The sequence below is a fragment of the Salvelinus namaycush genome, chromosome 7 (genome assembly GCF_016432855.1).
Source record: "Salvelinus namaycush isolate Seneca chromosome 7, SaNama_1.0, whole genome shotgun sequence".
Classification (NCBI taxonomy): domain Eukaryota; kingdom Metazoa; phylum Chordata; class Actinopteri; order Salmoniformes; family Salmonidae; genus Salvelinus; species Salvelinus namaycush.
This window is the reverse complement of record NC_052313.1, coordinates 58566988-58677317: the sequence shown is the minus strand read 5'-3', so window position 1 is coordinate 58677317 and position 110330 is coordinate 58566988. Positions and strand designations below refer to the sequence as shown.

The window sequence follows — 110330 nt, the reverse complement described above, 5'->3', positions numbered from 1 at the left end:
AGGAAGGATAAAGAGAGGGACGGTTGGGGCTTGTGGGGACAACAACAAAACAAAAGGATTTAAGAGAGGGTCACATGACTTAACCCTGGCTTTCTACTTCCTGTGTAAACAATCGGTCACCCCAGGGGTACCGTGGGTAATATTTCACCCAGTGAGGAAGCTGCCGTCTTTCTCCTGGCTGTACTGAAGGGCTTTACTGAGCAACTCTTTCTAAGAGAAAGAGAGGGAGGATAGGGGGGAGTTACGGTTAAGTACGTACCATTGTCTGGTCCTATAGGACTGCTGTAGTACTGAAAAGGGGTTCCATCATTGGGCTTATACCACCACCTGGCTTTTTTCCATTCCTGTGTCGCGACTTTTTCCAAACCCTTCTCTCTTGTCCTTGAGTATTTCCTGTCCTGTAGCGTTAGCCCTGTTCAGCTGATATCTGCTCACTACCTGAGAAGTAGAAACAATAAAACTGTAATATTAACCAAGAAGCAACCCCTTGTCTGTACTTTCTCTGTTTCATCAAGTCTTAATTGGATGTGAACGTATCCGTTGCGCAGGTCAACCTGCAAAGCTACTGAGGAAAACTAGACCACGTATTCATTGTAATAGAGGTGAGAGTGTTTGTTCTCTTAGAACTATGATTAATCTTATCCTCTTCTTAATCAGTCACTGAAATAAGTATGAAATAAGTGGCACGAAAGCAAAAGAGTAAGACAGAGAGAGAGAGACTGGGACAGAGAGAGAGTGAGACAGAGAGAGACTGGGACAGATAGAGACTGGGACAGATAGAGACCAGGACAGAGAGAGACCGAGACAGAGAGAGACAGACAGAGAGAGACTGAGACAGAGAGGCTGAGACAGAGAGAGACAGACAGAGAGGCTGAGACAGAGAGAGACAGACTGAAAGAGACAGACAAAGAGAGAAAGACTGGGACAGAGAGAGACTGAGACAGAATGAGACAGATAGAGAATCTGAGAGAGAGACAGGGACAGAGAAAGACTGGGACAGAGAGAGAGACTGGGACAGAAAAACTGAAACAGCGAGAAAGAGACAAAGATAAGGGAGTGAGAGAAAAAGAGATAGCAGAGCCAGGGTCAGTAGTGCCAGTGGTGTAAAGTACTACTTAAGTCGTTTTTTTGGGTATCTGTACTCTACTTTACTATTTATATTTTTGACAACTTTTACTTTGCTACATTCCTAAATAAAAGGATGTACTTTTTGCTCCACACATTTTCCCCGACACCCAAAAGTACTTTTACATTTTGAAAGCTCAGCAGGACAGGAAAATGGCCCAATTCACACACTTATCAAAAGAACATCCCTGGTCATCCCTACTGCCTCTGATTTGGTGCTCACTAAGCACATGCTTAGTGCAAATTATATTTGAGCGTTGGGGCATGCCCCTTGCTATCCGTAAATAAATAAAACAAATATAGAAAATGACGCTGTCTGGTTTGCTTAATATAAGAAATATTTTACTTTTGATACTTAAGTATATTTAAAACAAAATAATTTTAGACATTTACTCAAGTATTATTTTACTGGGTGACTTTCACTTTGGTCATTTTCTATTACGGTATCTTTACTTTTACTCAAGTATGACAATTGGGTACTTTTTCCACCACTGAATAGTGCATTGTGTCACTCACTCACTCACTCTCTCTCTCACTCACACAATGAAGGATGTGTATGTGATATAAACAGAGGTCTACTTTCTTGGGGACCTGAATATTGACTGGTTTTCATCAAGCTGTCCGCTCAAGAGGACGCTTCTCACTGTAACCAGTGCCTGTAATCTGGTTCAGGTTATTAATCAACCTACCAGGGTGTTTACAAGAGGAAGCTTCTCACTGTAACCAGTGCCTGTAATCTGGTTCAGGTTATTAATCAATCTACCAGGGTGTTTACAAGAGGAAGCTTCTCACTGTAACCAGTGCCTGTAATCTGGTTCAGGTTATTAATCAACCTACCAGGGTGTTTACAAGAGGAAGCTTCTCACTGTAACCAGTGCCTGTAATCTGGTTCAGGTTATTAATCAACCTACCAGGGTGTTTACAAGAGGAAGCTTCTCACTGTAACCAGTGCCTGTAATCTGGTTCAGGTTATTAATCAACCTACCAGGGTGTTTACAAACACTACAGGAACAGGATCATCCATATGTATTGATCACATGTTTACTAATACTGTAGAACTCTGTTCTAAAGCGGCATCCGTACCCATTGGATGCAGTGATCACAATAAAGTGTCTATATCCAGGAAAGCCAAAGTTCCAACAGCTGGGCCTAAAATAGTGTATAAGAGATCATACACAAGATTTTGCTGTGACTCTTATGTGGATGATGTTAAAAATATTTGTTGGTCTGATGTGATTAATGAGTAGTATCCAGACGCTGCACTTGATGAATTTATGAAATTGCTTCTTTCAATTATAGATAAACATGCCCCTGTTAAGAAACTGACTGTTAGAACTGTTAAGGCTCCATGGATTGATGAGGAATTTAAAAGAGATTGGGCAAAAGGAGTGGCTAATAAGTCTGGCTGCACATCTGACTGGCTGGCTTACTGCAAATTGAGAAATGATGTGACTAAACTCAACAAAAAGAAGAATAAACTGTATTATGAAGCCAATATCAATGATATAAAGAAGCTACTGAGGATGGTAACTGACTCTATAACCACTCCTATCTGTCATATCTTTTATCTGAGCATAGAGGAAAGTATTTGTCCTCAGGCCTGGAGGGAAGCCAGTCATTCCGCTACCCAAGAATGGTAAAGCAGCCTTTACTGGTTCTAACAGAAGACCTATGGTTCTAACAGAAGACCTATCAGCTCGCTGCCAACTCTTAGCAAACTGTTGGGAAAAAATGTGTTTGACCAAATACAATGCTATTTCTCTGTAAACAAATTAACAACAGTCTATCAGCATGCTTATAGAAAAGGGCACTCAACATGTACATTTATAAGAAGACTGTGGGAGCTGTACTGTTAGATGGCAGTGCAGCCTTTGATATTATTGACCATAATCTGTTTTCAACCTCTGCCATATTGTGGATTCAGAGCTATCTATCTAATAGAAGTCAGAGGGTTTTCTTTAATGGAAGCTTCTCTAATGTCAAACATGTAAAGTGTGGTGTACCGCAGGGCAGCTCTCTAGGCCCTCTACTCTTTTCTATTTTTACCAATGGCCTGCCACTGGCATTAAACAAAGCATGTGTGTCCATGTATGCTGATGACTCAACCATATATGCATCAGCAACCACAGCTAATGAAGTCACTGAAACCCTTAAAGAGTTGCAGTCTGTTTTGGAATGGGTGGCCAGTAATTAACTGGTCCTGAACATCTCTAAAACTAAGAGCATTGTATTTGGTACAAATCAGTCCCTAAATTCTAGACCTCAGCTGAATCTGGTAATGAATGGTGTGGCTGTTGAACATGTTGAGGAGATTAAATTACTTGGCGTTACTTTAGATTGTAAACTGTCATGGTCAAAACATATAGATTCAATGGTTGTAAAGATGGGGAGGGGTCTGTCCGTAATAAAGAGTTTTGTCTAATCTTGATTATTGTCCAGTCGTGTGGTCCAGTGCTGCAAGGAAAGAACTAGTTAAACTGCATCTGGCACAGAACAGAGCGACATGTCTTACTTTGCATTGTAATCATAGAGCTGATATAAATACTATGCATGCCAGTCTCTCTTGGCTAAGATTTGAGGAGACTGACTGCATCACTTCTTCTTTTTAGAAGAAACATTAATGTGTTGAAAATCCCAAATTGTTTTCATCGTCAATTTACACACAGCTCTGACACACACACTTACCCCACCAGACATGCCACCAGGGGTCTTTTCACAGTCCCCAAATCCAGAACACATTCAAGAAAATGTACAATATTATATAGAACCATTATTGCATGGAACTTCCTTCCCTCTCATATTGCTCAAATAAACAGCAAACCTGGTTTCAACAAACAGATAAAGCAACACCTCACGGCACAACGCCTCTCCCCTATTTGACCTAGATAGTTTGTGTGTATGTATTGATATGTAGGCTACGTGTGCCTTTAAAAAAACAATTTTATATAGTTCTGTTTGTGTCTATTAATGTTCTGTATATTGTCATGTTTCATGTTTGATGTGGACCCCAGGAAGAGTAGCTGCTGCTTTTGCAACAGCTAATGGGGATCCTAATAAAATACCTAATACCAATACCAAAAGAAAGTGACAGGAAACAGACAGGAAACACCACATATTCGTTTAACCATTAAATAACCAAATAAATGACAATAGGAAAGGGGGATACCTAGTCAGTCATACAACTGAATGCCTTCAACTGAAATGTCTCTTTCGCATTTAACCCAACCCCTCAGAGAGGTGCAGGGGGGCTCCCTTAATCGACATCCACGTCATCACGCCCGGGGAACAGTGGGTTAATTGCCTTGTTCAGGGGCAGAATGACAAATTTTCACCTCGTCAGCTCGGGGATTCGATCCAGCAACCATGGCAGTATGACAGATTTTTACCTTGTCAGCTCAGGGATTCGATCCAGCAACCATGGCAGTATGACAGATTTTTACCTTGTCAGCTCAGGGATTCGATCCAGCAACCATGGCAGTATGACAGATTTTTACCTTGTCAGCTCAGGGATTCGATCCAGCAACCAAGGCAGTATGACAGATTTTTACCTCGTCAGCTCGGGGATTCGATCCAGCAACCATGGCAGTATGACAGATTTTTACCTTGTCAGCTCAGGGATTCGATCCAGCAACCTTTCGGTTACTGGCCCAACGCTCCTGCCCACCAGGGTACCTGCATTAGGTCATTAGGTCTAGGCGTTAGGCTAGGGGGAGCTCTCTGCCAGAGCAGGGCTCAATCATTACAATAATAACAAACTACAGGCAGTGAGGGAGGTATAGCAATACCAACCCCCTGACTGGAACCAAAGCAAAGCCAGACAGGTGGAGGCTGGGCTGGTGGTGGTGGGCCAGCTGAAAACAGACGAGTCATACAGAGCAACAGCAATAAACAGCAAAGACCCGTAATGGCTTTTTTCATTCCTTTGTTAAAAAATTATCCAACAACGTATGAAAAAGTAATCAACTACAAAACTCAATTTACAATGTTCGACAAATACGAAAAACATATTACAGAGAGGTTTGTTGAGTCTTGTCCACTCAATAAAATAGTCATCTTGTTTGTTCAAAAGGCACAAGGCGGGTCTGAATTCAAACTGCATGAGAAAACACTTATTTTAAGTCGTCTTCCTCATGTCAACTGCACTGAATCAAAGACAATTTATGGAAGACGACAGGGAGACAACAACTACCACTTAACCTAGTTTGTAATAGGATAATAGGAGAATACTGGGAGTCGTGCTTCCTGGAAAGGACTAGACTGCTGTCTCCACAGTAGGTCAATTATTGGTATTTTCAGTTCACACAACAACAGACATGACAGTTTGCCCATGATCAGCATTACATTATAAAAATATTTTTTAGAGTCATTTAGCAGACACTTTTATCCAAAGTGCATTCATATTAAGATAGCAGGTGAGACAACCACATACCACAGTCGAAGTAAGTACATTTTTCCACAATATAGAGGAGTTATCAGCTAAGCCAGTGCTAGTAGGAAAAGAGAAGTGCAATGTCTTATTTAAGATACTGTTTGAAGAGGTAGAGTTTCAGTTGTTTTCGGAAGATGGGCAGGGACTCTGCTGTCCTAGCTTTAGGGGAAGCTCATTCCACCATTGGACTCACAGTCCATCCTAAGTAGGTCCCACTGATGTCATCCTTCTTTATTAACGTCCACTGTTGCCAGAGCATCGTGGCATTGAGGACATCAGTCTGAGGCTCAGTTCCACTTCTCCAGTCTCTTTCTCTGAGTCCTAATGTTAGCCTTGAGACCGTTGCTGTCCAACAGCTGCTAGGCCCGTAGTCCTGAGTGTTTCCTACGGTCCGTACCCAGGATCCATTCTCCCTACTGGGCATGGAGGCAAACGTGGCTGGCGCTGGAGCTGGGGCCGCCTGGAGGTCTGGGAGTGGGTATAGAGGCGGTGGTTGGCCCAGGGCCTTGGCTGAGGCTGGGAGTCAGAGTGGGAATACAGTAACTGAGGCTGAGACTGGGGGTGTGGGTAGTTGTGGGGGTGGGGGTGGGGGTGCAGTAGCTGAGACTGGGGGTCTGGGTAGTTGTGGGGGTGGGGGTGCAGTAGCTGAGACTGGGGGTCTGGGTGGGGGTGGGGGTGCAGTAGTTGAGACTGGGGGTCTGGGTGGGGGTGTAGTAGCTTAGGCTGAGACTGGGGTTTCGGGTGGGGGAACTGGGGCTGAACAGGGAGGTGAGGAGCGTCAGAGAAGGGTGGGGTGTGGTTCTCAACCCGAGGAGAGCTGATATGGAGATGGGTCTCCAAGAGGTGGCCAGCCGACGCCACCATAGCTGAAGAAGAGAAGGAGGAAGAGGAGGAGGAAGGGGATAAGTCTAGCGGTTGCTCTGAGCATAGAGATAGGTAGGATTGTGGTTGTGGGTGTGTCTTTTGGTGTAGCTGTGGGTGTAGCTGTGAGTGTAGCTGTGGTTGTAGTTGTGGGTGTAGTTGTGGTTGTAGTTGTGGGTGTAGTTGTGGCTGTGGGTGTAGTTGTGGCTGTGAGTGTAGCTGTGGGTGTAGTTGTGGATGTGGGTGTAGTTGTGGTTGTGGGAGTAGTTGTGGTTGTAGTTGTGGCTGTGGGTGTAGTTGTGGTTGTAGTTGTTGCTGTGGGTGTAGTTGTGGCTGTGGGTGTAGTTGTGGGTGTAGTTGTAGGTGTGGGTGTAGTTGTGGGTGTAGTTGTAGGTGTGGGTGTAGTTGTGGGTGTGGTGAGTGGTTCTGTTGAAGGGAGGGTGTGAGGAAGTCATGTGACAGTGTGTGTGTGGAGAACAGACCAATGGGAGGACGAGGAGGAGCGGGAACGTTAGGAGGGACGGGAGGAGACAGGAAGAGGTGTGGTGGCGGGGAGGAAGACGTGGGGTGGCGGGGAGGAAGAGGTGTGGTCGGGTGGAATTGGCACAGTGGAATCTGGATCACTCTGGGGGAAGACACAGAGAAAAGTCAGTAGAACAACAGGTGTCTAATATTTTCAAATACTTGGGCTGCACTTCATTTAGTTTGCTCCAATACAACGGAACCAATGGAACCAGTGGAACCAATAGAACCGGTTGCAGGTGCAACGTCCAAGACAAATCAGGAAAATGCTTAAAAGCTTTTGACAAATGTATTTAACCCAAATCAAAATGGCTTGATAATAATTTGAGTCACAATGATAAGAAACAAAAGGGTCTGCCTCACTTCTGCTGCTGGAAGCCCTCCTCTGACAGTGGTGTGGTGGGGACACAGTGGGACAGGTCTCGCCCCCCCCAGGCAGGGGTGCAGGGTGCAGGGCCAGAGGCTGGGGGGGACCACCCGTGCCGGACCCCGGGGCTCTTCATCTTGTTCAGTCCCAGCAGGCCCTTGGCGCTGGCCTCCCTCCTCAACTGCTGGCGGAACACCCTCAGACCTGGAACAGAGGTCAAAGATCACGACATCATAAACCTTCATGAAAGCCACCAAGAATAGATCTATAACTAAATTGGTACTAACAGTTACAGAATTATGTTTATTTTAGAGAGCAGTTTATGTGTGCAGACTGACAGGTATCTTAATATCTTGTGGAGTTCCTCAAGGATCCATTCTAGGACCTTTGTCGTTTCTGATCTACATCAAAGATGATTAAAACTCAAGAGATGTCTCCAATGTGTAAGACAGGAGCAAATTACAGTATACATAAGAATGTTTTCTTCTTTCCATCTGTCATATTGGTCTGTGCTTTAGTTTTGAAGTGGTCGTCCATACCTTGAGTTAGAGCGCCGGTGTCCATGTCGGAGGCTCGGCGGCCCTCCTGGAAGCTGGGTACGGGGAGGCTGTCCTGGGGAGGGGGCTGCAGGGTGGACGACAGGGCCAGATGACCGGTAGTGACCAATAACTGATAGGGGCCGTCAACAGTGCTGGGCACGGTAGAGGACAGGGCCAGGGGGGACTCTGTGGGGCTATAAGTCCCAGGGCCAACCACAGTAGTGACAAGTAACATATAGGGGTCCTCAATAGGACTGGACAGGCTGGGACTGGCAGAGAAGGAAGAGGAGGAAGAGGAGAAACTATCTGAGGAAGCTTGGTCGGATGAGTTTACCACAACACCTGTAGATGAGGAGAGAGTAGGGAACTTTAGCCCTGTAACCTTGTGACAATGTGAAAGTGGGCTATGTATAGTGGTGTGTCTATAGTGGTGTGTATAGTGGTATGTGTATAGTGGTGTGTGTATAGTGGTGTGTAGTGGTGTGTGTATAGTGGTGTGTGTATAGTGATGTGTGTATAGTGGTGTGTGTATAGTGGTGTGTGTATAGTGGTGTGTAGTGGTGTGTGTATAGTGGTGTGTGTATAGTGATGTGTGTATAGTGGTGTGTCTATAGTGGTGTGTGTATAGTGATGTGTATAATGGTATGTGTATAGTGGTGTGTGTATAGTGATGTGTGTATAGTGGTGTGTGTATAGTGGTGTGTGTATAGTGATGTGTGTATAGTGGTGTATATAGTGGTGTGTGTATAGTGGTGTGTGTATAGTGGTGTGTGTATAGTGGTGTGTGTATAGTGGTGTATATAGTGGTGTGTGTATAGTGGTATGTGTATAGTGGTGTGTGTATAGTGGTGTGTGTATAGTGGTGTGTGTATAATGGTATGTGTATAGTGGTGTGTCTATAGTGGTGTGTATAGTGGTATGTGTATAGTGGTGTGTCTATAGTGGTGTGTATAGTGGTGTGTGTATAGTGGTGTGTGTATAGTGGTGTGTATAGTGGTGTGTGTATAGTGATGTGTGTATAGTGATGTGTGTATAGTGGTGTGTATAGTGGTGTGTGTATAGTGGTGTGTGTATAGTGGTGTGTGTATAGTGATGTGTGTATAGTGGTGTGTGTATAGTGGTGTGTGTATAGTGGTGTGTGTATAGTGATGTGTGTATAGTGGTGTGTATAGTGGTGTGTGTATAGTGGTGTGTGTACCTCATGCAAATGTTTGTATCTAAATTAACATAGTTCAGATCTGTGTGTGTGCGTGTGCATGTGTGTGTCTCAGTACTCACAAGATGGGCTGCACTGCTGGAGGCTGGCAGAGACCTCGGCCAGAGTGTGTCTGTGGGAGGGGTCTAAGGAGAAGGGTGCTGCCCCTCCCTCCTCTTGTAGCCCCTCTTCCTGTGGCTCCTCCCCCTGGTTTCCATGGTGATCCTGATCACTAATGCAGGTTGGTAGCAGAGTGTCGTGGTCAGGGTTGGGGGTCACCTTTTCGGTGCTGTGGGGCAGTCTGAGGGAGCGGAGCTCTTTCACCTTCTCCAGCATGAGACGGTAGATAGCAGAGAAGTGGTTGTAGCTGCTGCTCTGAAGAGACTGGAGAGAGGTAGAGAGAGAGAGAGAGAGAGAGAGAGAGAGAGAGAGAGAGAGAGGTAGAGAGAGAGAGAGAGAGAGAGAGAGAGAGAGAGAGAGAGAGAGAGAGAGAGAGAGAGAGAGAGAGAGAGAGAGAGAGGGAGAGCGAGGAAGAGAGGGAGAGAGAGAGGGAGAGCGAGGAAGAGAGGGAGAGAGAGAGGGAGAGCGAGAGAGAGCTATTGAAATTACATACAGTAGGAAATGTAGCTACACAGATATGGAGTTACACATAGGACTCACACTGGTTTCTTAGTATTTCTCCGACTCACCTCAATGGTCCTCTGCCGGTCGATGCCCAGGGTCTGCATGAGGCCAAGGACCGGCTCGCTGTAATTCTCCCCCAGACAGGGCTCTGCATCAGGGGCAGGGGTCGGCTGGGGCGTCTCTGGAGGGGCTGCCGTGGCCGGGGGGTCCGACTTCATCCAGCGGTGCTTCTTGATCCGGGCCACCGTGATCCGTTTGGCCGGTTCAATTACTAACATCCTCCGCACCAGGTTCTCACAGTCTGATGGTATGGAGGGAGATAAGGGACAAAATGAAGAGGGTTTCAGAACCGGCTGAGGTCACCGCTGTAGTTTGATTGGTTTTAGTGTTCTATGACCTAAGGAAAAGACAATAGTTTTGTTGGTGGTGACAACAGCAGCGTTTGGTTGATGTAATACAACATGGATTTATAACATCTATAATCATATCTAACGTTGTCTGTGAATGGCACCCTATTATCAAGGTCTGGGAATTGCCAGAGACCTCACAATGCAATATTATCACCATACGATATGTATTGAGAACTGATGTTCCAAACATATTGCTCACTATATGTCTGCTGCAGAGAGACAAGAGAGTTTTGATCAGTCATGGAAATAAAAGAGCTGAAAACATGTTGGCTCACTATTTAAAAAGAAGATGGAGAATAAGCTATAGAATGGAAAAATACCAGCGTTTTGGCGCAGGAACAGTCAACTAGCACAAGCTAACGCTACCTAGCAACAACAACCAAAATATATACAGTACTAGTCAAAAGGTTGGACACACCTACTCATTCAAGGGTTTTTCCTTATTTTTGACTATTTTCTACATTGTAGAATAGTGAAGACATCAAAACTATGAAATAACACATGGACTTGGTATTTTACCAAATAGGGCTATCTTCTGTATACCACCCCTACCTTGTCACAACACAACTGATTGGCTCAAACGCATTAAGGAAAGAAATTTCACAAATTAACTTTTAACAAGGCACACCTGTTAATTGAAATGCATTCCAGGTAACTACCTCATGAAGCTGGTTGAGAGAACGCCAGGAGTGTGCAAAGGTGTCATCAAGGCAAAGGGTGGCTACTTTTAAGAATTTAAAATCTAAAATATATTTTGATTTGGTTAACACTTTTTTGGTTACTACATGATTCCATATGTGTTATTTCATAGTTGTGATGTCTTCACTATTATTCTACAGTGTAGAACATAGTCAAAGAATAAAGAAAAAACCTTGAATGAGTGGATGTGTCGAAACTTTTGACTGGTACTGTATATATATATTTTTATCGATACTTGGAGTAGCACACAACATAGGGAATAGTGTGTGGTTTCAGCCTTGTGCTGTGAGTATCTGTCATGTGTCCTGCAGGACCGTACCTTGGGACATGTAGAAGGGGATTCTGAAGCGGCCCTCCCGGACCCTCTGTCTGAGCGCGGGGAGGGAGGGGCCGTCAAAGGGCAGGACGCCACACACCAACACGTACAGCACCACGCCCAGACTCTGAACACCAGAGGGGGTGAGTGAGATGAGCACCACAGTCCTGCCACTTCCTACTGCTATTAGTACTATTGTCACTACCAGATAAAGATATAGAATTCCTGATGAATCATCTCTACACCACAATAACTACCTATAAGGTTATTACAGTACAAGAGGGATTCTGAGATCTGAAAACATACAACCTTCATCTGCACTTTCATTCCCATGACATTATAGAGAAATAATCAACCCAAAGCAAGAGAATAGGAGAGAAACCATCCCTTCCTGGTCCCTTACCCAGATGTCTAGAGGAGGCCCCTCGTACTCAATCCCCTCAAACACCTCTGGAGCGGCGTAGGGAGGGGACCCACACCAGGTGGACAGAAATTGTCCTTCACTGAAGAAGTTCCCAAAACCAAAGTCTACAGGGAGGGAGAGGAAAAAGTCCATTAATATCAGAGGATACTATGCCTAAAGCCAGGGCTGTTCAATTCCGGTCCTGGAAAGCCAAAATACTTCTGTTTTTCATCCTCTCCTTCCAATCAGGGACTGATTCAGACCTGGGACACCAGGTGAGTGCAATTAACTACCAGGTAGAAACAAAAAAACAGAGATGTTTTGGCCCACTAGGACCGGAATTGAAAAGCCCTGCCTAAAGCCCTCGTGAATCCTCTGGAACATTCTCATTCATATCATAGGACACATATGCACATGACAAGGGACACCATAGCAACCATACTGTAGGTGAATAATTGCTAAAAAATTTTAAACCACCACCTTCAATAGAATCTAATAAAATATTATATAATATACAGTGCATTCGGAAAGTATTCAGACCCCTTGACTTTTTCCACATTTTGTTACGTTACAGCCTTATTCTAAAATTGATCAAATATATATTTTTCCCTCATCAATCTACACACAATACCCCATAATGACAAAGTGAAAACATGTTTTTAGAAATATTTGCAAATTTATTACAAATAAACAACAGATATACCTTATTTACATTTTGGATTGACGAGGGAAAAAAACAATTTTATTAATTTTAGAATAAGGCTATAATGTAACAAAATGTGGAAAAAGTCTAGGGGTCTGAATACTTTCTGAATGCACTGTAGCTTAATTACTAACTAAAGCAATTCTATTTGTCCTGTTTTTTAAACATCCATCTTTCTGTGATTCAAGGTTGATTGATTTCCGAGCCTCTCCTTTCTGCCTGTACCTGCTACTTTGATGTCCATGTTGGAGTCCAGTAGAAGGTTCTCAGCCTTCAGGTCTCTGTGGACGATGTGGTTGCTGTGGCAGTAGTCCACCGCTGACAGGATCTGACAGAACTTCCTGCGAGCCTCACTCTCACTCAGCCGCCCCAACGATAACAGGTAGTCTACAGAAAGAGAGTGGGATGTAGGGAGAGGGGGGGATAGAGGGTGGGAGGATGGGAGAGGAGTGGATAGAGGGTAGAAGGATGGGAGAGGAGGGGATAGAGGGTGAATAATGAGGAATGTAATTGATTGGTTGGTTCAGATTGTTTGATTCAATCATTGTAAATAATTAGTGATCAAGTACACATGTGCACACACACAAACACACTGTTCTAAGAGATTGCACCAAGCAAGATGGACACCCCTAGAGCGATACCCTCCCACTTACCAAACATCTCTCCGTTCCTGGCATACTCCATCACCATGTACAACATGTCCTTAGTTTCCATGACCTGCAAGACACAAGAGAGGCACACTCTCTGATAAATACAACTTAAATATACATTTCCCATGTCATTATCACATGTAAGCCTGTGGAAGAGCGTACTCAAAGTGTAATGCGAGAATATGACAGCAGGAACCATATTTGAATCCTTAAAAACCATTACAAAAAACAAATGAAAGATTCTGTTTTAAGAAAAATTTGCTTTGAGACCATATTGAAACTAGGGGAGGGTTGACGGGGTCGTCATTTTCCATTCTGAAATCCCCATGTGACTCATAGAGCTGGGGGTGGCTGGGTTGAGGGCTGGGAAACATACACTTAACCCCTATTACAAGATAAACAACCTGACCTTTCAAAATTCTCCATGTAGAGAATGAGAGAGAGGGGACAGAGAGAGAGTGGGAGCTAGTTCCACAACTCTTTCCTCTACCTGATAGAGCTTGATAATGTGCGGATGGTTGAGATGAGCTTGATAATGTGAGGATGGTTGAGGAGCTACCTGATAGAGCTTCATAATGTGAGGATAGTTGAGGAGCTACCTGATAAAGCTTGATAATGTGAGGATGGTTGAGGAGCTACCTGATAGAGCTTGATAATGTGAGGATGGTTGAGGAGCTACCTGATAGAGCTTCATAATGTGAGGATAGTTGAGAAGCTACCTGATAGAGCTTGATAATGTGAGGATGGTTGAGAAGCTACCTGATAGAGCTTGATAATGTGCGGATGGTTGAGATGAGCTTGATAATGTGAGGATGGTTGAGGAGCTACCTGATAGAGCTTCATAATGTGAGGATAGTTGAGGAGCTACCTGATAAAGCTTGATAATGTGAGGATGGTTGAGGAGCTACCTGATAGAGCTTGATAATGTGAGGATGGTTGAGGAGCTACCTGATAGAGCTTCATAATGTGAGGATAGTTGAGAAGCTACCTGATAGAGCTTGATAATGTGAGGATGGTTGAGAAGCTACCTGATAGAGCTTGATAATGTGAGGATGGTTGAGAAGCTACCCGCTAGAGCTTGATAATGTGAGGATGGTTGAGGAGCTACCTGATAAAGCTTGATAATGTGAGGATGGTTGAGAAGCTACCTGATAGAGCTTGATAATGTGAGGATGGTTGAGAAGCTACCTGATAGAGCTTGATAATGTGAGGATGGTTGAGAAGCTACCCGATAGAGCTTGATAATGTGAGGATGGTTGAGGAGCTACCTGATAAAGCTTGATAATGTGAGGATGGTTGAGAAGCTACCTGATAGAGCTTGATAATGTGAGGATGGTTGAGGAGCTACCTGATAGAGCTTGATAATGTGAGGATGGTTGAGGAGCTACCCGATAGAGCTTGATAATGTGAGGATGATTGAGGAGCTACCTGATAGAGCTTGATAATGTGAGGATGGTTGAGAAGCTACCTGATAGAGCTTGATAATGTGAGGATGGTTGAGAAGCTACCTGATAGAGCTTGATAATGTGAGGATGGTTGAGGAGCTACCCGATAGAGCTTGATAATGTGAGGATGATTGAGGAGCTACCTGATAGAGCTTGATAATGTGCGGATGGTTGAGGAGCTTCATCACCTCGACCTCTCTGTAGATCTTCTTCAGGTCAGAGGGCTCCAGTCTCTTCTTATCAATGATTTTAATGGCCACCTGTGTGTACAGAAAGCAAGTAGTGCACTGTGAATATACTGGGAATAGGGTGCCACTTCAGACTCTGCCAAGGTCCCATTTCAGCCTGGTCAGATATACTAGACGTAACATAGTAAACGTAAATCTGGGGACACTCAAATTGGTATGATACTTTGGGATTTTGTCAAAGAGGCCCTTTATCCACTTTCCCAGAGTCAGATGAACTTGTGGATTCCATTTGTATGTCTCTGTGTCCAGTATGAAGTAAGTAAGAGGTAATTTTGAGAGCCAATGCTAACTAGCATTAACACAATGACTGGAAGTCTATGGGTATTTGCTGTTAGAAGATACCCATAGACTTCCAGTCATTGTGCTAACGCTAGCACTAGTTAGCAGCTTCCTTCAAAATGCACGCAGAGACATAAAAATGGTATCCAGAGTTCATCTGACTCTAGGTAAGTAGATATCCAGAAGTATCCATTTAACACTTTAACCTAACTCCTAGCCTTAACCCCAACCCCTAGCCAAGCTAACGTTAGCCACCTAGCTAACGTTAGCTACAACAAATTGGGATTCATAGCATTTCATACATTTAGCAAATTCGTAATATATTGTATGTTTTGCAAATTTGTAACCTATCATACAAATTGTAATTCCCAACATATCATACGATATGGATGATGGACATCCACAAATTAATACATTCCTTACGAAAAGTAACATATCATACTGTCTGGGATTTATGTACAGAATAATACGAAATGCTTTGAAACCATGTTACCCATTCTGTCACTTGTTAGCTCAGCAGCAGCTGGCTGTAAGTCTGAACAGTATGAAATCACTCCATGTTAACAAACTGTATAAGGCCCAAAAATGAATTTAGAGGTGGAGTTGAATATTGGAGATTTTATGGTGTAGGGAAGAAATGTTTCATATGCATTATGCATGCGTAATTACGCACCTGGGTTTTTGTGACTTTGTGACAAGCCAGTTTAACTACAGCGAAGTTTCCCTTCCCCAGCGTCCTGATGATCTCGTAGAAACCGACCTGAACCGGTCCCCCGGGGCATGGCTGGCTCAAGGGAGAGCCATCGGATAAAACCACCATGGTGCAGAGGAACCCAGTGACTGGATAAACCTATTGTCCATTTCCCAGGATTAGAGTACCGTTATTAGGCCACTCCCGTAAACACAATTGAGAGAACATATTTTGTCAATATATAGGCTGCATTATAGGCTGCATAGAAAATAAAAAATATACAATTGTGATATTAAATCTAGTAGGCCAAGGCTATAAATCTCAACACCTTTCAAAAAGTGTAATTGCATTTAACTATTTATTTATAGGAAAGACTATAGCCTACTTAAAAGCGTAAGAGTTGAACAATCAGATATCCTTTAGCCAACAAGTGTCATTGAAATAAAAATAGACCATAGCCTATTATTCATTTGCAAAACAAAATCATGTAATTTACCTTCACAGAAAATCTACAGTTCAATACATCCACCTATGTTGTTTGAATCCTCGACCGTTGTATAACAGTGCGCGCACCCAGGCTACTTTCCTAAGAACTGCGCACAGACGGTTTGTTCCTCATATTTTGTTAACGGGGGATAAATCTGGTATGCAATAATCCACACAACCTCTGTAACTCAAACTCGGCTGTAAATCTTCCCCTGCCATAATGAACTAAAACACACTTAATTAACGTCAAGCTTGCGTCAGAGTTGCCGAGCAACTGTCCCGCGCGCTTCTCGTGGAGCGGGAAAGCTAGTTTGGAGCTGGACACGGTGACGTCAAAGTGGTCTTCACGAGGTTTGCACAATGAATAGGCTGTAGCAGCCGCTCAGCGTACAGTAACGCTAAACAATAACATTGAGCAGCAACGTCTCTTTATTGAATTAGACCATCAACGCTTCTAGTAGACTAGAGGCTCACTAGTCTCCTCCCTATAAGCAGTTTAACGGACAGGCATAAAGTTAAGTGGGTCATGATGACCAATGTGGTGATGACTCATGAGCCATGGCTAACATTGTTCAACTCAATTTGCGACACTCAGCAGCATGATATTTTGTTGGATTCTAGCCACCATTTAGTTGCTATGTCAATGTTGCATTGAGCTTGTATGATGCAACACACTTTATATTGTCCATTTGCATTGGAATTCTACTGTATATATGACACAAAGGAAATACACAAATTCAATACACTGTAATACAATATAATGGAATACAATACAAAGTAAACGCACATATTCACACACAGTACCCTGTGACATGTATAGCCTACTGTCTGGCCATGTAATGTAAATTGTGTCCTATGTCCCACTATTCAATAGGATGATAGGATGAAGCTTGCCCTGCTTCTGTTGTTACGGAACCCACGGGACCTTGTAACCTTGTAGTTGTTTTGTTGATACAGAACCCTGGGACCTTGTAACCTTGTAGTTGTTTTGTTGATACAGAACCCTGGGACCTTGTAACCTTGTAGTTGTTTTGTTGATACAGAACCCTGGGACCTTGTAACCTTGTAGTTGTTTTGTTGATACAGAACCCACGGGACCTTGTAACCTTGTAGTTGTTTTGTTGATGCTGAACCCTGGGACCGTAGAGCCTTGTAGTTGTTTTGTTGTTACTGAAGCCAATGACCTTGTAACCTTGTAGTTGTTTTGTTGATACAGAACCCACGGGACCTTGTAACCTTGTAGTTGTTTTGTTGATACAGAACCCTGGGACCTTGTAACCTTGTAGTTGTTTTGTTGATACAGAACCCTGGGACCTTGTAACCTTGTAGTTGTTTTGTTGTTACTGAAGCCAATGACCTTGTAACCTTGTAGTTGTTTTGTTGATACAGAACCCTGGGACCTTGCAACCTTGTAGTTGTTTTGTTGTTACTGAACCCCAAAATATTTAGCCTTGGAGTTGTTTTGTTGTTACTGAACCCCGGACCTTAGAGCCTTGTAGTTGTTTTGTTGATGCTGAGAAGTAGGAAGTTGTTTAAGATGGAGAATAACACTGGGGAGAGGACTGTCCTTTGGGGAGCACCATTACATATACACAATGAGAGGGATTTGGAGTTGTTGATTTTGACATGCAACTTTATTGTAGGTCTACTGTAATTTTAATGCGTGATCATTCTGAAAGTACTTCACAATACACTAAGGATAGTCGGCACAGAGTAAAAGTTCAATGTTTCTTGTCTCCTTTCCTTTCCTCAAAATACAGGAAATCAATCAGGAAGCAGGCTCCCAGCAGCACAGCCTTCATCTTCACATCCAGGTCCATTGGGAACACGATTCCAAAATGATCTGCGTCCGTGTAGGCTTCGCGCAGGAAGCCGGACCACTGCTTACTGATGTGTCCTATCAACATTGAGTCATCCAGAGTCTTCACCTCAAATGTGACGTCTCTGCAACAACTACAGAAAAACAGCGGCCCTTTGATCCTCAGCTGAGGCTGTCTCCTCTCGTTCAGCACAGTGAGTTTGGGCAGGAACGGGTGACACTCCTGCACCACATACCCTATTGGAATACCGGGGGGACTCTGCACCTCCAGGTCTTGCAGGCAGCAGGGGAAGCAGCAGTAGCTGCACGCAAGAGGGCGCATCAGGGTCAACACCTCCTGCCCCAGGTTGTCCTGGATGTGAAAGGTGAAAGGTCGGCTGGGGCCAAAGCACTGTAGGGTGCAGCAGTTGTTCTCCTCTTCCGCCAGAAACACTTGTTGCCCGATACTGTTCTTCACAATGTAGGAATTTCTAACCTCCCAACCCAGCAGTTCGGCCAGATGAAAAGTCTGATGGACGAGAAGCTGGTCGACATGAATCAGGTATTCCAGTCCTGGGGGGCAGCCGGTGGGTCGGAGATCAGGCGGCGGGGCAGGCATCCTCGCAGGGACCGGAGGGGGCACGTAGCCTGGGGGTACTGGCGGGATTCCGGGGTTCGTGGGCGCGGGGTAGACAGCATTAGGGTGTCCGGAAGGGGCAGGCATCATCGGAGGAGCGGAAGGGGTCATGTATCCAGGTGGTGGGAATCCAGGGTTTATGGGAGCTGGGTAGACAACATTGTGTGGTCCGAGAGAGGCAGGCATCATCGTATGAACCGGTGGGGCTGAAGGTGTCAGGTTGCTTGGGGGTGGTGGCACCACGGTGGGTGCTGGGTACACAGCATTGTGACCAGGCGGCACCTCTTTGGAGTAAGCTGGGGCCGGGGGTAACCGTCCTGAGTCGGTGTCGCCATGTCCTTTGGAGGCCATTGAAACGATGCACTTCCACGTTCTACAAGATCAAACAAGACACCAAAAATGTTCTTCCTTATTTTTTAACTACAAAACCAAGTTACACCTTTATAGCTTCACATGCTCTGACACATACATTTTCTACAAGTTAGCAAGGTATTGGAAACACATCTCTTCTGAGTGTAAGCAAGTTCCTGTTGGTTCTTGAGAGGATTTGCAAATGACTATTATTAGCAGAGATCCTCAGCAGACACAGTCCAGCCCAGTCTTTTAGCCCTCTCATCTTGAGTGTACAGTAACACTTCAGAGATCCAACCATGTTGGGAATGGAGGTCGGTCAGAATATGGAAATGTTTTGTAACTTTGAAATGGACTGTAACACAACAGACTGAGGCTTGACTGTATATGTACACAGAGACTTACTTGCTTCAAAACCCTACAGCCTGTTGTACACGTGCCGAGTCAGCTTACTCAGTGTCATCCCCCTCAGACACTGAAAGGCTTATCCACTTTAGGTGGCTCCTAATGATCAGGCCAATCTCTACGTCATAATCTGTTTATCTGGGAGTCGGAGGCTCAGGTGGTAGCGCATGGAGCTTGCAACGCCAGGGTTGTGGGTTCGATTCCCACGGGGGGGACCAGTATGAAAATGTATGAAAATGTATGCCTGTACTGTAAGTGGCTGTGGATAAGAGCGTCTGCTAAATGACTGACATGTAAACGTAGGTGGAGTGAGGGAGTCACGTGTGAGGTGGTCCAGGATATCGTGGTGGGAGAACAGGACAGTCAGACAAATTCATACACACAAACCGCTCCTAACCTGGTAAAAATAGGCTAAATATCATATATAAATGAATGTTCATTTGGAAAAGTTTTGAATAACATTTTATTGTCTGTAACAATGGTAGAACACAACACACAAAAATAACCTATCCTCCATTGTTACTTGACCTCAAGGTATTTGACCTAATGAAATAAGGCCATGAGGCTGATATGGTATTAGCTGGTATTAGGTCAACAGGCTAACAGGTAGAAACAGATCCAACTCACCTGACAACAGTAGATAAATATTTTAAACAAACAGACTGCTTCTCTTTAACATATGGCAAGTAAAAGTCATCCTTGCTTTGGACTATGTCAACAAGTTTTAATTTGAGCTATTTGTTGATTTTGTTGACATACACAATTTTGTAGTTCTAATGTATGTTCTATGTATGGGTTATGAATGTGTTATGGAGCCCTTATGTACAGTTATGGGGTTCTACTGGTCCGGAACTTCTGCTGTGGTGGGATAGGAACCAACCTGACTAAGTCCCTGGACCCGGGGGAAAAGCGAGAAAGGGACACGATGGAACCAACCTCTTCCACAGTGCACCATGGGAGCTCTCCTCAGTAGAGCTCTCTCTAATCAGAGAAACGTTTACTCTACAGTAGGAAAGCATTATCATCATCAAGTGAGTGGGATGTGTCGCTAGTGCTGTGTGTTTAACTTTGGGTTGGATGTATTTATACATGTACTTGGTCAGAGGAGGAGGTGCCGTGGGGGTCCAGGAAGGAGGCGCTGAGGGAGCCCAGGTCATCCAGTGTCTCCTGGGCCGTCTGCCTCAGGGCCGGGTGGCGGCTGGAGGTGGCCAGCATGCGTATGCGCTCCAGCGGGAGAAGGGGGTCGTCCAGCAGCAGCCCGGGCCCCACCAGGGACACCGCCTCCTCCAGCAGCACTGACTGGAGCAGCCGCAGGGCGTGGAGGCATACCTCAGAGTCCCCGTCTCAGGAGGGGAAGAGGGGTCGGGAGAGAGGAGGACAAGAGAGAGCAAAAAGAGAGAGATAGAATGAAAAAGAGAGGGCGAGGGAAGAGAGGAGGGGCAGAATCAGACAGAAGCAGAGTGAGAGGAAGGGAAAAGAGAGTAAGAGAGAGGGAGAGAAAGAGAGAGGGAGAGAATGAGAGAGGGAGAGAAAGAGAGAGATACAGTCTTAATCCTCCTAACTGACCACAACACATGAACCCTTCTTCACTGATCTGAGTTAAACACACTGATGCCAGCTCTCTGACCTCTGATTCAGGCTCTCTCTTTCGGACACACACTGGACTCTTGGACGATTAGCCCCATTGTGGGCTATAAGAGATCCAAATTAACAAACAAATGCTTTTGAATGCACACATTTTATAACGACACATACAAAGCACACAAGCCCACCCCTCACTCCCCTCTTACCTTCCAAAAGGGTCCAGATGAGAGTGAGAAGTCCTGGAAACTCCCTGATATACTTCAGTCCCTTTACACTGATACTGACATTATACAGAGCCATCAGCATCAACCTGTAACACAGAGAAACTACAATAACCACCATCATTCATCCACTTGCAGATAAACTACAATGGCCATCCACTTGCAGAGAAACTACAATAACCATCATCATTCATCCACTTGCAGATAAACTACAATGGCCATCCACATGCAGAGAAACTACAATAACCATCATCATTCATCCACTTGCAGATAAACTACAACAACCATCAGCATCCACCTGCAGATAAACTACAATGGGCATCCACATTCACCTGCAGAGAAACTACAATAACCATCATCATTCATCCACCTGCAGAAAAACTACAATAACCATCATCGTTCATCCACCTGCAGATAAACTACAATAACCATCATCATTCATCCACCTGCAAATAAACTACAATACCCATCATCATTCATCCACCTGCAGAGAAACTACAATAACCATCATCATTAATCCACCTGCAGATAAACTACAATAACCATCATCATTCATCCACCTGCAGAGAAACTACAATAACCATCATCATTAATCCACCTGCAGATAAACTACAATAATCATCATCATTCATCCACCTGCAGAGAAACTACAATGCCTAGTTAATTTATTATTGCAGGTATCATTTGATCTGGATTCAAATGGCTGTGTGTATTGATGTTGGGTCGGCCAACATAACTGCTGAGGAGACCGTGTGTGTGTATGATTATTAATGTGAGTGATTTAGAAGTCCTCCAGTCTTACACTTTGAGTTTGGGGAAGACCCCAGGCTTCAGGAGCTCCAGCAGCTGCATCAGAGTCTCCAGGAGGACGTGGGCGGAGCTGGACAGGTAGTCCCGCCCACACGTCACCGCCGCCACGTCTGAGTGGATAATCAAACAGCAGAGAGGTCACCGATTGGAGCGCTAAAGATGTTAACGCTGAGCAGAGTGTGCCATTTATTATAAACTGGGTGGTTCCAGCCCTGAATGCTGATTGGCTGACAGTCGTGGTATATCAGACCATATTCCACGGGTATGACAAAACGTTTATTTTTACTGCTCTAATTAAGTTGGTAACCAGTTTATAATAGCAATAAGGCACCTCGGGGGTTTGTGGTATATGCCAATATACCACGGCTAAGAGCTGTATCCAGGCACTCGTTAGAACAGCCCTTAGCTGTGGTATATTGGCCATATACCACACCCCCTCATGCCTTATTGCTTAATTATATGATGCAAAATATGTTATATAACACAGCATTGACTGGAATAACTCACAGTGAGATGGTGTAATTATAAACTGTGGTTATCAAAATACATTCAATAGACAGTTTGGATGGCATGCCATGGTGGCATAGCCGCACACTCACTGGTGACGACTCCGGCCAGCGCCAGAACAAACTGGTGCTCATGGGAGTTGGAGTCTTGCTGCTCGGCCTTGGCCTCCCCATCCAGAGACTTGACAAAGCTCTCCAGGGTCTGGCCCGCCACACTCAGGAAGGACTGCAGCTTACCCTACAATCAGAGTAATGAGGCAGGGTCAGAGATGGCCAGAGGGAGAAGGGAGGAATTAAGGAGGGGAACAAGGAGGGTGATGGAAGAGGACAAAGGCTAAGAGAACCAGGACATGGACTGTAGTTTAAAGACAACCAGGACATGGACTGTAGTTTAAAGACAACCAGGACATGGACTGTAGTTTAAAGACAACCAGGACATGGACTGTAGTTTAAAGACAACCAGGACATGGACTGTAGTTTAAAGACAACCAGGACATGGACTGTAGTTTAAAGACAACCAGGACATGGACTGTAGTTTAAAGACAACCAGGACATGGACTGTAGTTTAAAGCCAACCAGGACATGGACTGTAGTTCAAAGAGAACCAGGACATGGACTAGAGTTCAAAGAGAACCAGGACATGGACTAGAGTTCAAAGAGAACCAGGACATGGACTAGAGTTCAAAGAGAACCAGGACATGGACTAGAGTTCAAAGAGAACCAGGACATGGACTAGAGTTCAAAGAGAACCAGGACATGGACTAGAGTTCAAAGAGAACCAGGACATGGACTAGAGTTTAAAGAGAACCAGGACATGGACTAGAGTTCAAAGAGAACCAGGACATGGACTGGAGTTTAAAGAGAACCAGGACATGGACTAGAGTTCAAAGAGAACCAGGACATGGACTAGAGTTCAAAGAGAACCAGGACATGGACTAGAGTTAAAAGAGAACCAGGACATGGACTAGAGTTAAAAGAGAACCAGGACATGGACTAGAGTTCAAAGAGAACCAGGACATGGACTGGAGTTCAAAGAGAACCAGGACATGGACTAGAGTTCAAAGAGAACCAGGACATGGACTAGAGTTTAAAGAGAACCAGGACATGGACTAGAGTTCAAAGAGAACCAGGACATGGACTGGAGTTTAAAGAGAACCAGGACATGGACTAGAGTTCAAAGAGAACCAGGACATGGACTGGAGTTCAAAGAGAACCAGGACATGGACTGGAGTTAAAAGAGAACCAGGACATGGACTAGAGTTCAAAGAGAACCAGGACATGGACTAGAGTTCAAAGAGAACCAGGACATGGACTGGAGTTAAAAGAGAACCAGGACATGGACTAGAGTAAAAAGAGAACCAGGACATGGACTGGAGTTCAAAGAGAACCAGGACATGGACTAGAGTTCAAAGAGAACCAGGACATGGACTAGAGTTTAAAGAGAACCAGGACATGGACTAGAGTTCAAAGAGAACCAGGACATGGACTGGAGTTTAAAGAGAACCAGGACATGGACTAGAGTTCAAAGAGAACCAGGACATGGACTAGAGTTCAAAGAGAATCAGGACATGGACTAGAGTTCAAAGAGAATCAGGACATGGACTGGAGTGGAAAGCATCAGAGGCAGAGGAATAGGTTCAGATGAGTGCTGACCCCTAAATCTTTTTATTTTATTTCACCTTTATTTAACCAGGTAGGCCAAGATAAAGCAAAGCAGTGCGACAAAAACAACAACACAGAGTTACACATAAACAAACGTACAGTCAATAACACAAATTAAAGAAAAATAGAAAAATCTATGTAAATTGACCCCTGGGCCATTGGTACTTCTGTGTCAGCGCAATACAGTAAAAATCCACCAAGTCTATTAAAGGGTGTGATGAAGCTACTGTCATCATGTTATAGCTATCCAGTCCTCTCAGATCTCCACAGGTGTGTAAGCGGCTAGGGGGTTGGTTTGGAATTGGATGAAAGGTTTTGTACGGTCTGTGGATGAATGCCTCTCACATCGGCCAGGATGTCTTTGACTGCCTCCTCCTTACTGGAGGTGCTCCACAGCAGGGTGCAGGAGGCAGCACCCAGCCCAGTACAGAACTCAGCCTGCTGCTGCAGCTGCTCCCGACTCTCCCATAGCTGCTCCCTCAGAACCAACTTCTCCTGCAGGGGCATGCAGCAGATAGGTAAACACTCAGACACACACACTTACATGCATACACACACACTTACACTCATACACACACACACTTACACGCACACACACCTACACTCATACCCACACATACTTGTCCCAGGAACCATCTTCTTCTCTGGGTCTACAAGTAAGGCCTTAAGACATACTCTGACACACACAATGTTACCTAGGGAACAGGTTACCCTATCCATACTCAAGTTAGACTTTAGTTAATATGCCTCCATCTCTCACCTCTCTCTTTAATAACCCTCCATCTCTCACCTCTCTCTCTTTAATATCCCTCCATCTCTCACCTCTCTCTTTAATATCCCTCCATCTCTCACCTCTCTCTCTTTAATATCCCTCCATCTCTCACCTCTCTCTTTAATATCCCTCCATCTCTCACCTCTTTAATATCCCTCCATCTCTCACCTCTCTCTTTAATATCCCTCCATCTCTCACCCCTCTGTAATATCCCTCCATCTCTCACCTCTCTTTAATATCCCTCCATCTCTCACCTCTCTCTTTAATATCACTCCATCTCTCACCTCTCTCTCTTTCTGACACTCGCTCTGCGCTGCGTCCAGGCGAGAGCGAAGGTGCAGACACTCATGTCTCAGTTGCTCCTGCTCCTGACCAAGGCGCTCCTTCACTACACACACACACACACACGATTTTCCCTTTCACTGTTTAGGCTATTTCCCAATACCAACATTCATGTTATTCATTATCTGCCCACTTGTATGATAACATCCGCGTAGAGCCATTTCAAGGGCAGCTTACTTGTCTCTGCAGCACGGGCTTTCTGCAGCATCTCAATCAGGTCTCCATTCACTACTTTGGGTAAGAACTCTCGGAGCTGCATGACCTCTGTAGTCAATCTCTCCAAGTCTCTTTTTCTGATTTGGACCAGGACTTCTCGGCTGTCAACCTAGAACAGAAAATCAATAGCCAGTCATGTGAATAAATATTTTATTACAGTTTTACTTGATTTTTGCAAGGTGTGGCTTATTTTTGCCAATGTGCCAGGCAAATAGCTGTTAAAACCCCTAGCTGTTTGGGGTTTTAGGCTGGGTCTCTGTACAGCACTTCGAGATATTAGCTGATGTACGAAGGGCTATATAAAATAAACTTGATTGATTGATTGAAATACACTACCGTTCAAACATTTGGGGTCACTTTAGAAATGTTCACTTTAGAAATGTCCTTGTTTTTGAAAGAAAATATAATTTTTTGTCCATTAAAATAACATCAAATTGATCAGAAATACAGTGTAGACATTGTTAATGAAGGCCAGCATCCCTGAGTCGCCTCTTCACTGTTTTCGTTGAAACTGGTGTTTTGCGGGTACTATTTAATTAAGCTGCCAGTTGAGGGATATGTTTCTCAAACTAGACACTCTAATGTACTTGTCCTCTTGCTCAGTTGTACACCGGGGCCTCCCACTCCTCTTTCTATTCTGGCTAGAGCCAGTTTGCGCTGTTCTGTGAAGGGAGTAGTACACAGCCTTGTACGAGATCTTCAGTTTCTTGGCAATTTCTCACATGGAATAGCCTTCATTTCTCAGAACATGAATAGACTGATGAGTTTCAGAAGAAAGGTCTTTGTTTCTAGCTATTTTGAGCCTGTAATCAAACCCACAAATGCTGATGCTCCAGATACTCAACTAGTTTAAAGAAGCATTAGTCATATGTAGTCTCCCTAGGCAAAAAGGGGTGCCTACACAATGTGAACAATGCTCCTAGTGCTGTTGCCCTAGGTCTGGGATTTCCTGAGACTATCATATCTGTAACATTAGGTGGTATGCTGTAGTCATATCTGTAACATTAGGCGGTATGCTGTAGTCATATCTGTAATATTAGGTGGTGTGTAGTAGTCATATCTGTAATATTAGGTGGTATGCTGTAGTCATATCTGTAATATTAGGTGGTGTGTAGTAGTCATGTCTGTAATATTAGATGGTGTGTAGTAGTCATATCTGTAATATTAGATGGTATGCAGTAGTCATAGCTGTAATAGTAGGAGGTATGCAGTAGTCATATCTGTAATATTAGATGGTATGCAGTAGTCATATCTGTAGTAGTAGGAGGTATGCAGTAGTCATAGCTGTAATATTAGGTGGTATGCTGTAGTCATATCTGTAATATTAGGTTTTCATTTAAGAGTCCCTGTATACAGTTGTGACCAAAAGCTTTGAGAATGACACAAATATTAATTTTCACAAAGTCTGCTGCCTCAGTTTGTATGATGGCAATTTGCATATACTCCAGAATGTTATGAAGAGTGATCAGATGAATTGCAATTAATTGCAAAGTCCCTCTTTGTCATGCAAAGGGACTGAATCCCCCCAAAAAACATTTCCACTGCATTTCAGCCCTGCCACAAAAGGACCAGCTGACATCATGTCAGTGATTCTCTCGTTAACACAGGTGTGAGTGTTGACGAGGACAAGGCTGGAGATCACTCTGGCATGCTGATTGAGTTTGAATAACGGACTGGAAGCTTCAAAAGGAGGGTGGTGCTTGGAATCATTGTTCTTCCTCTGTCAATCATGGTTACCTGCAAGGAAACACGTGCCGTCATCCTTGCTTTGCACAAAAAGAGCTTCACAGGCAAGGATATTGCTGCCAGTAAGATTGCACCTAAATCAACCATTTATCGGATCATCAAGAACTTCAAGGAGAGTGGTTCAATTGTTGTGAAGAAGGCTTCAGGGTGCCCAAGAAAGTCCAGCAAGCGCCAGGACCGTCTCCTACATTTGATTCAGCTGCGGGATCGGGACACCACCAGTACAGAGCTTGCTCAGGAATGGCAGCAGGCAGGTGTGAGTGCATCTGCACGCACAGTGAGGCGAAGACTTTTGGAGGATGGCCTGGTGTCAAGAAGGGCAGCAAAGAAGCCACTTATCTCCAGGAAAAACATCAGGGACAGACTGATATTCTGCAAAAGGTACAGGGATTGGACTGCTGAGGACTGGGGTAAAGTCATTTTCTCTGATGAATCCCCTTTCCGATTGTTTGGGGCATCCGGAAAAAAGCTTGTCCGGAGAAGACAAGGTGAGCGCTACCATCAGTCCTGTGTCATGCCAACAGTAAAGCATCCTGAGACCATTCATGTGTGGGGTTGCTTCTCAGCCAAGGGAGTGGGCTCACTCACAATTTTGCCTAAGAACACAGCCATGAATAAAGAATGGTACCAGCACATCCTCCGAGAGCAACTTCTCCCAACCATCCAGGAACAGTTTGGTGAAGAACAATGCCTTTTCCAGCATGATGGACCACCTTGCCATAAGGCAAAAGTGACAACTAAGTGGCTCGGGGAGCAAAACATTGATATTTTGAGTCCATGGCCAGGAAACTCCCCAGATCTTAATCCCATTGAGAACTTGTGGTCAATCCTCAAGAGGCGGGTGGACAAACAAAACCCCACAAATTCTGACAAACTCCAAGCATCGATTATGCAAGAATGGGCTGCCATCAGTCAGGATGTGGCCCAGAAGTTAATTGACAGCATGCCAGGGCAGATTGCAGAGGTCTTGAAAAAGAAGGGTCAACACTGCAAATATTGACTCTTTGCATCAATCTCATGTAATTGTCAATAAAAGCCTTTGACACTTATGAAATGCTTGTAATTATAATTCAGTATTCCATAGTAACATCTAACAAAAATATCTAAAGACACTGAAGCAGCAAACTTTGTAGAAATTAATATTTGTGTCATTCTCAAAACTTTTGGCCATGACTGTACATACAATTCACTAGAAGCAGACCATCTTTGCTAGCTCTGTAATAGTTAATGCAGTTCTGGCATCTAGTGGACAAATCTGAAAATTACAATGTAAATTTCCTGGACAAGGACGGACTTCAGGTAAGTTATCTCTTCACACGACAAATAACGGGCTCGCTCTTGACCAGACCGAAATAGTAACCTAATCCAACATTACTCACCTACAAGTCTAGCTGACAGTGACTCTTCAACTTTGTTTGCTGAGATGGTTGTTACAAAGAGATAACTTACTTGTGAATAAGTAGTAACTTCATCTTCATGTAAGTACCTGTGTATTCGTGTCTGGTTAGCTCTTGTTAGCTAGCTAGTTACAGTAGCAAGCGTAGCTAGCAAATGTGCTAGCAAACATGGAAGCTAATTTGCGAGCTCAATATTTTTGTTTTACTATAGTGATAGTCAAAAATATGATATAAATACCTTTCTTTTCTTGCACAAAGCCAACATTTTTGTGTCTATTACTTGAGTCATTTTTAATTCCTCTGAGGTTTGTTTTGAGATGAGTTTAGTGCACTTGCCACTAGTGATGGGCATTCCGAGTCTTTTCGGTGAGCAGAGCCGGCTCATTTGGCTCCGTTCAGGTAAAAGAGCCGGCTCATTTGGCTCCGTTCAGGTAAAAGAGCCGGTTCATTTGGCTCCCAAATGGCTCCTCGTTCAAAATGCTTAAAAATATATCTAGAATCAAGGAAAACGTGCAAATATCCAATTTTAAACCACAAAAAGTAGGCTACCATTATGTCAGATCTTGAAATGCACGTTCAAATGCATTTTTACCTGGATCAATTATTCAGTTCTTTTTAACGCACTGCACATTTTAGGATGGACCAGAATGACCGCTCTCCCCACTATTGTTTCTGCAGTGAGAATTCACCCTCTTTAGATAATTATTTAATAACTTATTTGCAGGTAATAGTTGTTTTGAGAGAAAAAAACTGTTTGTAGCTGTATGTAAATCACCAAAAAGAGCCGTTCGTTTTGCTCTAAGGTTTATTGGTGGAATGTTTAATTACTCCCAGCATAATTTCCAATAATCATACGTAATCTCTATGCAACGGCACTGTTTCACTAGGACACCAGTATCTTTTGTAAAGATACACCCACCCCCAAACATCTTCCTGCACTATGACCCCTGGGCCCTGACCTACATCATGTCACGTTTTACCTTTCTAGCTTCCAGTGGGCTAGCTACAGTTTAGTGATTCGTTTCAAGAGTTCCTCCGTCATGTACTAAAAATCTACAGTACTCGCCGTATATTTGACCTCTCTCATTGTTCAAATGTCTCATTCTCTCTGGTCGTGCTGTTGTTAAAGTGTACGAACGCAGTGCGGCGGCTGGACCTCCTAATCAAGAACTTGTCGTATGTCCGAGACCAGCCCCTCACGCCTCATGGAGGGGGCAGTGTCTCCGCTGACCGGGCGTCCACTGGTTCTACAGAGGGGAGCCATGTTCTTGAGGATTGTGGTCGACTGAGTGGTAGCTGCAGATGGAGAAACTACCACGTCATGTTCATTAGAACAGGTACTGACTGTTGAATGACAGCCCTTCATCAGCCCAATACACACACACACCTTATCTTTTGAGCTAGTCCTTCAGTCGTAGTGATGTCCGGGTGGATTCTACAGTTAACTTAAGTGTCCTGCTCCCTGAGAGGAGCGAAAGGTGCAGAAGGCTGTGCAGTACGCTGGTGAGGACACCGGCATCAATGAAGAGATGCAGGTCTTCCAGACCCCAGAACCTGTAAAAGTGCTACATCTCTCCTCTAGCATGGTAAACACATTTAATGCAAAACCTCATTAAACTGACACACTACTGTTCAGGAGTATTACATTTTCTTATTTTCTGAGTGACATTGACGATTATGCGTTCATCTTTGCATTAATTTCAGATGCCTGGTTGTTAAATATAGTACAGAGAAAGTGTATGCTATTCCCCCTGACATAAAGCATAATGATTGCTCAATGTGAATGGTTTTGTAACCTGTAATGTCAGTTCCAAAACAGACCAATAGATGGCAGTAGATGGCATTTAGCATTGAATACATCTTAGGTTCCAAGAACTGGTACACTGATGACCAAAACAATTGCTTTATTCAATAAGTACAGCCAAATATTTACATTTACACACAAGGAATGAACACATGGCAGAAACATTTGTCAGATCATTCATTGTCTGTCCCTGAGGACAGGGTCTAGGCCACAGTCCCATATCTTTCATCGTTTTTTTCAAAACTGCCCCACTGGACCCAATATAGAAGAATATGTACCTTTAACCAAAAGCAGACATGGCCCACTGTTTGACATCTGTGGGGCATTGTGGGTATTTCTGCAGGGCCTCCATGATCTGGCTGTGGTTTAACATAAGTTTCATCAGCTGGAACTCCTTCTGGATCTTAGCTGTGGAGCTGTCCATAGACTTAATCAGCTCCAACTGCTGCAGGTGTTCAAACGCCTGGAACAGAGTGTTATTGGGTTGAATAAATCTTGAGTATCAAATAATACAATAGCCACATGTATGCCAAGACTGTATGTATTACAATACACTTTAGTCAGGGGTATTACAGAGAAGGGACAAACAGCAGCATTATATACTGAACAAAAATAAAACGCAACATCCAACAATTTTACTAAGTTACAGTTCATGTAAGGAAATCAGGCCATTTAAATAAATAAATTAGGCCCTAATCTATGGATTTCATATGGCTGGTTCAGGGGCGCATCCATGGGTGGATAGGCCCAGCCTATCCAAATGAGTTTTTCCCCACAAAGGGCTCTATTAGAGACAGAAATAATCCTCTGTTTCATCAGCTATCCGGGTGGCTGGTCTCAGACGATCCCGCAGGTTAAGAAGCCGGATGTGGAGGTCCTGGGCTGGTGTGGTTACACGTGGTCTGCGGTTGTGAGGCCGTACTGCGAAATTCTCAAAAATGCCGTTGAAGGTGGCTTATGGTAGAGAAATTAACATTCAATTCTCTGGCAACAGTTCTGGTGGACATTCCTGCAGTCAGCATGCCAATTGCACACTCCCTCAAAACTTGAGACATCTGTGGAATTGTGTTGTGTGACAAAACTGCACATTTTAGAGTGGCCTTTTATTGTCCCCAGCAAAAGGTGCACCTGTGTAATGATCAAGCTGTTTAATCAACTTCTTAATATGCCACACATGTCAGGTGGATGGATTATCTTGACAAAGGAGAAATGCTCACTAACAGGGATGTAAACAAATTTGTGCACAAAATAACAGAAATAAGCTTTATGTACGTTTGGAACATTTCTGGGATCTTTTATTTCAGCTCATGAAACATGACCTGACTACACTTTACATGTTGCGTTTATATTTTTGTTCAGTATTCATCAACATTCAGCACAAATCCACCCTTCTTCATTGTGAAATAAACTTACCTTGAGAACGAGCTACAAAAACATTATAGGATCTTTATGAAATATACTATTGGAAGGGTCTGATGTCATTCTACTGAGACCATGTCATGCAGACCCACCTTTATGACGACTGGCTTGTCAAAGTTATGGATAGAACGGGATTTCCTCTGCAGGAATTTCTTGAACTCTGACAAAAATAAAATATCTATTAACACAAACGTATGTCATTCCCAACAATTACACACCAGCTCTTACTAACTGTTGATCCTTACCATTGTGAACCATCTGGAAGTTAAACGGCTCTCCTTCATAGATGTCATTCAAGTGTTTCATGGCAATTATCAGGCACAGTTCAAGAATGGACAGGCCTGGAAAGATCAACAAAGCAAAATGCAGGCCAAATGATCAATGTTTTATCAAATGGTCATACGTCCATCAAAGAAATCCTCTAATAATGACCTCTACCCCTAATGGCTTTAGGCTTTAAATTACCATGAAGAATGTTTGCTTTAGAGTCCACCATACAGACTCTACTGGCCTCCAAAAGATCAGTGGGCTTGATGGCAGGTTTAGATGCACTCACACGGCTCAGAGCCAGCATCTGCAGAGAGGGGTCCACACACACAAAGCAACATTCAGAGTTTTTTTCCCCCACTCTTTGCTTTTATACTACAGATACAAACTCTTACCAGTAACAAGTGCAAGGAACGGAAGTCTTTGCTGGAGTTATAATGTCTTTGTAAGACATCCACCACTGGTTGGTCTTCACATAGCGTCTGAAATAAAGTCAGGAAGCATCGTGAGTAAGAAGAAAAATACCTTTCGGATAAAGCCAACTACAGCACATCACAAATCTAGTACTGTTAAAAAAAATAGTTTGCAGTCCTGGACTGGCCTCACCTTGATGCCGTCATTCCACTCGTCATAGAACTTGGTGTCGGGGAAGTCTTGTGGCAGGCTGAGCTGTGAGCGGACGTTGTCCAGGTACTGTATGAAGCTCAGGGAGCTGAGCAGGTGGATCTGTCTGTGGCTGAACCTGGACTTGACCCTCTTCTCTAGCAGCTCCAGGACATCCTGCAGCAAGCAGAGATGAGACCAGTTGTGATCACCAGAGAAGAGGATGAAAGAGAAGAAGGTAGAGTACAGTAAAGTCACAGGAGACTGAGGGGAGGATGGCTCATAATGCCTGGAATGGAGTAAACAGAATGGTATCAAACACATGCAAACCATGTGTTCAATGCCATTCAATTTATTCTGTTCCAGCCATTACTTAGAGCCTGTCCTCCCCAATTAAGGTACCACCTGTGAGTAGAGTAGAATATAATTAGATTGAAACCTATCCTTTTGAAACTAAAACGAGTTAATCACTGGAGAGGTCTAAAAGCTAGATAGTACACAACTGAGGTAGAAGAGACCCTACCAGTCTGCAGGTGAGGCCGATCACAGCGATGGGAGCCTGGGCAGACTGGGAGACATCCAGGAGGTTGTAGAGCAGAGTCTGGTTCTTATGGTGGGCAAACAGGTCAAACTCATCCAGAATGAAGAGGACAGGCCGACTGCTGCTACGATCACCTGGGACAAAGAGAGAACAGTACACTGTAGAGCCATACTGTCAGCATAAAGAGGGAGGATTCTTCAAAATTATAGTGAGGGAAATGTGCAGAAATTATTACCTTTCTTTAACGCCTCAAGAAGGAAGGCCAGGTTTTCTGCAAAACTACCCTGAAATTGACAATAAAATAAAGAGCAAGTTATAAATTGCAAAGGTACAAAACATACAGCATAACTTCTGTAAACACTTACAAACACTTTGTCTCCAACAACATTCTCCAGATTGAGCTGGCGTGTGATTTCTTTGAGCGCTATTCTATCATCAGTCTGTAAAAGACCTAGAAAGACAGAGAAGAAGAGTTGGGGAGAGAATCAACAGACAGTGCAGAAACAGACAGAGAATCAACAGACACAGAAACAAACATAGAAACAACCACAGACATCCTACTACCAACCATTCAGGTGGACAGGTAACACGTTCTTATTGACATCCTTCACTTCCAGCAACTCTCTCAAGACACAGTTCAGGAGCTGGAGATAACAGAAGAAAGTCAACATGCATGACGACGACAATAGGAGTTGGCTATACAGCACAAACAGATCTGGGACAAGGCTATCCTCGTAGCATTCCATACCATTGTTTTCCCAGATCCCCTGGGTCCAACGATGAGTACAGAATTACTCTCTCCATGGACAGCTGTCCTCCTCAGCAGCTCCAGCAGGTGTCTGGAACATTAACACAAGGACCGTTACCCACAATGCCCCACTCTCTGCAGCTCAGTATACAACCTGGCCAATTGCCATGTTCAAAACAACTGGGAACTCTCCGACTTCAGTGCGTTCAAAACAAATGGGAACTTGGGGGAAAAAACGAGCTCCGACTGGGAAAAATCTATTTCAATTGTTATCCAACTCGGGAACTGAGGCCTCTTTCTAGAGCTCCGACCTCGTATTTCTGAAGTTCCCGGTTGTTTTGAACGCGGCCGGTGGCTGCCAAGGTGTAACACTAGACAGCATAGACACACAGAAACGACAGGTATAGGTGGGGCTGGAGCCAAATAATAAACAACAGCTGGGTCCTTGTGAAATTGAAAATCTGAACAGTTAAGTTTATTATGCTAGGACTTTCAGCCCCCAACAAAATGCACATTGCCATGACACATGACCTGTGGAGTACCCCTCATTAAACACACTTGTCATGTGTTATGGTAAATAGACCCAACTTATACCATTACCCTTACATTAATCAATCTGCTACAGTACAGTAAGTGAGTGTCACGTTTGTCAATTAATGACACCTTAGTTAGCAGGTCAGCACCACCAAGGTACCTACTTGTGTTGTGATTCCATTCCCACTGGCTTTTCAGGAAGTCTCTGATGACAGAATCTCTCCCTCAATATCATCTGAACCTGAAAAATAAATCCATTCTAAAAAGGGTTATTATTAAGTATTTGCCAGTAATGTTGTCCATGGGACATCATACCTTAATGTGTTACCTGGCTGGGTAAGTTTTTTTTGTTACATTTGTTTAACTAGGCAAGTCAGTTAAGAACAAATTCTTATTTACAATGACGGCTTAGGAACAGTGGGTTAACTGCCTTGTTCAGGGGCAAAACGACAGATTTTTACCTTGGCAGCTCGGGGATTCGATCTAGCAAGGTCACCACAACCAACTAATAAATTGATCCATTACGTTGCCTGCTCAATGTAAACATTCAATAAAACAAACGAACACAAACCTGAGAAATACATTCGCCGACTGGCATGTGTGTTTCTTTCACTTTTCGTTTACTCATGGTGGCAACAGTCTAGAATGGACAAAACACAAGAGAGACTTGCGCTAAAGCTAACTACAGAAGCTAGCTAGCAAGCAAGCAACATGGCATGCAGTGCAAACAAAACGAACTATTTCTCTATTATGGTAACTAGCTGATGACTCGCCTTATAAAAATAAAAGTGTATGGTGAAACATATGACTGAGTGATATTTACAAGTTTGGTGACGTTAATAATAATAATTATTAACTTTTTTCCCGATGACAGTGGTCTAAGCGCGAAATTGAAATCTTTGCGAAGACATTTCTCATTTAACAATCACAACTCAAACCCACTTCCGGGTCACCTAATTATTGGATCTACAATAGGAGGCTATATTACTGCACAAAACAATCTACACACATTTAAATGAATAATTCCAGGATGTAAGATTCCCTGCATCTAATTAATATCAAATGTACTTAATCAGGGAGGGGATGTTCTCTTCCAACAGTGATTATCCTACCACAGCCACCGAGTTAGCGCTTATGATGGGAATGCATTATGAATGGTCCCGACCTTTTGGTACCCAGAAGTAGTAGTATGCTCATGGAAGCTTTACTTATTCAATGCCAGGTCAGACACATATGTGTTGAGCCTTTTATCAGTGGTGGAATAAGTACCCAATTGTCATAATAGAGTAAAAATTAAGATACCTTCATAGAAAATCACTCAAGTAAAAGTGAAAGTCACCCAGTAAAATACTACTTGAGAAAAAGTTTAAAAATATTTGGTTTTAAATATACTTAAGTATCAAAAGGGAAAGTATAAATAATTTGAAATAGCTTCTATTAGGTAATCCAAACGGCGCAAATGTATTTTATTTTATTTTTTATTTACGGATAGCCAAGGGCATACTACAACATTCAGACATAATTTACAAACGAAGCATTTGTGTTTAGTGAGTCAGCCGGATTGGGGGCAGTAGGGATGACAAGGGATGTTCTCTTGATAAGTGTGTGAATTTGACAATTTTCCTGTCGTGTTAAGCATTCAAAATGTAACAAGTACTTTAGGGTGTCAGGGAAAATGTATGGAGTACAAATTACATTATTTTCTTTAGGAATATAGTGGAGTAAAAGTTGTCAAAAATATCAATAGTATAGTACAGACACCCCCCCAAAAATTGTTTTACTTAAGTACTTTACACCACTGCCTTTTATTGAATCAGCAGAAGTGAAACGTGACAGATTTGTAATTTCATTTTAATGAATATCTGGACAGACACTTTTCTGTTGGGTTCCATAGTTGTGTAACACGATGTGTTTCTTGATTTTGCTCTTTGCTCTAGTCCTGTCAGAGAAACACACCTCCCCCCACTGTGCTCTCGGAAAATACGAAATGGAATCCTTGGGACATCCCAATTCTGACGTCACCCCTTTAAAGTTACAATTTAAAAGGACAAAGGCAAAGGTTGTAAGTTGATTTTTGTATTATGAATTAAAAAAATAAAAAAAAGTTTGATGTTGTCAAAAATAAACAAATTAACAAATAAATAATGTCTGGGGGAAAAAAGTAAAAAAATATTATTAAAAAAGGACAAAGGCAAAAATGGCAAAAAAGGCAAAGGCAAAAAAGGCCATGAAAAAAGGCAAGAAAAAAGGCAAAGGCAAAAAAAGGCAATGAAAAAAGGCAAAGGCAAAAAAGGCAAAGGTTTAGAGTTTAGGGTAAGGACGTCCCAAGGATTCCGAATTGCGCTAACGCTGTGCTCTCTAGCTCTCTCGTCATCTCTCTGAGGCGCAGGAGCAGTAAAGCACTCCATCTTTATCCCAAGCCTAGGGAGAACCAGCCGAGACATTTGATGGGTAGGCTTTTTATTTGTATTTTTAAAGGGCCAGAAGCAAATTGGAGGGAGTTGAAATATACTATTTCAGCCACCATGGACTTTCAAGGAATCATTTGATACTCGAAAAGATGGAAAAACGTTTTTTTAGGCTATAAGATTGGAATCTCAAAAGCTCCTGTCTTTGCAAAGCAACCTTCTTCTCAGCTATTCTTTCACTGGCCTGTCTCTGCCTCGTCCCTAGCTGGAGACGTTTCACATAGGAAAATACGCTCAACGCTCCCCAGTTACGATAAAAACTTCGACATTTCAATTCGGGATATACTTTTTTCGTACAGTGGAATATCGTTAAAGGCATGTGAATGTTTTGGAGTTTGTGTTAGATTACACGGGTATGTTTATTTACAATTCATTTTCGGTTAACGTTAGCTACTTACTAGCATTAGCATTCTGCTAGCTTAGCTAAGTTGGTTACCTAGCCTGCCATCAAAAAATCATGTTTGGCTAGCTGTCTACTAGCTAACGTTAGATAGCTAGTCATTATCGGTGGGCTAAATAAGGCCCGCTAGAGGTTGTTTTTCTTCGTTAAAACAACCGTCTTATATTGACTTTAACGTTAGACCGAAGAGTTAGCTAACTGTTAGTGAGCTAATATCAGGTGACTAGATATCACCCACCTACCAGTAAACATGTTGATTTTTTTGTAGCTAACGTTAGCTAGCTAGGTTAAGTAACGTTGGATATCAGCTGATATGCTAGTTTAGTAGCTAGTTATGCAGGTAGTTCAGTTGGCAAGGTAGCCAACTGTCACTATCTGGCTAACGTTAGCTAGATAAAAACTCTATGTCCCCCAAAGCTAGCTAACGTTATCTGGGTAGCTAGCTAACTTGTAATAATTTATAGTAGCTAGACCTTTTTGATTCTGCAGACGAAAAGGAGTGCTCTATGTACAGTAACGTTATGCTATGTGATGCATTGATCGAGCCATTTCAACAAGCCATTTGATTGGGCATTTCAGATTTCTTTGGTGCCATAATTTGCCATCACAGATCGTGCCAATTATTAACAATAGCCTAGTTTCGCAGCTGTACAGGTGTGTGTCTGTTTTTTCCTCATCTTCGTGTGGTTGTCAGTTTTATAAGAGTCAGTGAGCTACCTGCTGTCATTTCTCAAAATATATTGTGGAAATGCAGCACTTCACTCACAGAGAGCTGTGCAATGCCATTATGCCTGCTGTCATAAATGGGTCGTTGCTTTTCTGCAACCCAAAATGGGCCCAGTCTGATGTCAGCCCCATGACATTCCAGAGGTTCAGCCAGTAGATCTTTCACCAAATCAAATCCTCACACAGGAGATTTGTCATAGATGTATTAGCCCTGTCATATTCAGTGTTTTTGGCATGACGATTTCCATACAGACGATTAGGTATTCTTTGACAGTGAATAGAGGTTTTACATAATCAACTATCATAAGTAAGTAGCCTTGGCTTGTGCAAGTGGGGCGGCTCATCTCCTGGTTCTGTATTGTGAGGCAGCTTGATGTATACGTACACCTCCTGGACAGGACGCTAGTCTATAGCAGGGCCTTACCCTCAATCAATCTCCTTAATGCTGAGTGCCAAGCAGAGATGCATCAGGTCCCTATCATAGCTACATCATATAATACAGATCCTTCTCTCTTCCCATCTGCTTGTTGTGACCCTGGGCGCCTCTCCACCCGTCCGCCCATACCTTGACTCCAGATAGAACCTGATGCTTGTGTTGCCTCTTTAGCTCTCACCCTCCCTCCATCCCTACACAGGGACAGTTATGAGTCAGCACACAAGGGCTTGGATTAGTAGCCTGTGACAGTATAGCACTGAGCCTTTTGACAGTCAAGGCCAACGCATGGCCACACAACAATAGTATGATTCTTGGTCTTTAGAAAATACATTTACACCCCCGGAGTGCCACTCCTATATCTTTGACAGAACTTGTCTGCAAGGAATTATTCAGTGGATCAAACTGATGTTAAATCTGCACCGTTAGATAATGGTGGGTAGGTCAGGTAGGTCTGAATTGGACATAACATGAATGTAGGCTACAACCACTGCACATACACAAACCTTTCAGTTTGTTGTTGCAGGTAGTTTTGTGTAAATGTTGGTTGATGTCATGCAACAATGTTTTCTAATACTTTTCTTTATTTTTCCCAATCAGGAACCATGGGAATCCCTCAAATAACCTACCCCAGAAGGAACCCCTAGCATGTCTTCATGAGCCACTCCTGGTTCCATCTGTTGCCCCAGTCTCTCTGAATCGGATTCAGTGTCTATGGCTCTGAATGACCGAGACAAATATGGAAATCTCGTTGGTATTCAGTAGTAAAACTATGAAGGGTCTCAAAGGTTAGGATTCACAGTGAGCTTGCCTCACATCACACTGACCCCAGCCCATACTTCATCCAACTTTGAGAGTGAAATTGTAGTGCACTGCAAAGTCCTCTTTATTGGAAGACAAAGATGCCATGTACTCTGAAGTCTCTGGTTGATGTGTGATATGCTTTAAGGTGTTGTGTACTAAACCAACTAGAACAATGAATGGAGGAAAGGACTGTAAGGGAGGGGTCTCAGAGGGGGTGGGGCATACAGCCCCTGTCCAGGTCCCTATTGGCTGGCATCGCAAGGTGGATCCAACTAATGGAGTCCTCTACATCAGGTAAGACCCATTGCAGTGCTCTGTTTTTTGTAATGATGCCACAATAATGCACTTCTGTTTGGTTTGTAACCAACAGTCTTGGTTGCTAGTATCATCTATCCAACCTGTGTGTTTCTTTCAGAGAGGTTGGGATAAAGCAACAGATACATTTCCTTATGAGACACTCATGTATATTGGACGATAAATGTTTTTCTTCTAAACATTTGTTTTGGTTTGTAACCTCCAGTCCCAGTGGCTCGGTGCTGTCCTGTCTAGACCAGGTGAAGAGCTACCTGCTCACAGACGGGACCTGCAAGTGTGGCCTGGAGTGCCCACTCATCCTCCCAAAGGTACGTTAACTAACCATCTTGGTTGTCCTGTCTGTCTCAGTCTTTAGCTAACCTAAATTGACTCTGAATGCGTAGCTGCCAAAGAAACACCACACAAAGCTTGAAGGCATACTTTGGGATTTTGTCAACAAGGCCCTTTATCTACTTCCCCAGAGTCAGCATGCTAGCAGAGTTAGCAATTGTGCTAGTAGGCAACTTCATTCAAACCGCACGCAGAGAAATAAAACTGGTATCCACAAGTTTATCAGACTCTGGGGAAGTATCAGGCCTCATTTACAATATCCCGAAGTATCCCTTTTAAGGGTAGAGATGAAGGTTTACTCCTGAGTGATGCAATGAACAGTTTTGTTAAACCCAGGTATTCAATTAAACATAGGTTGTTTTCCCACATATAGCAGGTTATATTTAAAAAAACATCATATAGTAGGCTATATTTTCTGCTGCATACAGTGTTAATTTATACTTTTTTTGTGTGTTGCGTTATATTGAAACGGAGACGGGCAGGGAACTGCGTTCATATTCAAGGCAAGGCCAATATGTATTCATATGCAAATGTGATGTAGTCTTCTGGAGAAGCAGGAGGCTTGGAGGAGGATATGACCTGACAAGTAGCGGACGTTCCATTTTTTACTGATGTTTACTTTATGTACTTCCTTGTGGATAAACGCCGCTCCTTTCACCAAGACAGGCCAGGTAACAGAGAGCTGACTCTCCTTTCCTCAGGTGTTTAACTTTGATCCGGGAGCTGCCATTAAACAGAGGACGGCAGAGGACGTGAGGGCAGATGAAGACGTCACCAAGCTGTGTATCCATAAGAGAAAGCTGCTGGCTGTGGCCACTCTACACAAAACTATGGCGCTGCCACACCCTGCTCTGACTCTTACCAGTCCTGGTGGAGGTACAAGTAAGTATCCTGGTGACTGTGTATCACTACTGTTTTGGTTGTTTTCCAATGATACATTTCTCTCAGATTTCTGACTGTTTCATGGGTAATATAGATCAAGGTCAGAAAAAAAGGTGGCCATTTTGAAATTGGCTTCACAGTGGCATTATACACTTTCAATGTTTTAAAGCTGGAATCCGTAATGGTGAAACTGCTACGTCTCTTTGCGGTATCACAAAAACACAGATGATGCTTCAAACAACAAACACTGTTTATTTCACTCTGACATTGCATGAGAGAGAGAACAATCAAGTCTTTTTTTTCTCTCCATAGTGATGATCTCCTCTTCTGTTTCATCAACAAAAGCAATAACAGATGTCCTAAGGCAAACAGTGGTGCTGTTTCCTCTATTGCAGATTTCAGCTTTAACACTAATTTCACTTATCTTCCCCCTCAGGTTCAACATCAATGGTCCCGTCACATTCCACGAATCCCCGAGCAATACGGAATAAATCTCACCAGTCACTGCTACTCAACTCTGTGGTTCCGAACTGCAAGAACCCTTTCAAAATGATGATGGCGGCTGCAGCAGGTCACCGGCACTTTCCCCAAGAGCTAGGAGATCCACCCCAGCAGCTAGAGCTTTACCCTGGTTATCCCAACAGACAGCAGAGACTGAGCAGTGAGCCTGGGCCCAGGTCTTCGTACTGCTCTGGCTATGGTAGCATGCTGAGTCCAGGGGGCCACGGCTCCCAGCTCTATGGGCCCAGGGACGGGTCACCACTCTCCCCTAGCCTCAGGTCTGATCCTCTGGGGAGCCCAGATGGGTTTAGAAACAACCTATGTGGCTTCCCTGGAGCCACCAGCTCCAGCCCCATCCACGGGGCCAACAGAACGCCTCTCTCCCCACCAGGGATGCTCCTCCACGGTTCTCCGGCTGGGACCCAGACGTCCTGCGCTATGGCAGGAAGGAATAGCACACCCCTCTCCCCTACCGCCACTGCCAAAAGCCCAGTCATGATGAAGAAGCCTGTGTGTAACTTCCCCAGATCCCCCAGTATGGATATTTCCATACGAGCACCGTTTCACCTCAATACACAGCCCAGCGCCCCACACCCTGGCCCCCCGTCTGCCATACCTCCCTCCTGCACCCTCCAGAAAAAGCAGATGACCTCTGAAAAGGACCCGTTAGGCATCCTAGACCCCATCCCCAGCAAGCCTAGCATCAGTATCAGCCAGACAAACTCCAAAACAAACTCCAACTTCCAACCTAGTGTCCACTCCTCTCAGGTACCAATGATGAATGTAAACATGAACAACCACCCTCCTCCCGCCATCGTCCCCTTGCCAAGCAACCTCCCTCTTCCCACTGTCAAACCCAGCCCAGTGGGCCACAGCCACGGAGGTCACATGCAGAGGACTCAACATCAGACCTCCATAACCACCTCCATGTCCCCCTCCCCCGTCACCTCCCCAGTCCACATGTCAGGCCCTGTCCTGGGCAGCAGGATGGAGGCCTCTCCCCAGCGCTCCCGTTCCTCCTCCACCTCCTCGGACCACGGGAGCTTTGCCTTGCCCTCAGGCCCCAATCAGGGTCCGTGTGGCGGGATGAAAGTTCCTCCTCGCTCCCCCCGGCCCACCATGCCCATTAACATGCCCTCCAGCCCCTCTGCCAAGCCTGACTCACACCCACTCCACCAGTACAAAGACCTACCCAGTCAGCTACTGGTTGAGATGAGTAACCAGAACGCTATCAACACCCAGCACAACAACCCCGGCATGTACCCCCCTGCCACCTCCTCTGGCCCCTCCATCGCTGCTCCTCACCAGGCCCAGAACCAGAAGGGACAGAACCACCCAGGTCTGTTAGGGATGCCCCTGAACCAGATCGTGAACCAGCAGAATGCTGCCTCCTTCCCCGCCAGCAGCCTACTGTCAGCAGCAGCCAAAGCACAGCTAGCAAATCAAAACAAACATGGTGACAACAGCAGTGAGACTGGCAGTAGAGGTGGAGGCCCAGGTAGGGTTGATGGTAATGGTGGTAGTAGTGGAGTTGGGCATCCCAGCGGCCCTCTCAGCGGCATAGAGAGGCCCAGTAGCAGCACTTTAAACCCCATGCTTCCCCCTAACTCCACCATGCCCTCCATTGCGGAAGCAGCAGCAGCAGGGGGCCAGAGCGGTCGGGCTGCCCTCCGGGACAAGCTCATGGCCCAGCAGAGAGACAGAGGAGACCCCCTGCTCCGTAAGCGCAAGCAGCAGCCGCCAGGCCCACCACCGCCCAACAACCCCCTCAACCACCACGACAGCATGGTCTTCAACATGCTCAACAAGCCTCCTAACATGGGTGGAGGTCCAGGTCCCAGGCTACCACCACCAAGCTCAGCAGAACAGTTGAGGAAAGTGGCCCGGCTTGGGGGCCTACCGACCAACACCTCCATGGCCCAGCTGCTTCAGTCCATGAGCAACCACAACAACCACCATAACCAGCACCAAGGCCCTGTAGGCCCCCCAGGACCTGGTCAGATGCACTACAGCGATGTGGCTGGGGTCATGCCTCCTGGAGCCTCCCAGCAGCAGAACCTACTGGCCCAACAGAGGATGCTAGGCCAAGGGGAGGGTCAAGGTATGTACTGCCGGAGTATGGACTCTGGAGGCCCTCATTCTCACAGCCCTCGGTTCCCAGGGTTGATGAACCAGATCCAGGCCAATTCGTTGGTGAACTGTGGCCCTCTGGGGCCCGGTGGACAAGTGGGCCTTGGCCCAGGGAACATGCCCCTGAGCCACCATCCTAACACTAACCCACCACCACTGTCCCACCCAAGTCAACATCCACATCAGCAGCAGCACAGCCACCTTCACGCTGCGCTGGGACGGACTATTATGTCAGGAAGGACACTCGGCAACAATGATGGGAGTTGTGGTCCAACCATCTCTGAGCCAGGTGAGCCACTGAGAGAAACACACACTTTGTTCCACGATCGTGCTTTGCTCTGTGATGGTGTGTGAGTTTGGTAAATCCACCTAGATGGCCTTTGAGTTGAATGACAATCTTTAGTCTCTCCTAGAGAGTGTACGTTGAGAGGCTGGCCCTCATGTTTGTATAATCATTCAAGCTTCTCTCTTTATTAGCATGCTAGTTGCAGTGCTCAGCTCAGTGGCAGAATAACATGAAAACAGATATTTTTTTCTCCCTCCTTTTTAAGAAACGAGCTCTTGACCAGATATAGTGAAGAGCTGGTGTGAGCTGGCTGGTAGCTATAGTAACGCTGGCTTCTGAATGGAGGCCTGGGTGAAGCCTTTGGAGAAGGGTTGTGTTCCTTCATTAGCCCTAGTATGTGTCTGCTCTGATATAGGCCTAGCTGAATAGATCATTTGTTCCTTTGGCCCACTGTGTTGCACATGGCTGTATTTGGCCTACTGTTGTGTGAACACTATAGCAGGAAACAATGCTAGATACTATAAGATATGGCATATGTTCCTCAGGAAGCCTAGTGGCTATCTTTCATCTCTTTGTGGACTGCTAGCCTATCTCCCTAGATGGGTTCATTCCAATCAAGCACTTCTCTTCCCCTACCTCATGCCCAGACAGCTCCCCCTCCCCAGCCACCACCATCCAGCCCTGCCTCTGACCCCATCCCCCTGCCTAGGCCATTAAATCACATCCCTTCCTCAACCCCCAGTCTTCTCCCAGGCTGCAACCTCTGAAATAAGCCACGGCTCAGACAGCACCACCAATCACACCGTTCCCATAGCAACCTCCCCGGCAACCATCACCACTATATCATAGCAGTGCAGCCACACTGGCTGAGCACAGCGTAGGCTAGTGGGAGGGGAGGGGAGGTGAGGCTAGTGGGAGGGGAGGGGAGGCTAGTGGGAGGGGAGGCTAGTGGGAGGGGAGGGGAGGGGAGGCTAGTGAGAGGGGGAGAGGAGCTCGACCAGTGAGAGGGGGAGAGGAGCTCGACCAGTGAGAGGGGGAGAGGAGCTCGACCAGTGAGAGGGGGAGAGGAGCTCGACCAGTGAGAGGGGGAGAGGAGCTCGACCAGTGAGAGGGGGAGAGGAGCTCGACCAGTGAGAGGGGGAGAGGAGCTCGACCAGTGAGAGGGGGAGAGGAGCTCGACCAGTGAGAGGGGGAGAGGAGCTCGACCAGTGAGGGGAGGCTAGTGAGAGGGGGAGCTAGTGCGAGGGGAGGCTAGTGGGAGGGAGAGGCGAGGGAGAGGGGCTGCTAGTGGGGGGAGGAGAGGAGCTAGTGAGGGGAGGAGCTAGGGAGGCAGAGGCGAGTGAGAGGGGAGGCGAGTGAGAGGGGAGGCTAGTGGGGGGTGGAGAGGAGGAGGGGAGGTTAGTGAGAGGGGAGGAGAGGCAGAGGCAAGGCTGAGGCAGAGGCTAGTGAGAGGAGGAGAGGAGCTAGACTGGTGAGACTGGTGAGAGGAGCTAGACTGGTGAGAGGAGGAGAGGAGCTAGACTAGTGAGAGGTGCTAGACTGGTGAGAGGAGGAGAGGAGCAAGACTGGTGAGAGGAGGAGAGGAGCTAGACTGGTGAGAGGAGGAGAGGAGCAAGACTGGTGAGAGGAGGAGAGGAGCTAGACTGGTGAGAGGAGGAGAGGAGCAAGACTGGTGAGAGGAGCAAGACTGGTGAGAGGAGGAGAGGAGCAAGACTGGTGAGAGGAGGAGAGGAGCAAGACTGGTGAGAGGAGGAGAGGAGCTAGACTGGTGAGAGGAGGAGAGGAGCAAGACTGATGAGAGGAGGAGAGGCAAGTGAGGAGAGGCACTAGACTAGTGAGAGGAGGGGAGCTAGTGAGGAGGGGAGCTAGTGCGAGGAGGAGAGGAGCTAGATTCGTGGGAGGAGGGGAGCTAGTGAGAGGAGGGAACTAGACCTCCGCTCACTGTGGAACACAGTACTACAGCCTATGCCATCGGGCTCTCCAGTTTATTCATTCAATTACAAGAATTTCCATCTTCCCACTCTTCTTCCATCATTTTGTTCAGAATTGATTTACCCCTCTGACCTGTCTTCTCCAGGCAGTTAAAGTGTGGAATTCCCCTGATTTGAAAATAACAATAAACAGTATTATTCTTCCACCCCAACAGGAGACCCATCTAACCTAGTGAACTGCAGCATGGCCAGCCTCCAGCCCCACGTCATCAACAGCTCCAGCAGTGGTGGTGGTACCCAGGTGTTCCAGCAGCATCATGCCCAGCAGCAGCAGCTTCATCAGGGCATTCAGCGGGCCATGCAGGGCCTCCCTCCTGGCTACCAGGGCTCACAGCAACCTGGCTTCCCTGAAAACAACAACTCCTCCAACTCCCACCCTATGGCCTGCCTGTTCCAGAACTTCCAGGTTAGTCTGTCTATTTGAAGGGTGTGTTCAGTGATGTGAAATGCTCTGAATGTTGCAGATAGAAATAGAATGAATAGAGATGACAAGATTATCTGATTCACTCTTCACTACGGGTGGACGATCTACATGATACATTCCGTCCTCCTCAAAAGGCCCCAATAGTTGTGGATTCTCTGACATGCTAGGAGTGATAATGACACGTTTTCCTTTTCTCTCAATGAACTTTGTCTGTGTTGTTTCAGGGGTGTTTGCCAGACAACAGCATTTCAGTCCCTCACTCACAGATGATCTCTCAGTCCGGTATGACATCACTTCCTGAGTCTCAGGGGATGCTGTCACACACCCAGTTTGGTGTCAGCCAACGGGGGATGCAGCAGACACAGGGAGAGGGGCTTCCCCCAGGGATGCACGGCTCTGATAGGCTACCCAGCGGAGGGGTGGAGTCTGTAGACGCCATCTACAGGGCTGTGGTGGATGCTGCCAGTAAAGGAATGCATGTAGTCATCACCACCACGGTTAGTGGCACTACCCAGTCCAGCCCTGTACCTACTCTCAGCACCATGACTGCCTTCACTAACTCCGTAGGGGAGCCGGTCAGCATCAACCACAACCTCCCTCACAGCCATGCTGTAGTCAGCCATAGTGGCCAGCGGGTAGCGCACCAGGAGGGGGAGCAGACACCGACCCTGAGCCAACAGCCCAGACCCAGGCAGGTCAGAGCAGGACGGCCCCGGAAGAACTCTGGTCAGGGGAAGAGTACTGTTAGCATCCCCGAGGGTCAGGGAGCACTTCCAGAGGCCTCCCACCAGGACTACTTCAGATCCCCAGGCCATGGCACCCCCAGGGGGCAGTGGGAAGGCGAGACTGGGTACCCTGGAAGTCTGGACAGAGGTCACACGGCATGGGGTGGTGAGGAGTTCCTAGAGTGCTCCACTCATGTCCGCAGCAGCCCCTGTATGGAGAGACCTGGGAGTCTAGCTCCTGCACCCTCCTGTCCAGCCGACAGCGCCCCCCACGAAGGTCACCACCACTCTCTCCCCGTCCCCTCAGACAAGGCCTTCCTGGAGGATGGATTCAACCGCTTCAACAACTGCAACCGGACGGCCGTGAACATCGTTAACTACAAAGAGAGGTTGGATCAGACTGTGGAGAGATGCGCCCATATGAACGGAGGTGGCGTCGGACCCCCCCAGGTCCAGTTCTCTCTACGGGGGTACGGTGTGTCTGACCCCCTCGGCCCCCCCAGACAGGGGGACCTAACCGGGGACGACCAGTCTCCCAGCTCCTCCACCAGCCTGGAGGGTCCGTTGGTTAAAGAGTACGTGGGCCACTACAACGGTCACTTCAACGGAGGCTGTGCCCCCAGCCCGTCTGACACCAAGTCCCTGAGCAGCGAGGAGGACCTGAGGCAGCCGGACAGCCCCTCGTCAGAGATGCTCCACTATAGACCCAGGACGTTTAACATGGGGGATCTGGTCTGGGGACAGGGCTTTAAAGGGTTCCCATCCTGGCCTGGTAAACTGTCAGGGGAGGAGGCGGGGCACAACCATCACCACCATGGCCGCCTGCAGCTCATAGAGGACAGCAAGGTGAGATGTCTTCGGAGAGAGGTGAAAGAAAAATACACACCCACAAATCTAGTTTTCTTTCACTATTGACTTTACTTTTGTACCTTTTTAGATGAAAATAACTGTCGGCGATCACTACTTCTGAGCTCTTTAGACATGAGGGTCATGTTGATGGGACCTAGTCAGGCTTTTGGTCCTATTCTTAGACCCAACATAATGTCTGACATCTGTTATTACCCCAGGTGGAGCCAGAGAAGCTGAAAACACTGTCTGACATCTGTTATTACCCCAGGTGGAGCCAGAGAAGCTGAACACACTGTCTGACATCTGTTATTACCCCAGGTGGAGCCAGAGAAGCTGAAAACACTGTCTGACATCTGTTATTACCCCAGGTGGAGCCAGAGAAGCTGAAAACACTGTCTGACATCTGTTATTACCCCAGGTGGAGCCAGAGAAGCTGAACACACTGTCTGACATCTGTTATTACCCCAGGTGGAGCCAGAGAAGCTGAACACACTGTCTGACATCTGTTATTACCCCAGGTGGAGCCAGAGAAGCTGAACACACTGTCTGACATCTGTTATTACCCCAGGTGGAGCCAGAGAAGCTGAACACACTGTCTGACATCTGTTATTACCCCAGGTGGAGCCAGAGAAGCTGAACACACTGTCTGACATCTGTTATTACCCCAGGTGGAGCCAGAGAAGCTGAAAACACTGTCTGACATCTGTTATTACCCCAGGTGGAGCCAGAGAAGCTGAAAACACTGTCTGACATCTGTTATTACCCCAGGTGGAGCCAGAGAAGCTGAACACACTGTCTGACATCTGTTATTACCCCAGGTGGAGCCAGAGAAGCTGAACACACTGTCTGACATCTGTTATTACCCCAGGTGGAGCCAGAGAAGCTGAAAACACTGTCTGACATCTGTTATTACCCCAGGTGGAGCCAGAGAAGCTGAAAACACTGTCTGACATCTGTTATTACCCCAGGTGGAGCCAGAGAAGCTGAACACACTGTCTGACATCTGTTATTACCCCAGGTGGAGCCAGAGAAGCTGAACACACTGTCTGACATCTGTTATTACCCCAGGTGGAGCCAGAGAAGCTGAACACACTGTCTGACATCTGTTATTACCCCAGGTGGAGCCAGAGAAGCTGAACACACTGTCTGACATCTGTTATTACCCCAGGTGGAGCCAGAGAAGCTGAACACACTGTCTGACATCTGTTATTACCCCAGGTGGAGCCAGAGAAGCTGAAAACACTGTCTGACATCTGTTATTACCCCAGGTGGAGCCAGAGAAGCTGAAAACACTGTCTGACATCTGTTATTACCCCAGGTGGAGCCAGAGAAGCTGAACACACTGTCTGACATCTGTTATTACCCCAGGTGGAGCCAGAGAAGCTGAACACACTGTCTGACATCTGTTATTACCCCAGGTGGAGCCAGAGAAGCTGAACACACTGTCTGACATCTGTTATTACCCCAGGTGGAGCCAGAGAAGCTGAACACACTGTCTGACATCTGTTATTACCCCAGGTGGAGCCAGAGAAGCTGAACACACTGTCTGACATCTGTTATTACCCCAGGTGGAGCCAGAGAAGCTGAAAACACTGTCTGACATCTGTTATTACCCCAGGTGGAGCCAGAGAAGCTGAAAACACTGTCTGACATCTGTTATTACCCCAGGTGGAGCCAGAGAAGCTGAAAACACTGTCTGACATCTGTTATTACCCCAGGTGGAGCCAGAGAAGCTGAACACACTGTCTGACATCTGTTATTACCCCAGGTGGAGCCAGAGAAGCTGAACACACTGTCTGACATCTGTTATTACCCCAGGTGGAGCCAGAGAAGCTGAAAACACTGTCTGACATCTGTTATTACCCCAGGTGGAGCCAGAGAAGCTGAAAACAATGTCTGACATCTGTTATTACCCCAGGTGGAGCCAGAGAAGCTGAAAACACTGTCTGACATCTGTTATTACCCCAGGTGGAGCCAGAGAAGCTGAACACACTGTCTGACATCTGTTATTACCCCAGGTGGAGCCAGAGAAGCTGAACACACTGTCTGACATCTGTTATTACCCCAGGTGGAGCCAGAGAAGCTGAACACACTGTCTGACATCTGTTATTACCCCAGGTGGAGCCAGAGAAGCTGAACACACTGTCTGACATCTGTTATTACCCCAGGTGGAGCCAGATAAGCTGAACACACTGTCTGACATCTGTTATTACCCCAGGTGGAGCCAGATAAGCTGAACACACTGTCTGACATCTGTTATTACCCCAGGTGGAGCCAGAGAAGCTGAAAACACTGTCTGACATCTGTTATTACCCCAGGTGGAGCCAGAGAAGCTGAAAACACTGTCTGACATCTGTTATTACCCCAGGTGGAGCCAGAGAAGCTGAAAACACTGTCTGACATCTGTTATTACCCCAGGTGGAGCCAGAGAAGCTGAAAACACTGTCTGACATCTGTTATTACCCCAGGTGGAGCCAGAGAAGCTGAAAACACTGTCTGACATCTGTTATTACCCCAGGTGGAGCCAGAGAAGCTGAAAACACTGTCTGACATCTGTTATTACCCCAGGTGGAGCCAGAGAAGCTGAACACACTGTCTGACATCTGTTATTACCCCAGGTGGAGCCAGAGAAGCTGAACACACTGTCTGACATCTGTTATTACCCCAGGTGGAGCCAGAGAAGCTGAACACACTGTCTGACATCTGTTATTACCCCAGGTGGAGCCAGAGAAGCTGAAAACACTGTCTGACATCTGTTATTACCCCAGGTGGAGCCAGAGAAGCTGAAAACACTGTCTGACATCTGTTATTACCACAGGTGGAGCCAGAGAAGCTGAAAACACTGTGTGACATCTGTTATTACCCCAGGTGGAGCCAGAGAAGCTGAAAACACTGTCTGACATCTGTTATTACCCCAGGTGGAGCCAGAGAAGCTGAAAACACTCTGACATCTGTTATTACCCCAGGTGGAGCCAGAGAAGCTGAACACAGTCTGACATCTGTTATTACCCCAGGTGGAGCCAGAGAAGCTGAAAACACTGTCTGACATCTGTTATTACCCCAGGTGGAGCCAGAGAAGCTGAAAACACTGTGTGACATCTGTTATTACCCCAGGTGGAGCCAGAGAAGCTGAAAACACTGTCTGACATCTGTTATTACCCCAGGTGGAGCCAGAGAAGCTGAAAACACTGTCTGACATCTGTTATTACCCCAGGTGGAGCCAGAGAAGCTGAACACACTGTCTGACATCTGTTATTACCCCAGGTGGAGCCAGAGAAGCTGAACACACTGTCTGACATCTGTTATTACCCCAGGTGGAGCCAAAGAAGCTGAAAACACTGTCTGACATCTGTTATTACCCCAGGTGGAGCCAGAGAAGCTGAACACACTGTCTGACATCTGTTATTACCCCAGGTGGAGCCAGAGAAGCTGAACACACTGTCTGACATCTGTTATTACCCCAGGTGGAGCCAGAGAAGCTGAAAACACTAACACATGACCTAGAGGCCCTCGACAGAGCGACCAAGAGGAACAGAAAGTAAGTTATATTGCTGTAGGATGGATGGCACTGTACATGTTGTGATTATTTACATCATATTTACATCATCACGTATGTGGAACCAGTTTCTCCTGTGTTTAAAAAGGTGAACGGATGTGTTTTATTTGCTCTATTTTAAGAGTGGAATTCCATTCTAGAATGTTGATGGAACAGGTTAGTTCCATCCTGGCTGGCTGCTCTGTGCTGAGAGGTTAATACCACTGACTACTGAATCACCTGTCTGTACTCTCTGTCCCACTCTGAGCCCTGGTCAAAAGTAGTGCACTGAATAAGGTGTTTTGGGGACTGCTGCTTCCCTGCTGCTGCCCTGGCTGGCTAGCCATTACCCCCTGATGATGCCTTGGCTGGCTAGTCATTACCCCTGATGATGCCCTGGTGCTCCCCTGGCTGGCTAGTCATTACCCCTGATGATGCCCTGGCTGGCTAGTCATTACCCCTGATGATGCCCTGGTGCTCCCCTGGCTGGCTAGTCATTACCCCTGGTGCTGCCGTGTCTGGCTAGTCATTACCCCCTGGTGCTGCCCTGGCAGGATAGTCATTACCCCCTGATGATGCCTTGGCTGGCTAGTCATTACCCCTGATGCTGCCCTGTCAGGATAGTCATTACCCCCAGAAGCTGCCCTGGCTGGCTAGCCATTACTCCCTGGTGCTGCCCTGGCTGGCTAGTCATTACCCCTGATGATGCCCTGGTGCTGCCCTGCATGGCTAGTCATTACCCCCAGGTGCTGCCCTGGCTGGCTAGTCATTACCCCCTGGATGCCCTGGCTGGCTAGTCATTACCCCCTGATGATGCCCTGGTGCTGCCCTGGCTGGCTAGTCATTACCCCCAGGTGCTGCCCTGGCTGGCTAGTCATTACCCCCTGGTGCTGCCCTGGCTGGCTAGTCATTACCCCCTGATGATGCCCTGGCTGGCTAGTCATTACCCCCTGATGATGCCCTGGCTGGCTAGTCATTATCCCCTGATGATGAAAAACCTCCTCCACTGCACTTGTTCTCACACACACACACACACACACACACACACACACACACACACACACACACACACACACACACACACACACACACACACAGCACTTACCTCACCTTAGCTGTTCTCCCTCAATGTTGTGTAAAATGTACCTGGACCACAGTCAGTCTCATTGCTTACAGCTCATGTTATAATTGCATACTTTATCCTTCCGTAGCAGGAGGCAGAGTTGAACAAATCTATTCATATTTTTGTCCAAAGCGAAAAAGAAAATGCTGAGTGTTTAGGTGTGGACTTATTGATGTTTCTGAAACATGATTTTGTTTTCATTGTTCCCAACAGAGCTGGGAAGTTGAATAATCATTTAGAAGCTGCTATACATGAGGCCATGAGTGAGCTGGACAAGATGTCAGGGACTGTGAGTATACAAGTACCATCTAGAAAGATTAGAACACCATGCTCTCCCAGATGGCCTCTCCTCTGTCTCCCTCCCCTCCTTCTCTCTCCCTCTGCCCCTCTACCTCTCCCCACCTCCTCTCTCCCTCTGCCCCTCTACCTCTCCCCTCCTCCTCTCTCCCTCTCCCCTCCTTCTCTCTCCCTCTGCCCCTCTACCTCTCCCCTCCTTGTCTCTCCCTCTGCCCCTCTCCCTCTCCTCTCTCCCTCTGCCCCTCTCCCTCTCCTCTCTCCCTCTGCCCCTCTACCTCTCCTCTCTCCCTCTGCCCCTCTACCTCTCCCCACCTCCTCTCTCCCTCTGCCCCTCTACCTCTCCCCTCCTCCTCTCTCCCTCTGCCCCTCTACCTCTCCCCTCCTTGTCTCTCCCTCTGCCCCTCTACCTCTCCCCTCCTCCTCTCTCCCTCTGCCCCTCTACCTCTCCCCTCCTCCTCTCTCCCTCTGCCCCTCTACCTCTCCCCTCCTTCTCTCTCCCTCTGCCCCTCTACCTCTCCCCTCCTCCTCTCTCCCTCTGCCCCTCTACCTCTCCCCTCCTCCTCTCTCCCTCTGCCCCTCCTGTCTCCCTCACCTACCTACCTCCCTCCCTCCCTCCCTCTCTAGACTGTCCCCCAGGCTAAGCTGAGCAGAGTTAAGACTACAGCCACTGTTGATCAAAGGGCTGTCTCTGTGTCAGCCGGGAGACACCACACACACACACCCCCCAGTCAGAGGATTACATAAACAAGCTGCAACAACCCCTCAACCAGCACCACATTTCAATTTGAAAAGGATTCACTGTGCTGTTAATAATGCATCTTGCTGCCTTTCCTCTGAATTCAGACAGGCTAAATATGAAACCAGACACTTTGAGTGGAAAAGAGGACAGCTTAGTCAGATTAGGATGTCTGTGGAGTTCTGTCTGAACTCAGGTGCTATTAAACACTGTAGAATGTACGCTACTAGCCGCACAAGCCAACAGAGACTGTGGTGTTTGGTTGGTATTAATAGGTCTTCTATTGTCTTCTCTGTCCTTAGGTTAGGGTTAAATGTTAAGGTTAAAAGTTAGGGTTCGGGTTAAGGCTAAAAGTTAAATGTTATTTAAATGTTAGGGTTACATTTAAGCAACAAGGCCCCAGGGGGTGTGGTATGTGGCCAGGATACACCGGCTAAGGGCTGTTCTTAGGCACGACGCAACTCGGAGAGACTGGATACAGCCCTTAGCTGTGGTATATTGGCCATATATCACAAACCCCCGAGGTGCCTTATTGCTATTATAAACTGGTTACCAACATAATTAGAGCAGTAAAAAGTAATGTCATACCTGTGGTATTCCGTCTGATTATACCATGACTTTCGGCCAATCAGCATTCAGGGCTGTAACCAGCCAGTTAAATTAGAGCCCTGGTTATGCATTAATGTATTATGTCTTCCCTGTCCTCAGGTTCATCAGATCCCTTCCAGAGACAGACAGGTGAAGCCCAAGAGGAGAAAGATCTCCAGATAACATTGAATGTGTTTGGTCAGCTAATGACAGTCCAGTATCTAGCCAGTACCCAGCCTTGGAACAACAGTTCAGACCGCCCCGCCGCGACCTTTGAACTCCAACCAGGTGCTACAATATGGATAGTAGTGGTACATTATCGTCCCACGACCTCCCTAGCTGACTGACATTGAAAGTACTGGAAAAGCCAAACAAAAATATTACAGTTTTGAATTTCAACTGTAAAAAACAACGGTTGTAATTTGTCTACAGCTAGCTGAATGAGAAGTATTTTTTCTAGAATAACATATTTAAAAAACTGATAAATAGAAGAAAAATAGTACATTTTAAAGAAAATAGACAGTCCAAATATTTCTGATACATTTTCAATATGTATATAGGTAATACGGAAGATTTCATGAATATTAAGAAATGTATGTAAATATTGTACAATGGTAATGTACAACATACTTAATGCACATTTGAACTTGTATTGTACAAAGCAGCAGCAGAAGAAGTGCACCAATGTCTTGGTTTTTATTCAATACATACACAGTCATTATGACTGTATGCAAGGGACAAATAAAGACAAGATACAGCCTAAAGCTTTTATATGGTTATAATGTAGACATGCTGTTTATTGTATTGAAAAGCAGGGTCTGTATTCAGAAAGCATTCGAGGAGTAGGAGTGCTGATCTAGGATCAGTTGAACCTTTTTATATTATAATGAATACGATTACATATACAGAGAGGGGCCTGCTACTAGATCATCACTGGCTCATCACTACGATCAGCCCCCCCCCCCCCCCCCCTTGTCCACATCATCTTATTGATTAGGATCTAAAAAGGGCTAGACTGATCCTAGTTCAGCACTCCCAACTCTGAGACGCTTTATGAATACAGACCCAGGAGAAACAGGCATTACTTCAACACCACTAAGTGTTTGTTCATTTATGTGTTTTAAAAACAGAGTGACCTTTACCAGCTGAAAGGCATTCTGTTTCTACGGTACCATAGAAAAAGGATGATTGGAATGAAGCATCCTTCTAATTCCAGGATCTCAACCTACTAAAACCACAGACTAAGTTGTCAAATACTAGTCAGCTGTTTTTGCGCAATTTAATTTTCTTTTTGATGTGATTTATTTTTCTTTATCATTTTCAAATAGTGTCATCATTTTATCACAGAGCTATAGCTTTAGATCGCGTAACCAACCTTGAAAAGCATAGATGCAGTATATTATTCTGACGTAAGAGTGGATTGTGAAAATAACACTAACTGCCTGAGGTAAAATGGTGGAAAAGAGTTCATCCTACAATTTAGGGGCCTTATGTGTAGTTTATTTGTTATAAATTATTTATGTACAGTATTTCATATTTATTTTAAGCTTTACAATATTCTAGATGGCAATAATACAACCGAGAGTTAAAAACTCAAAGCCTTACGTGTTTCTTTTACACAGGAATAGCCTATATGCTGTATTCAGTTTAGCCATTAACCTGACTGTTTTCCAGTTTGATTTAAAATGTGTTATTTTTGGATCCCTTGCCGTTGTGTACTACTGTGTTTTTCCCTTCTGCTAGCTATTTCTACTGTAGTGTTTGTTACAGTAGATCATGTCGACATGTCCTGAAGAGGTCATTGACTGCCTCCTTCCAGAAAGTTAAGGTTGCGTATCTCCACAGTCTCTGGGGACCATGCTTAGGTCTGAAAAGGCTTCACTATATATTTAGACAGCCTTCTGTCTTTAAAAAAAAATCCTGAATCAACTTTTAAACAACCTAAATTATTCATTCAAATCAGCGCAGATAGTACAATAATAGTTTAAAGGATAGAAGAAATGTTTAAAATGGATAATATGCAGTATGTTATCTTGGTATGGAAAGAAGTGATCATTTGGCCCTTCAGGCCGAGCCCTGTCAGTGCTGTCGTGGAGTTGTTTACATTGGTGGAGAAATCACTACTGAATAGAATTTCAATAGAAGTGTGTTAATTGGAGACTGTCATCACACATACAACTGCTTCACTACGTTTTGTGCTGATGAGATTTGGATGCTTTTTATGGCCCCATTGAAAACAGACTTGTTATATTCACTACAGCGTGTTGTGTGCAATACAAATAAGTTACATCATAAATCACTAAATCAACTTCAGAATGTCAATCTTTTAAAATAAATATTTTAAAAACTGTGTAACCGTTCATGTTACAAACCATGTCTAGATGGATCAACTGTAATTCACTCCAGACAAAAGTATTTCACTCTACTTCTAGAAAAGTATTCATGCTTTTAATGAAGCTTATCACAAAAACTCTTGAGAGCAGTCAAGAGAACACGAACTATTTCGGGTAAAGTTCATTCTGCCCTTGTGCAATGACCTAGAGACCCAGTCAGTCTCATGTTCAAACCCCATGTTGTATAATGTCTTTTCACTTTTACCTTTCTGTTGCCGGTCAAATGGTCAGTGCAGCCCAATTTCTTCACACGTGTGTGTGTGTATTTTATTTTTGGAGCTATCTGTGTGTGTGTGCTGTTTTTCTTACCCTTGCTTGCTCTTAGAATCTTTATTTGTATGTTATTAACATGTTGCTGTTGTCAGTGTTGGTTTTTCCACATGTAACTAAGTTTTCTCACGTGTGTGTGTGTGTGTATACTTTACAAAAGTAGACTACTTTGTAAAGTATGTTGTGCACTTGATGTCATTTGTTGCATTGTGGGTGCTAGGACAAATAGTGTGAAGTCCCATATTTTCTCATTGTTTGGCGTTTTCTATTATTTCATGTAAGCAGCCTTTTTTTATTTTGTAAATATTGTAAACATTACAGGTCATACAGTGATGTAACATTTCAACAATGTTGCACAGATGTTTAAGATATTAAAAACTGGTCACTCCTACTTGAATTATTTGGCATTTAAGTGCACTCTTCTTATTGAACTTTTATGTACTGATACACATGATACTGTTTTTAAAGTTGAAGTTGATCCAATCATCACATGCTATCAAACGGAATTTAAATATATTGCAATTAATTGCAGGTAGTAGTTTTTTCCATTGATGGGCAATAGAATTTCAAATTTGAAACCAATACATTTCCTTTTAGGGTTAAATACTGACCTCTAGCTGTTATTTCGAGGATAGAGCAGCGAGATGCTGGGCCCCAGCCCGGGGGAGGAGGAGGAAGGGGGAAGGGGAGTGGTACTGATGCTGATGCAGTGTGGAAGAGAAGAGCGCAGAGCAACGTGCAGGACGATGCGGGGGTTTCTCAACTCCGCGCCACTCGTCTCTTCTGAAGGATAGGCTTTACCTATCCCCTTGTAAATTATATTTTTGTAGGATTTTGATATTTTTTTTCATCCAAGACTGTCTCCGGACCAATATTTTGCATTCTGATCGGAAAAGACGACTGCAGTTGATTTCACTTGTCTCAACTGAATACCCACGGCGTAGCGAAATAGAGGCACTTTGAGTGAAGTACGCGTTGGTTTACTTACAATCATTCAACAGATTAAAACCATCCGCGGATCAAAGTTGATCTGGAAATCTGCTTGCCTGGATAGAACGCAACCATGGCGGATGCTGCAGCCGAATACGGCGTGAAAGTAATGTGCCGATTCAGGCCACTAAATGAATCCGAAATAACAAGAGGAGACAAATACATCCCCAAATTTAAAGAAGACGACACCGTGGTTATAACTGTAAGTGCCGCATATAATAGTTAATTTATCTGCTGAATATAACGTTGCTTGTGTAGGTAGGTTTATTGTTGCCACGACTAGACTACTGAAACACCAGCAAAACGCGCAGAGGAAATGTGCAATGCAGTGAGCATTTCCAATAGAGCGCCCAATGTATTGACAATCTTTACACGCAGCACATTGGATTGTAGCCTATAGATTTTTGTTTAAAAAAAAATATGTGGCAACTTCCACAAACATCCCAAAAAATGCTTGTGACCCTTTGCAGAGCATTTGTTGGTAGCCTACATGTTTTGATTGTGTTGCGCTGTAGCTATCTCCAGCGGCAGTTGATGGCCTGAGATGGAGCATTGGGAATTGTTGTCAGACAGGGCCTGGGCCATTGCCAGAGAGAGACAGGGACCCGGGGCTGTTGCCAGAGAGGCAGATTGTGCTTTGACACTGCTGTTATGCGGTATTCACTCTGCTGAGATGGCAGATTCCAGGTGGCTAACATACTGTTCTTCTCTGTCACCTGTGGTGAATGGAAGCACTCATCATAGGAAAATAACCGCATAAGGCATTTCCTCTCATTCTACTAACATAAAGCACACGCAGCCTATACCTTTGAATGTATTGATTGGATTGGATCTAATAGGATTTATTTAATGTTACTCATTTAAAAGTGGCAAGCCTGTTAAATTGATGTCTAGGGATTACAGTACAGTAGTTGGATGACTGGCTTGGCTTGAATGATTCTTCAAGTTCAGGTTATCAGCTAGTGGCAAGGGAGACATGCACTTCTCCAGCCTTACGCTCTGTGTGCCCATCACCTGCCTAATCAATATACACTATATATACAAAAGTATGTGGACATCCCTTCAAATGAATGGATTCAGCTATTTCAGCCGCACCTGTTGCTGACAGGTGTGTAAAATCGAACACGTAGCCGTGCAATCTCCATAGACAAACATTGGCAGTAGTATGGCCTTACTGAAGAGCTTAGTGACACTGTCATAGGATGCCACCTTCCAAACAAGTCAGTTGGTCAAATTTCTTCCCTAATAGAGCTGCCCCGGTCAACTGTAAGTGCTTTTATTGTGAAGTGGAATCATCTGTGAGCAACAGCAGCTCAGCCGTGAAGTGGTAGGCCACACAAGCTATCAGAACAGAACCTCTGAAGCGAGTAGCGCTTAAAAAACCGTCTGTCCTCGGTTACAACACACACTACTGAGTTCCATACTGCCTCTGGAAGCAACGGCAGCACAAGAACTGTTTGTTGGGAGCTTCATGAAATGGGTTTCCATGGCCGAGCAGCCGCACACAAGCCTAAGATCAACATCTGCAATGCCATGCCTCGGCTGGAGTGATGTAAAGCTCGCCGCCATTGGACTCTGGAGCAGTGGAAATGCGTTCTCTGGGGTGATGAATCACGCTTCACCATCTGGCAGCACGACTGACGAATCTGGGTTTGGCGGATGCCAGGAGAACACTACCTGCCCGAATGCATAGTGCCAACTGTAAAGTTTGGTGGAAGAGGAATTATGGTCTGGGGCTGTTTTTCATGCATCGGACTAGGCCCCTTAGTTCCATTGAAGGAAAATCTTAACGCTACAGCATACAATGACATTCTAGATTATCCTTTGCTTGCAACTTTGTGGCAACAGTTTGGGAAAGGCCCTTTCCTGTTTCAGCAAGACAATGCCACCGTGCACAAAGCAAGGTCGATACAGAAATGGTTTGTGAGATGGTGTGGAAGAACTTGACTGGCTTGCACAGTGCCCTGACCTCAACCCCATCAAACACCTTTGGGATGAATTGAAACACTGACTGCGAGCCAGGCCTATTCACCCAACATCAGTACCCGACCTCCCTAATGCTCTTGTGGCTGAATAAAAGCAAATCCCCGCCGCAATGTTCCAACATCTAGTGGAGAGGCTGTTACAGCAGCAAAGGGAGGACCAATTCCATATTAATGCCCATGAATTTGGAATAAGACGTTCGACAAGCAAGTATCGACATAGATTCTCACAAAACATCTACATAAGAACTAAAGGTCTTATTTTGCATGCTCAAGTGCAGCATTTTATTAAAAAGTCTTCTGTACAGAAGGCCTACAGAGCTCTCATTACAATAGCTTGTCTGTCTGGTAACAGTATCTCGTCATTATGCTCCTCCCCTTGCTCAACACCCGTTCAGTGTTCATGTATTATGCATAAGGTTGCCTGCCTGCCATCATAATGAAACATTGTGTCAGTGTGTGTGTTAAGGAAGTACACTGTATACCACATATTTACCGAATATAATATGAAATTGAGGCCTAATACAGTTGTGTATTATGAAGGCCTATGAGATCTCACATGAATCACTTTAGTACCAGAGAAAGAACAAAAGCCTCTGTTTAAAGCAGTAGGCCTGTTAGCTGTTACAGACATCAATGCATTCTCCTGTAGCCTGCAGACAGCTCAGCTGGTACAGACATCTCCTCGTTCTCCTGTAGCCTGCAGACAGCTCAGCTGGTACAGACATCTCCTCGTTCTCCTGTAGCCTGCAGACAGCTCAGCTGGTACAGACATCTCCTCGTTCTCCTGTAGCCTGCAGACAGCTCAGCTGGTGCAGACAGCTCAGCTGGTACAGACGTCTCCTCGTTCTCCTGTAGCCTGCAGACAGCTCAGCTGGTACAGACATCTCCTCGTTCTCCTGTAGCCTGCAGACAGCTCAGCTGGTACAGACCTCTCCTCATTCTCCTGTAGCCTGCAGACAGCTCAGCTGGTACAGACATCTCCTCGTTCTCCTGTAGCCTGCAGACAGCTCAGCTGGTACAGACATCTCCTCGTTCTCCTGTAGCCTGCAGACAGCTCAGCTGGTACAGACGTCTCCTCGTTCTCCTGTAGCCTGCAGACAGCTCAGCTGGTACAGACGTCTCCTCGTTCTCCTGTAGCCTGCAGACAGCTCAGCTGGTACAGACGTCTCCTCGTTCTCCTGTAGCCTGCAGACAGCTCAGCTGGTACAGACGTCTCCTCGTTCTCCTGTAGCCTGCAGACAGCTCAGCTGGTACAGACGTCTCCTCGTTCTCCTGTAGCCTGCAGACAGCTCAGCTGGTACAGACGTCTCCTCGTTCTCCTGTAGCCTGCAGACAGCTCAGCTGCTGACAGGCTGGTTGTCAAATGAGGGAGTCCTGTGTTGTGTCCGTCCCCATAGACCAGGCTGGATAGTGTTGATCAAACCAGCTGCTTGTAGCTCTATTGTAATTGTCTCACAAGCTCTGCTATTGATTATTAATTATCATTCACAAGTTCTGCTATTTATTACCGATTACCATTCACAAGCTCTGCTATTGATTATTAATTATCATTCACAAGCTCTGCTATTGATTATTAATTATCATTCACAAGCTATGCTATTGATTACCGATTACCATTCACAAGCTCTGCTATTGATTATTGATTACCATTCATATAGTGTTGTTAGAGAGAATGCAGTATGAGGTGGTATTGAGCTCCCATTTACCCATGACCTCTTTCCCATAGAGCTCTGTAATCACTGTGCATTTTGTCTGTTCTGGACAGGGTAAACCATATGTCTTTGACCGCGTCCTGCCTCCCAACACAGCCCAGGAGCAGGTCTACGATGCCTGTGCCAAACAGATTGTTAAAGGTAAGCTAACCTCAAACAGGTTGTTGAAGGTAGGCTAACCCCAGACAGATTGTTGAAGATAGGCTAAGCCCAGAAAGGTTGTTGAAGGTAGGCTAACCCTAGACAGGTTGTTGAAGGTAGGCTAAGCCCAGACAGGTTGTTGAAGATAGGCTAACCCCAGACAGGTTGTTGAAGGTAGACTAACCCCAGACAGGTTGTTGAAGGTAGGCTAACCCCAGACAGGTTGTTGAAGGTAGACTAACCCCAGACAGGTTGTTGAAGGTAGACTAACCCCAGACAGAGTGTTGAAGGTAGGCTAACCCCAGACAGGTTGTTGAAGGTAGGCTAACCCCAGACAGGTTGTTGAAGGTAGGCTAACCCCAGACAGATTGTTGAAGGTAGGCTAACCCCAGACAGGTTGTTGAAGGTAGACTAACCCCAGACAGGTTGTTGAAGGTAGGCTAACCCCAGACAGGTTGTTGAAGGTAGACTAACCCCAGACAGATTGTTGAAGGTAGGCTAACCCCAGACAGGTTGTTGAAGGTAGACTAACCCCAGACAGGTTGTTGAAGGTAGGCTAACCCCAGACAGATTGTTGAAGGTAGGCTAACCCCAGACAGGTTGTTGAAGGTAGGCTAACCCCAGACAGTTTGATGAAGGTAGGCTAAGCCCAGACAGATTGTTGAAGGTAGGCTAACCCCAGAAAGGTTGTTGAAGGTAGGCTAACCCCAGACAGGTTGTTGAAGGTAGACTAACCCCAGACAGGTTGTTGAAGGTAGACTAACCCCAGACAGGTTGTTGAAGGTAGACTAACCCCAGACAGGTTGTTGAAGGTAGGCTAACCCCAGACAGATTGTTGAAGGTAGGCTAACCCCAGACAGGTTGTTGAAGGTAGGCTAACCCCAGACAGGTTGTTGAAGGTAGGCTAACCCCAGACAGGTTGTTGAAGGTAGACTAACCCCAGACAGGTTGTTGAAGGTAGACTAACCCCAGACAGGTTGTTGAAGGTAGGCTAACCCCAGACAGGTTGTTGAAGGTAGACTAACCCCAGACAGGTTGTTGAAGGTAGACTAACCCCAGACAGGTTGTTGAAGGTAGGCTAACCCCAGACAGATTGTTGAAGGTAGGCTAACCCCAGACAGGTTGTTGAAGGTAGACTAACCCCAGACAGGTTGTTGAAGGTAGGCTAACCCCAGACAGGTTGTTGAAGGTAGGCTAACCCCAGACAGGTTGTTGAAGGTAGACTAACCCCAGACAGGTTGTTGAAGGTAGGCTAACCCCAGACAGATTGTTGAAGGTAGGCTAACCCCAGACAGGTTGTTGAAGGTAGACTAACCCCAGACAGGTTGTTGAAGGTAGGCTAACCCCAGACAGGTTGTTGAAGGTAGGCTAACCCCAGACAGGTTGTTGAAGGTAGGCTAACCCCAGACAGGTTGTTGAAGGTAGGCTAACCCCAGACAGGTTGTTGAAGGTAGGCTAACCCCAGACAGGTTGTTGAAGATAGACTAACCCCAGACAGGTTGTTGAAGGTAGGCTAACCCCAGACAGGTTGTTGAAGGTAGGCTAACCCCAGACAGGTTGTTGAAGGTAGGCTAACCCCAGACAGGTTGTTGAAGGTAGGCTAACCCCAGACAGGTTGTTGAAGGTAGGCTAACCCCAGACAGGTTGTTGAAGGTAGACTAACCCCAGACAGGTTGTTGAAGGTAGGCTAAGCCCAGACAGGTTGTTGAAGGTAGGCTAAGCCCAGACAGGTTGTTGAAGGTAGGCTAACCCCAGACAGGTTGTTGAAGGTAGGCTAAGCCCAGACAGGTTGTTGAAAATAGACTAACCCCAGACAGGTTGTTGAAGGTAGGCTAACCCCAGACAGAGTGTTGAAGGTAGGCTAACCCCAGACAGGTTGTTGAAGGTAGGCTAACCCCAGACAGAGTGTTGAAGGTAGACTAACCCCAGACAGATTGTTGAAGGTAGGCTAACCCCAGACAGGTTGTTGAAGGTAGACTAACCCCAGACAGGTTGTTGAAGGTAGGCTAACCCCAGACAGATTGTTGAAGGTAGACTAACCCCAGACAGGTTGTTGAAGGTAGACTAACCCCAGACAGAGTGTTGAAGGTAGGCTAACCCCAGACAGATTGTTGAAGATAGGCTAACCCCAGACAGGTTGTTGAAGTTAGGCTAACCCCAGACAGAGTGTTGAAGGTAGGCTAACCCCAGACAGGTTGTTGAAGGTAGACTAACCCCAGACAGGTTGTTGAAGGTAGGCTAAGCCCAGACAGGTTGTTGAAGGTAGACTAACCCCAGACAGGTTGTTGAAGGTAGGCTAAGCCCAGACAGATTGTTGAAGGTAGGCTAACCCCAGACAGGTTGTTGAAGGTAGACTAACCCCAGACAGGTTGTTGAAGGTAGACTAACCCCAGACAGGTTGTTGAAGGTAGGCTAAGCCCAGACAGGTTGTTGAAGGTAGACTAACCCCAGACAGGTTGTTGAAGGTAGGCTAACCCCAGACAGGTTGTTGAAGGTAGGCTAACCCCAGACAGGTTGATGAAGGTAGGCTAACCCCAGACAGGTTGTTGAAGGTAGACTATCCCCAGACAGGTTGTTGAAGGTAGGCTAACCCCAGACAGGTTGTTGAAGCTAGACTAACCCCAGACAGGTTGTTGAAGGTAGACTAACCCCAGACAGGTTGTTGAAGGTAGGCTAACCCCAGACAGATTGTTGAAGGTAGGCTAACCCCAGACAGGTTGTTGAAGGTAGACTAACCCCAGACAGGTTGTTGAAGGTAGGCTAACCCCAGACAGGTTGTTGAAGGTAGGCTAACCCCAGACAGGTTGTTGAAGGTAGGCTAACCCCAGACAGGTTGTTGAAGGTAGGCTAACCCCAGACAGGTTGTTGAAGGTAGGCTAACCCCAGACAGGTTGTTGAAGATAGACTAACCCCAGACAGGTTGTTGAAGGTAGGCTAACCCCAGACAGGTTGTTGAAGGTAGGCTAACCCCAGACAGGTTGTTGAAGGTAGGCTAACCCCAGACAGGTTGTTGAAGGTAGGCTAACCCCAGACAGGTTGTTGAAGGTAGGCTAACCCCAGACAGGTTGTTGAAGGTAGACTAACCCCAGACAGGTTGTTGAAGGTAGGCTAAGCCCAGACAGGTTGTTGAAGGTAGGCTAAGCCCAGACAGGTTGTTGAAGGTAGGCTAACCCCAGACAGGTTGTTGAAGGTAGGCTAAGCCCAGACAGGTTGTTGAAAATAGACTAACCCCAGACAGGTTGTTGAAGGTAGGCTAACCCCAGACAGAGTGTTGAAGGTAGGCTAACCCCAGACAGGTTGTTGAAGGTAGGCTAACCCCAGACAGAGTGTTGAAGGTAGACTAACCCCAGACAGATTGTTGAAGGTAGGCTAACCCCAGACAGGTTGTTGAAGGTAGACTAACCCCAGACAGGTTGTTGAAGGTAGGCTAACCCCAGACAGATTGTTGAAGGTAGACTAACCCCAGACAGGTTGTTGAAGGTAGACTAACCCCAGACAGAGTGTTGAAGGTAGGCTAACCCCAGACAGATTGTTGAAGATAGGCTAACCCCAGACAGGTTGTTGAAGGTAGGCTAACCCCAGACAGAGTGTTGAAGGTAGGCTAACCCCAGACAGGTTGTTGAAGGTAGACTAACCCCAGACAGGTTGTTGAAGGTAGGCTAAGCCCAGACAGGTTGTTGAAGGTAGACTAACCCCAGACAGGTTGTTGAAGGTAGGCTAAGCCCAGACAGATTGTTGAAGGTAGGCTAACCCCAGACAGGTTGTTGAAGGTAGACTAACCCCAGACAGGTTGTTGAAGGTAGACTAACCCCAGACAGGTTGTTGAAGGTAGGCTAAGCCCAGACAGGTTGTTGAAGGTAGACTAACCCCAGACAGGTTGTTGAAGGTAGGCTAACCCCAGACAGGTTGTTGAAGGTAGGCTAACCCCAGACAGGTTGATGAAGGTAGGCTAACCCCAGACAGGTTGTTGAAGGTAGACTATCCCCAGACAGGTTGTTGAAGGTAGGCTAACCCCAGACAGGTTGTTGAAGCTAGACTAACCCCAGACAGGTTGTTGAAGGTAGACTAACCCCAGACAGGTTGTTGAAGGTAGGCTAACCCCAGACAGGTTGTTGAAGGTAGGCTAAGCCCAGACAGGTTGTTGAAGGTAGACTAACCCCAGACAGATTGTTGAAGGTAGGCTAACCCCAGACAGGTTGTTGAAGGTAGGCTAACCCCAGACAGGTTGTTGAAGGTAGACTAACCCCAGACAGGTTGTTGAAGGTAGGCTAACCCCAGACAGGTTGTTGAAGGTAGGCTAACCCCAGACAGGTTGTTGAAGGTAGACTAACCCCAGACAGATTGTTGAAGGTAGGCTAACCCCAGACAGATTGTTGAAGGTAGACTAACCCTAGACAGGTTGTTGAAGGTAGACTAACCCCAGACAGGTTGTTGAAGGTAGGCTAACCCCAGACAGGTTGTTGAAGGTAGGCTAACCCCAGACAGGTTGTTGAAGGTAGACTAACCCCAGACAGGTTGTTGAAGGTAGGCTAAGCCCAGACAGGTTGTTGAAGGTAGACTAACCCCAGACAGGTTGTTGAAGGTAGGCTAACCCCAGACAGGTTGTTGAAGGTAGACTAACCCCAGACAGGTTGTTGAAGGTAGGCTAACCCCAGACAGGTTGTTGAAGGTAGGCTAACCCCAGACAGGTTGTTGAAGGTAGACTAACCCCAGACAGGTTGTTGAAGGTAGACTAACCCCAGACAGGTTGTTGAAGGTAGGCTAACCCCAGACAGGTTGTTGAAGGTAGACTAACCCCAGACAGGTTGTTGAAGGTAGGGTAAGCCCAGACAGAGTGTTGAAGGTAGGCTAACCCCAGACAGGTTGTTGAAGGTAGACTAACCCCAGACAGGTTGTTGAAGGTAGGCTAACCCCAGACAGGTTGTTGAAGGTAGACTAACCCCAGACAGGTTGTTGAAGGTAGGCTAACCCCAGACAGAGTGTTGAAGGTAGACTAACCCCAGACAGGTTGTTGAAGGTAGGCTAACCCCAGACAGAGTGTTGAAGGTAGGCTAACCCCAGACAGAGTGTTGAAGGTAGGCTAACCCCAGACAGGTTGTTGAAGGTAGGCTAACCCCAGACAGAGTGTTGAAGGTAGGCTAACCCCAGACAGAGTGTTGAAGGTAGGCTAACCCCAGACAGAGTGTTGAAGGTAGACTAACCCCAGACAGAGTGTTGAAGGTAGGCTAACCCCAGACAGAGTGTTGAAGGTAGGCTAACCCCAGACAGAGTGTTGAAGGTAGGCTAACCCCAGACAGAGTGTTGAAGGTAGACTAACCCCAGACAGGTTGTTGAAGGTAGGCTAACCCCAGACAGAGTGTTGAAGGTAGGCTAACCCCAGACAGATTGTTGAAGGTAGGCTAACCCCAGACAGGTTGTTGAAGGTAGGCTAACCCCAGACAGAGTGTTGAAGGTAGACTAACCCCAGACAGGTTGTTGAAGGTAGGCTAACCCCAGACAGGTTGTTGAAGGTAGGCTAACCCCAGACAGAGTGTTGAAGGTAGACTAACCCCAGACAGATTGTTGAAGGTAGGCTAACCCCAGACAGAGTGTTGAAGATAGGCTAACCCCAGACAGGTTGTTGAAGGTAGGCTAACCCCAGACAGAGTGTTGAAGTTAGGCTAACCCCAGACAGGTTGTTGAAGGTAGGCTAACCCCAGACAGAGTGTTGAAGTTAGGCTAACCCCAGACAGATTGTTGAAGGTAGACTAACCCCAGACAGGTTGTTGAAGGTAGACTAACCCCAGACAGAGTGTTGAAGGTAGGCTAACCCCAGACAGAGTGTTGAAGGTAGGCTAACCCCAGACAGAGTGTTGAAGGTAGGCTAACCCCAGACAGGTTGTTGAAGGTAGGCTAACCCCAGACAGGTTGTTGAAGGTAGGCTAAGCCCAGACAGGTTGTTGAAGGTAGGCTAACCCCAGACAGGTTGTTGAAGGTAGACTAACCCCAGACAGGTTGTTGAAGGTAGACTAACCCCAGACAGGTTGTTGAAGGTAGGCTAACCCCAGACAGAGTGTTGAAGGTTGACTAACCCCAGACAGGTTGTTGAAGGTAGACTAACCCCAGACAGGTTGTTGAAGGTAGGCTAACCCCAGACAGATTGTTGAAGGTAGACTAACCCCAGACAGGTTGTTGAAGGTAGACTAACCCCAGACAGAGTGTTGAAAGTAGGCTAACCCCAGACAGATTGTTGAAGATAGGCTAACCCCAGACAGGTTGTTGAAGGTAGGCTAACCCCAGACAGAGTGTTGAAGGTAGGCTAACCCCAGACAGGTTGTTGAAGGTAGACTAACCACAGACAGGTTGTTGAAGGTAGGCTAAGCCCAGACAGGTTGTTGAAGGTAGACTAACCCCAGACAGGTTGTTGAAGGTAGGCTAAGCCCAGACAGATTGTTGAAGGTAGGCTAACCCCAGACAGGTTGTTGAAGGTAGACTAACCCCAGACAGGTTGTTGAAGGTAGACTAACCCCAGACAGGTTGTTGAAGTTAGGCTAAGCCCAGACAGGTTGTTGAAGGTAGACTAACCCCAGACAGGTTGTTGAAGGTAGGCTAACCCCAGACAGGTTGTTGAAGGTAGGCTAACCCCAGACAGGTTGATGAAGGTAGGCTAACCCCAGACAGGTTGTTGAAGGTAGACTAACCCCAGACAGGTTGTTGAAGGTAGGCTAACCCCAGACAGGTTGTTGAAGGTAGACTAACCCCAGACAGGTTGTTGAAGGTAGACTAACCCCAGACAGGTTGTTGAAGGTAGGCTAACCCCAGACAGGTTGTTGAAGGTAGGCTAAGCCCAGACAGGTTGTTGAAGGTAGACTAACCCCAGACAGGTTGTTGAAGGTAGGCTAACCCCAGACAGGTTGTTGAAGGTAGGCTAACCCCAGACAGGTTGTTGAAGGTAGACTAACCCCAGACAGGTTGTTGAAGGTAGGCTAACCCCAGACAGGTTGTTGAAGGTAGGCTAACCCCAGACAGGTTGTTGAAGGTAGACTAACCCAAGACAGATTGTTGAAGGTAGGCTAACCCCAGACAGATTGTTGAAGGTAGACTAACCCTAGACAGGTTGTTGAAGGTAGACTAACCCCAGACAGGTTGTTGAAGGTAGGCTAACCCCAGACAGGTTGTTGAAGGTAGGCTAACCCCAGACAGGTTGTTGAAGGTAGGCTAACCCCAGACAAGTTGTTGAAGGTAGGCTAACCCCAGACAGGTTGTTGAAGGTAGACTAACCCCAGACAGGTTGTTGAAGGTAGGCTAACCCCAGACAGGTTGTTGAAGGTAGGCTAACCCCAGACAGGTTGTTGAAGGTAGACTAACCCCAGACAGGTTGTTGAAGGTAGGCTAACCCCAGACAGGTTGTTGAAGGTAGACTAACCCCAGACAGGTTGTTGAAGGTAGGCTAACCCCAGACAGGTTGTTGAAGGTAGACTAACCCCAGACAGGTTGTTGAAGGTAGACTAACCCCAGACAGGTTGTTGAAGGTAGGCTAACCCCAGACAGGTTGTTGAAGGTAGACTAACCCCAGACAGGTTGTTGAAGGTAGACTAACCCCAGACAGGTTGTTGAAGGTAGGCTAACCCCAGACAGGTTGTTGAAGGTAGGCTAAGCCCAGACAGGTTGTTGAAGGTAGACTAACCCAGACAGGTTGTTGAAGGTAGACTAACCCCAGACAGATTGTTGAAGGTAGGCTAACCCCAGACAGGTTGTTGAAGGTAGGCTAACCCCAGACAGGTTGTTGAAGGTAGACTAACCCCAGACAGGTTGTTGAAGGTAGGCTAACCCCAGACAGAGTGTTGAAGGTAGACTAACCCCAGACAGGTTGTTGAAGGTAGACTAACCCCAGACAGGTTGTTGAAGGTAGGCTAACCCCAGACAGAGTGTTGAAGGTAGACTAACCCCAGACAGGTTGTTGAAGGTAGGCTAACCCCAGACAGAGTGTTGAAGGTAGACTAACCCCAGACAGAGTGTTGAAGGTAGACTAACCCCAGACAGGTTGTTGAAGGTAGGCTAACCCCAGACAGAGTGTTGAAGGTAGGCTAACCCCAGACAGATTGTTGAAGGTAGGCTAACCCCAGACAGGTTGTTGAAGGTAGGCTAACCCCAGACAGGTTGTTGAAGGTAGACTAACCCCAGACAGGTTGTTGAAGGTAGGCTAACCCCAGACAGATTGTTGAAGGTAGGCTAACCCCAGACAGAGTGTTGAAGGTAGGCTAAGCCCAGACAGGTTGTTGAAAATAGACTAACCCCAGACAGGTTGTTGAAGGTAGGCTAACCCCAGACAGAGTGTTGAAGGTAGGCTAACCCCAGACAGGTTGTTGAAGGTAGGCTAACCCCAGACAGAGTGTTGAAGGTAGACTAACCCCAGACAGATTGTTGAAGGTAGGCTAACCCCAGACAGAGTGTTGAAGATAGGCTAACCCCAGACAGGTTGTTGAAGGTAGGCTAACCCCAGACAGAGTGTTGAAGTTAGGCTAACCCCAGACAGGTTGTTGAAGGTAGGCTAACCCCAGACAGAGTGTTGAAGTTAGGCTAACCCCAGACAGATTGTTGAAGGTAGACTAACCCCAGACAGGTTGTTGAAGGTAGACTAACCCCAGACAGAGTGTTGAAGGTAGGCTAACCCCAGACAGAGTGTTGAAGGTAGGCTAACCCCAGACAGAGTGTTGAAGGTAGGCTAACCCCAGACAGGTTGTTGAAGGTAGGCTAACCCCAGACAGGTTGTTGAAGGTAGGCTAAGCCCAGACAGGTTGTTGAAGGTAGGCTAACCCCAGACAGGTTGTTGAAGGTAGACTAACCCCAGACAGGTTGTTGAAGGTAGACTAACCCCAGACAGGTTGTTGAAGGTAGGCTAACCCCAGACAGAGTGTTGAAGGTTGACTAACCCCAGACAGGTTGTTGAAGGTAGACTAACCCCAGACAGGTTGTTGAAGGTAGGCTAACCCCAGACAGATTGTTGAAGGTAGACTAACCCCAGACAGGTTGTTGAAGGTAGACTAACCCCAGACAGAGTGTTGAAAGTAGGCTAACCCCAGACAGATTGTTGAAGATAGGCTAACCCCAGACAGGTTGTTGAAGGTAGGCTAACCCCAGACAGAGTGTTGAAGGTAGGCTAACCCCAGACAGGTTGTTGAAGGTAGACTAACCACAGACAGGTTGTTGAAGGTAGGCTAAGCCCAGACAGGTTGTTGAAGGTAGACTAACCCCAGACAGGTTGTTGAAGGTAGGCTAAGCCCAGACAGATTGTTGAAGGTAGGCTAACCCCAGACAGGTTGTTGAAGGTAGACTAACCCCAGACAGGTTGTTGAAGGTAGACTAACCCCAGACAGGTTGTTGAAGTTAGGCTAAGCCCAGACAGGTTGTTGAAGGTAGACTAACCCCAGACAGGTTGTTGAAGGTAGGCTAACCCCAGACAGGTTGTTGAAGGTAGGCTAACCCCAGACAGGTTGATGAAGGTAGGCTAACCCCAGACAGGTTGTTGAAGGTAGACTAACCCCAGACAGGTTGTTGAAGGTAGGCTAACCCCAGACAGGTTGTTGAAGGTAGACTAACCCCAGACAGGTTGTTGAAGGTAGACTAACCCCAGACAGGTTGTTGAAGGTAGGCTAACCCCAGACAGGTTGTTGAAGGTAGGCTAAGCCCAGACAGGTTGTTGAAGGTAGACTAACCCCAGACAGGTTGTTGAAGGTAGGCTAACCCCAGACAGGTTGTTGAAGGTAGGCTAACCCCAGACAGGTTGTTGAAGGTAGACTAACCCCAGACAGGTTGTTGAAGGTAGGCTAACCCCAGACAGGTTGTTGAAGGTAGGCTAACCCCAGACAGGTTGTTGAAGGTAGACTAACCCAAGACAGATTGTTGAAGGTAGGCTAACCCCAGACAGATTGTTGAAGGTAGGACTAACCCTAGACAGGTTGTTGAAGGTAGACTAACCCCAGACAGGTTGTTGAAGGTAGGCTAACCCCAGACAGGTTGTTGAAGGTAGGCTAACCCCAGACAGGTTGTTGAAGGTAGGCTAACCCCAGACAAGTTGTTGAAGGTAGGCTAACCCCAGACAGGTTGTTGAAGGTAGACTAACCCCAGACAGGTTGTTGAAGGTAGGCTAACCCCAGACAGGTTGTTGAAGGTAGGCTAACCCCAGACAGGTTGTTGAAGGTAGACTAACCCCAGACAGGTTGTTGAAGGTAGGCTAACCCCAGACAGGTGTTGAAGGTAGACTAACCCCAGACAGGTTGTTGAAGGTAGGCTAACCCCAGACAGGTTGTTGAAGGTAGACTAACCCCAGACAGGTTGTTGAAGGTAGACTAACCCCAGACAGGTTGTTGAAGGTAGGCTAACCCCAGACAGGTTGTTGAAGGTAGACTAACCCCAGACAGGTTGTTGAAGGTAGACTAACCCCAGACAGGTTGTTGAAGGTAGGCTAACCCCAGACAGGTTGTTGAAGGTAGCTAAGCCCCAGACAGGTTGTTGAAGGTAGACTAACCCCAGACAGATTGTTGAAGGTAGGCTAACCCAGACAGGTTGTTGAAGGTAGGCTAACCCAGACAGGTTGTTGAAGGTAGACTAACCCCAGACAGGTTGTTGAAGGTAGGCTAACCCTCAGACAGGTTGTTGAAGGTAGGCTAACCCCAGACAGGTTGTTGAAGGTAGGACTAACCCCAGACAGGTTGTTGAAGGTAGGCTAACCCCAGACAGAGTGTTGAAGGTAGACTAACCCCAGACAGGTTGTTGAAGGTAGGCTAACCCCAGACAGGTTGTTGAAGGTAGACTAACCCCAGACAGGTTGTTGAAGGTAGGCTAACCCCAGACAGATTGTTGAAGGTAGGCTAACCCCAGACAGAGTGTTGAAGGTAGGCTAAGCCCAGACAGGTTGTTGAAAGTAGGACTAACCCCAGACAGGTTGTTGAAGGTAGGCTAACCCCAGACAGAGTGTTGAAGGTAGGCTAACCCCAGACAGGTTGTTGAAGGTAGGCTAACCCCAGACAGAGTGTTGAAGGTAGGCTAACCCCAGACAGAGTGTTGAAGGTAGACTAACCCCAGACAGGTTGTTGAAGGTAGACTAACCCCAGACAGGTTGTTGAAGGTAGGCTAACCCCAGACAGAGTGTTGAAGGTAGACTAACCCCAGACAGGTTGTTGAAGGTAGACTAACCCCAGACAGGTTGTTGAAGGTAGGCTAACCCCAGACAGATTGTTGAAGATAGGCTAACCCCAGACAGGTTGTTGAAGGTAGGCTAACCCCAGACAGAGTGTTGAAGGTAGGCTAACCCCAGACAGGTTGTTGAAGGTAGACTAACCCCAGACAGGTTGTTGAAGTTAGGCTAAGCCCAGACAGGTTGTTGAAGGTAGACTAACCCAGACAGGTTGTTGAAGGTAGGCTAAGCCCAGACAGATTGTTGAAGGTAGGCTAACCCCAGACAGGTTGTTGAAGGTAGACTAACCCCAGACAGGTTGTTGAAGGTAGACTAACCCCAGACAGGTTGTTGAAGGTAGGCTAAGCCCAGACAGGTTGTTGAAGGTAGACTAACCCCAGACAGGTTGTTGAAGGTAGGCTAACCCCAGACAGGTTGTTGAAGGTAGGCTAACCCCAGACAGGTTGATGAAGGTAGGCTAACCCCAGACAGGTTGTTGAAGGTAGACTAACCCCAGACAGGTTGTTGAAGGTAGGCTAACCCCAGACAGGTTGTTGAAGGTAGACTAACCCCAGACAGGTTGTTGAAGGTAGACTAACCCCAGACAGGTTTTTGAAGGTAGGCTAACCCCAGACAGGTTGTTGAAGGTAGGCTAAGTCCAGACAGGTTGTTGAAGGTAGACTAACCCCAGACAGATTGTTGAAGGTAGGCTAACCCCAGACAGGTTGTTGAAGGTAGGCTAACCCCAGACGGGTTGTTGAAGGTAGACTAACCCCAGACAGGTTGTTGAAGGTAGGCTAACCCCAGACAGGTTGTTGAAGGTAGGCTAACCCCAGACAGGTTGTTGAAGGTAGACTAACCCCAGACAGGTTGTTGAAGGTAGGCTAACCTCAGACAGGTTGTTGAAGGTAGGCTAACCCCAGACAGGTTGTTGAAGGTAGACTAACCCCAGACAGGTTGTTGAAGGTAGGCTAACCCCAGACAGAGTGTTGAAGGTAGACTAACCCCAGACAGGTTGTTGAAGGTAGGCTAACCCCAGACAGGTTGTTGAAGGTAGACTAACCCCAGACAGGTTGTTGAAGGTAGGCTAACCCCAGACAGATTGTTGAAGGTAGGCTAACCCCAGACAGAGTGTTGAAGGTAGGCTAAGCCCAGACAGGTTGTTGAAAATAGACTAACCCCAGACAGGTTGTTGAAGGTAGGCTAACCCCAGACAGAGTGTTGAAGGTAGGCTAACCCCAGACAGGTTGTTGAAGGTAGGCTAACCCCAGACAGAGTGTTGAAGGTAGACTAACCCCAGACAGATTGTTGAAGGTAGGCTAACCCCAGACAGAGTGTTGAAGGTAGGCTAACCCCAGACAGGTTGTTGAAGGTAGGCTAACCCCAGACAGAGTGTTGAAGTTAGGCTAACCCCAGACAGATTGTTGAAGGTAGACTAACCCCAGACAGGTTGTTGAAGGTAGACTAACCCCAGACAGATTGTTGAAGGTAGGCTAACCCCAGACAGAGTGTTGAAGGTAGGCTAACCCCAGACAGGTTGTTGAAGGTAGGCTAACCCCAGGCAGGTTGTTGAAGGTAGGCTAAGCCCAGACAGGTTGTTGAAGGTAGGCTAACCCCAGACAGGTTGTTGAAGGTAGACTAACCCCAGACAGGTTGTTGAAGGTAGACTAACCCCAGACAGGTTGTTGAAGGTAGGCTAACCCCAGACAGAGTGTTGAAGGTAGACTAACCCCAGACAGGTTGTTGAAGGTAGACTAACCCCAGACAGGTTGTTGAAGGTAGGCTAACCCCAGACAGATTGTTGAAGGTAGACTAACCCCAGACAGGTTGTTGAAGGTAGACTAACCCCAGACAGAGTGTTGAAGGTAGGCTAACCCCAGACAGATTGTTGAAGATAGGCTAACCCCAGACAGGTTGTTGAAGGTAGGCTAACCCCAGACAGAGTGTTGAAGGTAGGCTAACCCCAGACAGGTTGTTGAAGGTAGACTAACCCCAGACAGGTTGTTGAAGTTAGGCTAAGCCCAGACAGGTTGTTGAAGGTAGACTAACCCCAGACAGGTTGTTGAAGGTAGGCTAAGCCCAGACAGATTGTTGAAGGTAGGCTAACCCCAGACAGGTTGTTGAAGGTAGACTAACCCCAGACAGGTTGTTGAAGGTAGACTAACCCCAGACAGGTTGTTGAAGGTAGGCTAAGCCCAGACAGGTTGTTGAAGGTAGACTAACCCCAGACAGGTTGTTGAAGGTAGGCTAACCCCAGACAGGTTGTTGAAGGTAGGCTAACCCCAGACAGGTTGATGAAGGTAGGCTAACCCCAGACAGGTTGTTGAAGGTAGACTAACCCCAGACAGGTTGTTGAAGGTAGGCTAACCCCAGACAGGTTGTTGAAGGTAGACTAACCCCAGACAGGTTGTTGAAGGTAGACTAACCCCAGACAGGTTTTTGAAGGTAGGCTAACCCCAGACAGGTTGTTGAAGGTAGGCTAAGCCCAGACAGGTTGTTGAAGGTAGACTAACCCCAGACAGATTGTTGAAGGTAGGCTAACCCCAGACAGGTTGTTGAAGGTAGGCTAACCCCAGACGGGTTGTTGAAGGTAGACTAACCCCAGACAGGTTGTTGAAGGTAGGCTAACCCCAGACAGGTTGTTGAAGGTAGGATAACCCCAGACAGGTTGTTGAAGGTAGGCTAAGCCCAGACAGGTTGTTGAAGGTAGACTAACCCCAGACAGATTGTTGAAGGTAGGCTAACCCCAGACAGGTTGTTGAAGGTAGGCTAACCCCAGACAGGTTGTTGAAGGTAGACTAACCCCAGACAGGTTGTTGAAGGTAGGCTAACCCCAGACAGGTTGTTGAAGGTAGGCTAACCCCAGACAGGTTGTTGAAGGTAGACTAACCCCAGACAGATTGTTGAAGGTAGGCTAACCCCAGACAGATTGTTGAAGGTAGACTAACCCCAGACAGGTTGTTGAAGGTAGACTAACCCCAGACAGGTTGTTGAAGGTAGGCTAACCCCAGACAGGTTGTTGAAGGTAGGCTAACCCCAGACAGGTTGTTGAAGGTAGACTAACCCCAGACAGATTGTTGAAGGTAGGCTAACCCCAGACAGATTGTTGAAGGTAGACTAACCCCAGACAGGTTGTTGAAGGTAGACTATCCCCAGACAGGTTGTTGAAGGTAGACTAACCCCAGACAGAGTGTTGAAGGTAGGCTAACCCCAGACAGGTTGTTGAAGGTAGGCTAACCCCAGACAGGTTGTTGAAGGTAGGCTAACCCCAGACAGGTTGTTGAAGGTAGACTAACCCCAGACAGAGTGTTGAAGGTAGACTAACCCCAGACAGGTTGTTGAAGGTAGGCTAACCCCAGACAGGTTGTTGAAGGTAGACTAACCCCAGACAGGTTGTTGAAGGTAGGCTAACCCCAGACAGGTTGTTGAAGGTAGGCTAAGCCCAGACAGGTTGTTGAAGGTAGACTAAGCCCAGCTGGTGAGTCCTTCCCCTTGTAGAATAAGTGTTATTATGACTGATCCACAGTCCTTGTGTATGTGTGGTGTCCGGCGGGTTGGTAAAAAAAACACAAGACAGCAAAAATACACATTTCTGGACAAATAAAGTCGAACTGTATTGTATTGTATTCACACAGACGTCCTTGGAGGATACAATGGAACCATCTTTGCCTATGGACAGACCTCCTCGGGGAAGACCCACACCATGGAGGTCAGCCTGATTCTCTGTAGTAATGGCACCTGCCGAAATGAAAAGAGACATGAAATATATGATCTAAAGGCAACCGATATGTTGTAGGTACAGTACGCCCTGAGAACACGGTACCAAGACGACTGAACGGATTATTCTCAGACAGTTCAGCAGAGCACCTTCTGACAGGATATTTCCCTGGAACTCAGTCCAGCCTTTCTAAGAGCAGTAAAACACATCAGATCAGTTCGTGGGGCAGACATATATTGCGTAATTTCATTACTCTCTGAGACTGAATTGATTTAGGATGAGATTATGGTACTGTAGTGTGGGTGATTTACACAACTGGACCACCAACACTATAGGTTGCATTTGTCCTCGAGCAGTTAATGGCTTTTTAAAGTGTCAGTTGTTTCTTCTTCACTGAGAACAGCAAGGATCAGCTAAAGCCAGCAGTAGATAGAGAACAGCATATAGAACAGCTGCTTCTTGGGGGTATAGATGTATATTATATAGAACCGCTGTAGATATTCAGTTTATATAGAACAGCTGGCTATAAGGGATGTTCCCCAGACCCCAGACTATTTAGTGATAATAATCAGTATTGAGTGTGATGTAATGTATTGTTCCTCGTCGCAGGGCAAGCTCCACGACCCCCAGCTGATGGGCATCATCCCACGCATCGCTCACGACATCTTCGATCACATCTACTCCATGGACGAGAACCTCGAGTTCCACATCAAGGTATTAAATTGTTAAATTCAACTTTATTTATCCCCTCAGGGGCCAATAAAAAAGACAAAGTAATTATACAAGTATCAAATCAATATCAACAAGATGTCTGGTCATCAAAATGTAAAGAAAAGATGAATAAATCCAGAGGTTAAACAGTGTGTCTGTCTCCATCCCTTCCAGTATTCTCATTTTGATACCTACACACCTGGAACAGACTCTATTTGGTATCAAGGACCTTTAAGGAGCGCAGACGACCTCCTACCATTTCTATGGTCATCAAAATGTACCCTGTATTGATTCCTGTTTTCTTGTGCAGGTCTCGTATTTTGAAATCTACCTGGACAAGATCCGAGACTTACTAGATGGTAAGAAGAACTCGTATTGGATGGACTTCAAAAAGAGAAGTCTTTTGAAGATGAACAGAGATCATTTTAGACAGATCATAATGGGGTAGCCTCGCGGTTAAGAGCGTTGAGCCAGTAACCGAAAGGTCGCTGGTTCAAATCCCCGAGGCGGCAAGGTGGAAAAATCTGGCGTTCTACTCTTAAACAAGGCAGTTAACCCCCGACAGCAACTGCTCTCCGGGTGCCGTTGACATGGATGTCGATTAAGGCAGCCCCCCGCACCTCTCTGATTCAGACACATTTCAGTTGAATGCATTCAGTTGTACAACTGACTAGCTATCCCCCTATCCTTTCCTAATGACTCGTTTCCCTCTTTTCCAGTGTCGAAGACCAACCTGGCTGTGCATGAGGACAAGAACAGAGTTCCCTATGTCAAGGTGAGCAGTACAGATGGTTAGGTAACACATTCTGCAGGTGTATAATGCTTTATTACTTGTCATAAGCATGTATCAGCCTATATAATGTCTTATTATAAGGCTGCCTCCTGAGTGGCGCAGCGGTCTAAGGCACTGCATCGCAGTGCTAGAGGCGTCACTACAGACTCGGGTTTGATCCCGGGCTGTATCCAATTTGTAAGTCGCTCTGGATAAGAGCGTCTGCTAAATGACTTAAATGTAAATGTATCACAACCGGCCGTGATCGGGAGTCCCATAGGGCGGCGCACAATTGGCCCAGCGTCGTCCGGGTTAGGGGAGGGTCTGGCCGGGGTAGGCTGTCATTTTAAATAATAATATGTTCTTAACTGACTTGCCTAGTTAATTGTTAAAATAAAAAAATGTTGTAGAAATCATAAAAGGCAGCAACCTGTTAAAGCTGTGATGTGATCCTGTCCCAGGGTTGTACAGAGCGCTTTGTGTCCAGTCCAGAGGAAGTCATGGATGTCATCGATGAGGGAAAGGCCAACCGGCACGTGGCTGTCACAAGTATGTTGTGTCTCTTCTATCAATCAATCACATTTATTTATGAAGCCCTTCTTAGATCAACAGTTGTCTAAAAGTGTTTAACAGTATCCCGGCCTGCAAGCAGATGCACAGAGGCCAGGAAACACTCCTTAGAAGGGTGTATCATTGCTACTATAAGATATACTACTTCTATAATATATACTTCTTCAATAATATAGACTTCAATTAGATATACTTATTTGATAAGATACACTTCTATAAGATATACTTCTTCTATAAGATATACTTCTTCTATAAGATATACTTCTTCTATAAGATATACTTATTTTATAATATATACTTCTTCAATAATATATACTTCTTCTATAATATATACGTATTTTGTCCTGTTCATAGACATGAATGAGCACAGTTCCAGAAGCCACAGCATCTTCCTGATCAACATCAAACAAGAGAATGTGGAAACAGAGAAGAAACTGTCAGGGAAGTTATACCTGGTGGATCTGGCTGGTAGTGAGAAGGTAAATCAGTAGGATGGTAAAGACAGACTCCAACAAACCACCAGAACTTGTGTTAAGCTGTTTATAACTTGTCATAACTGTGTTATAACTCTAGGCTTGTCTGATGAAGACGCCAATGAACCGCCATAACTTGTAGAAATGCATACCTGTGTTATAACTGTATTATAACTGTGCTATGATTGTGTTATAAGCTGTTATAACTCCCAGCTTGTCACTCAGGTGTAAGATGCTGAAGCATCATATGTCCTCTCCCACCTGCTGACTCATGAAGACAGACTCCCAACAAACTAATTGTGTTATGACTGTTATAACTGTTTTATAATGTGTTATAACTCCAGGCCTGTCAGATAGAAGATGCTGCTGCATTGTGTGGCCTCTCCCCTGCTGACAGTCTTTTCTCTCTCTGTTTGTCTCTTTAAGGTCAGTAAGACAGGTGCTGAAGGAGCCGTGTTGGACGAAGCTAAAAATATCAATAAGTCCCTCTCTGCTCTGGGGAATGTCATCTCTGCTCTGGCTGAGGGAACAGTGAGTTCTCTCTATATATCTCACCCTTCTCTCTTTCATATAGTGACATCAGCAGGGATTACTGAATACTTTGCATATGTGACATTGAAATTGTGTAAAAACAATAAACCAAAATGTGCTTTTGCTGAAAAAAGTTATGCATCAGCAGTGAGGTCATGTTTTTCCTCTGATCTGGTCCTGATGGCTGACTGGTTATCTACGAGACTCTGATCTGGTCCTGATGGCTGACTGGTTATCTGCGAGACTCTGATCTGGTCCTGATGGCTGACTGGTTATCTACGAGACTGTCTGCTGATCTGGTCCTGATGGCTGACTGGTTATCTATGAGACTGTCTGTTGAAAGGCCCTGATGGCTGACTGGTTATCTATGAGACTGTCTGTTGAAAGGCCCTGATGGCTGACTGGTTATCTATGAGGCTGTCTGTTGAAAGGCCCTGATGGCTGACTGGTTATCTATGAGCCTGTCTGTTGAAAGGTCCTGATGGCTGACTGGTTATCTATGAGGCTGTCTGTTGAAAGGCCCTGATGGCTGACTGGTTATCTATGAGGTTGTCTGTTGAAAGGCCCTAATGGCTGACTGGTTATCTATGAGACTCTGATCTGGTCCTGATGGCTGACTGGTTATCTATGAGGCTGTCTGTTGAAAGGCCCTGATGGCTGACTGGTTATCAACGAGACTGTCTGCTGAAAGGCCCTAATGGCTGACTGGTTATCTATGAGACTGTCTGTTGAAAGGCCCTGATGGCTGACTGGTTATCTATGAGACTGTCTGTTGATAAGCCCTGATGGCTGACTGGTTATCTATGAGACTGTCTGTTGAAAGGCCCTGATGGATGACTGGTTATCTATGAGGCTGTCTGTTGAAAGGCCCTGATGGCTGACTGGTTATCTACGAGACTGTCTATTGAAAGGCCCTGATGGCTGACTGGTTATCTATGAGACTCTGTTTAAAGGCCCTGATGGCTGACTGGTTATCTATGAGACTGTCTGTTGAAAGGCCCTGATGGATGACTGGTTATCTATGAGGCTGTCTGTTGAAAGGCCCTGATGGCTGACTGGTTATCTACGAGACTCTGTTTAAAGGCCCTGATGGCTGACTGGTTATCTATGAGACTCTGTTTAAAGGCCCTGATGGCTGACTGGTTATCTATGAGCCTGTCTGTTGAAAGGCCCTAATGGCTGACTGGTTATCTATGAGACTGTCTGTTGAAAGGCCCTGATGGCTGACTGGTTATCCATGAGGCTGTCTGTTGAAAGGCCCTGATGGCTGATTGGTTATCTATGAGACTGTCTGTTGAAAGGCCCTAATGGCTGACTGGTTATCCATGAGGCTGTCTGTTGAAAGGCCCTAATGGCTGACTGGTTATCCATGAGGCTGTCTGTTGAAAGGCCCTGATGGCTGACTGGTTATCTACGAGACTGTCTGTTGAAAGGCCCTGATGGCTGACTGGTTATCTACGAGACTGTCTGCTGAAAGGCCCTGATGGGTAAATGATGTGTTGTTTGTTTTCAGAAAACCCACGTCCCGTACAGAGACAGCAAGATGACCCGTATCCTGCAGGACTCTCTAGGGGGGAACTGTAGGACCACCATCATCATCTGTGCATCTCCCTCTATCTACAACGAGTGTGAGACCAAGTCTACCCTCATGTTCGGACAGAGGTGGGTCAGCACCTCTCTACAGTTGACCTGGTCTAGTGACAGACTGTTAACATAAGTCTACCCTGTTGGGACAGAGGTGGGTCAGCACCTCTCTACAGTTGACCTGGTCTAGTGACAGACTGTTAACATAAGTCTACCCTGTTGGGACAGAGCTGGGTCAACACCTCTCTACAGTTGACCTGGTCTAGTGACAGACTGTTAACATAAGTCTACCCTGTTGGGACAGAGCTGGGTCAGCACCTCTCTACAGTTGACCTGGTCTAGTGACAGACTGTTAACATAAGTCTACCCTGTTGGGACAGAGCTGGGTCAGCACCTCTCTACAGTTGACCTGGTCTAGTGACAGACTGTTAACATAAGTCTACCCTGTTGGGACAGAGGTGGGCTGAGAGATCCACTGCACCATACCCAGTTTCCCTGTTTTATGTGAACAATTAAAGGTTTCCCATGGCAGATGGGCCGTCCTTAATCCACCAGGAGACGGACAGTGACTGTTGATGATGAGTAGAGCTGGTGATTCCCAGTATCTTCCCTCCTATTCAGTGCTGACTGAGTGGTTGCATAACAAGCCTCTTCTCTAAATCTTTATCCAGATGATGAAGACATTGTTCATCTCTCTGACCTTTAGCTAAGTGTTCCATCCAACCACTCCCCTAAATCCTGATCTGTAGGGCTTTATCCTGCCTCCTGGCTGGACAGCAACAGTAGCATCAGTGGGAGTTAGCCTAGGCTGCTCTGTGTGTTAGAGGACATAATGGACTTCCAGCACATTCTATCTCTGCTGCCCTGCCACAGAACACAGGGGACTTCCAGAACATTCTATCTCTGCTGCCCTGCCACAGAACACAGGGGACTTCCAGAACATTCTATCTCTGCTGCCTTGCCAGAGGACACAGGGGACTTCCAGAACATTCTATCTCTGCTGCCTTGCCAGAGGACACAGGGGACTTCCAGATAATTCTATCTCTGCTGCCTTGCCAGAGGACACAGGGGACTTCCAGAACATACTATCTCTGCTGCCTTGCCAGAGGACACAGGGGACTTCCAGAACATACTATCTCTGCTGCCCTGCCAGAGGACACAGGGGACTTCCAGAACATACTATCTCTGCTGCCCTGCCAGAGGACACAGGGGACTTCCAGAACATACTATCTCTGCTGCCCTGCCAGAGGACACAGGGGACTTCCAGAACATACTATCTCTGCTGCCCTGCCAGAGGACACAGGGGACTTCCAGATAATTCTATCTCTGCTGCCCTGCCAGAGGACACAGGGGACTTCCAGAACATTCTGTCTCTGCTGCCTTGCCAGAGGACACAAGGGACTTCCAGAACATTATCTCTCTGCTGCCCTGCCAGAGGACACAGGGGACTTCCAGAACATTCTGTCTCTGCCGCCCTGCCAGAGGACACAGGGGACTTCCAGAACATTCTGTCTCTGCCGCCCTGCCAGGCTGAGGAGAGGAGCTAGATAGAGGTAGAACAGTAGGGGCTACAGAGTGATGTGCTGCGGTGTGGTGTGGTGCGGTGTGGTGTGGTGTTGTGTGGTGTGGTGTGGTGCGCTCCACTGCACTGTCTGCACCCATGTGACCACCGCTGTCTGTGAGAGGAGGCTGAGAGGAGTTGGGCTTTACACATCATTCTACAGTCTACAGTACCCAGCAGGGCTAATTAGCCTCCGGTCACTTTCACAGGGGACAACCTCCTGCAATAGATCTCAGACCAGTTCAGATATGGAGCTATCTGCCTCCCTGCTTCTTATTGGATCACCTCCTCCAGTTGTGTTGATTCAATGTTTATCCATCTGTTCCTGTTCTGACAAAAAATTATACTGTGGAGATGAGTAAAGGAGGCCACAATGTCCTTTAGTGGATGAATTACAGCCCATTAGCCATGTCAAAGTAGTGCACTGCTGTATAGGGAATAGGGTGTGATTAGATATAGGAATCTGAGTGTCTGTCCCACCCTCCACACAGAGCCAAGACCATCAAGAACACCGTGTCTGTGAACCTGGAGCTGACTGCCGAGGAGTGGAAGAACAAGTACAACAAGGAGAAAGACAAGAACAAGAGTCTGAAGAACGTCATCCACAGACTGGAGATGGAGCTCAACCGCTGGAGGAACGGTGAGGGAGGAAGGGAGGGAGATGGGGAGGGAGGGAGGGGGATGGTGAGGGAGGAAGAGAGGGAGATGGTGAGGGAGGGAGATGGAGATGGTGAGGGAGGAAGGGAGGGAGATGGGGAGGGAGGGGGAAGGGAGGGAGGGAGATGGAGATGGTGAGGGAGGAAGGGAGGGAGATGGGGAGGGAGGGAGATGGGGAGGGAGGGGGAAGGGAGGGAGGGAGATGGTGAGGGAGGGAGATGGGGAGGGAGGGAGATGGGTAGGGAGGGAGATGGGGAGGGAGGGGGAAGGGAGGGAGATGGGGAGGGAGGGGGAAGAGAGGGAGATGGTGAGGGAGGGAGATGGGGAGGGAGGGAGGGAGGGAGAGGGGAGGGAGGGGGAGGGCGGGAGGGAGAGGGGAGGGAGGGAGATGGGGAGGGAGGGAGGGGGGGGAGGGAGATGGGGAGGGAGGGAGAGAGAGATGGGCAGAGGAGGAGATGGCGGGGAGAGTGGGGGAGGGAGAGAGAGGGAGTGAGACAGAGAGGGAGGGAGAGGGAGGAGGGCGAGAGAGGTAGAGGGGGTAGGGAGGGAGAGATTGAGGAGGGAGGGATTGGGGGAGGGAGGGCAGAGAAAGAGAGAAATGATTGAAACCCTTCATATGAAATTGACAGAGCCACACTGAGTTGGACATGAGTTAGTGTTCCCATGGTAGATATTGAGTGAATGAGTGCACAGTTCAGGGTAGAGAATCTGTTTGTCCCTGTCTCAGGTGAGAACGTCCCTGAGGAGGAGCAGCTGAGTGCTAAGGAGCAGAAGCACCTGGAGCCGTGTGACAACACTCCCATCATAGATAACATGGCTCCAGCTAACGGCCTGGTCCTGGTCTCCACCGAGGAGAAGAGCAAGTACGAGGAGGACATCAGCAATCTGTACAAACAACTGGACGACAAGGTCAACAAGGGAAATCTAACCAGACTAGATTAGAGAACTGAGTCAATTCATTTTGGAGGGTACAAACTCAACGTACATAAAGAATAACAGACATTAAAACACAGTTTAAATAACAAACATGCATCAACATTAAACGGTTGGCTAGAATGGGCAGGAACAGGAAGGGGTTGGATTTTTTACAGCAGTCAAATCAATGTTTCCAATGTAAATGTAAATTACTGCTTGTTTTGTTTGTTTGTGTCACCCAGGATGATGAGATCAACCAGCAGAGCCAGCTGGCTGAGAAACTCAAGGAACAGATGTTAGACCAGGATGAGGTGACCAATCATGAACAACCCTCTTTTCTCATGTTAAAGGGGAATGTCACTCAAAAACTATATTTTGGTTTTGTTTCTCATTAGTCCACTGTTGATACAGTCCCAAAATGTTCTGCATGTCAGCAGTCAAGTTGTCAAGATATTGGACGTTTTGAGTCATCTGATGCATTTTGCTTCTTCGTCATGATGGTGTGGCTGGAGACACTGTTCTTCTTAAAAGTCCAATGTCTTGATGGTGCTTTCAAATGGATGATCTACATCTAAGGGGGATTCAACCAAGTTAAATGGTGTGCATTTGCCTGTGTGTCTTCCCTTTTTCGTGTACCCCCTGTTTGTGTCCCCGTGTGTGTGTGTCTCCCTGTGTGTATGTGTCCCTGTGTGTATGTGTGACCCTGTGTGTGTATGTGTGACCCTGTGTGTGTATGTGTGTCCCCGTGTGTATGTGTGTCCCTGTGTGTATGTGTGTCCCTGTGTGTATGTGTGTCCCTGTGTGGGTCTCTCCTCAGCTGCTGGTGTCGACGAGAAGGGACTATGAGAAGATCCATGAGGATCTGTCTCGTCTGCAGACAGAGAACGAGGCTGCCAAGGAGGAGGTGAAGGACAATATTCTGGATGAATCCATGTTATTCTAGAATTCTAAATGAGTCCTTCAAATCAAATTGTATTAGTCACATGCGCCGAATACAACAGGCGTAGTAGACCTTACCGTGAAATGCTTACTTACGAGCCCTTAACAACAGTGCAGTTTCAAAAAATACGGCTAAGAATAAGAGATAAAAGTAACAAGTAATTAAGGAGGAGCAGTAAAAAATAACAATATATACAGGGGGGTGCCGGTACAGAGTCAATGTGTGGGGGCACCGGTCAGTTGAGGTAGTATGTACAGAGTTAATTAAAGTGACTATGCATAGATGACAACAGAGAGTGGCAGTGGTGTGGAGAGAGGAGGGGGGGAATGTGAGTATTCTGGGTAGCCATTTGACTAGATGTTCATCATTATGTTCTTCTGGTTCTAGGTGAAGGAGGTGCTGCAGGCGTTGGAGGAGCTGGCTGTGAACTACGACCAGAAGAGCCAGGAGGTGGAGGACAGGAGCCAGGCCAACCAACAGCTGCAGGAGGAGCTGCAGCAGAGGACTGTGGGTCTATGGGCATGATGGGTGGGATAGAGGGGCCTAGAGCAGTTCAGCCTTAGCTAATTATGGGGTTTACCGCACCACTAATGACATTTTATTCTGCCGAGGTATCCCCTGATGTGTGAGTGATCCATATACCTATGTTCTAATGAGTCTTCCCAAGTTTCTCCTGTGGATAGATGAGGTACTAGAACCGTATAGAGGGTCCTTAATGATGCGGTGAAGGACAACTGGCATGTGACTGATGTGTGTTCCCCAGACGGTCCTGTTGTCAGTTCAGAGGGAGCTGACCACGCTCCAGGAGCTCAGTGGACACCAGAAGAAGAGAGCTGCAGAGATCCTCCACCTGCTGCTCAGAGACCTCAGTGAGATAGGAGCCACTATGGGTACCAGCGACATCAAGGTGGTGAGGGGACCTACACAGCAGATATACACTGCTCAAAAAAATAAAGGGAACACTTAAACAACACAATGTAACGCCAAGTCAATCATACTTCTGTGAAATCAAACTGTCCACTTAGGAAGCAACACTGATTGACAATAAATTTCACATGCTGTTGTGCAAATGGAATAGACAAAAGGTGGAAATTAAAGGCAATTAGCAAGACACCCTCAATAAAGGAGTGATTCTGCAGGTGGTGACCACAGACCACTTCTCAGTTCCTATGCTTCCTGGCTGATGTTTTGGTCACTTTTGAATGCTGGCGGTGCTCTCACTCTAGTGGTAGCATGAGACGGAGTCTACAACCCACACAAGTGGCTCAGGTAGTGCAGCTCATCCAGGATGGCACATCAATGCGAGCTGTGGCAAGAAGGTTTGCTGTGTCTGTCAGCGTAGTGTCCAGAGCATGGAGGCGCTACCAGGAGACAGGCCAGTACATCAGGAGACGTGGAGGAGGCCGTAGGAGGGCAACAACCCAGCAGCAGGACCGCTACCTCCGCCTTTGAGCAGGAGGAGCACTGCCAGAGCCCTGCAAAATGACCTCCAGCAGGCCACAAATGTGCATGTGTCTGCTCAAACGGTCAGAAACAGACTCCATGAGGGTGGTATGAGGGCCCGACGTCCACAGGTGGGGGTTGTGCTTACAGCCCAACACCGTGCAGGACGTTTGGCATTTGCCAGAGAACACCAAGATTGGCAAATTCGCCACTGGCGCCCAGTGCTCTTCACAGATGAAAGCAGGTTCACACTGAGCACATGAGCACATGTGACAGACGTGACAGAGTCTGGAGACGCCGTGGAGAACGTTCTGCTGCCTGCAACATCCTCCAGCATGACCGGTTTGGCGGTGGGTCAGTCATGGTGTGGGGTGGCATTTCTTTGTGGGGCCGCACAGCCCTCCATGTGCTCGCCAGAGGTAGCCTGACTGCCATTAGGTACCGAGATGAGATCCTCAGAGCCCTTGTGAGACCATATGCTGACACATGCACATTTGTGGCCTGCTGGAGGTCATTTTGCAGGGCTCTGGCAGTGCTCCTCCTGCTCAAAGGCGGAGGTTAGCGGTCCTGCTGCTGGGTTGTTGCCCTCCTACGGCCTCCTCCACGTCTCCTGATGTACTGGCCTGTCTCCTGGTAGCGCCTCCATGCTCTGGACACTACGCTGACAGACACAGCAAACCTTCTTGCCACAGCTCGCATTGATGTGCCATCCTGGATGAGCTGCACTACCTGAGCCACTTGTGTGGGTTGTAGACTCCGTCTCATGCTACCACTAGAGTGAGAGCACCGCCAGCATTCAAAAGTGACCAAAACATCAGCCAGGAAGCATAGGAACTGAGAAGTGGTCTGTGGTCACCACCTGCAGAATCACTCCTTTATTGAGGGTGTCTTGCTAATTGCCTTTAATTTCCACCTTTTGTCTATTCCATTTGCACAACAGCATGTGAAATTTATTGTCAATCAGTGTTGCTTCCTAAGTGGACAGTTTGATTTCACAGAAGTGTGATTGACTTGGAGTTACATTGTGTTGTTTAAGTGTTCCCTTTATTTTTTTGAGCAGTGTACATAGACACACATAAAGTAGGAACACACGCACACCGAACCAAATACTAACAAACCCATTCACAACAGTCCTGTTAACTTAACGGGTTGTAACATCATTGACCTGTGTAGCTAGCAAACCTCTCCACAACACACAACATGAGTCAGAGTTGATGCTCTTTAGTTTCCTAACAGTATATCTTCCTCCTGGACTGTTCTAATCATACTGTTCATCCTCCAGGCTTTATATACAGTCTTCTGTTTCCTGTCTAGATGGCTGAAGGGAACGGTAACGGTGGAGTGATTGAGGAAGAGTTCACCATGACCCGTCTCTTCATCAGTAAGATGAGGTCAGAGGTCAAGTCTCTGGTGAACCGCTCCAAGCAGCTGGAAAGCTCCCAGAGTGACACCTCATGCAAGATGGCCGCCAACGAGAAGGAGCTGGCTTCCTGTCAGCTGCTCATCTCCCAGGTAACAGAGGGGCCAGGTTTCCCTATAATTGTGAAGCGTTCTAAAGGCCGATGCAGAAATGCACTTTCATTGTCCTACGTTGAGTCTCTGGATATCTTTTCACTCTTTAATAAAGTCCTACAAAACGGCCAAACAGGGCTGTGTTCAGTAGGTGTGACAACAGGGAAGGTTTTGAAGCGCTGACCCTGTGTTTGTGTGTTGTGCTGTAGCACCAAGCCAAGATCAAGTCCCTGACAGACTACATGCAGAACATGGAACAGAAGAAGAGACAGCTGGAGGAGAGTCAGGACGCTCTGACTGAGGAGCTGGCCAAGATGCACGCTCAGGGTGAGACGCACGGACTCACTCTACACATCCCCTCTATCGACACCACTGCTTCCTTTATAACATGCTTCACATTGTTGTTCACGTTGTTGTTCCTCAGAGAAAATGCACGAGGTGTCAGTGGTGGACACGGAGAAGGAGCACATCAGTAGACTGGAGGGTGAAGAGGAGATTAAGGTGATTAAACCCGGGATTAAGACTTTCACAAGGTGGATCTGGAAGTACTCTTAGGATGATTATTCTGTTGGAGAAACAGATTAGTTTTACCCGTGTGTGTGTCTCTGTGTGTGTCCTCTGATCCGTCCTCCTGTCCATCCTGTAGAAGACTCTAGAACAGCAGATGGAGGCTCACAGAGAGGCCCACCAGAAGCAGCTGGCCCGACTCAGGGACGAGATCGATGACAAACAGAGGACGCTGGATGAACTCACAGAGTGAGAAGCTATATATACCGTTTGGCGACTCTCTGTGATTGACAACACTTTTCTACCTGCAACTCATAAAGGCTTCATAGGGCATTCATAAAGGCTTCATAGGGCATTCATAAAGGCTTCACAAATCCTTTACATGCTGTCATAATGCAGTACTAAATGAAAGGTGGTATAAAAGGTCATTACATCTGAAGCATCTAAATAGGCCTTATAAAGCTCCATAAAGCCTCTATAACTTAGTCTTTTCTCTCCTCCTTTTCACCCACTTCCCTACCTCTCCCCTACCTCTCCTCTACCTCTTCCCTACCTCTCCCCTACCTCTCCCCTACCTCTCCTCTACCTCTCCTCTACCTCTCCTCTCCTCTCCCCTACTTCTCCTCCCCCTCTCCTCTACCTCTCCTCTACCTCTCCCCTACCTCTCCTCTCCTCTACCTCTCCTCTACCTCTCCTCTCCTCTCCCCTACTTCTCCTCCCCCTCTCCTCTACCGCTCCTCTCCCCTACCTCTCCTCCCCCTACCTCTCCTCCCCCTCTCCTCTACCTCTCCTCTCCCCTACCTCTCCTCCCCCTCTCCTCTACCTCTCCTCTACCTCTCCCCTACCTCTCCTCTCCCCTACCTCTCCTCTCCTCTACCTCTCCTCTCCCCTACCTCTCCTCTCCCCTACCTCTTCTCTCCACTATCTCTCCCCTATCTCTCCCCTACCTCTCTCCTACCTCTCCTCTACCTCTCCTCTCCCCTACCTCTCCTCTCCCCTACCTCTCCTCTCCCCTACCTCTCCTCTCCCCTACCTCTCCTCTCCTCTCCTCTCCCCTACCTCTCCTCTCCTCTCCCCTACCTCTCCTCTACCTCTCCTCTACCTCTCCCTCTCCTCTACCTCTCCTCTCATCTACCTCTCCTCTCCTCTCCCCTACCTCTCTCCCCCCTACCTCTCCTCTACCTATCCTCTCCCTCTCCTCTACCTCTCCCTCTCCTCTACCTCTCCTCTCCTCTCATCTACCTCTCCTCTCCTCTCCTCTACCTCTCCCCTACCTCTCCTCTACCTCTCCCCTACCTCTCTCCTACCTCTCCCCTACCTCTCCTCTACCTCTCCTCTCCTCTACCTCTCCTCTACCTCTCCTCTCCTCTACCTCTCTCCTACCTCTCTCCTACCTCTCCTCTACCTCTCCCCTACCTCTCCTCTACCTCTCCTCTACCTATCCTCTCCTCTCCTCTACCTCTCCTCTCCTCTACCTCTCCTCTCCCCTACCTCTCCTCCCCCTCTCCCCTACCTCTCCTCCCCCCCTCCTCTACCTCTCCTCTACCTCTCCTCTCCCCTACCTCTCCCCTACCTCTCCTCTCCTCTACCTTTCCTCTCCCCTACCTCTCCTCTACCTCTCCTCTACCTCTCCTCTACCTCTCCTCTCCTCTACCCCTCCTCTCCCCTACCTCTCCCCTACCTCTCCTCTACCTCTACCTCTCCCCTACCTCTCCTCTACCTCTCCCCTACCTCTCCTCTACCTCTCCTCTCCTCTACCTCTCCCCTACCTCTCCTCTACCCCTCCTCTCCCCTACCTCTCCTCTACCTCTCCTCTCCCCTACCTCTCCTCTACCTCTCCTCTACCTCTCATCTCCTCTACCTCTCCTCTACCTCTCCTCTCCTCTACCTCTCCCTCTCCTCTCCCTCTCCTCTACCTCTCCTCTCCCCTACTCTACCTCTCCTCTCCTCTACCTCTCCCCTCCCTCTCCCCTACCTCTCCTCTACCTCTCCTCTCCCTCTCCCCTCCTCTACCTCTCCCCTACCTCTCCTCTCCTCTCCTCTCCTCTCCTCTCCTCTCCTCTCCTCTCCTCTCCTCTCCTCTCCTCTCCTCTCCTCTCCTCTCCTCTCCTCTCCTCTCCTCTCCTCTACCTCTCCCCTCCCCTACCTCTCCTCTCCCTCTCCTCCTCTCCCTCTCCTCTACCTCTCCTCTACCTCTCCTCTCCCTCTCCTTTCCCTCTCCTCTACCTCTACCTCTCCTCTCCCCTCCTCCTCCTCCGTGTCTCTCCCAGTCTGAACCAGGGCCTGATGCTGGAGCAGAGGAGGCTGATGTCTGACCATGAGAAGCTGAAGGTGGAGGAACAGGAGAAGGACATGAAGCTCCAGAAGCTGGTCATCTTCAACGAGCAGAGGGAGCAGGCCAGACAGGACCTGAAGGGATTGGAGGAGACTGTGGTACGTCAAGGCTCTATGACTGACTGACTGACTGACTGACTGAATGAATGAATGAATGAATGAATGAATGACTGACTGACTGACTGACTGACTGACTGACTGACTGACTGACTGACTGACTGACTGACTGACTGACTGACTGAATGAATGAGTATAGTTCTTCACTATTCTTGCAGATAAACCAATACATCATAGATGTCCATTTCAACGTTTCACACTGAGCACAAGTGTGTCTTCTCTCTGTTTTGTCTTTAAAGGCCAAAGAGCTGCAGACTCTTCATAACCTACGCAGGATCTTTGTTCAAGACCTCACAACACGCGTCAAGAAGGTAAGGAGGTATTCTCCCATGTAAGAGAGGCTGTGTATCAAAATGCACCAAACTGTCTGCAGAATGTCAGAGATACTCGTCTGAAGTCTGTTGTCTTTCAGTGAGGACCTGTAGTCTGTAGTCTGTAGTCTGTTGTCTTTCAGTGAGGACCTGTTGTCTGTAGTCTGCACTCTGTAGTCTGTAGTCTGTTGTCTTTCAGTGAGGACCTGTAGTCTGTAGTCTGTTGTCTGCACTCTGTAGTCTGTAGTCTGTTGTCTGTAGTCTGTAGTCTGTAGTCTGTTGTCTACGCTCTGTAGTCTGTAGTCTGTAGTCTGTAGTCTGTTGTCTGTTGTCTGTTGTCTGCGCTCTGTAGTCTGTAGTCTGTTGTCTGTAGTCTGTAGTCTGTTGTCTGTTGTCTACGCTCTGTAGTCTGTTGTCTGTTGTCTGTTGTCTGCGCTCTGTAGTCTGTAGTCTGTTGTCTTTCAGTGAGGACCTGTAGTCTGTAGTCTGTTGTCTGTAGTCTGTTGTCTGCGCTCTGTAGTCTGTAGTCTGTAGTCTGTAGTCTGTAGTCTGTAGTCTGCACTCTGTAGTGTGTAGTCTGCACTCTGTAGTCTGTAGTCTATAGTCTGCACTCTGTAGTCTGTAGTCTGTTGTCTGTTGTCTGTAGTCTGTTGTCTGTAGTCTGCACTCTGTAGTGTGTAGTCTGCACTCTGTAGTCTGTAGTCTGTGCTCTGTAGTATGTAGTCTGCGCTCTGTAGTCTGTAGTCTGCACTCTGTAGTGTGTAGTCTGCGCTCTGTAGTGTGTAGTCTGCGCTCTGTAGTCTGTAGTCTGTAGTCTGCACTCTGTAGTGTGTAGTCTGCGCTCTGTAGTGTGTAGTCTGCACTCTGTAGTGTGTAGTCTGCGCTCTGTAGTCTATAGTCTGCACTCTGTAGTGTGTAGTCTGCGCTCTGTAGTGTGTAGTCTGCGCTCTGTAGTCTATAGTCTGCACTCTGTAGTCTATAGTCTGCGCTCTGTAGTGTGTAGTCTGCGCTCTGTAGTCTATAGTCTGCGCTCTGTAGTGTGTAGTCTGCGCGCTGTAGTCTATAGTCTGCGCTCTGTAGTGTGTAGTCTGCACTCTGTAGTGTGTAGTCTGTGCTCTGTAGTCTATAGTCTGCACTCTGTAGTCTATAGTCTGCGCTCTGTAGTCTGTAGTCTGCACTCTGTAGTGTGTAGTCTGCGCTCTGTAGTGTGTAGTCTGCACTCTGTAGTGTGTAGTCTGCGCTCTGTAGTCTATAGTCTGCGCTCTGTAGTGTGTAGTCTGCACTCTGTAGTCTATAGTCTGCACTCTGTAGTCTATAGTCTGCGCTCTGTAGTGTGTAGTCTGCACTCTGTAGTCTATAGTCTGCGCTCTGTAGTGTGTAGTCTGCGCTCTGTAGTGTGTAGTCTGCACTCTGTAGTGTGTAGTCTGCGCTCTGTAGTCTATAGTCTGCGCTCTGTAGTGTGTAGTCTGCGCTCTGTAGTCTATAGTCTGCACTCTGTAGTCTATAGTCTGCACTCTGTAGTCTATAGTCTGCGCTCTGTAGTGTGTAGTCTGCGCTCTGTAGTCTATAGTTTGCGCTCTGTAGTGTGTAGTCTGCACTCTGTAGTCTATAGTCTGCGCTCTGTAGTCTATAGTCTGCGCTCTGTAGTGTGTAGTCTGCGCTCTGTAGTCTGTAGTCTGCGCTCTGTAGTCTGTAGTCTGCGCTCTGTAGTGTGTAGTCTGCGCTCTGTAGTCTATAGTCTGCACTCTGTAGTCTATAGTCTGCACTCTGTAGTCTATAGTCTGCGCTCTGTAGTGTGTAGTCTGCGCTCTGTAGTCTATAGTTTGCGCTCTGTAGTGTGTAGTCTGCACTCTGTAGTGTGTAGTCTGCGCTCTGTAGTCTGTAGTCTGCGCTCTGTAGTCTATAGTCTGCGCTCTGTAGTGTGTAGTCTGCGCTCTGTAGTCTATAGTCTGCGCTCTGTAGTCTGTAGTCTGCGCTCTGTAGTCTATAGTCTGCGCTCTGTAGTGTGTAGTCTGCGCTCTGTAGTCTATAGTCTGTGCTCTGTAGTGTGTAGTCTGCGCTCTGTAGTCTGTAGTCTGCACTCTGTAGTGTGTAGTCTGCGCTCTGTAGTCTATAGTCTGCGCTCTGTAGTGTGTAGTCTGCGCTCTGTAGTCTATAGTCTGCACTCTGTAGTCTATAGTCTGCGCTCTGTAGTCTATAGTCTGCGCTCTGTAGTCTGTAGTCTGCACTCTGTAGTCTGCACTCTGTAGTCTGCACTCTGTAGTCTATAGTCTGCACTCTGTAGTCTGTAGTCTGCACTCTGTAGTCTGCGCTCTGTAGTCTGCACTCTGTAGTCTATAGTCTGCACTCTGTAGTCTGTAGTCTGCACTCTGTAGTCTGCACTCTGTAGTCTGCGCTCTGTAGTCTGCACTCTGTAGTCTATAGTCTGCACTCTGTAGTGTGTAGTCTGCGCTCTGTGTTGATATACTGACTGATGTTTCTCTCCTCTGCTGTTGTGTGCAGAGTGCAAAGTGGGCAGTAGTCTGTATTGACTGTCTGTCTTCTCTCCTGTTGTGTCCAGAGTGCAGAGTGGGCAGTAGTCTGTATTGACTGTCTGTCTTCTCTCCTGTTGTGTCCAGAGTGCAGAGTGGGCAGTAGTCTGTATTGACTGTCTGTCTTCTCTCCTGTTGTGTCCAGAGTGCAGAGTGGGCAGTAGTCTGTATTGACTGTCTGTCTTCTCTCCTGTTGTGTCCAGAGTGCAGAGTGGGCAGTAGTCTGTATTGACTGTCTGTCTTCTCTCCTGTTGTGTCCAGAGTGCAGAGTGGGCAGTAGTCTGTATTGACTGTCTGTCTTCTCTCCTGTTGTGTCCAGAGTGCAGAGTGGGCAGTAGTCTGTATTGACTGTCTGTCTTCTCTCCTGTTGTGTCCAGAGTGCAGAGTGGGCAGTAGTCTGTATTGACTGTCTGTCTTCTCTCCTGTTGTGTCCAGAGTGCAGAGTGGGCAGTAGTCTGTATTGACTGTCTGTCTTCTCTCCTGTTGTGTCCAGAGTGCAGAGTGGGCAGTAGTCTGTATTGACTGTCTGTCTTCTCTCCTGTTGTGTCCAGAGTGCAGAGTGGGCAGTAGTCTGTATTGACTGTCTGTCTTCTCTCCTGTTGTGTCCAGAGTGCAGAGCTGGACTGTGAGGATGGAGTGGGCAGCGCCGCCCAGAAACAGAAGATCTCCTTCCTGGAGAACAACCTGGAGCAACTCACTAAAGTCCACAAGCAGGTACTGCACTGGGACATTATTAAGCAGGTACTGTACTGTGACATTATTAAGCAGGTACTGCACTGGGACATTATTAAGCAGGTACTGTACTGTGACATTATTAAGCAGGTACTGCACTGGGACATTATTAAGCAGGTACTGCACTGGGACATTATTAAGCAGGTAGTGCACTGGGACATTATTAAGCAGGTAGTGCACTGGGATATTATTAAGCAGGTACTGTACTGGGACATAATTAAGCAGGTACTGCACTGGGACATTATTAAGCAGGTACTGTACTGTGACATTATTAAGCAGGTACTGCACTGGGACATTATTAAGCAGGTACTGTACTGTGACATTATTAAGCAGGTACTGCACTGGGACATTATTAAGCAGGTACTGCACTGGGACATTATTAAGCAGGTACTGCACTGGGACATTATTAAGCAGGTACTGCACTGGGATATTATTAAGCAGGTACTGTACTGGGACATAATTAAGCAGGTACTGTACTGGGATATTATTAAGCAGGTACTGCACTGGGACATTATTAAGCAGGTACTGCACTGGGATATTATTAAGCAGGTACTGTACTGGGACATAATTAAGCAGGTACTGTACTGGGATATTATTAAGCAGGTACTGTACTGGGACATAATTAAGCAGGTACTGTACTGGGACATAATTAAGCAGGTACTGTACTGGGACATAATTAAGCAGGTACTGTACTGGGATATTATTAAGCAGGTACTGTACTGGGACATTATTAAGCAGGTACTGCACTGGGATATTATTAAGCAGGTACTGTACTGGGACATAATTAAGCAGGTACTGTACTGGGACATAATTAAGCAGGTACTGTACTGGGATATTATTAAGCAGGTACTATACTGGGACATTATTAAGCAGGTACTGCACTGGGACATTATTAAGCAGGTACTGCACTGGGATATTATTAAGCAGGTACTGTACTGGGACATAATTAAGCAGGTACTGTACTGGGACATAATTAAGCAGGTACTGTACTGGGATATTATTAAGCAGGTACTGTACTGGGACATAATTAAGCAGGTACTGTACTGGGATATTATTAAGCAGGTACTGTACTGGGACATAATTAAGCAGGTACTGTACTGGGACATAATTAAGCAGGTACTGTACTGGGATATTATTAAGCAGGTACTGTACTGGGACATTATTAAGCAGGTACTGCACTGGGATATTATTAAGCAGGTACTGTACTGGGACATAATTAAGCAGGTACTGTACTGGGACATAATTAAGCAGGTACTGTACTGGGACATTATTAAGCAGGTACTGTACTGGGACATTATTAAGCAGGTACTGTACTGGGACATTATTAAGCAGGTACTGTACTGGGATATTATTAAGCAGGTACTGTACTGGGACATAATTAAGCAGGTACTGTACTGGGACATTATTAAGCAGGTACTGTACTGGGATATTATTAAGCAGGTACTGTACTGGGACATTATTAAGCAGGTACTGTACTGGGACATAATTAAGCAGGTACTGTACTGGGATATTATTAAGCAGGTACTGTACTGGGATATTATTAAGCAGGTACTGTACTGGGACATTATTAAGCAGGTACTGTACTGGGATATTATTAAGCAGGTACTGTACTGGGACATAATTAGGCAGGTACTGTACTGGGATATTATTAAGCAGGTACTGTACTGGGACATAATTAAGCAGGTACTGTACTGGGACATAATTAAGCAGGTACTGTACTGGGACATAATTAAGCAGGTACTGTACTGGGATATTATTAAGCAGGTACTGTACTGGGACATTATTAAGCAGGTACTGCACTGGGATATTATTAAGCAGGTACTGTACTGGGACATAATTAAGCAGGTACTGTACTGGGACATAATTAAGCAGGTACTGTACTGGGATATTATTAAGCAGGTACTGTACTGGGATATTATTAAGCAGGTACTGTACTGGGACATAATTAAGCAGGTACTGTACTGGGACATTATTAAGCAGGTACTGTACTGGGATATTATTAAGCAGGTACTGTACTGGGACATTATTAAGCAGGTACTGCACTGGGATATAATTAAGCAGGTACTGTACTGGGAAATAATTAAGCAGGTACTGTACTGGGACATAATTAAGCAGGTACTGTACTGGGACATTATTAAGCAGGTACTGTACTGGGACATTATTAAGCAGGTACTGCACTGGGACATTATTAAGCAGGTACTGTACTGGGATATTATTAAGCAGGTACTGTACTGGGACATAATTAAGCAGGTACTGTACTGGGACATTATTAAGCAGGTACTGTACTGGGATATTATTAAGCAGGTACTGTACTGGGACATTATTAAGCAGGTACTGTACTGGGACATAATTAAGCAGGTACTGTACTGGGATATTATTAAGCAGGTACTGTACTGGGATATTATTAAGCAGGTACTGTACTGGGACATTATTAAGCAGGTACTGTACTGGGACATTATTAAGCAGGTACTGCACTGGGACATTATTAAGCAGGTACTGTACTGGGATATTATTAAGCAGGTACTGTACTGGGACATAATTAAGCAGGTACTGTACTGGGATATTATTAAGCAGGTACTGTACTGGGACATTATTAAGCAGGTACTGTACTGGGATATTATTAAGCAGGTACTGTACTGGGACATAATTAAGCAGGTACTGTACTGGGACATAATTAAGCAGGTACTGTACTGGGATATTATTAAGCAGGTACTGTACTGGGACATAATTAAGCAGGTACTGTACTGGGACATAATTAAGCAGGTACTGTAGTGGGATATTATTAAGCAGGTACTGTACTGGGATATTATTAAGCAGGCACTGTACTGGGTCATTATTAAGCAGGTACTGTACTGGGATATTATTAAGCAGGTACTGCACTGGGACATTATTAAGCAGGTACTGCACTGGGACATTATTAAGCAGGTACTGTACTGGGACATTATTAAGCAGGTACTGTACTGGGATATTATTAAGCAGGTACTGTACTGGGACATTATTAAGCAGATACTGTACTGGGACATCTTTGCAGGTAGAGAAAATGTATTGTCTGATTGTTTGATTTGTTCAAATTGATAAATACATTTGATTGATGTATTAACATTCCTGCCCCCTTCTGGCAGTGTCCATCCAGTTGGTGCATGATAACGCGGACCTGTGCTGCAAGCTTCTTAAGCTGGCCCTCATATCTCTGTTTCCCTCCCTGCCTGTCTCCCCCCTTTCCCTCCCTCCCTCCCTCCCTCCCTGCCTGTCTCCCCCCTTTCCCTCCCTCCCTGCCTGTCTCCCCCCTTTCCCTCCCTCCCTCCCTCCCTCCCTCCCTCCCTCCCTCCCTCCCTCCCTCCCTCCCTCCCTCCCTCCCTCCCTGTCTCCCCCCTTTCCCTCCCTCCCTGTCTCCCCCCTTTCCCTCCCTCCCTGTCTCCCCCCTTTCCCTCCCTCCCTCCCTGTCTCCCCCCTTTCCCTCCCTCCCTCCCTGTCTCCCCCCTTTCCCTCCCTCCCTCCCTCCCTCCCTGCCTGTCTCCCCCCTTTCCCTCCCTCCCTCCCTGTCTCCCCCCTTTCCCTCCCTCCCACCCTGTCTCCCCCCTTTCCCTCCCTCCCTCCCTCCCTCCCTGCCTGTCTCCCCCCTTTCCCTCCCTCCCTCCCTGCCTGTCTCCCCCCTTTCCCTCCCTCCCTCCCTCCCTGTCTCCCCCCTTTCCCTCCCTTCCTCCCTCCCTCCCTCCCTCCCAGTTGGTGCGTGACAATGCGGACCTGCGCTGCGAGCTTCCCAAGCTGGAGAAGCGTCTGCGGGCCACGGCCGAGCGGGTCAAGGCCCTGGAGAATGCCCTGAAGGAGGCCAAGGAGAACGCTATGAGGGACAGGAAACGCTACCAGCTAGAGGTGGACCGCATCAAGGAGGTTGTCAGGGCCAAGAACATGGCCAGGAGAGGAAACTCCGCTCAGATCGGTAAGGATGGAGAAAGGGAGGGAGAAAGGGAGGAAGGAGAGGGTGGGTTGGTGGAGTGTGTGTTTGTATTGATGACTATGTTCTGTCTTCCAGCTAAGCCCATCCGGCCAGGCCAACACCCCATGTCTTCCCCTACAGTCGTCAGAGGAGGAGGCCTCTACAGCCACAGCTACAACCACAGCACCAAGTAACCATGTAGAATGTAGACCCTGAGTCACAAGTGCATGTGTGGTAGGTACAGACTGTCTCATTCCCAGTAAGACCCCTCTGTCCTCATCCTCCTGTCCTTCCTCTGGGTCTAGGAGTAAGACCCCTCTGTCCTCATCCTCCTGTCCTTCCTCTGGGTCTAGGAGTAAGACCCCTCTGTCCTCATCCTCCTGTCCTTCCTCTGGGTCTAGGAGTAAGACCCCTCTGTCCTCATCCTCCTGTCCTTCCTCTGGGTCTAGGAGTAAGACCCCTCTGTCCTCATCCTCCTGTCCTTCCTCTGGGTCTAGGAGTAAGACCCCTCTGTCCTCATCCTCCTGTCCTTCCTCTGGGTCTAGGAGTAAGACCCCTCTGTCCTCATCCTCCTTTCCTTCCTCTGGGTCTAGGAGTAAGACCCCTCTGCCCTCATCCTCCTATCCTTCCTCTGGGTCTAGGAGTAAGACCCCTCTGCCCTCATCCTCCTTTCCTTCCTCTGGGTCTAGGAGTAAGACCACTCTGCCCTCATCCTCCTGTCCTTCCTCTGGGTCTAGGAGTAAGACCCCTCTGTCCTCATCCTCCTGTCCTTCCTCTGGGTCTAGGAGTAAGACCCCTCTGTCCTCATCCTCTTGTCCTTCCTCTGGGTCTAGGAGTAAGACCCTTCTGTCCTCATCCTCCTGTCCTTCCCTGGGTCTAGGAGTAAGACCCTTCTGTCCTCATCCTCTTGTCCTTCCTCTGGGTCTAGGAGGAAGTCCACTCTGCCCCCTTCCACTCTACTCTGTGGCATCTTTCATAGTTTTCACATACTGTATGTCTCTCTTTTCCATTGTACATGTACATATATATTTCATTGTAGTGTTGTCTTGGAGGGGAAGATGTGTGCTGATAGAAGGTTACATGTATATTACAGAGGGTGTTATGCCGTCACTAAGAACCACATTGTATAGTATATGACAGTCACAGTAATGTAAACAGGATCTTGACTTGTTGAAGAATCCTTTGCTTTGCCGACTGCATTAGGAATGTATGATAGTTCACCTAAAGAAGTTCAAAGTTCAGACTGGAATGATCGCCCACCTGCACTGTGTTTTGCACCATATTCATTTACTTCAGTTATGATCAGCACATTGGTTTTGCTCTATTGTATTGGTAAGCATATTGGTTAATGGTTTACCAATGCTTTTAGGGACACTTTAATCTTAAAAGAAAGTCTGAATGTAATGTTTTAATTCACTTACAAAACAAGCTGTGCTCTATTTAATCAATAAGGCCAGAGGGGGTGTGGTATATGGCCAATATACCACGGCTAAGGGCTGTTCTGAAGCACGACGCAACGTGGAGTGCCTGAATCCAGCCCTTAGCCATGGTATATTGGCCCTATATCACAAACCCCCGAGGTGCCTTATTGCTATTATAAACTGGTTACCAACGTAATTAGAGCAGTAAAAATAAATGTTTTGTCATACCCGTGGTAAACTGTCTGATATACCACGACTGTCAGCCAATTTTACCAAGTCTCAAATTGTGAGGTAGATTTCAATATTCACCATTAGAGGGCAGTGTTTGACAGCTTAGTGCACTGCACTGTATCCATACTAGGCTAATGCAGTGATGCTGATCAGCCAATCAGAGATGTTCATGCAGTGATCCTGGGGAACAGTGCAATACACTCTATATCCAAAACACAGAAAGAGAAGATGCTAAAAATGTATGTTTTAATGTAAGCTTTCTACTTACACTGTGGCTCCAATTGTTTTAGTTATTTATCACCGTACTTGCCTCTCACCACTTGCCAAACCGTCATTGTAAATAAACATGTCTTTGTGACTGACTCGCCTAATATAAACTCATTTTAAGTAAGGTCATGTAAATAAATCTCATCAGGAAGTGAATTATGTTTAATCTGAATGGAGGTCCATTCCCCAAGTATGTGTTGATAATTCTGTTATGCTTTTAATCTGATCATCTCAAAGCATGATTTGGGTATATGTACATAAGGTTCTAGATGTGTGTTCTATTTGTAAATGATTACATTATTGCAGCTTTCACCGCCATGCCTATAGCTGCTTACCGTAGTATGGCTATGGGATATTGTAAGACGTTCCCTCAATGAAGGAACAGCACCACAAGGCAAATTAGCTTTGAGATGTTGCTTTGAACTCTGCCTTTGAACATATGGATGGCTCCAAATAAAAGCAGGAATATGATTGATTAATGGCAATTATAACTGCATGGTGTATAATTCATTTTAAATGTTTAAATCGAAGCGAATAAATAAAGATATTTAACATAAACTGTTTGTTTTTATTGAGACTTCACTCAAGTTTACACAAGCCTCTTAGTTGGTTGATTAAACATGACTGAATGATGTCAAGCTGTGTCCAGGAGTGGAACATCTGCTATCTAACATAGCAGGTCTTATTTAGTCAATAGAGGGTTGATAACAGTCACATTTTCCTCAGTTTCTTCGTTGTTTCTCACAAACAGCACGTCCACACAAGCAGTTCACCACAAAAATTCTGTCAAATCTACTCAGCATTGGAGGAGGTAAAAAATGTCATGCTCTGAAAGTTCAACAGTGATGAAATCCAGAACGGAATAAAACACTGTATTCTGCTGTAGCCATATGAAATCCAGAACTGAATAAAACACTGTATTCTGCTGTAGCCATATGAAATCCAGAACTGATTAAAACACTGTATTCTGTTGTAGCCATATGAAATCCAGAACTGAATAAAACACTGTATTCTGTTGTAGCCATATGAAATCCAGAACGGAATAAAACACTGTATTCTGTTGTAGCCATATGAAATCCAGAACGGAATAAAACACTGTATTCTGCTGTAGCCATATGAAATCCAGAACTGAATAAAACACTGTATTCTGTTGTAGCCATATGAAATCCAGAAGGGAATAAAACACTGTATTCTGTTGTAGCCATATGAAATCCAGAACTGAATAAAACACTGTATTCTGTTGTAGCCATATGAAATCCAGAACTGAATAAAACACTGTATTCTGCTGTAGCCATATGAAATCCAGAACTGAATAAAACACTGTATTCTGTTGTAGCCATATGAAATCCAGAACTGAATAAAACACTGCATTCTGTTGTAGCCATATGAAATCCAGAACGGAATAAAACACTGTATTCTGTTGTAGCCATATGAAATCCAGAACTGAATAAAACACTGTATTCTGTTGTAGCCATATGAAATCCAGAACTGAATAAAACACTGTATTCTGTTGTAGCCATATGAAATCCAGAACTGAATAAAACACTGCATTCTGTTGTAGCCATATGAAATCCAGAACTGAATAAAACACTGTATTCTGTTGTAGCCATATGAAATCCAGGCTCTGCTCTGTATTGTACCGCTCATTGGTCCATAGAGAACATCTAACTCCGACACACCTGCACAGGTTACTTGTATTTTAATGAATCATTTACTAATAGCTCTGGATTTAAATCCCTCTCCCATGTTCATGTTCAGGTCTACAGACAGTCAGTGGTGTGAATAGACCAATGTGTTGTCCGATGAGTATGAATGACTGATCTGTTCATAACAGACTACTAACTGACTGATCTGTTCATAACAGACTAACTGACTGATCTGTTCATAACAGACTAACTGACTGATCTGTTCATAACGGACTACTAACTGACTGATCTGTTCATAACAGACTACTAACTGACTGATCTGTTCATAACAGACTAACTGACTGATCTGTTCATAACAGACTAACTGATTGATCTGTTCATAACAGACTACTAACTGACTGATCTGTTAATAACAGACTACTAACTGACTGATCTGTTAATAACAGACTAACTAACTGACTGATCTGTTAATAACAGACTACTAACTGACTGATCTGTTCATAACAGACTAACTGATTGATCTGTTCATAACAGACTACTAACTGACTGATCTGTTAATAACAGACTACTAACTGACTGATCTGTTCATAACAGACTAACTGATTGATCTGTTCATAACAGACTAACTGATTGATCTGTTCATAACAGACTACTAACTGACTGATCTGTTAATAACAGACTACTAACTGACTGATCTGTTCATAACAGACTAACTGATTGATCTGTTCATAACAGACTACTAACTGACTGATCTGTTAATAACAGACTGCTAACTGACTGATCTGTTCATAACAGACTACTAACTGACTGATCTGTTAATAACAGACTAACTGACTGATCTGTTAATAACAGACTACTAACTGACTGATCTGTTCATAACAGACTACTAACTGACTGATCTGTTAATAACAGACTACTAACTGACTGATCTGTTCATAACAGACTACTAACTGACTGATCTGTTCATAACAGACTACTAACTGACTGATCTGTTCATAACAGACTAACTGACTGATCTGTTCATAATAGACTACTAACTGACTGATCTGTTCATAACAGACTAACTGACTGATCTGTTCATAACAGACTAACTGACTGATCTGTTCATAACAGACAACTGACTGATTGATCTGTTCATAACAGTCTAACTGACTGATCTGTTCATAACAGACTACTAGCTGACTGATCTGTTCATAACAGACTAACTGGCTGATCTGTTCATAACAGACTAACTGGCTGATCTGTTCATAACAGACTAACTGGCTGATCTGTTCATAACAGACTAACTGACTGATCTGTTCATAACAGACTAACTGGCTGATCTGTTCATAACAGACTAACTGACTGATCTGTTCATAACAGACTAACTGGCTGATCTGTTCATAACAGACTAACTGGCTGATCTGTTCATAACAGACTAACTGGCTGATCTGTTCATAACAGACTAACTGATTGCAAGTTTATAAACACAATATTTTCTAAATGTGGACAACAGCAATGCATCATGTTTTATTGTGTATTCATCAATGCAAGATCCATGTTAATCAGTGTCTATGACTGCCGTGTGGGTATTACTAAAAACCTGCTCTTGTATGAATTGTTTTTGAACCGACTCAGTCCATTCATCAGTCAATGTGTTGTCAATGTGTTGTGTACCAAGTGGGTTGGTTCAGAGGGTCTGTTTTTTGAACCAGAGATGTATGGGATGTGTTTGGATTTCTCTGACTGTGTTTTTCAGTTTACTTTCCCATGCACTGTGTCACCCCCCGTCCTAGCATTTCAGTAACCTGAGTATAAGTCAGACAACACATTGGGCAACTGTTCACCCTTCCTGTCAGTATTGCCTGTGCCGCAAACACTACTTTAAATACTTCTTAACAACGTTGTGCAATAGGTGTCGTTCATCTTTTTGTTCTAGAGTTCTAGAGTCCTGCAGGCTGATTGAGTTAGAAGCTGTGTGGACATTTTCTTAGCTTTAAAGAGCAGTAAGTCATATCATTGATTCAAAGGAACATTGGGCATCTTGTGTGCTTTCTTGCAAAGCGTTGAGTTGTTCCAGACACATACAGATTAGATGAAGCCACGGCTTCCACATCACCTCTCTGTTCCACATGTGACACATGACAGACCTTGTTTCTGTCCTGGGTTATTTAGAGACCCACTTTAATTGATGACACATACCTTTAAAGTTTAGACGAAGTCTGTAGCCGTAGAAGGATGTTAGTGCCTTCAGGGAATGTGTGTGTCATGCTGTGACATGGATTAATGAAGATGGACTAGGCCGTCGCTACTGCACCAAATGTCCAGAACTTACCAGAGACTTGACAGCTGGAAAACAAACAGACATCGTCGTCTACTGTCGGCGTCCCAAGAGACGTGCCGTGGTTGCTTCATTGCTTCATTCCAGGGGTGTGTTCTGCAAGGTGCTGTTGACACTGGTGTGTTCTGCAAGGTGTTGTTGACGGGGGTGTGTTCTGCAAGGTGCTGTTGACAGGGGTGTGTTCTGCAAGGTGCTGTTGACAGGGGTGTGTTCTGCAAGGTGCTGTTGACAGGGGTGTGTTCTGCAAGGTGCTGTTGACAGGGGTGTGTTCTGCAAGGTGTTGTTGACGGGTGTGTTCTGCAAGGTGTTGTTGACAGGGGTGTGTTCTGCAAGGTGCTGTTGACAGGGGTGTGTTCTGCAAGGTGTTGTTGACACTGGTGTGTTCTGCAAGGTGTTGTTGACAGGGGTGTGTTCTGCAAGGTGCTGTTGACGGGTGTGTTCTGCAAGGTGTTGTTGACGGGTGTGTTCTGCAAGGTGTTGTTGACGGGTGTGTTCTGCAAGGTGCTGTTGACAGGTGTGTTCTGCAAGGTGTTGTTGACAGGGGTGTGTTCTGCAAGGTGCTGTTGACAGGTGTGTTCTGCAAGGTGTTGTTGACAGGGGTGTGTTCTGCAAGGTGTTGTTGACAGGGGTGTGTTCTGCAAGGTGTTGTTGACGGGTGTGTTCTGCAAGGTGTTGTTGACAGGGGTGTGTTCTGCAAGGTGCTGTTGACAGGGGTGTGTTCTGCAAGGTGTTGTTGACAGGGGTGTGTTCTGCAAGGTGCTGTTGACAGGGGTGTGTTCTGCAAGGTGCTGTTGACACTGGTGTGTTCTGCAAGGTGCTGTTGACAGGGGTGTGTTCTGCAAGGTGTTGTTGACAGGGGTGTGTTCTGCAAGGTGTTGTTGACAGGGGTGTGTTCTGCAAGGTGTTGTTGACAGGGGTGTGTTCTGCAAGGTGCTGTTGACAGGGGTGTGTTCTGCAAGGTGCTGTTGACAGGGGTGTGTTCTGCAAGGTGTTGTTGACAGGGGTGTGTTCTGCAAGGTGTTGTTGACGGGGGTGTGTTCTGCAAGGTGCTGTTGACAGGGGTGTGTTCTGCAAGGTGTTGTTGACAGGGGTGTGTTCTGCAAGGTGCTGTTGACAGGGGTGTGTTCTGCAAGGTGCTGTTGACAGGGGTGTGTTCTGCAAGGTGTTGTTGACAGGGGGTGTGTTCTGCAAGGTGCTGTTGACAGGGGTGTGTTCTGCAAGGTGCTGTTGACAGGGGTGTGTTCTGCAAGGTGCTGTTGACAGGGGTGTGTTCTGCAAGGTGCTGTTGACAGGTGTGTTCTGCAAGGTGTTGTTGACACTGGTGTGTTCTGCAAGGTGTTGTTGACAGGGGTGTGTTCTGCAAGGTGTTGTTGACAGGGGTGTGTTCTGCAAGGTGTTGTTGACAGGGGTGTGTTCTGCAAGGTGTTGTTGACAGGGGTGTGTTCTGCAAGGTGTTGTTGACAGGGGTGTGTTCTGCAAGGTGTTGTTGACAGGGGTGTGTTCTGCAAGGTGTTGTTGACACTGGTGTGTTCTGCAAGGTGTTGTTGACAGGGGTGTGTTCTGCAAGGTGTTGTTGACAGGGGTGTGTTCTGCAAGGTGCTGTTGACAGGGGTGTGTTCTGCAAGGTGTTGTTGACGGGTGTGTTCTGCAAGGTGTTGTTGACAGGGGTGTGTTCTGCAAGGTGCTGTTGACAGGGGTGTGTTCTGCAAGGTGCTGTTGACAGGTGTGTTCTGCAAGGTGTTGTTGACACTGGTGTGTTCTGCAAGGTGCTGTTGACAGGGGTGTGTTCTGCAAGGTGTTGTTGACGGGTGTGTTCTGCAAGGTGTTGTTGACACTGGTGTGTTCTGCAAGGTGTTGTTGACAGGGGTGTGTTCTGCAAGGTGTTGTTGACGGGGGTGTGTTCTGCAAGGTGTTGTTGACGGGGGTGTGTTCTGCAAGGTGCTGTTGACAGGGGTGTGTTCTGCAAGGTGCTGTTGACAGGGGTGTGTTCTGCAAGGTGCTGTTGACAGGGGTGTGTTCTGCAAGGTGCTGTTGACAGGGGTGTGTTCTGCAAGGTGTTGTTGACACTGGTGTGTTCTGCAAGGTGCTGTTGACACTGGTGTGTTCTGCAAGGTGTTGTTGACACTGGTGTGTTCTGCAAGGTGCTGTTGACAGGGGTGTGTTCTGCAAGGTGTTGTTGACACTGGTGTGTTCTGCAAGGTGTTGTTGACAGGGGTGTGTTCTGTAAGGTGCTGTTGACGGGGGTGTGTTCTGCAAGGTGCTGTTGACGGGGGTGTGTTCTGCAAGGTGCTGTTGACACTGGTGTGTTCTGCAAGGTGCTGTTGACAGGGGTGTGTTCTGCAAGGTGTTGTTGACGGGTGTGTTCTGCAAGGTGCTGTTGACAGGGGTGTGTTCTGCAAGGTGTTGTTGACGGGTGTGTTCTGCAAGGTGCTGTTGACGGGTATGTTCTGCAAGGTGCTGTTGAAAGGCTTTACATGACGAATCTCCATCTGTCGGGGCTAGTACGGTTCCTTCCTGTCTGTCTGGACATTTACTACTGAAATACCTCCATCTGTTATGGGACTGTCAGTACCACTATCATCATGGGACTGTCAGTACAGCCGCCAACAAGGGACTGTCAGTACAGCCGCCAACATGGGATTGTCAGTACAGCCGCCAACATGGGACTGTCAGTACAGCCGTCAATATGGGACTGTCAGTACAGCCGTCAACATGGGACTGTCAGTACAGCCGTCAACATGGGACTGTCAGTACAGCCGCCAACATGGGACTGTCAGTACAGCCGTTAACATGGGACTGTCAGTACAGCCGCCAACAAGGGACTGTCAGTACAGCCGTCAACATGGGACTGTCAGTACAGCCGCCAACATGGGACTGTCAGTACAGCCGTCAACATGGGACTGTCAGTACAGCCGTCAACATGGGACTGTCAGTACAGCCGTTAACAAGGGACTGTCAGTACAGCCGCCAACATGGGACTGTCAGTACAGCCGCCAACAAGGGACTGTCAGTACAGCCGTCATCATCCCCATCCCCTGTGCTTCTCATGTCAGAGAGATTATCAGAGATATTTCAGGGATGACTAAAGGGCTCGTGTCATTGATCCTCCTTGGGAAACATATACAGTCCTCTGTCTATATGACTGGATATATATCTTGTGCTGGGATTTTGAGTAGAAGTATCATTTGAAGCATAATACTATTGTTGGGTTTTCTGATATGCTAGTAGGACTATGAATGGGCCATCTAGCAGAGCACAGCCCTCGTAGTGTTATTACTGAATGTGCTGTCCCAGTACTGAACAGCCCTGGTAGTGTTATTACTGAATGGGCTGTCCCAGTGCTGAACAGCCCTGGTAGTGTTATTACTGAATGGGCTGTCCCAGTGCTGAACAGCCCTGGTAGTGTTATTACTGAATGGGCTGTCCCAGTGCTGAACAGCCCTGGTAGTGTTATTACTGAATGTGCTGTCTCAGTGCTGAACAGCCCTCGTAGTGTTATTACTGAATGGGCTGTCCCAGTGCTGAACAGCCCTGGTAGTGTTATTACTGAATGGGCTGTCCCAGTGCTGAACAGCCCTGGTAGTGTTATTACTGAATGTGCTGTCTCAGTGCTGAACAGCCCTGGTAGTGTTATTACTGAATGTGCTGTCCCAGTGCTGAACAGCCCTGGTAGTGTTATTACTGAATGGGCTTTCCCAGTACTGAACAGCCCTGGTAGTGTTATTACTGAATGGGCTGTCCCAGTGCTGAACAGCCCTGGTAGTGTTATTACTGAATGGGCTGTCCCAGTGCTGAACAGCCCTGGTAGTGTTATTACTGAATGTGCTGTCCTAGTGCTGAACAGCCCTGGTAGTGTTATTACTGAATGTGCTGTCCTAGTGCTGAACAGCCCTGGTAGTGTTATTACTGAATGTGCTGTCCCAGTGCTGAACAGCCCTGGTAGTGTTATTACTGAATGTGCTGTCCCAGTGCTGAACAGCCCTGGTAGTGTTATTACTGAATGTGCTGTCCCAGTGCTGAACAGCCCTGGTAGTGTTATTACTGAATGGGCTGTCCCAGTGCTGAACAGCCCTGGTAGTGTTATTACTGAATGTTCTGTCCCAGTGCTGAACAGCCCTGGTAGTGTTATTACTGAATGGGCTGTCCCAGTGCTGAACAGCCCTGGTAGTGTTATTACTGAATGGGCTGTCCCAGTGCTGAACAGCCCTGGTAGTGTTATTACTGAATGTTCTGTCCCAGTGCTGAACAGCCCTGGTAGTGTTATTACTGAATGTTCTGTCCCAGTGCTGAACAGCCCTGGTAGTGTTATTACTGAATGGGCTGCCTCAGTGCTGAAATGCCCTGGTAGTGTTATTACTGAATGTGCTGTCCCAGTGCTGAACAGCCCTGGTAGTGTTATTACTGAATGGGCTGTCCCAGTGCTGAACAGCCCTGGTAGTGTTATTACTGAATGGGCTGTCCCAGTGCTGAACAGCCCTGGTAGTGTTATTACTGAATGTGCTGCCTCAGTGCTGAACAGCCCTGGGTAGTGTTATTACTGAATGTGCTGTCCCAGTGCTGAACAGCCCTCGTAGTGTTATTACTGAATGTGCTGTCCCAGTGCTGAACAGCCCTGGTAGTGTTATTACTGAATGTGCTGTCCCAGTGCTGAACAGCCCTGGTAGTGTTATTACTGAATGTGCTGTCCCAGTGCTGAACAGCCCTGGTAGTGTTATTACTGAATGTGCTGTCCCAGTGCTGAACAGCCCTGGTAGTGTTATTACTGAATGTGCTGTCCCAGTGCTGAACAGCCCTGGTAGTGTTATTACTGAATGGGCTGTCCCAGTGCTGAACAGCCCTGGTAGTGTTATTACTGAATGTGCTGTCCCAGTGCTGAACAGCCCTGGTAGTGTTATTACTGAATGTGCTGTCCTAGTGCTGAACAGCCCTGGTAGTGTTATTACTGAATGTGCTGTCCCAGTGCTGAACAGCCCTGGTAGTGTTATTACTGAATGGGCTGTCCCAGTGCTGAACAGCCCTGGTAGTGTTATTACTGAATGTGCTGTCCCAGTGCTGAACAGCCCTGGTAGTGTTATTACTGAATGTGCTGTCCCAGTGCTGAACAGCCCTGGTAGTGTTATTACTGAATGTTCTGTCCCAGTGCTGAACAGCCCTCGTAGTGTTATTACTGAATGGGCTGTCCCAGTGCTGAACAGCCCTGGTAGTGTTATTACTGAATGGGCTGCCTCAGTGCTGAAATGCCCTGGTAGTGTTATTACTGAATGTGCTGTCCCAGTGCTGAACAGCCCTGGTAGTGTTATTACTGAATGGGCTGTCCCAGTGCTGAACAGCCCTGGTAGTGTTATTACTGAATGGGCTGTCCCAGTGCTGAACAGCCCTGGTAGTGTTATTACTGAATGTTCTGTCCCAGTGCTGAACAACCCTGGTAGTGTTATTACTGAATGGGCTGTCCCAGTGCTGAACAGTCCTGGTAGTGTTATTACTGAATGGGCTGTCCCAGTGCTGTACAGCCCTGGTAGTGTTATTACTGAATGTTCTGTCCCAGTGCTGAACAGCCCTCGTAGTGTTATTACTGAATGGGCTGTCCCAGTGCTGAACAGCCCTGGTAGTGTTATTACTGAATGGGCTGCCTCAGTGCTGAAATGCCCTGGTAGTGTTATTACTGAATGTGCTGTCCCAGTGCTGAACAGCCCTGGTAGTGTTATTACTGAATGGGCTGTCCCAGTGCTGAACAGCCCTGGTAGTGTTATTACTGAATGGGCTGTCCCAGTGCTGAACAGCCCTGGTAGTGTTATTACTGAATGTTCTGTCCCAGTGCTGAACAACCCTGGTAGTGTTATTACTGAATGGGCTGTCCCAGTGCTGAACAGTCCTGGTAGTGTTATTACTGAATGGGCTGTCCCAGTACTGGACAGCCCTGGTAGTGTTATTACTGAATGTGCTGTCCCAGTGCTAAATAGTGTTATTCTGTGTTATGTGCGTTCTGTTAATATCTCTACATCTGTCTGGATTAACATTCCTCCAGCGGCCAGAGGTCAGGGCACT

At 46.5% G+C, this 110330-nt stretch overlaps 6 protein-coding genes across 12 annotated transcripts; 2 read left to right on the top strand and 4 right to left on the bottom strand.

Moving 5' to 3' along the window:
• Nucleotides 1-6462: 6462 nt before the first annotated feature.
• On the bottom strand, nucleotides 6463-15635 carry LOC120050873 (serine/threonine-protein kinase SIK2-like). Its single transcript, XM_038997398.1, has 13 exons — nucleotides 15489-15635; nucleotides 14432-14548; nucleotides 12847-12910; nucleotides 12419-12580; nucleotides 11491-11615; nucleotides 11091-11214; nucleotides 9728-9963; nucleotides 9122-9422; nucleotides 7945-8185; nucleotides 7844-7911; nucleotides 7301-7508; nucleotides 6948-7040; nucleotides 6463-6841 (listed from the first exon to the last, which is right to left on the bottom strand). Exons 1-13 carry the CDS (start codon nucleotides 15633-15635, stop codon nucleotides 6463-6465), a joined length of 2265 nt encoding a protein of 754 aa, XP_038853326.1.
• Nucleotides 15636-17713: 2078 nt separating this feature from the next.
• LOC120050578 (phospholipid scramblase 1-like) lies at nucleotides 17714-18409 on the bottom strand. Its single transcript, XM_038997173.1, has one exon. It carries the CDS (start codon nucleotides 18407-18409, stop codon nucleotides 17714-17716), a length of 696 nt encoding a protein of 231 aa, XP_038853101.1.
• Nucleotides 18410-18488: 79 nt separating this feature from the next.
• LOC120050872 (heat shock factor 2-binding protein-like) lies at nucleotides 18489-29703 on the bottom strand. Its single transcript, XM_038997397.1, has 9 exons — nucleotides 29611-29703; nucleotides 25258-25405; nucleotides 25023-25126; nucleotides 24312-24461; nucleotides 22398-22542; nucleotides 21791-21908; nucleotides 20974-21077; nucleotides 20279-20526; nucleotides 18489-18800 (listed from the first exon to the last, which is right to left on the bottom strand). The coding sequence occupies exons 1-9, from the start codon at nucleotides 29701-29703 to the stop codon at nucleotides 18489-18491; spliced, it is 1422 nt and encodes a 473-aa protein (XP_038853325.1).
• A 623-nt stretch (nucleotides 29704-30326) lies between these two features.
• Nucleotides 30327-35489, bottom strand: LOC120050577 (origin recognition complex subunit 4-like). Of its 3 annotated transcripts, none has more exons than XM_038997171.1 (14): nucleotides 35424-35489; nucleotides 34927-34995; nucleotides 34520-34596; nucleotides 33822-33912; nucleotides 33642-33717; nucleotides 33439-33524; nucleotides 33309-33357; nucleotides 33056-33207; nucleotides 32536-32709; nucleotides 32325-32411; nucleotides 32128-32236; nucleotides 31908-32003; nucleotides 31755-31822; nucleotides 30327-30706 (listed from the first exon to the last, which is right to left on the bottom strand). In XM_038997171.1, exons 2-14 carry the CDS (start codon nucleotides 34981-34983, stop codon nucleotides 30524-30526), a joined length of 1305 nt encoding a protein of 434 aa, XP_038853099.1. In that variant the 5' UTR covers nucleotides 34984-34995; nucleotides 35424-35489; the 3' UTR covers nucleotides 30327-30523. The 3 variants fall into 3 exon arrangements, with proteins under 3 accessions (XP_038853099.1, XP_038853098.1, XP_038853100.1); XM_038997170.1 differs by lacking the exon at nucleotides 35424-35489 and adding an exon at nucleotides 35365-35383; XM_038997172.1 differs by lacking the exon at nucleotides 35424-35489 and adding an exon at nucleotides 35179-35197.
• A 1248-nt stretch (nucleotides 35490-36737) lies between these two features.
• On the top strand, nucleotides 36738-56948 carry LOC120051525 (methyl-CpG-binding domain protein 5-like). Of its 4 annotated transcripts, XM_038998447.1 has the most exons (11): nucleotides 36747-37176; nucleotides 38983-39170; nucleotides 39332-39480; nucleotides 39707-39809; nucleotides 40533-40713; nucleotides 41150-43633; nucleotides 45777-46027; nucleotides 46270-47616; nucleotides 51084-51157; nucleotides 52491-52566; nucleotides 54019-56948. In XM_038998447.1, the coding sequence occupies exons 3-11, from the start codon at nucleotides 39359-39361 to the stop codon at nucleotides 54079-54081; spliced, it is 4701 nt and encodes a 1566-aa protein (XP_038854375.1). In that variant the 5' UTR covers nucleotides 36747-37176; nucleotides 38983-39170; nucleotides 39332-39358; the 3' UTR covers nucleotides 54082-56948. The 4 variants fall into 4 exon arrangements, with proteins under 4 accessions (XP_038854374.1, XP_038854375.1, XP_038854377.1 ...); XM_038998446.1 differs by having other exon boundaries at nucleotides 36738-36806; nucleotides 38983-39480; XM_038998449.1 differs by lacking the exons at nucleotides 51084-51157; nucleotides 52491-52566; nucleotides 54019-56948 and adding an exon at nucleotides 47888-49510 and having other exon boundaries at nucleotides 38983-39480.
• A 676-nt stretch (nucleotides 56949-57624) lies between these two features.
• On the top strand, nucleotides 57625-98619 carry LOC120051524 (kinesin heavy chain-like). Of its 2 annotated transcripts, XM_038998445.1 has the most exons (25): nucleotides 57625-57749; nucleotides 61295-61389; nucleotides 76180-76253; nucleotides 76872-76976; nucleotides 77284-77332; nucleotides 77693-77748; nucleotides 78207-78294; nucleotides 78670-78794; nucleotides 79215-79319; nucleotides 80833-80981; nucleotides 82956-83104; nucleotides 83849-84030; nucleotides 84279-84347; nucleotides 84854-84940; nucleotides 85364-85483; nucleotides 85740-85886; nucleotides 87734-87931; nucleotides 88141-88258; nucleotides 88356-88432; nucleotides 88578-88687; nucleotides 90709-90871; nucleotides 91129-91200; nucleotides 94341-94445; nucleotides 98187-98403; nucleotides 98497-98619. In XM_038998445.1, the coding sequence occupies exons 1-25, from the start codon at nucleotides 57625-57627 to the stop codon at nucleotides 98592-98594; spliced, it is 2883 nt and encodes a 960-aa protein (XP_038854373.1). In that variant the 3' UTR covers nucleotides 98595-98619. The 2 variants fall into 2 exon arrangements, with proteins under 2 accessions (XP_038854373.1, XP_038854372.1); XM_038998444.1 differs by lacking the exons at nucleotides 57625-57749; nucleotides 61295-61389; nucleotides 76180-76253; ... (8 more) ...; nucleotides 98187-98403; nucleotides 98497-98619 and adding an exon at nucleotides 94500-97726 and having other exon boundaries at nucleotides 83722-84030.
• Nucleotides 98620-110330: the final 11711 nt, after the last annotated feature.

Coding starts and splice junctions, on each gene's coding strand:
- LOC120051524 (XM_038998444.1), top strand. CDS start 83,803: ATGAGTGCACAGTTCAGGGTAGAGAATCTGTTTGTCCCTGTCTCAGGT. Junction 84,348..84,853: donor AGATGTTAGACCAGGATGAG/GTGACCAATCAT, acceptor GTCTCTCCTCAG/CTGCTGGTGTCGACGAGAAG. Junction 94,446..94,499: donor TCACTAAAGTCCACAAGCAG/GTACTGCACTGG, acceptor ATTATTAAGCAG/GTACTGCACTGGGACATTAT.
- LOC120051525 (XM_038998446.1), top strand. CDS start 39,359: ATGAATGGAGGAAAGGACTGTAAGGGAGGGGTCTCAGAGGGGGTGGGG. Junction 39,810..40,532: donor GCCCACTCATCCTCCCAAAG/GTACGTTAACTA, acceptor TCCTTTCCTCAG/GTGTTTAACTTTGATCCGGG. Junction 43,634..45,776: donor TCCAACCATCTCTGAGCCAG/GTGAGCCACTGA, acceptor CCACCCCAACAG/GAGACCCATCTAACCTAGTG.
- LOC120050872 (XM_038997397.1), bottom strand. CDS start 29,703: ATGGCTCCCCTCTGTAGAACCAGTGGACGCCCGGTCAGCGGAGACACT. Junction 25,406..29,610: donor TGGTCTCGGACATACGACAA/GTTCTTGATTAG, acceptor TTTCTGTTCTAG/GTTGACAGCCGAGAAGTCCT. Junction 18,801..20,278: donor GCACCTCCTCCTCTGACCAA/GTACATGTATAA, acceptor TTGATCTTGTAG/AACGTGGAAGTGCATCGTTT.
- LOC120050577 (XM_038997171.1), bottom strand. CDS start 34,983: ATGAGTAAACGAAAAGTGAAAGAAACACACATGCCAGTCGGCGAATGT. Junction 33,358..33,438: donor TTGTTGGAGACAAAGTGTTT/GTAAGTGTTTAC, acceptor TGTCAATTTCAG/GGTAGTTTTGCAGAAAACCT. Junction 32,710..33,055: donor TCGGCCTCACCTGCAGACTG/GTAGGGTCTCTT, acceptor TGCTTGCTGCAG/GATGTCCTGGAGCTGCTAGA.
- LOC120050873 (XM_038997398.1), bottom strand. CDS start 15,635: ATGGTGGTTTTATCCGATGGCTCTCCCTTGAGCCAGCCATGCCCCGGG. Junction 9,964..11,090: donor CCCCTTCTACATGTCCCAAG/GTACGGTCCTGC, acceptor CCATACCATCAG/ACTGTGAGAACCTGGTGCGG. Junction 7,041..7,300: donor GAGGGCTTCCAGCAGCAGAA/GTGAGGCAGACC, acceptor GTCTTCCCCCAG/AGTGATCCAGATTCCACTGT.
- LOC120050578 (XM_038997173.1), bottom strand. CDS start 18,409: ATGCCTGCCCCGCCGCCTGATCTCCGACCCACCGGCTGCCCCCCAGGA.